We start from the raw sequence: 144,179 nt of genomic DNA, 5'->3' as shown, positions 1-144,179 counted from the left end.
TCTTCAATAAGGCTCTTTTCTGTATGAAAACGCAAGACAAAAGCAATGTATAGTGCAGTGCCCTATTGTAATAAAAGAGAAATATTTTAAGCACATAGCCTATGGGGAGTCTCTGCCTTACCCTGTACAGCTGGTAAAGAATTAGAATGTCAGCAATATAAAGGCCTTAGCCTGAGGACAGAGATGGAATAACTACAACCTCAAAACATGTGGCAGACCTTAATAATATCTCATACACATAAAAAAAAACTTTTGACAATTCACACAGACATGGAAAAAATGTCCCCAAAAAAGACCCCACCAATCACTATTTATAGCCGGGAGATATGTGTGACTGAATACTTTAATTCGTGACTCAATGGTTGATCCAACTTGTTGTAGTCAATGGGTTCAATAGACTTAAAATGAAGCCCATCTTCTGCAAAAAGTCATTTTAAGTGGAGAGCTGGGAAATGAAGTGCACTGCCATGAACTTCTCCCAGCTATATGTGGTGATTGGTGGTGGATCTCTGCTCTGGTTTTTTAAGTGGCAGTAATGCTTTAAGGGTATAAACCCACACACCGTACACGCAGCTTATTTACTGCTGCGATACGCAGCATATACGCAGCAAATACGCAACAAATATGCAGCAGATTAGATCTAAATAACTGAACACAGCATCAAATCTGCACCATCAAATCTGCTTCAAATTTGCTGCGTTTTTGCTGTGTATCTGCTGTGTATACGGTGTGTGGGTTTGTACCCTTAGGGTACAAACCCACAAACCGTATACGCAGCAGATACGCAACAAATACGCAGCAGATTTGATGCTGTGTTCAGTTATTTAGATCTAATCTGCTGCATATTTGCTGCGTATTTGCTGCGTATCGCAGCAGTGAATACGCTGCGTATACAGTCTGTGGGTTTATACCCTAAGCATAGGAGTATGTCACACCATACAGCAGCCCAGAAGCGACAAGACAAGAGTCAGTGTAATAGAGGATTCACTTAGTATATATCCAGCCTAATCCCCCCCACCGGCAGTGTACAGAGCACACAGTTTATCTTTTCTTCTCTTAATATAAAATGTTATTGTACTGATTTGTTGGAGAAGACGGTTTTGTCCAAGTGTTTCTGTTCTAATAGATGTCAGCATGTCAACTTCTAGGAACACTTTACTACTTTGACTTTATATCTAACCTCATTAAGGGTAATAGTGCACATGAAAACATACCCAGCATCACATTCCACATCAGGAAATGGTACATTGCTTTGGCTTTTATACTCTTAACCAAAATACTCTTTCCATTTTACGCTATAGTACTCAATAAATAGTAAATGAAAAAGCCAATGTGGAAACTGTCTGTGGATTGCAGGAACTGAAGATGTGGAGACGTAAAGAAGAAATGCTAGGCTGCTGGACAAAACAGGGAACCTTCCAGGAATTAATATTTCCACAGATGAATATTTAGAACTTGAGGGGCTCAATATGTTGATCTATAATGAAGGGATGTTCACTTTCAAACAGATATTACACATAAGAAAGAATACACATATCATAGAAGTAGGTTGAAGGTTGAACAGTTGAGCTCACTGTACCTCCCTGACCTGACATTTTCACAGAAAGATTACTCATCGGCTAGCAACTGTGGGTCAAAAAATCTATGTGGACATGGATACAGCCTATGGTTATGTTTACACATAGTATTTCGCTTAGTATTTTTTTATTAACCAAAAGCAGAAGTGGGTAGAGAACACAAGAACTGTGCAATTTTTTTCCATTGTAGTTTTTCTCTGTCCGTTTCAATCCTGATTTTAGTTACAAATGCTGACCAAAATACTGACAGAAACACTGGCCAAAATACTTTTTGTCAACATAGCTTACGACTGTATCAATGTTTTCCAGGAAGTCCTAGGGCTGCATCCATCTTCTCCAGCCACCAGGAGTCAAACTCGAACTAACCTGAACTTACTGTAAGTTCTCTTATCTCTAGTACAAAGCAAGAATTGAATGAATTATATTCCAATTGCCTGGTTACAATAAAGTTGATTGAGGTCCCTGTCCAAAAAAATCCAACTTACTTTTAGAATGTGGACTCCACTTGACTCCCTATTGCAGGCTCATATATCAAAGGAAATTGTGCAAGCATATATCCCTCCATTGTAGTCTATGGGAGTCATCAACGCTTAGCATGTGGATCCAACTCTTCTTGGTTGGGCATCAGGAGATCCCCGTGATATTCTCTTCATTAACCCGACCTTTATGTAAGCCACCCTGTAGCCATTGTTTTCATCACATCAACACGAATGTTTATGTATTTAGTTGCACTGATCCCTGGGTTCCTTATACTGGCAATGTACCCATTACTATTATGGGAATTCCATATAAGCAGTCTAGAATTGTTGCGCACATTTTAAGTAATGTACCAGACTGATAGGCTGAGTGGGACCTCCCTATCTGGCAATTATTCCTAAACTTCGTGACAGAGCTTATATGTGTTTTGCTAACTGCAATCTTTCTGTTCAGTCACTGTAATTGAAATCAGCAAGTACTAACAAGTGCCATAAAGAAAAACCTGATCTGAAGAATAGAGCTTATAGAAGACATGGTTCCTGTATGCTTTTTTCTATTGTTTTTCATTTTGCTGGCATTGGTAAAGGAGTAAAGGCCCTTTTACACCAAGCGATTATCGGCCAACCATAGCGAACGATCTGCTAGCCATTATCATGTAATAGATAGTGACGGCAGGAACCTCCGCTATCTCCTTTGGCCTCCTCCCGCAGCTCTTGGCAAACGGGGAACGAGGAGCATGTATGCATGTATGAGCAGCACATGTTGCCGTAAAGGGAGATATGGCAATAAAAAGGAGCTTCTGGTACCTTTTCAGTTCTTCATCATACCTAAACATAGCTGTTCTATATCTAGTTCTAAGCATGTGATGATAGCAATAATAGCACATACTGACCTATTATGAGAACCCCCTCTGAGTACTCATCCTGTCCTCAGAGCCAACATACAAGATTCCAGCTGGGAATTGCCCTTACCTGTGGAAAGTAGCTAGGAGGGTGATAAAATATTAACTATTGTGATTTCAATAGAACAAAAGAGAATATAATGTCATGCTGCAAATAATTCACAGTAGCCAAACAAATAAGCACTGACAGTGACAATAGAGAGCCTTGGGAGCCAGGTTTTTAGGGTTCAGTCACAAGAGCCTAATAGAACACATGTGGGGGTGGGGGCGGGGGGGTATGAAGGCCCCGCCCCCTTTTCTCAGGCAGAATTTACAAAGAGACGCACGCCTCTTAGTGAATCCTGCCAGCTGGGCATCCGAATCTGCACCCGGCGTACCAAATCTACACGTAAATCATGATAAATTAGGTGTGGGAGGAGGCTACGCCTCCTCTCCGCCATATCACACAACCCCAAGCTCCGCCACCCATCTGGCGAGCCGGGCGTACGCCAGGGAGAAGGGGCGAATCTCCCCCATTATGCTCAGATGCTATTTGCTCTTTGGTGCAGTGTATAATCTTTCCCGGGGGGGGGGGGAGCAGCAGATTTGCAATGTTTGACCACGTTGGAAATCTTATATTTAGGGAATCCTTTTTCCTTTGTGAACGACTAAAGCCGTTGAGACCGAACATTCTTATGTACAGATAGGGCAGGCAGTGGACGGGATAGATAACCGATAGATGAACATTCGTTTGGTCTTCAGTTATTGAAGGTATATGACTACTAAAGATGAGTGAATGTCAAGCATTCTTGGGTTCGTCCAAACCCAGACGCTCTGCATTAGATTACTGGTGGCTGAAGAAGATGGATGTAGCCCTAGGGCTGAATTGAAAACATGGATACAGCCTCTCTAGGGCTGCATGGATGAAACTCCTTCAGCCACCAGTATTGAAATGCAGAACAACTGGACTTGAGCATGCTCGAGTTGCACTCATTTCTAGTCATTACTCATAGCAAAACACCTTTTTTTACCATACATTAGGATGCGATTTGCCACAGAAATGTGTAGGGTCCTAGATCCTGTAATAATTGGTTTCAGCACTGCAAGAATAAAGTCCTATTGCTGTTCACTGTATCAAAACTGACAATGGCAGCCACAGAGTCACCTGTTATGGTTCAAGCCCCGAAGCTTTTCTTCTGCATACCGAGTACCTAATTGTTAGGACATTTATTCTATGAATTCCCTTAGGTGCCTATATGTGTACTGTACTAGAACAGAGTGAAGCTTTATAGTAGGTTTCTCCATAATATGCATTCAAAACTTAGTAATTATTTTTTAATATACTATATATGTCAGATTGAGGACATTTAGCCTAGAGATTTCCAATTTTAAAAAACTTTTTAAAGGGGAACTATCAGCAGGTTAGATTAATCTAACCTGCTGTTTGCTCTCTATAGCATACGGGGCACTGAGGATGAACTTATTTCTCTTACCTTCATCCTCAGCACTGTTCCAGTGCAGTTTTAGGCCGGACCGGTTGCGCTGTTCCAGTGCAGTTTTCCGCCTGGACCGGTTGCGCTCTGAAGACGGGGCAGTTCTCTAATCCAATATACCGAACACAGGATTACATTAAAACTGCAAGGGAATTTAACCTGCTGATAGTTCCTCTTTAAATAACATTCTAGTATTTAAGGAAACCATAAGTGTATGCTTGATAAGCAGCTCTCTGAGATTATATAAATCAAAGGAAATATTTGACAACATATTACTGATAAGGACATGCTAAACATAGTGATATTTTACTTAGTTCCTCAACACTGACTATTGTTTCAAGTGCATTATATATTCCTTACCCTTGTGCCTTAATCCTATCTTGAACATACAGTAATAGCATTCTGATTTCAGGGTCAAAAGTCGAGACATTGCTATGGCTATTGGTGCACAGTGGAATCTGTGGCTGCTGACAGCTAACAAACAACATACGGGGGGGGGGGGCTGATGGCATCATGTGGCTTGAGTGTATTCTGGGGGCACCGCAATCACAAATGTAAAAGTCTTGGGATTGGGGTTCTGGGCAAATAGACAAATTGGTGGTTAGTATGAGACCCAATAACTTTAATGGGTCTGTATAACACATTTTTAAACAGTCTGAGCCCCTGCGAGAATACAGCAGGTCTTTTAACCACTTAAAGACCAGGCTAATTTTCGTTTTTGCATTTTCGTTTTTTCCTCCTTGTGTATATAAGCAGATAACCATAGCAGTTGCATTTTTACACCTACGGACCCACATGAGCCCTTATTTTTTGCATCACTAATTTTACTTTGCAATGACAGGCTGAATTTTTGCATAAAGTATACTACGAAACCAGAAAAAATATATATCCGCGGTGAAATTGAAGAAAAAACACAATTCATTTTCTTTGGGGGGGCTTCGTTTTTACGCCGTGTGTCCTATGGAAAAACTGACATATTATATCAAGTCGATACGATTAAAACGATATGTAACTTGTATAACTTTTATATTAATTGATGGCTCGTAAAAAAATAAAACCTCTTACAGAAAATCGCTCCATTCCCAGGCTTATAACGTTTTTATCCTTTGGTGTATGGGGCTGGGTGAGGTGTCATTTTTTGCACCATTATGTGTTCTATTAGTACCTTGATTGCGCATATACGACTTTTTGATCGCTTTTTATTAAAATTTTTCTGGATTTCATGCGACCAAAAATCCGCAATTTTGCACTTTGGAATTTTTTGGCGCTTACGCCGTTTACCGTGCGAGATCAGGAATTAAATAAATTAATATTTCGGGTGATTACACAAGCGGCGATACCAAACATGTTTGTTTATTTTCATTTATAAAAAGGGAAAAGGGGGGTTATTTGGATTTTTATTAGGGGAGGGGGTTATTTATTAATAAAAACACTTTATTCTTTTTTCACATACAGTAATTAGAAGCCCCCCTGGGGGACTTCTATAAACACAGCACTGATCTCCCATTGAGATCAATGCTGTGTATATAATAGAGCAATGATCCATCAGATCGGTGCTCTATTATAATGGTCTGCTGCAGACATGGATTGCCGAGCCGGGATTAGCGTCATTCCGACGCTAAGCCCCGGCCGGCTCATTAGAACAGATCTCATCGCGGGGGAAGGGGGGGAGCCCTCTTTGATCCCCTTTAACGGCCACATGGCGGGTATATCCGTCATGCGTCGTTAAGGGGTTAAACAGAATGATACCGTTTCATAGATCTGCTGCATTCCTCAATAAGATTACACAGTCTAATGCTGCGTTTACACGGAACGATTATCGTTCGACTTTTCGCAATAACGATCGCATTTGAGCGATAATCGTTCTGTGTAAACACAGGAAACGATCAAACGACGAGCAAGAAATCGTTCATTTTAATCTTTCAAAGTGTTCTCAAATCGTTGTTCACTAAAAATTCTCAGATCGCTGTGTGTAAACAGTCTTTCAAAGATTCACCCTATGTGAAAGATGGGCTTAAGCGATCTTAAAAACGATCGCAATAACGATATTTCCTACGAATTTTTGAATGATTTTTCTAACGATTTATTAGTCTAACGGCTGATTGTTATAAAAACCAAATCGTTGCTTCAAAATCGTTAAACAATTGATTAGACGAATTATTGCTTTGTGTAAACACAGCATAAGAATTAGACTATTCTTGTTTATCTTGCCCTCTACATGATCATGGCATGTTGAGAGTGAACTGATTGCGGGGTGCTGACCAGTTACCATGGCAGCCAGAGGTTTTCTGATGTCCTCTGTAGCTGCTATGGCAAATCCGCTTGTACAGTCTGCCTCAGGCAGTGCCAATTACACTGATCAATGCAATGCCATGTGACATGGCCCTTCTGCTGCCACCAACGTTTGTGTTGGGAACTGCAGGGCTGTCTATGATCATGATCCCCTGTTCTGATCAAGCCCTGCTGCACAGCGCTATACAAGGAGGGACCCACTTCCCCATTCTTATATACAGTACCGGGTAGGGCAGGCAGCAGGCAGGGGGCGTCAGGCAGCTTCCCCCTGGGTACTGTATGTAAGAATATACAGCACATGGGTGGAAAACTGGACCTTGCTTTGTATAGCGCAGTACGGCAGAGCTTTATCAGAGACCAGGGGGTCGGAAACGGCATTACCTGAAACTTACAAATTGCTTACCTGAAACCACATATGATGGTGGCAGCAGAGGAGTCATGTCGCCTCTTACTGGTGCCACTCAACAGAAGTAATGAAAAAGCAATACATTTATTTTAATGAAGTTATATTACAAAGTTAGGCTATGTTCACACTGCGTATATGTCCGGCCGTATATTTTCGCGACCGGACATATACGCGGTAAACTCCGGCCGGAGATTAACGCTACTTGCGGCCGGCTACGTACGGACCGCAAACTTACGCCCGTAGTCTACTTACGCTTCCCGAGCGCCCTACGTAGCGATCTGACAGCAGTCTTTTACTTGGAAATCTTCACCTAGCCCCGGACACCCCACAGAACCTTTTGGATCGGCACAAAAAGCTGCAAAAATGAAGAAATCGCCACTACGTACGGGACCACATGTTACGCTACGAGCGTAAGTTATGGCATTTTCGTCCGCAAACAATGGTCTGGTTCATTTTTTACGGCGCCGCGTACGATCCGGGCGTAAGTTCGTACGTAGTGTGAACTGTGCAGCCGTACATCGTATACTTTTCCATAGTATGCAAACTACGTAAGTCTCCGGCCACTTATTCACGAAATGCGCTACGGCCGGAAACTTAGCCGTGAACATAGCCTAAAACAAAAAAATGGACTCTCTGGAGTGCCTCTGAATCATTATAAAGAAGTTAATGACCGCATACAAATGTCTCCTAGGTAACCTTAACCCCTTAACGACCGCGGGCGTATATTTACGCCCTGCGGTCGTTAAGGACGTTCAGAGCGGGGCCGCGCGGCGGCCGCGCTCTTAACCGCGGCGGTCCCGGGTGCCGCTTGTAGCCTGGGACCGCAGGTATTAGCGGGCATGGTCCGATCGCCGTGCCCGCTAATACAGTAATCGGATGCAGCTGTCAAAGTTGACAGCTGAATCCGATTACCGTTTGCAGCGTCATCCCTGGTGTCTAGTGGGGAGATCGCTCCGTTTCTGAAGCCGGCCGGGGACCACTCCAAGATGGCGCCGTCCCCGGCTCGGCACTCGTTTACTTCCGGCTGCAGCAGCCGGAAGTAAACGAGTGCCTATCTCATGGATCTCTGCAGCATATCTATGCTGCAGAGATCTCTATGAGAGATCAAAGCACTTATACTAGAAGTCCCCCAGGGGGAATAACCCTAACCCCAGGAGGAATAACCCTAACCCCAGGGGGGCTACTAGTATAAGTGTAAAAGTAAAAAAAAAAGTGATGTTATTAACCCCTAGACGACCCTGGACGTAGGGTTACGTCATGGAAGTCTGTCCCCAGACGACCCATGACGTAACCTTACGTCCTGGGTGTTTTTCCCACTATGAAGCGCGCTCCGGAGCGGAGTGCGCTTCATAGCAGGTGGGGGCCGGCTGCAATCAGCAGCCGGGACCTCACCGGTAATGACACGCTGCAGCGATAGCGCGACCGCGGCGTTTAAGTGTAAGTGACAGGGGGAGTCCCCTGTCACTTACCGATCGGGACCCCCGCAGTGTGACTGCGGGGGTCCCGATCATTGAAACGGACTGCCGGAGGTCTCTTACCTGCCTCCGTGCGGTCCGATCGGCGATCTGCTACACTGAGCCTGCACAGGCAGGCTCAATGAGCAGATCGCCGATAACACTGATCAATGCTATGCCTATGGCATAGCATTCATCAGTGTAGAAATCTAAGTATTGTATGTAGAAGTCCCCCAAAGGGACTTCAAAAGTGTAAAGAAAAAAAAGGTCAAAACACTAACACACTACCCCAAAGCCCCTCCCCCAATAAAAGTCTAAATCACCCCCCTTTCCCATTATATAAATAAAACATATAAAAATGAATAAATAGATAAACATATAATATACCGTAGCGTGCGTAATTGTCCGATCTATTAAAATATAACAAGCGTCATTGCGACCGGTAAAAGGCGTACACGAAAAGAGGGGAAAAAGTGCGCAGATTACCGATTTTATGTTACATTATATATTAAAAAAAATCAATAAAAAGTGATCAAAACGTCTGATCTTCACAAATATGGTATTAATAAAAACTAGAGATCATGGCGGAAAAAATGACACCCCATACAGCCCCGTAGGTGAAAAAATAAAACCGTTATAAGCGTCACAATAGGCCCATTTTATTAATATTTAATTGCCAAAAAAAAGGATTTCATAAAAAAAATATATATATAACATTAGAGAATCTGTGTAACCTGCATATGGTTGTGTTCGGACTGACCTATAGAATAATAGTGTCATGTCGCTGTTACCATATAGTGCATTACGTAGACACAGGAAACCCCCAAACGTTACCATATTGCATTCTTTCTTACGATTTCACCTATTTATATCTTCATAAATAATATATTTGGAATTCCATCATACATGTTATGGTAAAATGAATGACGCCATTACACAGTACAACTATTCCTGTAAAAAACAAGCACTTACATGGCTTGTAGATAGAAAACTGAGAGTGCTAGAGCTCTTAGAAGGGGAGGAGGGAAAAACGAAAGCACTAAGATCAAAATTTGCGCGGTCCACTGGGTCATTTTGGGCCTGGTCCTCAAAGGGTTAATAAAAAGCCCCCTCCCCTAATAAAAGTCAGAATCACCCCCCTTTTCCCAGAAAGAAAATAAATAAACAAACATATTTAGTATCGCCGCGTGCGTAATCGCCCGAACTATTAATTAATCACATTCCTGATCTCGCACGGTAAACTGCGTAAGCGCAAAAAAAATCCCAAAGTGCAAAATTGAGCATTTTTGGTCGTATCAAATCCAGAAAAATGTTAATAAAAAGGGATCAAAAATTCGTATATGCGCAATCAAGGTACCGATCGAAAGAACACATCATGGCGCGAAAAATGACACCTCACACAGCCCGATAGACCAAAGGATAAAAGTGCTATAAGCCTGGGAATGGAGCGATTTTAACCCCTTAGCGACCCATGACGTATCTAATACGTCATGGTGCCGCGGGGGGTGTTCAGAGCGGGGTCCCGCCGGGACCCCGCTCTGAACGGCGCTGATCCCGGCTGACATGTGCAGCCGTTGCCCGTTGCCGTTGCCGCGCCGGCTAATTAAGCACTTCAATGCAGCTGTCAAACCTGACAGCTGCATTGAGGTGCTTTATGCACACTATCCCTGGTGTCTAGTGGGTCGGATCTCCCCCGCGCGATGCGATCGCGGGGGGAAGATCCGTTCTTCTGCCCGTTCCGGGCCTCAGCGTCGGAATGACGCTGATCCCGGCTCGGCAATAGATTGCTATGGCCTGCAGCAGGCCATAGCAATCTATGACCGATCTCATGGATCTTTGCTGTGTATATACACAGGGCCGTTTCTGCCATGAGGCGGAATGAGTATTCCGCCTCAGGCGGCAGATTCTGCGCCCCTGCAGGGGGCGGCAGACAGCAGCCCTGCGCCTGCAGCCGCTCACCTGTCCTGCCGCAGCCGTCCGGTCCCGCCGCCAACGCTTACCGCTGTCCCGCGCCGTCAGTCAGCAGCTGTCATCGCCCTCCAGCGAGTCGTGAGTGCCCGTGGTCAGCGGGGGCCGCGATGCCCTCGCTGACCCCAGGCACTCACGACTCTCTGGAGGGCGATGACAGCTGCTGACTGACAGCACTGGAGCGCGGAAAGGAACAGCGGTGGGACGGGACGGCTGCGGCAGGACAGGTGAGCGGCTGCAGTGTCGGGAGACAGCGGTGAGCGGGACGGGACGGCTGCTGCAGGACAGGTGAGTGGCTGCAGGGGGGGTGCGGGGCGTCCAGGCGCGGGTGATTCGGTTACGGCGGGGGGGGGGGTGCGGGGGGTGCAGGCGCGGGTGATTCGGTTACGGCGGGGGGGGGGGGTGCGGGGGGTGCAGGCGCGGGTGATTCGGTTACGGCGGCGGCGACGGCGGCGGGGGGGTTGTCAGGGGGCGGCCGCCTGAGGTTTGCCTCAGGCGGCAGAAACCCCAGAATCGGCCCTGTATATACACAGCATTGATCTCTATGAGAGATCAGTGCTGTCTATATACAAGTCCCCCAGGGGGGCTTCTAGTCCATGTAAAAAAGTGTTTTTATTAATAAAAAATCCCCTCCCCTAATAAAAGTCCAAATCACCCCCCTTTTCCGATTTTATAAATATAAATTAATAAATAAACAAATAAATAAACATATTTAGTATCGCCGCACACGTAATCGCCCGAACTATTAATTAATCACATTCCTGATCTCGCACGGTAAACGGCGTTAGCGCAAAAAAATTCCAAAGTGCAAAATTGCGCATTTTTGGTCGCATCAAATCCAGAAAAAATGTAATAAAAAGTGATCAAAAAGTTGAATATGCGCAATCAAGGTACCGATAGAAAGAACGCATCATGGCGCAAAAAATGACACCTCACACATCCCCATAGACCAAAGGATAAAAGCGCTATAAGCCTGGGAATGGAGCGATTTTAAGGAACGTGTATTTGTTAACAACGGTTTGAATTTTTTACAGGCCATCAGATACAATAAAAGTTATACATGTTATATATCATAGTAATCGTAACGACTTGAGGAACATGCATAACAAGTTAGTTTTACCATGGGACGAACGGCGTAAATGCAAAACTCCCCGAAATCAAAACAAATTAGTTTTTTTTCAAATTGACAGCGCAAATGATTTTTTTCCGGTTTCGCAGCATATGTTATGGAAAAATAATGCCTGTCATTACAAAGTACAATTGGTTTCGCAAAAAATAAGCGCTCATATACGTCTCTAGGTGAACAAATGCAAGCGCTGTTGACTTTTAAACTTAAAATGGAATAAGCAAAAGCGCAAAAACGAAAATTGGCTTTGACCTTAAGGGGTTAAGGAACGTATATTTGTAAACAATGGTTTGAATTTTTTACAGGCCATCCGATACAAGAAAAGTTATACATGTTATATATCGTTTTAATCGTAACGACTTGTGGAACATATATAACAAGTCAGTTTTACCCCAGGGCAAACAGCGTAAAAACACATATCCACTAAAAACACAAAATGTGTTGTTGTTTTTTTCAATCTCACCACACATTGAATTTTTTCCTGCTTTTGCAGTGTACTTTATGCAAAAAGTCAGCCTGTCATTGCAAAGTACAATTAGTGGCGCAAAAAATAAGGGCTCATGTGGGTTTCTAGGTGGAAAAATGCAACTGCTATGGCCTTTTATGCACAAGAAGGAAAAAACGAAAACACAAAAATCTAAATTGCCCTGGTCCTTAAGGGGTTAAAAAGTAAAAAAAAAAGTAAAAAAACAAACCACTAATTAACCCTTAGACGACCCAGGGCGTATAGTTATGCCATGGAAGTCTGTCCCCAGACGACCTAGGGCGTAACTGTACGCCCTGGGTGTTTCTCCCGCTATAAAGCGTGCTCCGGAGCGGAGCGCGCTTCATAGCAGGTGGGGGCCGGCTGCAATCACTAGCCGGGACCTCACCGGTAATGACACACTGCAGCGATCGCGCTGCCGCGTGTCATTAACTCCTTAAACGCCGCGATCGTGGCGCGACCGCGCGTTTAAGTGTAAGTGACAGGGGGAGTCCCCTGTCACTTACCGATCGGGACCCCCGCAGTGTGACTGCGGGGGTCCCGATTGGTAAAGCAGACTGCCGGAGGTCTCTTACCTGCCTCCGTGCAGTCCGATCGGCGATCTGCTACACTGAGCCTGCACAGGCAGGCTCAATGAGCAGATCGCCGATAACACTGATCAATGCTATGCCTATGGCATAGCATTCATCAGTGTAGAAATCAAACTAAACTATGTAAAAGTCCCCTAAAGGGACTTCAAATGTGTAAAAAAAAAAAGTTAAAAACACTAACACACTGCCCCCAAAACCCCTCCCCCAATAAAAGTTTAAATCACCCCCCTTTCCCATTATATAAATAAAACATCTAAAAATAAATAAACAAATAAACATATAATATACCGTAGCGTGCGTAATTGTCCGATCTATTAAAATATAGCAAGCGTCATTGCAAACGGTAAACGGCGTACACGAAAAGAGGGAAAAAAGTGCGCGGATTACCGATTTTATGTTACATTACATTATGTTACAAAAATTAATAAAAAGTGATCAAAACGTCCGATATTCACAAATATGGTATTAATAAAAACTAGAGATCATGGCGGAAACAATGACACCTCATACAGCCCCGTAGGTGAAAAAATAAAACCGTTATAAGCGTCACAATAGTCCCATTTTAATTATAATTAATTGCCAAAAAAAAGGATTTCATTAAAAAAAATCTATAACATTAGAGAATCTGTGTAACCTGCATGTGGTTGTGTTCGGGCTGACCTATAGAATAATTGTATCATGTCACTTTTACCATATATTGTATTACGTAGACACAGGAACCCCCCAAACGTTACCATATTGCATTCTTTTTTGCGATTTCACCAATTTAGATCTTCATAAATAATATATTTGGAATTCCATCATACATGTTATGGTAAAATGAAAGACGCCATTACACAGTACAACTATTCCTGTAACAAACAAGCACTTACATGGCCTTGTAGATAAAAAACTGAAAGTGCTGGAGCTCTTAGAAGGGGAGGAGGGAAAAACGAAAACACTAAGATCAAAATTTGCGCGGTCCACTGGGTCATTTTGGGCCTGGTCTTCAAAGGGTTAAAAAAGAAAAAAAATCACCCCGTTTATATTTTTTCTCAATGTTATTGTGCCAACATGGGTATCAGCGTAAACAATAAATTATAACAACACCAGAATTACAGATTTTTGGTCAAATCATACACCAGATAAAATATATATATATATATATATATATATATATAATTAGGATACTGAACAAATGTACATAGCATCAGCTCTCATATTTATAGGTTTGTCTTTTTTTCCTAAACCTCTCTCCATATAGGGTAAGTTCACACACATAAACGTTTAATACGGTCATATTTTTAACATAATAATGTGCTCCATTTAAAGGGGTAGTGCGGTGTTAAGCATTTATTCACTAAATAACACATATTAAAAAGTTATACAACTTTGTAATGTGTTATTTAAGTGAATGCCCCCCTTCCCCATGTTTTCCCCCCACCCACGCTAGACTCGAAAGTGTGGTGCATTATACTTACGTATTCGCTGTCGACCCCGGCCATCTTGGGACATTCACGTCATCTTCAGCCCTTCCTCATGCCGGTCCCCCTCAAGCGTGTCATCAGCTGCTCAGCCGCGATTGGCTGAGCATAACTATCCGGCCGGCCTCCTTCAGCGGTCAGGCCAGCCTCCTGAAGATGACGTCGTCGTCCCAAGATGGCGGGCGAGGTCGACAGCGAATACGTAAGCATAATGCTGTACAAACAATGGCCATCAAGTTTATTCCTGCCACAGGTAGTAGTAAACAACAGCTATTCACAGCGGAATGCCCATTGTTTGTACAGTGTGTGAACATAGCCTTAACCTGTTCACACATTATTTTATTTTCACTCACAATTACGACTTATTATTTATGTTTCCTTTTGTTGTGTGTAAACCTAGCCATAAAGTATAACCATGTATTACTTCGCTGGCTATTTATCTGAACTTCTGCCAGGTCAGACTACATCCATTCTACAGTGGACCCTGCAAGAGAAATACCTGGCTGACCGAGGCTTTCCCAATCAAAACCAGCTTGCCAGGAGTAGGGGTTGTCTATGATGAAGCTAGCCCTTTAAGCTGAAAGGCTCTTGAACTGTGCCCCTGTAGTTAATAATAAATGTCATCATTACATATCACTATCTGCTAAAGTGTTATTACAATGTTAGCCAAATGTTAGCACTTATGGAAAATATCCGCATTAACACTGTAGCAGGAAAATGATACAAAGATAATAAAAACTTAAAATAGTGCTGTAAAGGTTCCACATAAACTACCAGGGCACATTCAGTATCCTCATGTGCTCTGCCAAGATATTGTTAGCTAAGCTGAGATGTGGATATCATGCTGTGGATTACTGTGCTCTTGGATGCTGGCCTGACTAGAAGGGTCAAAGGCTTTGTGTCTGTGTGTCAATCACTCACCGGAGAAGGTATTAGAAAGGCACCCAAATAACATAGCTTATCTAGGTCCATAGGGTTGGGCAAAGGACAACTAAGTCCACTGACTGTATAATAGGAATTAATTCTGATCCAGGAATCTTATCATTATACTGTGTCTGAAAGTGCAAATAATAATAAAGGTTCATACTTACTAAGATAACCTAATACAGCATATACAATTCAGGGATGTCCTCTTAGGCTTGTGTCCCCGATAACATTAACTGCTTTTACGTAGACACCAGTACAGTGGTGCCTTGGATTATGAGCATAATTCATTCCGGGGCCGTGCTTGTAATCCAAATCACTCTTAAACCAAATATAAACCATTTATAAACAGTTGAATGTGTCATATTATAAGTTACTGTACAGTATAGCAATGTGGTGTATAATGTATAGTAAGTGCATAAACCTGAAAAACAGCAGCAGTTTGTAGATACAGGATGGAACTGCAGATCCCTATAATGCAGTAGTGTAGTACAAAAGGCTAGAATAGAGGAGCAGAGCTGTCAGAGGTCTGTGTGGTCACATGACCATAATGGGGAAGGGGTGTGTGCTCAGTATGGACCAATCAGGAAGTGAGAATCACAGAGGTGTGCAGCAGAACAGTGACAGAAACTTTTTTTTATACAGCAGTGTGTATAGCTGAGTGTGAGTGCAGGCACATTATAGCAGCAGAGTGAATGGCTGAGTGTAGGTGCAGGCACATTATAGCAGGAATGGAGAGGATGGCAAGCACAAGGGCTGACCAAGACTGCAGGGAGCATGATGTGGGCACAGTATAGCAGCACTGTCTGTCCAGGGAAAGAGGGGTTACACTTATGGAGGAATTACCTCCACAGTCCTGTCCCCTGATGCGAGCCCCAGCCTGAAGTGGATCTGCTATGATTTGGAAGGTGAGGGAGAGTCCTTGAATCATGGTACAGTTCTGTAGACCCCGCTATGCAGACCATGCCCCTCCCCCAATCCCCCTCAGACCCAGTACAGGGAGCTCTTAAACCAAAGCAATTCTCTTACAGGGAGTTCCTCTCGCAAAGCGTTCTCAAATTACCACTGCATTTCTATACATTAATTTCATGGTGCTGATTCATAGAAAATATCAAGAGAAATACTTTGATTACCAATTATCAACCTATTATATAATATAAAGAGGTAATCTTACTTTTCTACAGCAGAGTTGTCTCGTGACTCATTCAGGGGCCACACACTACATACCATCAGTGCCAGGGAGCACATGGATAAGGCAGCGCAGCAACTTATATTCTCTCATCCGGAATGCTCGGAATGGAACACAAGGAATCTGCGCCTCCTGTCCTGCCAGGCAACAGCCCAGCTCATAGCAGTGCCTTTAGGTTAAAAGAACACTCAAGGCGACAGAGATCATGCCCAGGACAAGGCTTAAAAGGAACGTGCATAACCCAGGCATTCTCTCTCCATTGTCCGGATCTATGTGTCATTCCATGCCAAAGCAATGTATACATTTTGCCTAGTGTTCTTTTAAGAACTTAAAAAGCACATTGTGATGCAATGTACACTTACTGTACCTTGCTTAACCCTTTCACGACCTGGGGTCATAGATTCCTCAATGCCCAGGTCGTGTTTGTACATCAGCGCTCTGCGATCACTTCGCAAAGCCCCAATGAACACCGGAGAGAGAATTCTTCCCCTGTAGAGGGAGAATTCTCTATCTGGAGCCCTATAAATGCTGCGGTTGTATCACTGATAGCTGGGACCCGCCGCGGATGACACAGGTGCAGCTCCTGCGTCATCCTGGATCGTTGATTAACATTGCTGCAGCATCGGGCATAGGAGTGACGTTATTTAACAGTGCAGTGGTGGGAGGGGGGTTAAAGAAGAACTCTGGCCATTTGAAAATTTTTTTGATCAGGCAGGGGCAGGTGGCAAAATAACAAACTACCACAACTCACCTCTCCCGTGTCTCTCCAGCACTGGATTGCAGCTTTGGGACCCCCGCCAGGCTTGGGATCTCCTGCACTGCCAATGTCACAACCCGGTTGATGGACTGCCCGCTCAGCCAGTCAGTGACTAGGGAGGGTCGCCGCTCCAGTCACTGGTTGGCTGAGCGCACAATTCATTAGCTGGGACAAGCTGACGTCGGGACGTCATCAGAACTCGGGGGAAAATGTCTTCCGGCGGCGCACTGCGGGCACAGGGAGAGGAGAACAATGATTATTTATGTTTTTTCCTGACTGAACCACTCCCACTCCATACATTATTGGTGTCAGCTGGTATCTGTCCATTTTGCCCCCCCCCCCCACACACACACACACAAAATCCTTTTAGAGAGAATCTGTGTCCAACCCAACAATATGAGATAGTCCAATCATTAAACAGCCTAGGGTACCCTGATAACACACCACTTTACAGTTTCTTGACAAGCTCTCCAGTGCTCGAGATATGTGTTTAGAATTTTTCAGACAACTCAAGGAATTGTTAGATGGGTGTAAACTTAATAAGCCATAAAATTAAAACCACCTAATTCTACCAACTCCATAGGTCCCCACTGTGCCAATGAAACAGTTTATTGCCCTATCAAGGCATGGACACCGCTAAAGATGTCCCGCATCAACGCTTTCTACAATTTACAGTATGTGTGGTATTACACGGGCCGATGGGGGCCCGATAATACCTGTAAACGAGCAGCGATTTGCTAGATCGTCGCTCGTTTACTGGGCCTATTACACGGCCCGATAATCGTTTAACAAGGGCTGCAAGGACATTGTTACCGATGTCCTTGCAGCCTTTGTTTAAACTGGCATACATTACCTATCCACGTTCCAGGGCTGCTCCTGCGGTCCGCTTCTCCACAGGTCCCGCGCGCTCTAGCTTCAGAGTGGCTTGTCAGCTGACAGGCCGCTCAGCCAATCACAGGCCGGGACCGCTGCGGGGGCTGATTCTGCCGATTATCGTTCCGTGTAATAGTACCCTGTGATTGGCATTAGGTGGACTAGCGTACACTCCTTAAAACCATTGATGACCATTGGACAACCACAAAAAATAAGCCATTCCTTACTTGAGCATCTAATCAATTATCCAGGATATAACTATATTGAGGTTATTGATGCTGGCAGGGAGTTTACTGAATGAGAATTAAATCACTGTTACTATGAATAGGCACTGGCACAGTCACATGCCAATAAATACCCTTCATTCAGTGTACCGTAACATCAGCATAGAAATACAGATGTAGAAGGGTGAGGTCTTTCATCAGCTATCATCAACATGGTCTTTTATCAGTGTGAGCTCTGGTAATGACATTCACCTCCTCTTTGGAATGACAACTTTGTTAGCAAGGACCATGTATATTCAAGGGTCCAGCAACTGTGATACTATTACAGAAACCAGGATTGATTTCTAATAGGAGGTCAAATAAGATTTTAAACTTTCAAGTGTTGCACTTGATGCGCATCTGTCATGAAAGAAAAAAATCAAAATATATAAAGGGGAAAAAAATCCTGGGCGGGTAGGGAAACCTAATAAAGAAACTATTCTCAGCTTCCCCATGTCCCTGCAGACAATCAGCATTCATCTTCTCTGGGCCAGTCTGTGTCGGGCAGCTGACAGCTGACATTACTTCCTATGTTTGGTCTCTTTTTTTTGGACCAAACGGACTTGAGTTTTCCAGTAAGTGAGACACCTAGTAGTGGCAGATTTTATAGCATTGTATTTCATATGGAAAACAAGGAAAAAAAATGAAGCAAATTGCAAAGATGTAGTATATCACCTCCCCTGCTGGTTTACCATTATTTATTGGTAATGACAGTGCCCATTAAAACCATAAAGTTCATAGAATACAAAAAAAAATAAGTATATAAAAGCATAAACAATCTCAATATGGCTGGACATAACATTGCCCCCCAAAAGTGTCTTCAGAGGCTGATGTTTCTGAGGAACTTCCCTGTTTAAAGTTGAATAAGGCAATGGGTCCAGATGCTGCCTCCCTAATTGATCTGTATAACCAATCCATACTAACAGAGGATGTTCCCGATGATAGGAGAATCACCAATGTTGTACCTAAAAGCCAGTCAGCTAGACCAGTGCTTCTCAATCCCAGTCCTCAGGCCTCACCAACAGGCCATGTTTTGAGGATATCCCATACAAAGAACAGCTGTGATAATAACTGATGCACTGACTATAATTATATCACCTGTTAAATACTAATGGTGCGTTTACACAGGCAGATTTATCTGACAGATTTTGGAAGCCAAAGCCAGGAATGGATTTGAAAAGAGGAGAAATCTCAGTCTTTCCTTTATGACCCATTCCTTGTTTATGGTCTGTTCCTGGCTTTGGCTTTGAAAATCTGTCAGATAAATCTGCCTGTGTAAACGTACCATAAGAAAATCCTGAAAACATGACCTGTTGGTGAGGCCTGACGACTGGAATTGAGAAGCACTGAGCTAGACATTTGTAGTAAAAAAATTTTTTGCGAATAATTGACCACCTAAATGGCAACAATGTGACCTTTATGGTGCGTTTACACGGGCAGATTTATCTGACAGATTTTTGAAACCAAAGCCAGGAACAGACCTTAAACTGGGAACAGGTCATAAAGGAAAGACTGAGATTTCTCCTTTTTTCACATCCATTCCTGGCTTTGGCTTTCAAAATCTGTCAGATAAATCTGCCTGTGTAAACGCACCATCAGGGATTTCCATATAGTGCTTCAATTTCAATATATTTTTAGTAGGTGAGGAGATATTTGCCTCTTACAACTTGAGGGGTTGTCCAGTGAAAATTGTTTTCTTTCAGATTAACAGGTTTCAGAAAGTTATATAGATTTGTAATTTACTTCTATCTAAATCTCAAGTCTTCCCATACTTATCAGCTGCTGTATGTCCTGCCATGAAGTAGTGTTTTCTTTTCAGTCTGACACAGTGCTCTCTGCTGACATCTCTTTTTGAGACAGGAACTGTCCAGAGCAGGAAAGGTTTTTGCTGAAAGGAATTTGCTGCTGTCAGAGGTCTGTGTGGTCACATGACAGCAATGGGGAAGGGGGTGTGTGTTCTGCATGGACCGATCAGGAAGTGACAGTCAGAGCTGTGCAGGAGGACAGTGACAGAAACTTTATATACAGCAGCTTGAATGGAGTGTAAGTGCAGGCACATTATAGCAGCAGTGTGTATAGCTGAGTGTAATGCTGCGTTTACACGTAACGATTATTGTGCGAATTTGCGCGATAACGGTCGAATTGGAACGATAATCGTACGTGTAAACGCAGCGAACGATCGAACGACGCACGATAAATCGTACATCGTGATCTTTCATCAGGTCAGCAAATCGTCGTTCATCGTACGCAAAAAACTCGCAAATCGTTCCGTGTGAACAGTCGTTCGCTGATTTAACCAATGTGTGAGATAGGCTTAAACGATCGCAAAACGATCGCAGTGCGAATTTTCGTACGATATATCGTACCGTCTAAACGCTGATCATTAAAAAAAATCGTAAATCCGACATCGCTAATCGTACGATCGGGCCAATAATCGTTACGTGTAAACGCAGCATAAGTGCAGATACATTATAGCAGGAATGGAGAGTATGGGAAACACAAGGGCTGACAGAGACTGCAGGAAGGAGAGAGGAGTTACAGCTATAAACAGACCTCCACAGTCCTGTCCCTTGATGTAAGCCCCAGCCTGAAGTGGATCTGCCATGATTTGGAAAGTGAGGGAGACTTCCTGGGTCAGAGTACAGTGCTGTAGATCTCCCTGTGCAGACCATGCCCCTCCCCCACTCCCCCTCCCACACAGTACAGGGAGCTTTTAAACCAAAGCAATGCTCTTAAACCAAGTTACAATTTTGAAAAACTGTGAGCTCTTCTTGCAAAACGCTCTCAGTCCAAGTTACTCTTAAACCATGGTATCACTGTACCTAAATCGGAAGGAAATATGTAAATGAGTCGTTAGAAGCACTAGGAGCAGTCCTTAGACCCCCCCCCCCTCCAGTGCACCATTTGGCCCACCCCCGCCTCCTTTGGTTACTACTACCTATGCATAAGCAGGTCGGTGTTTAGGTAGGTGTGTCCGGCGGAGGAGGAGGAATGTGAGAAACACCCCCAGTGCTCCTAATGAAAAATAAGGGTGCCTTCACACACACCGGATCTGCAGCAGATCTGCAGCTCATTTGATGCTGTGTTCAGTTATTTAGATCAAATCAGCTGCGGATCCGCAGCAGAAAATCCAATGTGATACAATGTGTGTGAAGCAGCTGCACAGCTGCAGGGAGATATCAGCAAGTTCATTGTCACAAACCTTTCCCTATCACCTCATCAGGGAAGAGGGAGGGGAGGATGAAGGGCTCCGATGGTTACAAGTAAGGGCCCTATTCCACCGGACAATTATCGTTCTCAAACGACCGCTATTGCAAAAGACCTGAAAACGTTCATTCATTTCCATGGAACGATAATCGTTACTTATGATCGTATTTGCGATCGTTTTCTCTTCGCTATTGCGTTCGTATCTACTGTGAACGACCAAACGACGTCTTAATTAATGCGAACGATTTGCAAACGTTTTGCGAACGAGCAACGATAAAAATAGGTCCAGGTCTTATCAACAATTTCTCGTTCGGTCGTTAATCGTTAACTGCATTTCAACCGAACGATTATCGTTTAGATTCGAACGATTTAACGATAATCTGAACAATAATCGTCCGGTGGAATAGGGCCCTAAGTTTGTCCATCTGACACAGAGTACAATAGAATCCATGAGAGCAGAATACCCCCCTGGTGTTGTATGAGATTCTGACTCTGTTCACACTGCCCTTCCGTTTCCTCAATGGGAATTCTGTAAAAAGTTTTGACACTTTTTATGGCAACAAATGTAGCACTATATATATTTGGCTGTCAATACAACAATGCTGACTAATATCCCTGCTGAGAGATTACAAGACAATGTGCTGCACTGGAGGCCATCTGCATCTGATGCGGGATGATCAGGGAAAGGATCATAAACCAAGGCAAGATTACCAGTGTGAACAGAACCTTACAGTAACTGAAATCTGTGCAGCGCTAAAGGGGTTTTCCTATCATCCTGGAAAGAAGTGGCCATGATAGATCGCATACAATCGCCTGGATTTCCCCTTTAAGCCAGTTAACTCCTTCTTTGCCGCGCTGTATACCGGTTGTTGATACGCCCCAGTGCGTCCGTGCTTCACACCCCAGTAATCAGCAGTAATGTACTCTTCCCACTGTTCACACCGGTGACCGCCGCCGGCTCCGCTCCCCGTGCACACAGGTCGTGCGTTTTGTTGTGCTCACACTTCTCACACCCTCGGAGCCGGGCTGTGCTGGGGGCGGGGCCTGATCACGTGGTCCCCGCGTATAAGAGGGAGGTCACTGGGCGGCTACATGACCGGCAGCATCTGTACAGCTGGGTCAGAGGAAGAGGTGACCGCAGCTCCGGAACCGCGCAGTAACCGACTAAGCGCAGAGATGGCAGGTAGGTGCCGGCGGTGTGAGGGGCACATAGAGGGCTCATCCGGAGGGGGAGCGGGGCTGCACCGGGTTACCGCAGCTGTGGACGTGCGCGGTATCTGTGCGGTCTGCAGCGGCTTATTGGGTGATAGCGGTATAACTAGGATATGTCCGCCCCATTTCCTGAGCCCGCCGCCCCGGCTCCTCTGCTGACCGCCTTCTCCTATGTACGGCTTCTCAGGGGGAAAGTTACCGTGTCTGTGGACGGCGGAGGGTTAACCCCTTCCTGGCGCTCTGCACCTGTGCTGTGTGCTCTGCACCTGTGCTGTGTGCTCTGCACCTGCACCCTAAGTACCTGATATCTTCTGTATACTGTGTAACATCTGCTGTATGCTGTGTAGCATTTACTGTATATTGTGACAGCTTCTGTAGACTGTTAGTAGCCTACCTGTATGACAGCTGCTGTATGCTGTGACAGCTGCTGTATACTGTGGGGTTTGCAGCCTGTGCCTCTCTGCTTTGGGGACTACATCTCCCAGCCAGCAATAGTTAGAGCATGCTTGGGGTCCTGGTCTTACATAAGGTTTATAGGACTGTTGGTGGGTCTCAAAAAACCATAGTTACACAGTACAGCTTGTTCAGTACCTGCTGAAACAGGTAACTCTAACCTGCTGCACCAGAACTGCATGTGTACTCTAAGGGGCTGTTCACATGATGCTGTCAATTAAAGTATTGGGGTGATTGAATTGTTTCTGGTTTGCAGTTAGTGTTATGCCCCCTGGAATACCTGGGTATGTTTATTAGGGTGTCTTTTACACACAGCAGGCCCCTGGACAAGCTGCTTCTTAAATTGTCAGCTCCAGGTGCCAGCTGCAATGATTACCTTGTGAGACAGCTACATGCTAATATTGTGGCCTAAATAGTGTCCCATCCCTGTGTCCTCACTAGTTGGTGCACATGAAATGTCATAATATAACAAGGGATAACAAGGTTTCCCCTATCTGCCAACTTGTTTAAACTGTCAAAAGTGGAAGCCTTATGACTCTGTCCTTGTGGCCACAGGAGGCGCTGTTACCTGGGCAGTGGTTCTTCTACTGGGTCTCCTTGTTCCTAAGAGGGTACCAGGTTATCCCCTAGTGGCCCCTGTCTCACACTAATGTCACCTTATTTTGTCATGACTTGACGCTAGCATCTGTGGCTTGTGTATGTGAAGATATTACTTATAGTAAGAGAATGCACCTGATCTGTGTAGATGGAGGAAGCCCCCAGGATCCTCCTGTCTGGACACCTAAGGAACCACAGTCCAACATGGATTCCTAGTACAGTAAGAGTTGTGCAGCAGCCGGAGTTGGCAGGCATATATACATATTTTATTGCCAGTTCAGTATACTGGTGCCAGGATTGCTTGAAATGTCTCCAGGTTGGCCAGACTTGTTCTGTCAGTAATGCCTATGTGCAGTGTTCACATTTCATAGTGAAAGCCATTTAGTGTCAGCTGTTATGGAAACAATCAATAGCTTACAACAGCCATTCAGAGTGTCTGAGCGGTGTCTAGCTGCGGTGGGCACGCACCCCTTCAAGTCAAAGTTCTGTACAGTTTCTGCACTTGAAGGCCTCCTGTATGTAGCCACGTGCATGTAGTTTCTGCAGTACCATACGATGGTGCTAGTGTTTAATGTGTTCCTAATTGTAGCCAATGCAGTAAAACATGTGCTGCTTTACAGGATAACTGGCCACTGCTAAATGTGAACACAGCCAGATGGAGCAGGCTTGTATTGAGGCACTTAAAAATTTTAGGCCATGTTTTTCTGGAAAGCCCCATAGTGGGTATAATGTAACTTATTATTTATAAACCTTTCACAATATCCTGTTTCAGCTTGTCCTGATCCTTTCAGTACCTCAGGTAGTTACATCATGAGCCTTTATAATTCAAAATTTCCTTCTCTTGCTATCCTCAGATCAGTGACGGTGTGCCTGGTAGCATTCTTCTGTTGGTGATGAGCTTCAGTAAAGACTTGCTATTGATTATTTGTAGGTGGGAGGTGTAACCCAAGCCAATATACTACAGATTACTCCTAGAATGCATGACACTTGAAATGTCCTTGACTGTGCTCTATGGAGGGGCTTGCTCACAGTCAGGTGGTACAGGCCTGCAGTGCAGGGTTGGATTTCCTTCTAGGAATTTAACACTTGCATGCCTGGCATGCAAAGAACAATCCTTGGCTGGGCCTTGGCTCTTTTTGCAAGTAGTGTACCACTTTTCAAAAACGTGTGGCAAACTGCATGCTCTTGCTGTGGTTTAGGAATGGGTTAAAAATGTGGTTTTTACTGGACGTCTGTAAACATGGCCTATAGTCCTTCAAAGACCTATTGGATTAGTGTGGGATCCAAAACATCTTTTGATGTGACCTGAGGGTGTCAATAAATGGTTAAGCAGCTGCTGTTACCCATTGTGGCTCCTCTGGACACTGTCTGACATTGTAATATAGTAAAATGGTGAATCATCCCTCTAGGCTGCCTGTACATGTGTTGTGGACAGAACCTCAGGATGTAGATTTCGTGTGGTCGGTGATGTGTTTTTTACTACAGGTGTAATGCATAGTTTTAGTGCTACACTTGTGCATGGCCTTAGGGTATATCCACACACTGAGATCTGAATTGTAGTAAAGCAGCTGCTAAGAGGGTATTCACACTATGTATAAACACTCATCAATCTGCAACAGCTATAAATTGTACCTTTTATTAAATAAAGACAAATAGTCAATTAAAACGTTGAGCAACAAAATCCACAAGGTTTCCTGCTGTTGATCTCATTGTGGAGAATCAGAAGCACATCCTCCCCTGGTGAGCATACCCTAACCTAAAGCCACTGTATGGGGCTCTGGCCTACATAAAATAGGCTGTATGTATGGACGCATTTGGAGGTAGACCCTTTCTGAACAGACCCGTGTTCCCTCTCGCCAGCTGTTGGTTATTGACATTGCTTCCAGCTCTCCTATTTATAGCTCCTTCCATGCTGTCACACTAAGCCCAGTTCTTTAGTCAACAATATTTCCACATTAGATATGTCAGTCTTTCGAGGATTAACTTTCCCACTGAGATCCCTACCCCTTGAGATGGCTGTAATGATGGTAGGCCTTATTGGCTCACTCACTTGAAGAGGGATGCACAATCTTTCTGGCCTCATTTCAGACAGCTGTATTATGGCTGCAAGCGGTCACCCACCTTGAATGACCTGACTATACAGTGTTGCAGGTCACTTGTGTGTTTTGGGTTACTAGACATTTATTTGAATGAGGGATTGTGGGTGTATAGCATGCAGGTTAGTACATAACAGAGTATCATGGAGACGGGAGAATAACGCTTTTCATTGTATAGCGCCAGCAGATTCCTCAGCACTTTGCATAGCTGGTCATTTTTGGTCCCTGTCCCCATTAGGGCTCACAAGCTGTGTTTTGGGAGAAAACTGCAGTATCTGGAGGAAACCCATGCGAGGGGAACATACAAACTCTTTGCAGATGTTACCCTTCGTGGGATTTGAGCCCAGGACCATACCAGCTACGCTAGGCAGAACAAGGCTTGGTTCATAGTTGTGTTAATAGTATTTAAAGGGGTTATCCAGCGCTACAAAAACATAGCCAATGTTCCCTCTACTGTTGTCACCAGTTCAGGTGCGGTTTGCAATTAAGCTCCATTTACTTCAATGGAACTGAGTTTCAAAACCCCACCCAAACTGGAGACAACAGTAGGGAGTAAGTGGCCATGTTTTTGTAGCACTGGATAACCCCTTTAACTCATCTCAACTTTTGGCTACCATTCAGTCCTTCATATGAGCAGGTGAGTCTGTTGCTCTGGATAAATGGTCTGTTCCAGGAAAATGTGCAGTACATTGTGAGGGAATGCAGATGTAGGTCATGACTCTGCAAGTATCTCAGAGCTTTATAGTCCCGTTACAAGAACTATTTACAGAATGGTATTTTTGTTGGTCGGAGCAGGAGATTAGACTAAAGCAGCTGTAATGCCATCCTATTCAATATGACTACAGCTGTCTCTACACACATTGTAACCTGCGTTCTGTGCAGCAGTCTTGAAGACCTAGTGTCCTGTATTCCTCCAAACAAATCAGGATTACAGCTGCACGCAGTGGAAATGTCAGGCTGTTTAATCATTCTCAAAATGGGAACCTGCAGGAGAACATGGACCAAGAGCTCATTTGAGTCCTAATCCTGCAAAGATCTGTGGTGCACAGAATGGTGTGTGGATCCTGTCTGTCCCCCACTGCCACTACAGTACATGTCTCCTGTCCCCCTCCCAAATAGTATTCTAGTACAGGGCTGTCAAACTACAGTGCCACAGTGATATTCATACATCATGCCAGGCAGGTAAACAGTCCATTGTGTGCATTTACCGTCCCCAAAATCTACAGACGTGTAAATGCAGCCTAAAGGCTGCTGTCACATATGGCAGTTTAGTGGAGAACTGCCTCTGCAGTTAGAGCCAAAACCTGAGCTTGGACTCAAAGGGAATGAGAAATAGAAAAGGACTTTTACTTGCTGAATCCACTTTGGGGTACCGTCACACATGGTAAAGGGCTAAATTAAGCTCAAGAGGTACTCCAGCAACTACTTAATATATTGCTGCCCTTCTGTTTACCATAAACATTGTGGGGATGGGGGATTTGTCAGGTGGGAAAAGGGTGCAGATTCTTGCACAGACCGCTCGCTACTTCTGACACAGAAGTCTCCCAGTGACTAACAGTGGGCTGTCACTGCCGAGAGGTGTCTGTCTTGTAAGTAATGGTGGGAGAGTTCAGCCAAGGACCTAAACCAGTGCTTCTCAAACTTTTTCTATTGGAGCCTCACCTAATAGACTAAATGATGCCAGGGCCTCACCAGACTGACCAAGAAGATGCTGGGCCTCACCATCTGTGATGGAAGTTCATGCAAAGATAAAAACTATTGCTCAGTCTACCCTTTTGTCTCCTAACCTCTGTATAACATTAAATAAGCACAAAATAAGTTGTCATTTTGTCAATGTTCCTTAACCTGAGATTGTTGCATTTAGGGAAAGAACTGTGTAGCTTATAGTTACTTTTGTGAATACTGACTCCTCAGCTGTGCCTCACTAACAACTAGGGGGCGCCTCACTGGTAAGGCCCGCCTCACAGTTTGAGAAGCACTGACCTAAACACACTGCATGAGGACCCTGGGGCAGCGTGGTGAGGTAGGAGTTGGATGGATGTTGTACCAAGGGCAGCAATAAATTACTGCCAGAATCTAAACACAAGAAAAAGACAATCTGTGGTTATATTGGGGAAAGATCAGAGGAAACAGAAAATATTGAAAACAGTGCTTTACATAGATGCTTGAAACAAACTTCCAGCAGGTGTAGTTTGTAAACCCATGGTAAGGTAATGTAAATGTGAGAACCTTATGAGATAAAAGAATTATAAGGTTAGACTAGAAAGAATAATTGGTTTTCTCCCATTTTTGGATATTCACCCAAAAGTTCTCATAATCAGTCATAAATGCCCAATTTAGAGTTTGCAATTTTAATCCTTAGATGCACCAAGACGTTACTGTACATCCTGGCTTCGCTAGGGGCGCCGTGCGGTGACCCCACTCTGAACCACCGCGATCCTGGGTGCTTTATGCAGCCCAGGACTGCAGCTATTAGCAGGCACGGTCCGATTGCAGAGCCCGCTAATTAGGCATCTAGAGGCAGCTGTCAAAGTTGACAGCTGCATCAAATGCTTGCTGTCCCCCATTGTTGGTGGTATAGTGGGGATCGCCCCTCGCAATGCTCAATCTCACACAGCCCCATAGGCCACAGGATAAGTGTTATAAGCATGGAAATAGAGCAATTTTAGGGAACATTATTTTAAAAGGTTTTATTTTTTTAAATCCATGAAATCAAAGTTATGAAAGTGTCATAATTGTACTGACTTGAACATGTATGTATAAGTACCCTAGGGCAAAAATTTCACTATATTTGGTCACAAGATATTAGAACAAAATATACACAGTCCTCAGTCACACTTTCTTATTAGAGAGTGTCCCACCTGGTCTATTTTAAATCCCTACAGTGAGAAGCAGGCCAGGACCCATATTATATTAAGGCCTCCAGTTGTTGGATACATCACTGATTCTGTGAGTAGGTGATAAAGCTCATTTGGGGGGATGCCTCTTTAAAAATGAGTTTTGGGCTCTATACTAACCCCACCGCTGCTTTCCTGGCACAAGGTAATGTAGTTTGGGTTTTGATGGCTTTAGACTAGTTCTTGACTGTTGTGAAGGTGGTTGGCGTCTTAAGTTGTTTTGGTTCTTGTTAAAGGATTCTTTCTCTGGAAGACCTGAGCCCAAGTCTCCTAATAACTTGTAGGATTCTTGGCAGATGAGAGTCCGAGGAATGTGGAGGTGAACCCAAATGTCCACAGTATGCCTTTGTCTTCTAGTGTGTGCTCTTTCATGGCTCTTATGCAGGCACAGGTTATGTAATGGAACGCCATGCTTAGCTGTTAGATAGGAATGATCTTGTTCCTAGATGAATTGGATACTGTTGCATTTGGCTGAATCTGTAAATGCTTGTTCTCAATGGACGCATGCCTGAATGAGCTGTTGGCCCTTCTATTTATGAAGCAGAATTTTACACAGTATGGTCTGCTGTCTCTGGATATCCCTTAAGGAATATGCAGTGACGTATGCTAGGTTAGGTAACACTCTTGTTCAGTAGCTTGGCGTTTATTGCGCAGCCTGATTTTGCAAGAGTTTTTTTTCAAAAACCTTTGGGGCAGGCAATCACTGATCAGATATTGGCCACAGTATAAATCCGTTAAATGTTGTACCTGGTAAACAAGGAAGCCAATGTTTTCTAGGTGGTGAGAATTGTGGGAACATCACTGTACAGTGAATAAGAAATGATACGCTGCCAAGTTGTCTTACAATGTCATAGTACTGCCATCTCTGGAATGACCTACTGTCAGGTAGCTGAAACATTTTCTCGGCAGACACATGGTCTCATGATTGTCTGGTGTCTATTTTTACCAATTCAATGCAGCTAGTAAATTATAAGAGCAGTTGTCTGTATCTAGCACATGGTCTACATAGCTTTTTCTATGCATTTCAGGTTGTGATAAATATCCTCAGAACATTTGCACTAGGGCTGGGTGATATAGCCAAAAAATGTGTGTATTTTTTACAGAACATTTTTCTCCTTGCAGTTTTAGATCCTATATTAATGGTGGAGATGGCAATTGTATTGCTTCCTAGTGTAAGTGCTCCCTCTGTGCCTCATGTACAGTAGTTTTGCCAAATATGTGCCACTCTGTGCTCCAATATAGTATAGGTTATCTTCTTTTGTACCTCAATCTAGATGGGTGTAGTATAGATAAGGGGTTTAGGAACAGATGAGGGGTGTAGTAGTGCCAGTATAGTAGCTGGCATGAACTGGGTGTTGTGCTTGCTCCTCCATGTGGTCTGGAACTGGATTGCTCTCCTGCTCCCTCCGCTGATGTAGTGGTAGGGCCCTGCTGCTGATCTCCACCACTGTCTATGGGCGACGGGGATAAAGGGGAACACTGCTGCCTCTGCTAGCTTCAGCAGCTGTGGCCCTGTACCTCAAAACCATGCTGTGTGTTGTGTGTTTTTTTTTTTTTTTTTTTTTTTTTTTTTTACACTGCCCAGTCCTCCCTGGCAGGCGGCCATATTCTGGAGGAGGTTGTGCTGAGATTGTTTGCAGGTTGCTCCCTCAAATGCACAGTAAACTTTAATTTAATCATCCTGCCCCAGTTTGTGCTAGAAAGTGAAAGCAATATAAGGCCTTAAAGAGAAGTCCAGTGAAAATTTAAGTATTGTATTGCCCCCCAAAAGTTGTACAAATCACCAATATACTTTCGGGAAATGCTTATAAAGTGCCTTTTTCACTGACTTACTACTGCATCAGGGCTTCACTTCCTGGATAACATGGTGATGTCACAACCTGACTCCCAGAGCTGTGCGGGCTGTGGCTGCTGGAGAGGATGATGGCGGAGGGACACTGAGCATCCCCTTGCCATCCTCTCCAGCAGCTACAGCCGCACAGCTCTGGGAGTCGGGTCGTGACATCACTATTTTATCCAGGAAGTAAAGCCTTGTTGCAGTAGTAAGTGCTGTGAAAAAAGCACTTTATAAGCATTTCCCGAAATAAGTGTATATTGGTGGTTTGTATAACTTTTGGGGGACAATACAATACTTTAAATAAAAATTTTCATCGGACTTCATTAATGCAATGTCAGAAACTGCACTCGCATACAATGTGCCTTTTTTTAATGCTGATGTGGCAAAGGAGCCTTTTTGGAAGCTTGCTGGTCCCCAGGACCCATCAGTGCCTGCTGCTCCTGCCCTCCCTATACCTACACCTTTTAGGGAAATGCCCGAGTTAAAAGAAAATACCATAGTTTTACAAATGTAAAATCCTTAAACCTAGTCATGGCTCTAGACTTCAGAATGCAAAACTGGTGGTGGCAGGACCACAATGTAGGGTCTGAAAATGGGACACTGGCGCAGAATTGAGCTGAGTTGACATGTTTTTTTTTTTTCATAAAGTGTAATTTATATGCCTGAAATAAAGCATATAATGGATTCTAAAACAGATTCTGCATCTCATCTTGCATTAAAGCTACTTCCTATGTACTTCTGCTGTATGCAGTAGTGTATAGAGCGAAATGCAATGTAAACCTAGCGTTCGGAGTACACTGCTAATCTTCGAGCAGCCGCCAAACTCTTGTCCCCCAGATGACAGAAGAATACTGCTGTTCTGACTGTATATTAGTGCCCCACACTCGTAGTCTAAATCTTGGGATGCTTCTCGTCTTGCCAGTGTAAATGTAGACCCTATTAAAAGGAAGTCTTATTTCTGTAATTTTCCATAACTGGGTTGTCTACACATGTTAAGTGGCAGAAACCAAAAGTGGTAAAGGTAATATAGCCTTGATGCATTTCTTCTCTCTCCCCTTAGATCATGCTTTTGTCACACTTGCCACAAATGACTCTTATGCAAAAGGAGCGTTGGTGCTGGGCTCAAGTCTTCAGAAATATACTTCAAAGAAGCTGGTTGTGCTTATAACTCCTCAGGTCTCAGACTGCATGAGGTGCGTTGTTGCTCACGGTGGGTTGGGGGTCATCATTAGTGTGTTTTTATTTTATTTTTTTTCTCCTTGCAGGCATGTACTTGACAAAGTCTATGATGTTGTTCGGGTTGTGGATGTCTTAGACAGTGAGGATTCGGCTCACCTGGCTTTGATGGAAAGACCGGAGCTCGGTGTCACGTTAACAAAACTTCATTGCTGGACACTGACAGAATATTCCAAGTGTGTATTTATGGATGCAGATACAATGGTAAGACCATGCTGATTCTGGCTGGGATTCAAGCGACCTAATGGCCAGTGACCAAGAGCTAATGTAGATAAACTCTTATTTTCTTGATTTAAGGTTTTACAGAATATTGATGACCTATTTGAACGAGAAGAGTTGTCTGCTGCCCCAGACCCAGGCTGGCCTGACTGCTTTAATTCTGGAGTGTTTGTATACCGACCATCTATTGAAACCTATAACCAGTTAATACAGTTGGCATCAGATAAAGGCAGCTTTGATGGTATGTATAAGGTTAGAAGTGCTCAGTGATGTGACTGGTATGGTTAGGTTCATACTGTTAAATACTGTTTTGATTTCTGCAAAAAAATACAAACGATTTTTAAGAAACTTTGTAGTTTGTTAGCCAAAAACATTTTTATAATGAAAACCGTTTAAATCTCTGCCCCCTGTCTTCATGGTTCCCTTATAGAGAGGTGAGGGGTTGAGGGAGATGAGGCACTAAAACAGAACAGAGTTAATTTACAGCTACATCTCCGGGCTATCTCCTCTGAAGTCAGAACTGACCTTAATACCAGCTTTCACACAGGTCCTGCTGTGTAATCCTTTGTTCTCTGCTGCAACTAATCCGCCCCCCCCCCTCCCCTCTCCATAGGTTACACAGGGCTCGACTGATTTAAAAGTTGAGATTTCCTGATAATGAGCAGTGGATGAGAGGAGGGACCTGGGAAAAGGCTATTTGAATGCAGATAATGGCATATTTGGCTAATAAACCCAATTACAAAGCTTATTAATCGCCTGGACTATTGATTTCTGCAAAAAAAGACTAACGTTTCATGATTCCCAGTTCGTGTTTAAATTTGCTGAAAAGTCAGCAATAGTAAACAAGTTCTGCTGGGACATGGCAGAAGTGTGTGTGTGTGTGTGGTGTTCTTTCAGGAGTATAAAACATCTTGTGGTGGTCTACTAGGCATTGCTCCTGCCTAGCCAGAATCCTACTGGATTCTGGCAACACCATAAACGTCTGTCTGCGGACAGATACTTGGCTTTAGTATTTCCCTTGTCATGTCCTTATGGTGCGTTTACAGTGTAATCTGACAGATCTTTGAAGCCAAAGCCAGGAACAGACTATACAGACAACAGGTCATAAAGGAAAGACTGAGATTTCTCATCTTTAAATTGATTCGTGGCTCTGGCTTCAAAAATCTATCAGATCTGTGTAAATGCACCATTAGACTCTTCCATTGAGTTGGATATTAACTGAAGGGCCCACTTAATATGGTCTTACAGGAGCCACCCCTTGGCTGGGCCTTTTCCTGGGGAATATCTGGCTAGCCCAGTGTCAAAGACTCTCAAGTGAGGCTCCTTCTCTTTGCATACTGCTCTGGAATATAAAATCCCAGTTCCTTACTAGTCAGATGAGTTTGTCTGGAAGGCTAGGTCATGCTGGCACTTCTGTGTTCTGTAAACCTACAAAAGGGTAGCCCAATGTGTACAGGTAGCACAAGTTCAATCCAGGCTCTATTAATGGTGATGGTCCTGTAGCTATTAAAAATCTGCCAAATGGAGATCATTCTGGTGACATGGATGTGAACTGCACATCCTGGGTGTTTCCGCTATAAAATTCTCTTGCATGACTTGACATCAAAAGGGGATTATGATGAGTTTTGACAGGGAAAGCTTGACTAGTGAGAAATAGCCTAGACTGTTAGTTTTGGACACTGGGAATGGAAATTTCTTTTCTGCAGCATTACATAGAAGGGAAAATTCAGAATTTTGTATCTTGGAGATGTCTAGAAACAAAGTACTTAAATCTGTAACATTAACTAGTGTACTGCTCAGCTCTAAATGGGCAAATACCCCTGTTTACACATTGATGCAGGCAGTGACATTAGTTACTGCTTAGCCCATTCTCAAACAAATTGCTTAAGTTTCACAAGGTTTCCCTCATCTTATAAAGTTAATCACCATGATATAGTAGTCTGCTACAGAGCACAATATAGAACATGACTTCAAAACAATGCTATCAGTAATATTACAAAGAATGCATTGACAATGTGACTGCAGTTAGGCCTCATTCTTAGTAGTGCTCTGGGTCCTAACTATATATTTTATTTTTTTTATTTTTATGGATCGGTCCCTTACAGATGTGTAAAGGGCTTTGTTTACACTACTGTATACTGGCTGTGTACAGAAGGCCTTACCTTGGGGAGAAAGTCGTGGTATACTTCGAGCAGAAGCATGAACTGGATTTTAGTACATAACTTCCAGATGAGGCCCAGTATATAGGAGGAAACTGGTAGTGCTATCTGCTGATCTTGTAGAACTGGTGTTGTCATATTGAGTCTCAGCAGCCAGAGTATAAAGTTTACAAGACTTCAGAATTCAATCTGTATCCTGCTGTCTACGTAATGTCTCTTTTCAGATGGTGTGGTTCACTTGCTTGATAACTTTCTTTTTCTGTCTTAGGAGGTGACCAAGGTTTACTCAACACATTTTTTAACACCTGGGCAACTAAAGACATCCACAAGCATCTCCCCTTTATTTATAACTTGAGCAGTGTCTCCATATATTCTTATCTCCCAGCATTTAAAGCGTAAGTACATATTGGTATAAGGAAACTGTAATTGTGAAGGATCACTGGTGTGGGGTTGAAGAATTGGTTGCTCTATATCAGTGACAAGACATCACATGAAAATTCCATCCCCACGCACTGCAACATCAAGTTACAGGACAGACTCCTTGCCAATGCTAATATAAGCATGACTAAACTTGGCCTTTCATCTCATGGGTTTCCCCATCAGGATACAAAGATATATTATGTCTGCGTGTTTTGAAACTAACAAAAATCCATGTGTTGGGGAGGGGGGGAGGGGGGGGGGGTGTTCTGTTTTGTTTTTTTGTACTTCCATTTTTATCAGTTGTACACAGTACTACAGGTTCCAGAATGCAATGCTGTTCATCAGTCCTCTTCCCTGCCCAAATCTATTGCAGAACATCCAGGCTGTGTTAACACATTGCAGTTTCATGGTTACTGAATTATTTGCAGTAATTTGAATTTATTGTGGCCCCACCCACACAGCACGCTGTATTCTCTACCTGTAACACCCCACAGCACGCTGTATTCTCTACCTGTAACACCCCACAGCACGCTGTATTCTCTACCTGTAATGCTGATATTGGAATAAAGTAAAGAATTTTTTTGACTTTTTTTTTTCTTCCATTTCCACACACATATTATGATCAAGCATCTGTTATCTTTGAAGTTGAGCCCCACAACAAGGCTCTGATTCTCTCTGCCGTTTAGCATCATTTTTGTGAATACGCTGCAGTACTGCAACGACACTCAAACATGTGTGAACACAGCCCTAATTTCACTGCACAATTAGACAGATCAGAGAGACACCTGCTTCTGGCCATTCAGAGATGGTGGCTCACTCAGGGGGATTGGGGGATCCAGCAAAGTCTCCTGTGACATCACACCCTGTCTACATCAGCCTGTACTTAGCAAACACACACAATGTGAGACAGGCATGAAAGATTTGTCCCCCTAAGGGAGGATAGCAGAAGGAGCAGGAGACAATGTGTATTGGCACAGGGGCTATTTTCTTCACTTTCTATCAGATACCAGAGTGTGGGCTGGCTATGGCATGGTGTAATTTTTTTTTTTTTTTTTTAACTGCATCCAAACATCTAGATGTGTATTACAAGCTGCTTAAAAATTTTGCGTTAAATTGCACTTCATTAGTAATTCTAATATGTAATATTTAGGTTTGGTGCCAGTGCAAAGGTGGTGCATTTCCTTGGGAAAGTGAAGCCATGGAACTATACCTATGACAGTAAAACACGGACTCTGAAAGGAGATGTACATGACCAAACGCTAATTCATCCAGAGTTCCTCAACCTCTGGTGGGACGTCTACACATCCAGAATCCTTCCACTTTTAACAGAACATGGAGTTGTTAAAGATGTCTCAACTGGCTTAAAAGCGGTATGTCTGCATGTGACTTTCTCCTGCACTACTTTTACAATGCACCCCTTCACCCTTCCTAAATTTTGGTGGTGGATTCTATTGTAATTTTTCCTTTACAACTTAAAAAATGGGGTTTGTCTATAGCAATCAGATCACAATAGAATTTACCACTTTGGCTTCCAGTGTTGTGTAAGTGCTAATGCAGATGGTTACCATGGTGCATGTGGCACAAATACTTGATATAGTATAAAGAAGTTGGGGGGACAATGTTTCCTTCACTTTCAGTTTACAAAACCTATGTCTTCACAATTTGGCTAATGCTCAGAGCAAATCTTTGCATTGTGGTGGTTGGCATGCCACATGAACAAATGACCAACATGGAAGCCTTTGATCGGTTTAAAGGGGTTGTCTATTCTGACAATTCAATTTCCACAGCCAGTCACTGGGGCATGTGTATCTTTCACTTTTATGCCAGTCTGAGCACCTAGGCTAGGGCTGCACTGCGACCTGCTACTTGTGTGACTGCTCTGGTCAAAGTTTGTAGTGCTACAAAATCTGTGTAGCCTGCCCTTATTCAAATATTGTGAGTTCTGACTCTTCTAAAGGCTACAAAAACATGGCCACCTTCTTCCAGAGAATGCACCTTTCTTGTCTCCACTTCAGATGCGCTTTGCATTTACTTGGCGAATGTACCATTGGGTACATTCGCTTTAAGCTTCATTCACTTCAATGGAACGGAGTTAAAAATCCCACCCACCTGGAGACAAGCACTGTGCTTTCTCCAGAAGGAAGTGGCCATAGTTTTTGTAAATAACCCTTTAAAGCAAATTTAAAAGTTGATGCATCTTGGTGTAATGGCACAGCATCTGTTAATCTTTCTGAAGCCCATAAGGCATAGAACTGTTTGTTCCCAAAAGAGTATATAGTGTATATCTTGGTCTCCTCAGACTATGCATGCTTCCCCTTAGCTTAGTCTAAGCTGCATGATTTTTAAAGTCCCTGTAAAGGAAGAACAGATGTGTCTGGTCTTTCCAATCAGATGTGACACATACACCAGTGTCACATCTCAGGGAACCTAAGTTCTAATGTCCTACAATCAAGAAGCTCAAATTCTGTGTCATAAAAGCAGACTTGGGTACACTAGTATTCTTGCAGTATGTACCAAAATGACTGGGTTCTCAATCTTTATAATGGAAGTCATAGTTTGGGGGTGGGGGGGTTATCCTTAAAGGGAACAAATTAGGCTGATATGGTTCCCTTGAGCAATGTATAAAGCACGTACCAGCCGTGGCTGCAGCAGCTTTGTACCGGAGAAAAATAACTATTTCCCCGGCTCGTGACACACGGGCGGGGAAGTAGTCGTCTGGGTGGCTCCCTGCCAGTGTCTAGTCACCGCTCTCCGTGGGAACTATTGACAGGCAGAGAGGTCAGTTATGGCCGCCTGTCAGTCATCCCGCCAAGCGTGCTGACGGGCAGAGCGCTGTGACTAGACACGGGTAGGGAGCCGCCCAGATGACTACTTCCCCACCCGTGTCTGTCCCAAGCCGTGGGAATAAGTCTTTTTTTTTTTTTTTTTTTTTTTCCCCGGTATAAAGCTCCTGCTGCAGCAGTCGCTGGTACGTGCTGCGGCTTCTGCAGGAGCTTTATATATTGCTAAAGGGAACCATATCAGCCCAATTGGGCTGGTTCCCTTTTAATGTTAAACATGGTGTGAACCCAGATTAAGGGTTTGGGAATTGCAAAACTTAGCAGGTAGGCCTCGTACCTGACAAGTGCAGCACACCTTGTATTTGCATGAGCTATGTTCTCTTGAAGCAAAGGGTTTCTCCTTAATGGGGTATTGTAATTCTTCAACCTCTCCACTTTTCTATAACTATTCACAGCTGTCGGGCTTGGTCTGCTCACTGGCTTTCTCTTGTCGCTTCTGTAGAGATGAGGTATGAAGGAACTAAAAATGTTGTCAAGCTGCTATGTATTTGCAGACCTCATGCAGTTCATGGTTTATTTTATTTTTCCACTTGGGTTTCTTTTATTTTTGGAAATCTTGCCAGCTGTATTCAGTTTTGCTTTGCCTGCCTCTTTGCATGGAAGCTATCCATTGGTTTCCTCATTTTTACAGTTTCTGTTCTAGTTGGGTTTCTCTTCCTTGGCATGCAGCTTCATGTGTTGTGTCTTCTTAGGAGGAGGTTACAGAGGCGGTGTCACAGATGTCCATAGGAGCAGCAGCACCTCCACCCCCACCGTCTGTATCTTCAGAAGAACGCAGGGAAAGATGGGAACAGGGCCAGGTTGACTACATGGGAGAAGATTCATACGACAACATCAAGAAGAAGCTGGATGCTTATCTCCAGTAGGATTGTATGTCTTCCACAAGAACACAAACCTAAATGGACTTTGTGAACCAGTTGTATGGTGTCTAGGACTGTGTTCTACCGAAATGTTTACTAAACTGCTAGGAGCTTTACTAAACCTCAGTTGGTGGATTCCTCCACTCTTGTAAGTGGGATATGTAAATTAAGCATCCTCTGTTACAAGTCATGTGCCATTTCTCCAGGTTTTTCTTTTAGTGACTAGCTAAATGGCATCACTGGCTTTAGGGGAACAGGTCACAAACCTGCTCAGACCCTACATGTAAGTAGCACTTAACTGGTGACTTTTACCTTTCCATCAAAACTTTTCACAATGTTAAAACAATTGATGCTCTTGTTCCCACTGCTTCATTGTCCTGGGCGGTCAAGGATGTGTGAATCTTCTGTTTTGCCTCTCCATAGAGGTCAACTCTGTACATACTCCCTATATGTACAGATGTGTGAATGGCCAAGCCAGTTCTGCTCACAAAAACTTGATCACGCAGTGCAAACTAGGCGCACCCTGAACACCTTGGAACACTTCCCTGTCTGTTCTGTACCTCCAGAGGGCTAATGTAATGCTTCCAAACCAACTGTAACATGGCACTTCTAAGAAATAAACTGGTTTTGGTCAGTAGCTGTATCCTTCATCTTTAATACTGTTCTCTACCCCTGCTCACTCAGATGTAATGCTTGATCTTGAGATGGCCTTCTACTGGAGAAATCAATTGTGTTCATGATACAGATCACTATGATCCAATTAACAGTGCTGTGGCACACAAGTCTATTATCTGTGCTGTATATAACTTGTATTGTGGGGTCTTGGGGCCTTCCGGTAATGGCTGGAGGTTTTTTTTTTTGTTTTTTTTTTAACCACCACGTCTATGGTTTACTTAGATATAAGCACTCAATGCAAAGACTATATGAACTAGCCTAATATACTGGCATATTCTGCTATTATGCCTGTCTGGTTAGGAACATTACTGAATACCGAAACAAACGCAACACAATAAAATTGACTAGGATACATAATGTATGTCAGTAAATAGGGTGCTACTGTCTATGAAGCAGACTTGGCAATACTTTGTGACTTTGTGGTTACAAAAAAGGTTTAGTCAAATAGATTACATGCTTCCCGAGTGGTTTTCACTTAAAGTGTCACTGTCGTGAATTTTTTTTGCAGAAATTAATAGTGCAGACTATTTTAAGGAACTTTGTAATTGGGTTTATTAGCTGCAAAATGCATTTTTATCATGAAAAAGCAGTTTGAAGCTCCCCCCCCACTGTCTTCATTGTTCTCCTATGGAGAGAGCTAAATAAAAAACCAAAACAGGACAACAGAGTAAATCTACAAATAAATCACCCCTTATCTCCTCTGACGGTCACCACTGACCTTTCTGACCTCTGATTAGTGTTCACCCAGCTCTGTAATCCTGTTATCAGCTTTCTGCAGATAACTCCCTACTTCCTCCTCTCCCCTCTCCCTAGAACAGACTGGGTACGTCTGATGCAAGAAGTCACAATTTCCTCATATTTTGCAGTGGATGGAAAAGAAGGGGGGGGGGGGACCTGGGGAAAAGGCTTTTTAAATGCAGATAATGGCATATTTGTCTAATAAACCCAATTATAACGTTTCTTAATCGCCTGGACCATTGATTTCTGCAAAAAAAAATAGGACTCGTTAATCTCCACTTCCTACAATTGTTTTCTCCTCATTGAAATAAATGGAAAGAAACCTCTGCAAATCTAGAGGGCATAGGGAATGCTGTAAAATACATCAATACTCTTCACTGCCCTGGTATGTACTAAGGCTATTTTAACCCAGACTACCAGATTGTTTAATCAATGTGTCATTTCTGTAAAGCGCAGTAAAATGGGAAGTCTAAAAAAAAAAAAATACCAGGCCATGCAGTAGACAAGCATACAGTAAAAGCGCACAATGTGGTAGGTTTTAAAATGTACAGTGCCCCTAAGTGTCAAACATGTAAGAATATTTCTAGATTTGTGCATAATTTTAACTTTTAAGCAGGACTGAATAGAATCAAACATTGGGCGATCATTAGACTTGGTCACATAGAGGAAAACTATCCAAAGCCATGGGAGTTGGAATAGTATGACCCTTAGCTTTCAGTGTCTTGCTCTTTGAGCAGCGATAACTACTTAATGTTTCTATTTATTCCTGCACATTTGCTGGGAGTTCTAGCTCTCTAACAAAGCAGCTTCAGGCTGATGTCACACTTTTTTTCATACACATTGCTACTGTTTTTTGAGCAGGAAGATATATATATATATATATATATATATATATATATATATATATATAAATATATATATTTTTTTTTTTTTGAATATACACTGCAGTGTATGATGGCAGCCTCTGTTAGGTGGGTTTCCTCCCACGAACTGCTTTTGCTATTTCTGTTGGATTAATTGTGAACGGATGAAAAAATATCTGCCAGTTCAGAGCCTGTCAGTAGCACATCCTAGTGTTCTGGAGGATCTGGTGACCTGGAGGATCTGGTGACAACTATTTAATAATTGTGGCCACAATGTGTCCCGTCTGACTGTGGTGAATGGTCATAGAATAGAATCTGTGAAAGATGGCTTCTATTGGTGTCCATGCCAGTTTTACTTAAGTATAGCTAGATTTCATCTTCCTGGAGATTTATGTAAATTTTATCTCAATGAATACTGTTCAAATTCTAGGACTTCTGTTTTGAACCACTTCATAAAAGTTATGGACTGTGCCCACAACCCCATATAACTAGTAAAATTGGTCTGGTCATCTCCAAACACGTTTGATTCCTCCCAGCTAAAGAATGAAAAGTAGAGGCATAGGGACTCCCCATCACCAACTCTCAGCTGCCAGAGGATACAATGACATCCTTCTTTGAAGTGACACTGTCACCCCTTATTTGCATTTTAGCTGCTCTCCACAGGTGTAAAGGGTAAATGTTACAGCTTTTAAAACTTAACTTTTATCATCTGTGGATTGGTATGTGGGCAGGGCTTCGCGTCCTGTGCCACATCGCTCTGCCACTTAGCCCAGCCCCACCCCCTAAATTGTCCCACACCAATGGCCACGGAGGGGGGTGGTTCCTATGCAGTGATAATGTCATGGATGGGGTGGGGTTAAGTGGCGCTAGGGGTGGAGCGGTGTGGCACATAGGGTGCAAGACCCCGCCAACATCAATCTAGATGATAAAATTACTTTTTACCAGAACAAGCACCATGAGGTGTGATATAAAATAAGTAATGAAAGCAGTAACATTTACCCTTTATACCTGTGGAGAGCAGTCAAAATGCAAATGGGGGGTGACAGTGTCACTTTAAGGTATGATTGATGGCTCTAGTGGTCTTCTGTTATGGTTGGTGGCTCTAGAACCCAATCAGGGGGGCTGGGAAAGCTGTCCCTACAGCAAGCTGTGCACTGAGCAAGCTCCTGCCTCACTGAGGTAACCCCCCCCCAAAGTCATGAACGTTATGCCCAAGATGCCACTCCTCTCCGACTACTTGAGCTGGCAGGAGTTCCCCCCCCCCCCCCCCCCCCCCCCCAAAAAAAAAAATTTTTTAGGAATAACATGGACAGGCTGTTCGTGTATGCACACAGTCCAGACTTTCACACCTGCATAGCACTGTCAGATTTTTTTTTTTTTTTTTCATTTAGCTGCTGAAGATGGAATTTCTGTCAAAGTGGACACGGGGGGAGAAATCTAGTGGTAAGGACCATAGAGAATTGTTCTCTGATAAGTGAGTACTAGTAAATGAGGATGTGATTACACCACCAAGGATATTTGCCTTATGAGTATTTACAAACAGACAAGTTAGAAGTGGTGACTGGTTCCCTTAACCCTTTGAAGACCAGGCCCAAAATGACCCAGTGGACCACGCAAATTTTGATCTTTGCGCTTTCGTTTTTCCCTCCTCCCCTTCTAAGAGCTCTAGCACTTTTTTTTATCTAAAAGGCCATGTAAGTGCTTGTTTTTTACAGGAATAGTTGTACTGTGTAATGGTGTCATTCATTTTACCATAACATGTATGATGGAATTCCAAATATAATATTTATGAAGATATAAATAGGTGAAATTGTAAAAAAGAATGCAATATGGTAACGTTTGGGGGGTTCCTGTGTCTACATAATGCACTATATGGTAAAAGCGACATGATACTATTACTCTATAGGTCAGCCCGAACACAACCATGCAGTTTTACACATTCTCTAATGTTATATATATTTTTTTTTTATGAAATCCTTTTTTTTTTGGCAATTAACCCCTTCACGTCAGCCATCTGTATATATACACGTTCCTTTTGCACATGCCCCGTGCAGTAGGAATGTGTATATATACGTTCCGGCTTTGTGATGAGAACGGGATCGCTGCAGGGACAGCGATCCCGCTCTCATCTGTGTACAGCACCGGAGATAATGAGGATCAGCTGCGATTCCGCAGCTGACCCCCATTAACCCCTTAGTGACCGCCGTAACGGCGGTCACTAATGGGCCGGTGCCGCCGCTGTATTTCATCTCCCCCCACAGTGAATCCACGGTGGGGGGGGAGATGAAATAAGTAAAAATCAGACCCCAGATCGGCCCCCTAGTGCCCCAGTCACTAACCCCCCCCTCCCGCGGCGGCCATCGGATCCAAGATGGCCGCCGCGATCACTGTGAACAGACTAATGTCTGTTCACAGTGATCAAAAAAGAAAAATGAATGAAAGCCCCATGCTCTCCGCCACCGGAGGTAGCGGAGAGCATGGGGCAGTCATCGGGACCCCCCCTGTGGGGTCCCGGTACAAGCGATCAGCGGTATATACTATATAACGCTGATCGCTTGTGCCATGTGCCGCCGGCACTTTTTATCCCCTGTCACCATGAATGATTGGTGACAGGGGATAAAAAGTGATGTCCCCCCCCCCCCCCCCCCAAGTCGCCCCTACCCCTCTCTGTCACCCCCGTCCCCCAGTCACCCCCCCCCCCCTTCCCCATATACTCACCGGATCCACGGAGCTCCTTCCTCCTCGGCGTCCTGGCTGGTTATGAAGTGCGCATGCGCTCCACAACCAGCCAAGCTCTGAAAATTTAAAGTGACAGAGACCAATTTGGTCAAGTTTTTCATTTTTACTGTCTAATTTTGAATACTTTCCTCTAACACCTGTGGGGTCAAATTGCTCATCCTACCCCAAGATGAATTCTTTGAGGGGTGTACTTTCCAAAATGGGGTGACTTATGGGGTTTTTTCTCTGCTGACACTACAGGGGCACTGCAAATGCACCTGGTGCTCGGAAACTTCTTCAGCAAAATCTGCAATGGAAAAGCTAATTGGCGCTCCTTCCCTTCTGAGCCCCGCTGTGTGCCCATGCAGTGGTTTACGCCCACATATGGGGTACCGTAGTACTCAAGAGAACATGTGTTACAAATTTTGGGGTGCTTTTTCTCTCATGTTCCTTTTGAAAATGAGAAACTTTAATCTAAATGTATATATTATTGGAAAACTTTAATTTTTCATGTTTTTACGGCCTAATGGTGAATACTTTCCTCCAGCCCCTGTAGGGTTAAAATCCTCATTATACCCCTAGATTAATTCTTTAAGGTGTGTAGTTTCCAAAATGGGGTTACTTATGGGGGTTTCCAGTATACAAGCCTCCTAAATCAACTTAAAATAAGAACTGGTCCCTAAAAAAATCAGTTTTGGAAACTTTCACGAAAATGTGGTAATTTGCTGATACATTTCTAACCCCCGTAACACCCTAAAAAAGTAAAATATGTTTATGAAATGAAGCCAGAATAAAGAGGACATATCGGTAATGTGACTTAGTAACTAATTTATGTAATACAACTTTCTTTTTTTAGAAGCAGAGAATTTCAAAGTTCATAAAATGCTAATTTTTTAAATTTTTAATATTTTGATGTTTTTCACAAAAAACACACAAAGTAGTGACCAAATTTTGCCACTAATATAAAGTGCCATATGTGACGAAAAAACAATCTCAGAATCGCTAGCATATGTTAGAGCATCACTGAGCTATAAGCGCATAAAGTGAGACAGGTCAGATTTTGAAAAATGAGCCTGGTCTTTTAGGTGCAAATTGGCTTGGTCTTGAAGGGGTTAAATATTAATAAAATGGGCCTATTGTGACACTTATAACAGTTTTATTTTTTCACCTATGGGGCTGTATAGGGTGTCATTTTTTCCGCCATGATCTCTAGTTTTTATTAATACCATATTTGTGAAGATCGGACGTTTTGATTCACTTTTTATTTTATTTTTTTTAAATATAATGTAACATAAAATCGGTAATCTGCACACTTTTTTTTCCCTCTTTTCGTGTACGCCGTTCACAATGACGCTTGTTATATTTTAATCGGACAATTACGCACGCTACAGTATATTATGTTTATCTATTTATTTTTATGTTTTATTTATATAATGGGATGGGGGGGGGGGTTTGGGATAGTGTAAGTGTTTTGAACTTTTTTTTACACATTTGAAGTCCCTTTAGGGGACTTTTACATACACTACTTTGATTTCTACACTGACCATTGCTATGCCATAGGCATAGCATTGATCAGTGTTATCGGCGATCTGCTCATTGAGCCTGCCTGTGCAGGCTCAGTGTAGCAGATCGCCGATCGGACCGCACTGAGGCAGGTGAGAGACCTCCGGCGGTCAGTTTCAACGATTGGGACCCCCGCGGTCACACTGCGGGGGTCCCGATCGGTAAGTGACAGGGGACTCTCCCTGTCACTTACACTTAAACGCTGCGATCGCGGTGTTTAAGGGGTTAATGACACGCGGCAGTGCGATTGCTGCAGCGTGTGATTACCGGTGAGGTCCCGGATGCTGATTGAAATCAATAGTCCAGGCGATTTTAAGAAACTTTGTAATTGGGTTTACTAGCTGAAAAATGCATTTTTATCATGAAAAAGCAGTTTGAAGCTTCCCCCCCCCCCCCCCCCTGTCTTCATTGTTCTCCTATGGAGAGAGCTAAATAAGAGACCAAAACAGGACGACAAAGAGTAAATCTACAAATACATCGCCCTTTATCTCCTCTGACAGTCAGCACTGGCCTTTCTGATTACAGCGTACCAGCTCTATGCCTGTGATCAGCTTTCTGCTGTTGGCTAACTCCCTCCTTTCTCCTCCCCCTTCCATGGAGCAGACTGGTTATGTTTGATGCAACAAGTCACAATTTCTTTTTTTTTTTTTTTTTTTTGCAGGCAATGGAAGAGGAGGGAGGAGGGAACCTGGGAAAAGGCTTTTTAAATGCAGATAATGGCATATTTGGCTAATAAACCCAATTACAAAGTTTCTTAAAATCGCCTGGACACTTTATTTCTGCTAAAAAAGAGACTCTTTAACCCCTTGCCTCCGCAGCCTGTTTTGGCCTTAATGACCAGGCTCATTTTTCAAAATCTGACCTGTCTCACTTTATGCGCTTATAGCTCAGTGATGCTTTAACGTATGCTAGCAATTCTGAGATTGTTTTTTTTCGTCACATATGGCACTTTATATTAGTGGCAAAATTTGGTCATTACTTTGTGTGTTTTTTGTGAAAAACATCAAAATATCATGAAAAATTAGAAAATTTTGCATTTTATGAACTTCTGAAATTCTCTGCTTCTAAAAAAGGAAGTCATAGCACATAAATTAGTTACTAAATCACATTACCAATATGTCCTCTTTATTCTGGCATAATTTGGGAAACATATTTTACTTTTTTAGGCTGTTATGGGGCTTAGAAATTTTATTAGCAAATTATCACATTTTGTGAAAGTTTCCAAAACTGATTTTTTTAGGGACCAGTTCTTTTTTTAAGTTGATTTAGGAGGCTTGTATACTGGAAACCCCCATAAGTGACCCCATTTTGGAAACTAGACACCTTAAAGAATTAATCTAGGGGTATAATGAGCATTTTAACCCTACAGGGGCTGGAGGAAAGTATTCACAATTAGGCCTTAAAAAAACCGAAAATTTTAATTTTCCAATAATATATATGTTTAGATTAAAGTTTCTCCTTTCCAAAAGGAACATGAGAGAATCTGCACCCCAAAATTTGTAACACAGGTTCTCTTGAGTAAAACAGTACCCCATATGTGGGCGTAAACCACTGTATGGGCACACAGCTGGGCTCAGAAGGGAAGGAGCGCCAATTAGCTTTTTTAATGCAGATTTTTCTGAAAAAGTTTGAGCGCCAGGTGCGTTTGCAGAGCCCCTGTAGTGTCCGCAGAACAGAATCCCCCCAAAAGTCACTCCATTTTCTAAAGTACACCCCTCAAAGAATTCATCTTGGGGTAGGATGAGCATTTTGACCCCACATGCATTAGAGGAAAGTATTCAAAATTAGACAGTAAAAATGAAAAACTCGAATTTTTCCAATAATATGTTCGTTTAGTTTAAAATTTCACAAGGAACATGAGAGAATCCGCACCCCAAAATTTGTAACGCAGGTTCTCCTAAGTACAACAGTACCCGATATGGGGGCATAAACCACTGTATGGGCACACAGGAGGGCTCAGAAGGAAGGGAGCGCCAATTAGCATTTTCAGTTCAGATTTTGCTGAAGAAGTTTCTGAGCGCCAGGTGCGTTTGCAGAGCCCCTGTAGTGTCCGCAGAAGAGAACCCCCCCTAAAAGTCACCCCATTTTGGAAAGTGCACCCCTCAAAGAATTCATCTTGGGGTGTGGTGGGGGGGGGGGCCCGATCACTGCCCCATGCTCTCCGCTACCTCCGGTGGCGGAGAGCATGGGGCTTTGATCACTAATTAATTTCCATCCCTGCGGGCAGTGGCAGCAGGAGGAGACGTCATGATGCATTCTGCCACTGCTTTTCATGACGTCCCTGGACGTCATATTGGGGGAAGGGGTTAAGGAACAACTGGGAAACTGAGAATCACTTGCAGAATGTTCTACAAATACATGAGATTTATGGGCATCTGCCTTTGAGAGGTAAATTCTGAACTTCAAATCCACAGCTCTTTTGTAATAAAATGTTCACCTTTTACAATGTATTAAATGAAATTTGGTGGAATTGCACAGACTACTGTATGTTACCTGTATTTTGCTGGACTAACTGAGCTGAAATCGCACCATCCATGAAAGTTTGGAGGATTAGTGGGACCAGTTGAATTACATTACAAAATACCATGTAGCAAAGGTAGCATCTAGAGATGAGCGAACCTGGAGCATGCTCGAGTCGATCCGAACATGAACTTTTGGCATTTGATTAGCGGTGGCTGCTGAAGTTGGATAAAGCCCTAAGGTTATGTGGAAAACATGGATAGTCATTGGCTGTATCCATGGTTTCCAGGCAACCTTAGAGCTTTATCCAAGTTCTGCAGCCCCCGCTAATCAAATACCGAACGTTTGGATCGACTCGAACCCGGTTTGCTCATCTCTAGTAGCATCCTTTTTATACTAACTTGTAACCAGAATTACTTTGGTCAATCAGCAGTTTCTTGCATTCCAACCTGATAGTTTCCAGTAATCTCTGATCTCTTACTGTTGCCAGTCTTTTCACACAAGTGCCACCATTTTTGTGATATTCAATGCGCTAAAAATATGCAAATTTGCTTGTTAGACACACTCAGGGGAAACCCACCCAATGCTCTTAATGAGTGAATTGGTATTTTTTTTATAGAATATCCCAAAAATGGCAGCACTTAAGGTGAGAAAATCAGGTGTTACTGGGAATTATCAGCATGTTCACACATGCTCCTGAATTCCCTCAGCAAGTGGATACACAGGTACAGAATGGTGGTCACAATAGTGAGGCTGGTAATTTACCAAAAACACCTGACATATGAATTTTTTTTTTGCTTTACAAGACTATTTATGAACGTTTGATATTTTGTGAAGTGCCTATATAACTCACATCAGTCCAAACAACAATCTTAAATAGAGCTGAGCGACTACATTAGGACTGCATTTTGCTCCCTTCTGCATTTAGCTCATCAGGCTGTGAGCTCTACTCCATGCTGCTGTGAAAAGATGGATCCAGCCCTGGGAAACTTATTCTAGGACTGGATCCATCTTTTACCAGTGGCAAGGAGCAGACATCAAAGCCTGATGAGTGGGCTGCAGATGGGAATGAGGTGCTTTGCAGTAATATATGTTCAGCATGTAATATGTACTGTTCATGCCATCTCTACTAGGAGGCTTACATGCATTCCCACACTAACTCCAAATATACCATATATAGATCTAATGCTGTAAAACCAAATGGGAATATAACTGGGTGTTCCAGCTTAATGACTTTATTTAAAACCTTGAAGAGAGTAATAATTCACCTGTTAGTGGACAGGAATCAACCAGTTTTATTAAGTAAACTGTACAGAAAGCCATATTATACATACTCCTACAACAGGAGGTGTATACACACAAAAAAAAAATAATCATGGCTCATTACAGGGCTGCTCCTACTATATATATATATATATATTTTTTTTTTTTCTTTTTATTTTTTTTTTTTTCTTGACGAGTCAGGTTTAATGACAGATTTATAAGCAGCATGTGATACAGAAGACGTTGAGCATGTTATGTTCATGTATAAGGGTGATATCAGTACAGAACTGGTTCTAAGCTTTCACTCACATGATGTCCAGGTACTGCAGGCTATAGCCACTAAAATGTTGCCTTTGTTTGATCTTAGGCATTGTGCTTTTAATCCAAGATCTGTCCTGGGGTCCGTTCGGCAGGGGATGCAGTTATAGTGATAAAAACAACTTTTAATCCGGCAGCGCTGTGTCTAACGGCCGGGGCTTACATTTGTATATGCATTAGGCTGGCACAACCTCTCTGTCCTTCCTCCCCACCCTCCTCATCATTAGGAATACTCCAGGCAGATTGTCTCCTATTCCCCACCTGTGGCAGCCAGACACATGGGCTGGATCGGTAATACACCTGTGCAAAGCTCAAACAGCAGTAAATGTTCCTGGAGCATTCCTAATAATGAGGAGGGTGGGGAGGAAGGACGGAGAGGTGGTGCCAGCCTAATGCATATACAATTGTAAGCCCCGGCCGTTAGACACAGCGCTGCCGGATTAAAAGTTGTTTTTATGACAAAAACTACATCCCCTGCCAAACGGACCCCAGGATAGATCTTGGATTAAAAGCAGCTATCCGAAGGTACAAGTGGTTTGGGTGGGTGGGTGGGGGGGGGGGAATTGTGGGTACGGAGTCGCTTTAAGCATATTTTGCATCTCTGCAGTAAAATCAAACTGTTAAACTTCAAATATTGTAATGTGACCATGTAAATTAAGGTGTTTATGCCCCTGCTAGAAGGACAGGAATAGGGAACAACTTTTCCCTTCATCTTTTAAACTTTCCTCATTGCTCTTACCAAGTGTGCTGACTGCACAGTACGTATGTCTTCATGCTCTCTACCTGGATTGTGGAAGAGGAAGCATTTCAACATAGTAACATCTTTATAAAACATTTGTTACACTGTCAATTTTATAAATCAACCAGTGTCCTTATTTCATTGATCCGGGCTTGTTTGATTTCACTTGCACTCTGCTTGTTTGTTCCGAAGGCTCCAGCAGCAAGCTCTCGCTTTTTGTTCTGGATGTTCAGCATATTCTCTTCTACAGAATTTTTTACAACAAACTGAGGAGAAAGTACAAAATAGTTTAATTTACGTGAAAATTATGCTGCCTAAAGAGAAAAAAAAAAAAGATATCCGTACATAATATATCCAGAACCAGACAGAATAAATTTGCCAAAATAGCAATGTAACAAGTAATTGGCTAAGCGGGCAAGGTCCTGCTCTGTATTCTTGCCTCACAAGCAAGGAGAAGAGATGAGTAGGGAAAGGGAAGTATCTTGATTATTTTATTTTTACAATGGATCCAGCAACATATAAACCTATTTTGTTATACTGGAATATGATTTTAATGTTTTGAACAGACAAATTAAATAAAAATTTGTGACTATTAGTTTTCTCTGGCCTTGTGTTTGCTGGAAAACATTTTTAGAGTACAAAATGTGCACTTTTATTAAAGTGAGACATATCCACAAAAAAAGCCATGAAGAGTAAAACTTAGAGAATAGGAGTGGGACCAGTTAATTTACAACATTACAAAATACATATATAGCAAAGGTAGAGTCCCTTGATACCAATTTGTAACCAGGCTTACCTTAGTAATGATCACTTCCTTAGTCTGTCCAAGACGGTAACAACGATCAAAGCACTGCTCTTCAGCAGCTGGATTCCATGCCTATCAGCAAATGGATATACGTGACACAGAATGGTTACACTAGCAAAAGATAATTTATCAAAAACGCCACAAAATTACTTGTGCAATGAAATTTTATTGAAAAGCAGAACCCTGTGTCCATTTCTACCCGTTTGAGCTACTTCTGCAGTGTATAGTAGTGCTCTTGTTAAATAAGCATCTTCATGAAAGTATTTCATTATAATTCCTGCATATTGTCAGTTCAAACTACAGAAAAGAATAGTTAAGGATCCTCCTTTGACCCCACTCCAAATTCCCATTGTGCTGATGTACTGTGATTTGGCAGAATTGATTTCAATTAATGCATTTAGATAAAACAATAAAGTGATGACTGCTGGACCTCACTACTCTATGGGATGCGTTAGGACTTGCCAGTAATGTTAAAGTCATGGAAAACCCCTTTAAGCTGCCCTCACCAGAGGTATAGACTTTATAGAATGGATTTTCATGAACATTTTTCCATACTTTAATTCAGCTACTTACAGGATCCATTAAAAAGACACGAGAAGCAGCAGTCAAGTTCAGACCCACTCCTCCAGCTTTCAATGAGAGCAGCATAATGGTCGGAGAGTCAACATCAGAGCTTTGAAAAGACTGAATTGCTTCGGTTCGCTTTTTCTGTGTCATTGAGCCGTCCAAGCGTGTAAACATGAAGCCAGACTCTCTACACACAAAAGTAGGACAGTGTACAGTTTCTATGACAACAGACATTACATGGATGAAAAAATGTGATGTGGCATCAAGCCTGTGTTATGTACAGAAACTAGGTTACATAACTGCTACAGGGAAGAAAAACCAGGGCAAAAGGCTAAACATGGCCGGAGCTATAAATCCTCTATTCATGCAAATCACATTAGCATACAGTACATAGAAGCATTAAAAACCAGGTTCACGTTGCTTATTCACACACAACGGGTTAAGTGCACTTTTGTATAACGCAACATTAGGGTATGTGCACACTACGGAAAGCGATATTTGAAGATTTCAAGCGGATTCTGCCGCGCGACCTCTGCTCGAAGTTCTGCCCATCCCATAGACTCAATGATATTTGCCAGCAAATTCCGCTGTTTGCCCAAGGAATTGGCAATTCTTTTGGCGGACGGCGAATATAATAGAGTCTATGGAATGGTGGGACTTCAAAACGATTTCGCCACGCAACCTCCACTTAAAGTCTCTGCGTGTATTCTCTAGTGTGCACATACCCTTACTCTTGAAAACATTTGTGTCGAGATGTCATAGAAGCCAGCTCCCACGGGATCCATCTGCACGTAGGTCAGATGCTGCAAGAGCTGGCTTGTGGTGACTTTCCTGAGGTGCATTAATCAACCAGGTGACAGCTCAGCCTCCCTGACTGTATATAAGGACCAAATTAATCAGATTAGAATTTATCTGTGTGAAACAAATACTGGTGTAATTTTTCATAAACAACCAATCACGGCTAAGGCTTCAGGTTATCAAAGCTTGTTCAGAAATCTGCCGTTCAATCTTCGTGCGGACGGTAGAATCTGCCTGTGCATAGAACGGAGTCTATGGCATAGGCAGAGAGTTAAGCGGGGACAAGCGTCAAAATGCACCGCATGTTTTCCTCAGTGTGCATATACCCTAATACCACACACAACCTGAGGGCAGAGATGTAGCTGCATTTTTCTAATCCAGGATAATCCCTTTAATAAGACTAAAAAACAAGAAACTAAAGGATGTAATCTAAATCTGCTGATCATGTGAAAAGATCCAGGGTTAAAGGGGTAGTTCACCCAAAATGTATTTTTCTAATCAACTGGTGGCAGAAAGTGCCAGAAAATTGTAGTTTACTTGTATGTAAAAAAAAATCTCAAGTCTTTCAGTACTTATTAGCTGCTATATGTACTGCAGGAACTGGTATTCTGTCCAGTCTGGTGAGCAAGAGAGGTTTTCTGTGAGAATTTGCTGCTGTTCTGGACAGTTCCTGACATGGACAGAGGTGTCAGCAGAGAGCACTGTGTCAGACTGGAAAGAATAACCCACTTCCTATAAGACGTACAGTAACTGATAAGTACTAGAAGACTTGAGATTTTTTAATAGATGTAAATTTCAAATCTCTGGCACTTTCTGGTACCATTTGATTTGAAAGAAAAAAAAAAACCTTTAATGGTGCGTTCACACCTACAGGATCTGCAGCTGATTTTCTGCAGCAGATTTCATTTAAATAACTGAACACAGCATCAAATCTGCTGCAGATCTAGTAGGTGTGAACGCACCCTTAGAAAGGAAAGGAAATTAAACGTTAATGCCCAACTTGGTTGAAGTTAATCGACACATCTTTTTTTTAACAGTATTATCTAGCAAGCTGTTTATGAGACACATACAACTTATTACTGGCAAATCAATAAAATTAACAAAAATAAGGAGTCAGTCTTACCTGAGGGCTGTTTCTATCATTGATAAATATGAAGTGAACTGTGAAACAATGATACTTTTCACATGTGGATCTTTCTTTCTTTGTTTCATCAATGCACACATAAGAGCTTCTATCTGAAATATTAAGGAATAAAAATAATTCTGCAAATATGTGAAATTATGGATCAGATATGCTGTAATATTGGAATAATATGGTGGGGGGGGGGGTGGCATACAACTAAATGCTATTTCTAAATGTGGTGGAGTTCGTTAAAAGGAACCGATCACCGGGAAATGCTACCTAAGCTTTCGGCATCATGTTATACAGCAGAAGGAGCTGCGCAGATTGATAAATATCTTTATATCTTTATGGGAAAAGATTCAGTATACCTTATTGATTGAAATCTCTGATCTTTCCATGCTAAGGAATCCAGTGGATGATCTTATCACTAAGCAACACTATTCTCCTTAACCCCTTAAGGACAGAGCCAGTTTTAATTTTTGTGGTTTCGTTTTTTTCCTCCTTGTGCTTAAAAGGCCATAGCACTTCCATTTTTCCACCTAGAAACCCACAATGAGCCCTTATTTTGTGTGCCACTAATTGTACTTTGCAATGACAGGCTGAATTTTTTCATAAAGTACACTGGAAAACCAGACAAAAAAAATTCAATGTGTGGTGAAATTGAAAAAAAAAACAAAACAAAAAAAAAAACTTTTTTTTATTTGGGGGGTATTTAGTTTTACCCCAGGGCGAATGGCGTAAAAACGACTTGTTATATATCTTTCCTCAAGTCGTTACGATTAAACCGATATGTAACATGTATAACTTTTATATTACGAGATGGGCTGTAAAAAAATCTAACCATTGTTAACAAATATATGTTCCTTAAAATTGTTCTATTCCCAGGCTTATAGCGCTTTTATCCTTTGGTCTATGGGGCTGTGTGAGGTGTAATTTTTTGCGCCATTATGTGTTCTATCAGTACCTTGATTGCGCATATACGACTTTTTAATCGCTTTTTATTACAATTTTTTGCACTAAGTAGATATAACTTATTTCAGTCATAAAATATATAAATCAAAAAATTTAAATTTATATCTACTAAGTGTCTTTAGAGAGCCTACCACTTTTTCTTTTTCGTCCTACATTGCTTTTCTGATTTATGCCAATGCCTTAGCCTTTTTTTTTTTTTTTTTTTTTTTTTTTTTTTAAATGGGCCGAGGCACTGGCATCCTCACGCCGGTCTATTCATGTAAAAAAAAAAAAAAAAAAAAAAAACAGAAGAGCAATGTACCTGTGATACATTCGCTTACCACAGAATGATCAGAAATCTTTAATCAATGAGTTATACTGCATCTTTATAATATAACCCCTACAAGAAAATCCCCAGAAAAAAATTTAATTGTCCACAACAATCAATTGAAAGATTCATGAATTTTATTTCAGCACAAAACCAGTTCCCCCATAAAAACGCATACACTAAAGACATTTAAAACCATCTTAATCAGGAGTCAGGAACATCTAGAAACAATGAGGTAGTTTTCACACACAAAAGATAATTAATTGCATGGTACCTGCACTTTTTACGCACGGCACTTTCTCACTTTTCACTATGCAATGATATTAAATGATAGTAGTTTTTTATGATTACAACATTATACATCCATTTAAGGTTTTGTTAGGTATTCACCACTTATGGTACTTTTGCTGCAGTTTTTAACTGATCAACTATGTAACCGGAGACTTTATGTACGTAGGACCTATGACATGTACTGCCCTCCCTTTTGCCAGCAACTAATATGGCGTCCGGATGTTGTGCGTCCATCTGCGCATGCGCCGGAATTACCCGTCATCCGCGTCATCTTGACGTCTGGTGATGGCGCTTAGGCGCCGTGGCAGTGCGTCGACGTGTGATGACGTGGGACGTCCGGGAGTGTGATGCGGATGGACGCATCGGTAATTACGTCCGGAGATTACCACTGCCCCAGGTGTGATTGGCATATAAATGGGCCCTCCACTCTCCCACTCCATCGCTCCTGGACAAAGTGGCAGCGAAACGCGTTGGAGTGTGGAGGAGTGGAGTCAGGACGCATGGCCACTGGGTCGGTATAGGGTGAGATGTGGGAAGAGTTTGGAGGTGTTGGAGCCTTACTGGCGTCTGAAGTATCCCATGCAATTTATTTATTAAGGGACTAGTGCAATACTGCACATGTTAGTTGTCGGCCGATAAGGGCTTGTGCAATATAGGTAATTCACTGATTTACGTGCAATATAATTAATGTGCAAAGAGACTGCTTTTGTCCCCTCATCACATGGTGTTTGGATAGTTCTCTGTTAGTATTATACTATAGATTTGGACTTTTTTAACTCCCATTAAGATCTATTAATTTCCATTGCCCATAATTATCTTCTGTGTGTGAAATCTACCTCATTGTTTCTAGATGTTCCTGACTCCTGATTAAGATGGTTTTAAAGTCTTTAGTGTATGTGTTTTTATGGGGGAACTGGTTTTGTGCTGAAATAAAATTTATGAATCTTTTAATTGATTGTTGTGGACAATTACATTTTTTTCTGGGGATTTTCTTGTAGGGGTTATATTTAATTGTAAAAAATCTTGTATTGTAGTACTTGGTAAAGGTTTGATGTTCTTATGTAGGTGAAATTTATACTGCATCTTTACCTATAACATGATTTTTAACATGATGTCTATAATCCAGATAGCACTGTTGGTGACAGATTCCCTTTAAGAGCACAATCTTGCAGGTAAACCGCAGTTGTACCTGCAAACCACTAAGTGAATAACAATATTAATAACATTTATTTTCAACACTTACTTTGGAACTTGACTTCCACTTTTGATCTTTTTCTGCCCTAGAATCAAGTTCTTCCTCAGGACATTCCAATAAGTGTTCCAGACGTATTTCACTTCTGCAGAGAGGGCATTTGGAGTTTGGCTGGGCAAAGTAGAGCACAGACATATTGTGTTTATTAATCTGTTAAATACATGATGTAAGAAAAATACAAGTTACATGTAACGGCTATAAATATTTGACCGGTCTTTCAATCTCTATTTTTTAACCCCTTAGGGACCAAGCCTATTTGAGCCTTAATGACCATGCTCATTTTTCAAAATCTGACCTGTCTCACTTTATGCGCTTATAGCCCAGTGATGCTTTAACATATGCTAGCGATTCTGAGAGATTGTCCTCTTTATTCTGGCAAAATTTCATAAACATATTTTACTTTTCTTGGGTGTTACGGTCCTTAGAAATGTATCAGCAAATTACCAATTTTTCATGAAATTTCCAAAACTAATTATTTTAGAGACCAGTTCTTTTTATAAGTGTGTTTAGGAGGCTTGTATACTTGAAACCCCCATAAATGACCATTTTGGAAACTACACACCCTAAGGAATTAATCTAGGGGTATAATGAGCATTTTAACCCTACAGGGGCTGGAGGAAAGTATTCACAATTAGGCCGGAAAAAAATGGAAAATAGAAAGTTTCAAATAATATGTTTGTTCAGCTTAAAGTATCTCATTTTCACAAGCAACAGGAGAGAAAAAGCACCCCAAAACTTGTAACGCAGGTTCTCCTGAGTACAATGGTACCCCATATGTGGGCATAAACCACTGTATGGGCACACAGCGGGGCTCAGAAGGAAGGGAGCGCCAATTAGCAGTTTCAGTGCAGATTTTGCTGTAGAAGTTTCTGAGCGCCAGGTGCGTTTGCAGTGCCCCTGTAGTGTCCGCAGAATGAAACCCCCCCATAAGTCACCCCATTTTGGAAAGTGCACCCCTCAAAGAATACATCTTGGTGTGCGGTGAGCATTTTGACCCCACAGATATTAGAGGAAAGTATTCAAAATTAGACAGTAAAAATGAAAAACTAGAATTTTTCCAATAATATGTTAGTTTAGTTTAAAATTTCTCAACTTCACAAGGAAAGGGAGAGAAAACGCACCCCAAAATCTGTAATGCAGGTTCTCCTGAGTACAATGGTACCCCATATGTGGGTATAAACAACTGTATGGGCACACAGCGGGGCTCAGAACAGAAGGAGCACCAATTAGCATTTGCAGTGCTGATTTTTCTGAAGAAGTTTCCGAGCACCGGGTGCGTTTGCAGCGCCCCTGTAGTGTCCGCAGAAGAGAAACCCCCCAAAAGTCACCCCATTTTGGAAAGGGCACCCTTCAAAGAAGTCATCTTGGGGTGCAGTGAGCATTTTGACCCCATAGGTATTAGAGTAAAGGATTCAAAATTAGAAAGTAAAAATTAAAAAAAAAAAAAATTTTTTCCAATAATATGTTTGTTTAGTTTGAAATTTCTCAATTTCACGAGAAACAGGAGAGAAAATGCACCACAAAATTTGTGAAGCAGGTTCTACTGAGTACAACGGTACCTCATATGTGGGCATAAACCACTGTATGGGCACACAGCAGGGCTCAGAAGGAAAGGAGCGTCATTTTTTCTGGTGCAAAACCGCAGCTAGTATCGGTTATTAGAATAGCGCAGTTGCTAAAAAAATTTTTTTTAAATGAGATTAAAGGTAATCTGGGGTAGTGACGGGCAAACTGGGAGTGTTTACTTGCTATCTGGGGTGTTTATGGGCAATCTGGGGTGGTACAAGCAGTCTGTGGCAATCTGAGGTGTTTATGGGCAATCTGGGGGTGTTTACGGGCAATCTGGGGTGATTACGGGCGATCTGGGGTGATTACTGGCTATCTAGGGGTGTTTACTGGTTATTTGGGGTGGTAACGGACAATCTGGGTGTTTACCGGCTATATGGGATGGTAACGGACAATCTGGGGGTGTTTACCGGCTATATGGGATGGTAACGGACAATTTGGGGGTGTTTACTGGCTATATGGGGTGGTAACGGACAATCTGGGGGTGTTTACTGGCTATATGGGGTGGTAATGGACAATCTGGGGGTGTTTACTGGCTATCTGGGGTGGTGACGGGCAATCTGGGGGAGGAGTGACAGGTAATCTGGGGTGGGTATGGGCAATCTGGGTTGGTTACGGGCAATCTGTGGCAATCTGTAGTGGTTATGGGTAGCCTGTGGCAATCTGGGGTGGTTACAGGCAATCTGGGGGTGTTTACTGGCTATCTGGGGTGGTTACGGGTAATCTGAGCGGTTACAGGTAAACTGGAGTGGTTATGAATAATCTGGGGCTGTTACAGGTAATGTGGAGTGGTTACAGGTAATGTGGGGTGGTTACAGGTAATCTGGGGTAGTTACAGGTAATCTGGGGTGGTTACAGGTAATCTGGGGTGGTTAGAGGTAATGCAGAGTGGTTACAGGTAATGCGGGGTGGTTACAGGTAATGTGGGGTGGTTACAGGTAATCTGGGGTGGATACAGGTAATCTGGGGTGGATACAGGTAATGCGAGGTGGTTACAGGTAATCCGGGGCACTTGACTTTTTATCCTGTTACCAATGACTTTTGGTGACAGGGGACAAAAAGTGCCAGCAGCATTTGGAACAAGTGATCAGTGGTATATAGTTCCTGATCATTGCCCCATGCTCTCCGCCACCTCTGGTGGTGGAGAGAATGAGAGTTGATCTTTTTTTAAGGGTACAAACACACTTGCTGTATCCGCAGCGAGTTTGTGGCTGCGTATTCGCAGCAAGACTCGCTGAGGATCCCGGCCATGTGTACTCAATGGCAGACAAAGTCGCAGCAGGGATGTACATCCCTGCTGTGAGTTTGTCCGCAGCTCGCCCCGTTAACTCCCCGGCCGCCGGGGACTATACGTCACCTGATCCCGGCTACGGGGCTCCCAACGTCTTCACGGCCCGTTCAGCCAATCAGTGTTGTGGTGGGGCAGCGCACTGATTGGCCGAGTGAGACGTGTCTGGAATCAGCGAAGGACCAGGTGATGCTTAGTTGGGACCAGGTGATGTATAGTCTCCAGCGGCCGGGGGGTTAACGGGTCGGCCTTTGGACAAACTCGCAGCAGGGATGTACATCCCTGCTGCAAGTTTGTCTGCCATTGAGTACACAGGGCCGGGATCCTCAGCGAGAAACTCCCTGCTGATGCGGCAAGTTTGTTTGTACCCTAAGGAATTAACACGCATTGTGTTTGGTGCACTTTCTTTTACTTTTTTACACTAGTGTACATTACTACTGTACACTAGTGTAAGACTTAGATCACAGTATAAAATACACTGTACTCCTTTTGCAGTACAGTGTATTGTATAATGTGACCATCCTGCTGACAGGCAGTAGCACAGCCACCCGTCAGCAGGATGGCTTATCCATGATTAGGCCCCTGGAGTTACCATGGAGACGTCGGGGGACCGGACGGCGCAGCGGGAACTCCGATCATGTAATTGGACCCACGGCACCGTCCGGTACACACCGGAACCCGTTAGATGCCGCTGTCATGCTTTGACAGCGGCATTTAACGGGTTCATTCCGATACGTAAGCCGTTAAAAGGCGTACGCATCGGAATAAAGCCCATTAGTGGCCGCCGTGGAAAGGCAGCACGGCGGTCACTAAGGGGTTAAAATTAGGTTTGAGGCTCCCCTCATATACAGCTAGTAACCTGACCCTTAGTGTTTCTCAAGTAGGTATCCCCCAGTATTATATGCAGACATGCTGGGCTTTAGGTATTTAGACTCCAACTGATTATTAGAAAGAGCTGGCGGAAGCTTGTGACTAGACACTCCCTGACTGTTCTGGGGATGTACGACGCACAGAAAAAAAAATTGATTCTATCGATTCTTGGGGCATAATATCGGTTCGATACCAAGATTCCCTGGTATTCCATACTTTATGATAAACAGTGCAGCAGCGCGGCTTATCATAGAGTATACAGCGGAAAACATTGCAGAGTGCCTGCCATGTTCTCTGCATGTCCCCCCTAGCGTCATCTCCTCAGCCCGCCCTCCCTCCTCTCACAGCAGCGCTAACTTCAAAAGACTGGCACAAAATGATCACAGACAGCAGCATTTAACCCCCTTCTGAGCCGCTCCATTTGCAGCAGGAATTGGCTACTATGTGTAGCAGACTCCCGCTGCTAATGACTGCCACCATTGATCCCACTGTCGGCAGTCATTTAACCCTTTCAATTGCGCTATGTAACGCGATTGCGGCATTGAAACGCATAATTGACAGGTGTCTGTAAATGGTTACATCGGCAGCCCGCAAAGTGACTGTGGAGGGCTAATGGGTCACATCACAGCCCAAGGTCCATGCTCGCCCTCCCGTTGTCTCTCTGCTAATAGAGTCTGGCTCAGCCTGATTCTACTAGCAGAGCACTGATTTTACTGATCTATGCAATGCTAGAGCAATACTATAGCAATGCATAGCTCAGGGACTTAAAAGGCAACAAAAGGGCAAAGCAGGGTCGGCGACTGAAGAGGGAAGAATAAGAGCGGTGCGGTCCGGGAGAAGAGATGGCTCGAGGCCAGGACAGATGAGGAGGAGATGTGGCCACTAGATGAGGCAGGACTGCGAGGTAGAGAGGCAGGCCAGGCCGTCAGGACACTCCTTTTGTGGACATCAGCGATGTGGGGGGTGAACGGGGTCAACTTGGCTCTGACGAGGAAGTGGGGGGGGGATGGAGAAGGGGGCTGTAGCCTACAGATAACCCTGCCGCTAAATCCAAGTCACCCTGCTGGGTCAGGGGTTAGCATGCCCTGACAGCTGGAATAATGCATCTATAACCCCCATCATCCCCCATAGCTGAAGTGTTAATGACTACAAATCCCATCATCCCCTTATAGCTGAAGTGTTACATGACTACAAACCCAATCATCCCCTCATAGCTGACTTGTTATTGTTCAAACTATAAAATTATCAAATTCCTGATCACGCACTGTAAACAGTGCAAGGGAAAAAACCCACCAAATTCAGTACCACATAAAAAAGTTAAATTACAGATCACGGCACACACCCACAAAAAAAAGACCCCTCACACCACAGTCATACAGGCTAAAAGATAAAAAAGTGTTAGGAGTAATGAAAGGAATATAAATTGGTTTATACAGACCTGAAGAATATAGATAACATGTTAGAATATTCTTCATTACACGGTTAAAGGCGTAAAAACATTTTATTCTTGTGGGTTTTTGTGTTATATAATTTATTAACCCCTTAAGGACCGGGCCTGAAATGGCCTTAAGGACCGGAGCAAATTTTATGAATATGACCTGTGTCACTTTATTCATTAATAACTTTGGGATGCTTTTACCTATCCGGCTGATTCTGAGATTGTTTTCTCGTGACATATTGTACTTCACATTTCTTGTAAATTGGAGTCAATACTTATAACAAATCTTTATGAAAAAACCCAAAATAGCGTGAAAAATTGTGAAAAAATGCATTTTTTCAACTTTAAAACTTTTCTGCTTATACAGAAAATGGGACTTCCGGTTCTGGCGCGTATGGGATGGCAGCAGTGTGAGTGAGCTCCTCCACCCTCCGCTCATAATATCGCTCCCCACTCTGACTCCTGACATTACCGGCCCTGCCGGACCACATCTCTGACTTCTCTAAGTGCCGAGGAGTCGGAGGCACCACTTCATTAAGCGGGGAACCAGTTATACACCTCTCCATAAGCCCTCCTTCATTTACCTCACAGCTCTGTCACAGGGACACCTAAGATGGCACCGACACGAGGTGCTGCTGCTGAGGCACACACAGAGGAAACACATACCTCACAAACCCCAGTGCCGGACCTCTGTGACACCATAAAACCAGGACTAAATATGTCTTGCAAGGCACTGGCAATTCAAGTGTCCAAGATGATATTAAATGACATAAAATCCTCTCTTGAGGCCACTATAGTTTCCTCCCTAGCAACCATACAGGGAGATATAGCAATGCATACCTCACAGATTACTGAACTTCAGGAGAGGGTCAGCCTGTTAGAAGATGAAATACATTCTACAAAAATAAAACTACAACAGAATATGAATGTCACAGCTTCATTGCAAACAAAGACTGATGATCTAGAGAACCGCTCTAGGCGCAACAATTTACGTATTATAGGTTTACCTGAATCCATTCCAGCCATGCAATTACATGCTATATGTTCTCTAGAAATTCCCCAAGCCTTGGGTATCCCCGGTCACATTACTGTGGAAAGAGCTCACTGTGTGGGACCCCCACCAGCGAAACAAAAGCAAGATGCAAATAAAAAAGAACAGAAACCCAGACAAGTGATTGTCAAGTATCTGAATTATAATGATAAAAACAACATTTTACAAAGCTTTAAAAAATCTACAGTTGATGTTGCAATTAGTGGCCACAAAATCCTCATGTTTAATGACTACTCCGCAGCAGTGGTTCAAAAACGTAAAGCTTTTGCACACATTTGCTCAACATTGGTGAAAAATCAAATACGATTTGCTCTTCTTTATCCTGCCATACTGAAAGTTTTCAAATCGGATGGTTCAGCCTCTCTTTACAGTTCTCCTGAGGAAGCCATTTCTTCCCTTAAAGATGTAAAGGGTCTCACTCCACCTATTCAAGACAAGCACAAGAGACGACGTTTGGATAGTCCTACTGACACGGTAGAAAAAATGGAATGATTATGAACGCCATCTCTATTCTGTTGGACGCTATGCTGCTCATTAAAACTGAGTATTTTTTCTCTATTTAGCCCTATATATGTTGACTAAATACTATATTAGGGACACCTTGTTACTACATTATTATTTTCTTTAGTCTAGGTAGTAATGCATTTGGTGGTGTGTGTGTCTATGTGTAAGTATGTATTTGTGTATGTATATATGTATATGTGTGTGTGTGCATGTATATGTATGTATATGTATAATTCCACCTTGTATGGTTTTAGGTTTAAGTACAACTTCTTTAAGTACTAATCATTATATACTGGCTCTCCCTTTTATTTTATTTATTTGCTTCCCTGTGACAACTCACACATTTCTCAGGAGGGTAGGGATGTGTATGTCTTTAATTTTAATATATACTCATTTAGTGGAGCGGAGGTTGATGTGACCTCTCCACCAGTTATTTCTTTCTCTTTATTTCTTCTCCATAATGCGGAGTTTGCGAATGCTCCGAACATTGGACAATACGAAAAAAGTGAAGTCCACATCTCACTTATTCGCTTAGTTTATATTGTTAACTGTTTTATTCTTAGGTATATCACCTTTAGTTTGTCTGAAAATGCTACATGCTATCCTCTTTTTCTGCCTGAAAGGGTTACCCACTATGTTATTGTGCTTCCAGGGTCTCTTCTTAACACCTCCTCTTCTATTAATATTTTATGAAATTAATCACTTGGAATGTTAAGGGACTACGTTCCCCATCTAAGAGGACTTCTATACTGAAACACCTTAAGAGACTAAGGGCCGATATAGTATTATTGCAAGAAACACATTTAACTGAATCGGATTATTTCAGACTCAAACGTTTTTGGGTGGGTGCAGTTTATGGTTCACCAGCTATTAACCGTAAAGGCGGGGTAGTCATTCTTACACATAAAAATTTAGCCTGTACGGTATTATCTCAATATCAAGATGATGAAGGCAGGATATGTCACCTTCTTATTGACACTCCAGCGGGCAAATATAGCATATACAGTGGTGCCTTGGATTATGAGCATAATCCGTTCCGGGGCCGTGCTTGTAATCCAAATCCACTCTTAAACCAAAGCAAATGTTCCCATAAGAAATCATAGAAATGCAGACAATTGGTTCCACACCCCAAAATAATGATTTATTATTGTGAATAACATGTAAACCAAAGGAAACAAACATTCAGAAACAGCAGAATATGTGATATAAGTTACTGTACAGTAATGGAGAGGATGGGAAACACAAGGGCTGACAGAGACTGCAGGGAGCATGAAGGAATGAGCAGGACAGATGTGAGTACATACATGCAGCACTCTCTGTCCGGGGAGAGAGAGGTTACAGCTATGGAGAGATTACCTCCACAGTCCTGTCCCCTGATGCAAGCCCCAGCCTGAAGTGGATCTGCTATGATTTGGAAGGTGAGGGAGACTTTCTGGGTCAGAGTACAGTGCTGTAGACCCCGCTATGCAGACCATGCCCCTCCTCCATTCGCGCTCCCACCCAGTACAGGGAGCTCTTAAACCAAAGCAATGCTCTTGAAACCAAGTCACAATTTTGAAAAACTGTGAGATCTTAAACCAAAACGCTCTTAAACCAAGTTACTCTTAAACCAAGGTACCACTGTATAACGTTTATGGACCCAACACTGAGAGACCTGATTTTTTTTAAAAAATTGGAAAACCTCATTCTGCAAGATGACAATAATCTTAAAATAGTTGGTGGAGACCTAAATACTGTTCTTAATACAACTGAAGATAGAAAAAGAACTAAGACCCCTACTGTATATACTTCATCAGATAATATTTTATCCAACTCCCTTAATTCTACCTCCCTATCTGATTCTTGGCGTCATCTACACCCAGATGGTAGAGAATACTCTTTTTACTCTCACTCCCAAACGGCCTGGTCAAGAATAGACTACTGTTTAGTGTCACCGGACTCTCTTGGCAGAGTAGAAGACTCTGAAATTCATGATATAGTAATTTCGGATTACTCCCCTGTTAGTTTACAATTAAGAAATATTTTTCAGAAGGGATCCGATATTATTTGGAGATTTCCTTCTCATTTAGCTAATGATGAATCATTTATCAAACTATTAAAAAAATGGTGGTCAGACTTTTATTCTAACAATGCTGAACATACACAATCCCCAATACTTTTCTGGGAGACTGCAAAAGCAGTTCTAAGGGGCCAAATAATTTCTATGTGGCTGCCCAGAAACGTGAAGCACGTAAAAACTATCTTCAACTTTCCCAAGATCTGCGCTCTACATACACTCTTTTCCTGTCTTCCCCTACAGATGACAATAAATCTAAATGGACAGCAGCTAGACAAGCTTTCGAAATTGCACAGGAAAAACTCAATGCTATATATAGAGATCAATACATATCCCGTTTATTCCGCTATGGTAATAAATCAGGGAAAATGTTAGCTAACCTTGCTAAAGGACGTAGACCTACTACACATATTCCTGCTCTCAAAGATACAGCGGGTAATATACAAAAAGATCCTAAAGTCATATCACAACTTTTACAACAATTTTACCGCTCACTATATTCCAAAGATAGGCTTGATCTGGCTGCTGGTAAGAACTCTACCTTCTCTTGATACCCCTTCTCTTGATTCTCTTAACGCCCCAGTCACATTGGAGGAAATTACTGCCACTATCTCTACACTTAAAAATAACAAAGCTCCAGGCCCTGATGGCTATAGTGCGGAATTTTATAAATCTATGTCTTCTGTCATCTCCCCTACCCTTCTTTCTACTTTCCAAACTATTCTGACTGACCATCACATGCTCCCCTCGGGAGATACTGCATATATCAAAATACTACATAAACAGGGGAAGGATCCGACATCTCCTAATTCGTACAGGCCAATCTCTTTAATAAATTTAGACCTAAAATTGTTGGCAAAGATTATGACCAATAGATTGGCAGAGATCCTACCATCACTAATAGGCAGCCATCAAGTTGGCTTTATAAAAGGACGTTCTGGTGTCACTAATATAAGAACGGTACTAGCGGCCCAGTCTGGTGTCCAATCTGGGGGTCGTTCCAGCCACTCTCCAGGTCTGTTGGCAATTGACGCCGAAAAGGCTTTTGAGAATATCAGCTGGGAGTGGCTGGACATGACCTTAACAAAATTTGGTATCACAGGTCAATTCAAAGATTTTATTTCCACAATATACACATATCTCCGAAAGCTAGAATTCATACCCCGGGTTTCCTTTCAGGTAGCTTTCCCTTACAAAAAGGTACCAGACAGGGTTGCCCCCTATCCCCTCTATTGTTCAATTTGGCGATGGAGCTTCTTGCTAGATATCTTATTTCTTCTGACTTTTTCTCAGGCATACAGTTTGGTTTCCAAGTCATTAAAGTTACATGCTTTGTTGATGATACTTTAATATATTTAGATAACCCAGATCTACATGTTCCGGCAGTATTAGATGCCTTAAAACTTTTTGGTTCCTTTTCTGGGTATAGAATCAATATACATAAAAGTCAACTTCTTTACCTAACTCCACATAAGAGGTCTACTTCGGGTCCTGCGGGGGTCTCTATTGCTAAATCCTATATTACTTATCTTGGAATCCAGATTGGCAGAACTCCCTCCTCACTATATTCCCTGAACTATCGCCCTATAATTAAGAGAATAAAACAAGATTTCCAGAGATGGGAATCTCTTACCATTGTCAATTCTAGGCCGTACCCACTTAATCAAAATGATGTGTTTTGGAAAACTGTTATATCCAATGCAAACAATACCTCTTTTACTCAAACATTCTGACGTCTCCCTACTCCAATCATATTTCACTAAATTTATTTGGCAATCAAAGAGACCTCGTATTGCCTATTCCACTTTCTGTCTCCCTACTTCTAAAGGTGGCGCTCAATGCCCAGATATTAGATTATATAATTTAGCCGCTCTCTTTCGCCATGCTAAAGATTGGATTATGGACACGTCATATTTCTCCAATATTTTAATTGAGAAAGCTTTAGCAGCACCTTGGCCTTTACCCACCCTGCTACATGCTAAATTACCAGAACTACCCCCAGAAATTAAGAGAAGTGTTATCTTTAAAGACACCATTGCCACATGGAAGGCGATACGAAAATTATATGGTTTACCCTTTTGCCTATCGAAAAGATTTCCTCTGTGGCATTCACCACTTTACCCACCTGACTCAGACAAATTGGACTACTCAGAGTGGCAGAGTGCACATGTTTCTTCTGTTGGGGATCTGCTGGATACTAATTCCAACACTTTCTTATCATGGGATATCGTCAGAACACGATTCAAATTGTCCTCATTTAATTTACCTCAATATGATTCTATAATTGAATTTCTTACTTCCAGAGTGCGGGACATAGCAGAAGCAGAAAGTGATATAGAATTTGATAATCTATTCCCAACACCACCGGTTCATAATTCTTTATCACATACATATGGAGAACTTAGATCACACTCTCAAAAGAATTTATCTAGACAATTTTTTTTTTTAAAAAATGGTCCTTCGTAATTTTTTCAGAGGATCTGACCCAACAAATATTGAGAGGATCTCAACTAGTGCATTCTGCCACTCCCAATGTGTTTCTACGTGAAATACATTTCCGCTTTATACACAAGGCTATAAATGCCTTTAACCCCTTAAGGACCGGGCCTGAAATGGCCTTAAGGACCGGAGCAAATTTTATGAATTTGACCAGTGTCACTTTATTCATTAATAACTTCGGGATGCTTTTACCTATCCGGCTGATTCTGAGATTGTTTTCTCGTGACATATTGTACTTCACATTTCTTGTAAATTGGAGTCGATACTTATAACGAATCTTTATGAAAAAACCCAAAATAGCGTGAAAAATTGTGAAAAAATGCATTTTTCCAACTTTAAAACTTTTCTGCTTATACAGAAAATGGTTATACCACATAAATTATATATTAAATAGCATTAGCAACATGTCTACTTTATGTTGGCGGCATTTATTAAACTATATTTCATTATTTTTAGACAATAGGAAGCTTAAAACATTAGCAGCAAATTTCCAAATTTTCAGTAAAATTTCAAAATCAGATATTTTTAGGGAACTGTTCAGGTTTAAAGTGTATTTGAGGGGACTGTGTGTTAGAAAGCCTCACGAAGCACCCCATTTCAGAAACTGCACCCCCTAAACTCTGCAAAAGCACATCCAGAAAGTTTTTTAACCCTTTAGGGGAGTCACAGAAATAAAAGCTAAGTGTGTAAGAAATTTGAAAATTTTAATTTTCTGTGCAGAGATTTTATTGTAATCCAATATTTTTCATGATTATAAACCTATTACCAGAGAAATGCACCCCAATATTGATTGCCCAGTTTCTGCAGTTTATAGAAATACCCCATATGTGGCCCTATTGCGCTATTTGACGCAACCACAAGCCTCAGATATAAGGGAGCGCTTAGTGAATTTCAAGGGCTCCGTTATTTTTGGTCATTTTTGACTGTACCACTTCAGGTTGGCAGAGGCTCTGGGGTGCCAAAACCTAAAAAACACCCCTAAAGGGACACCATTTAGAAAACTACACCCCTCAAGGAATGTAACAAGGGGTGCGGTGAGCATCTGGACCCCACAGGTGCTTCACAGATTTTCCAAACAATATGGCTTGAAAAAAGACTAAAGTATTTTTTACACTAAAATGTTGTTCTAGCCTTCAATTTTTCATTTTCACAAAGGGATAAAAGGAAAAAAAAAACACAAAACATGTAGCGCAGTTTCTCCCGAGTACGGAAATACCCCACATGTGGCGATAAAGTGCCAAGGGGGCGCAGGACGAGCCTCCAAAGGGAAGGAGCGCCAATTGGCTTTTGGAAGCTGGATTTCACTGGAATGGATTTCAAGGGCCATGTCGCATTTACAGAGCCCTCGTGCTGCCAAGACACTGGAAACCCCCCACAAGTGACCCCATTCTGGAAACTACATCCCTCAAGGAATCTAACAAGGGGTGCAGTGAGCATATGGACCCCACTGGTGACGGGCAAAAATGTGGAAAAATGTGACGTGAAAGTGAAAATTTTCATTTTTTCACTTTCATGGCACAAATGTGCCCGTCATCCAGGGGTCCATATCCTCACTGCACCCCTTGTTAGATTCCTTGAGGGGTGTAGTTTCCAGAATGGGGTCACTTGTGGGGGGTTTACAGTGTTTTGGCAGCACAAGGGCTCTGTAAATGCGACATGGCGTTCATCATCCATTCTAGCCAAATCCAACCTCCAAAATCCAAATGGCGCTCCTTCCCTTCGGAGGCTTGCCCTGCGCCCACATGGTGCTTTATGTCCACATGTGGGGTATTTACGGACTCGGGGGAAATTGCTCTACACATTTTGTGTTTTTTTTTCTCTTTTAACCCCTTGTGAAAATGATAAATTCAAGGCTAGACCAACATTATAGTGTAAAAAATTTAATATTTCATTTTCACGCCACATTGTTCCACATTTGTGCCCGTCACCAGTGGGGTCCATATGCTGACTACACCCCTTGTTACATTCCTTGAGGGGTGTAGTTTCCATAATAGGGTCACTTGTGGGGGGTTTAACTGTCTTGGCAACACAGGGGCCTTTTGAATGCAACATGGCCCCTCGAAATCCATTCCATCCCAATCCAGCCTTCAAAACCAAATGGCGCACCTTCCCTTTGGAGGCTTACCCTGCACCCGCATGGCGCTTTATGTCCACATGTGGGGTATTTCCGTACTCAGGGGAAATTGCTCTACACATTGTGTTTTTTTTATCTTTTAACCCCTTGTGAAAATGAAAAAATCAAGACAAGATCAATGATTTAGAGTAAAAATTAAAAAAAAAATTACACTAAATGTTGGTCTAGCCTTGATTTTTTCCATTTCCACAAGGGGTTAAAAAAGAAAATGAACACAAGACGTGTAGGGTAGTTTCCCCTGAGTACGAAAATACCCCACATGTGGACATAATTTGCCATATGGGCACAGGGCAAGTCACCAAAAGGACAGAGCGCCATTTAGAGGCTGGAATGGGGGATGGAGGCCATGTCGCAATTACAAAGCTCCTGTGCTGCCAGAACAGTAGAAACCCCCGACAAGTGACCCAATTCTGGAAACTACACCCCATAAGGAATCTAACAAGGGGTGCAGTAAGCATATGGACCCCACTAGTGATGGGCACATATGTAGAACATGTGCCGTGAAAATAAAAAATACCATTTTTTTCATTTTCACGTCCCAAATGTGGCCGTCACCAGGGGGCCATATACCCGCTGCCCCACTTGTTAGATTCCTTATGGGGTGTAGTTTCCAGAATGGGGTCACTTGTGGGGGGTTTCTACTGTCCTGGCCGCACAGAGGCTTTGTAATTGCATCATGACATCCTCTAATGGGAATAGCGGCCATACCTATTTAGCTGGGGAAAAGGGACAATTCTAATTTATTTGGGGGTATTAGGCCAATTATTAGTTTATAAGGTTGAAAATGACAGGTGTCCATCAAATTTAACCTGTGTTGATCCAGAGGAAGGCAAAAAACCCTCGTGAGGCAGACGACAGTAGCCTCATCACAGGGAAAAATTCCTTCCTGACTCCATAATGGCAATCAGAATAATCCCTGGACCAACGTGACCCCTGAAATAGGAATAAGGGACAGAATTTAGAAAATGTAGAACTCCAATGACGTGTGGTACGCCTTGAAGCGATCCAGTATGCAAAGGGCGGGGTGATCAGGACAGGTGTCACACTGGAAAATGGTGACCTTCCTGATGTCCCTGTTACGCCACACTCTGCACTTGTTCTGGGGTCTCCCGTGCTCCAGTGTGGGGGACGTCACCTGGAAAATGTTTTCCTGGTGCGATACGGGGTCCTTCATATCCAGAAGCGCTGGGTCCGCTCCATGGCTGCTAAATATTAGGGCTCTATTACTGCTTCTGATATGTTCTGGTAGCTCGGGCAGCGAGGGACCAGAAGAGGGGGTGCTATAAAAGTTATCCCCGTACAGGTGGTAACCTTTACCCAGCAGTGGGAAGATCAGTTCCCCAACGATCTCCCCACTAACTCCGAGGATGGGGGGGGGGCATCTGGGGGCTGGATTCGGGTGTCCCTTCCTTCATACACTCTAAGGGTACGTGCACACTTCGGAATGGCGAAGAATAACCCTTCACGCATTCCGCAGCTGGCACCCACCGTCGGACTGATGCGGGTGCGCGTCTCCGTCCGTGTCATAGACTCCATTCTATGCACGGGCGGATTCCGCTCTCCGTCCAATGTGTTCATTCTTTGGACGGACGATGGAATCCGCCCCTGCATAGGATGGAGTCTATGATATGGGTGGAGACACATGCCTGCTTCAGTCCGCCGGCAGGTGCCAGCTGCGGAATGCACAAAGGGTTATCCTTCACCATTCCGCAGTGTGCACCTACCCTAAATCTGTAAGTGTACCCTGAGGTACTCTCACAGAGTTTGTAGTTTTCACACCATACCGTCATCTCTTATTGGGACGGTACTGGTGGAAAAGACGTGTCTGGGGGGCAGCGTACGCTACGCTACCCCCAGACACGTCACTGGATGATGAGGATGAGGATGAATGGAGGAAAGAAGGATCCCCCCATTCATCCTCACTGGCTGTTTCGGTGTCGGAGGCAATAATAGCGTATGCGTCCAACACCGAAAACGCCCTGGGGGCCATTTTTATATGGGGATTGGTATATGGCGTATGTAGTGGTGTAGTGTCAAACTTTATTCAATGTAGTGTAGTGTGGTGTAATAAATCAGCCACGCGTATCGGCCGGCTGTTCACGGCGATCAAAGTCCCCAAAAGTAATAAATACCTGCTCCGGACCAGGTATTTGTACATTACTCACCTGTCCCGGGGTCCTGAAAGGTGTCTTCCGGGTTCGCAGCGTCCTCGTCTTCTCTTCTGGTCTTCGGCTTCATCTGTGCGGTCCCCTTCGGCTTTTTTCGGCTCCAGCGTCGTCTTTTTTCGGATTTTTCACTCTGCTGCCCTCTAGCGGCTGATAAGTGTAATACAGTTATCAGCAGCTATAGGAATGTTCAGTATGTAGTAAAAGTTTTTTTTTCCAATTTTTTTTTTTTCTATTTTCCGCACCCTATCGCCGCTGAGTGTTGATCAGCATCACACGAAAGTGCGCTGCTAATCAGCAACTCCTCCTTTTTGGCGTAGAGTGTTTTTTTTCTATATCCTTCCGCCACGGTCTGCTGATAAGTGCCGCACATAAGTGCGGCATTTATCAGCAACACCATTTTTGGCGTAGGTTTTTTTTTTATATACTTACTGTAAGAAAACACGTAAAAAACACTACATTACAGCGGGGCGCATATCTGTACAGTTCCCCGGCTCCCAGCATCTTATCACAGAGGCTGCCTGGACAGGGGAGAAGTCATTTACAGGCATTCCATGTCAGTGTTCCATGCAAACACGGAACATGTGAATGCAGCCTAAGAATTAGAGAGCAGCTGGGAAATGGGCTGCACTGCCACCGCACTCTCTCCTGGGTTATATCTCCTGAACACAGCAGGTCTCAGCAGTGAGATCCACTGCGATGAATAACGTATGACATGCCGGAGTAGAGACAATTGTCTTTCCATGGTTTACCAAATCAAATCTACTCACTTTTTCGCTGTGGATAACCTGACAAATGCAGGGTTTACAGAAGACATGAGCGCAATGGGTAATAACTGGAATGTTCAGAGAGTCCAGACAGATTGCACATTCTTCGTCTGACCCAGAGTTTAGAACCAACTTTATCTTATTCACAAGTTTCACACGTAACTCTTCTGGGGTTGAGTTAGCTAAAGAAAAGAAAATACTTACATTAGAATTTGTCTGTAAACATTTTGATCTGCATTGTACCAATGGTTTTCTAAATAAAGCTGTGTGTGATGTTAAAGGGACAGTGTCACATTTTTGATTTTTTTTTAATAAAAGGTATTTAGAGAAAATAAGTGTGTTCTATTTTTTTTTTTTTTTTTTACATGGTGCTTGAGTGTTTTTTAATCAATTTGATGCCTGCACAGGGGGCTGCCATGTTTATAGTGTCTGTGTGTGACGTCATTTCACGACACACACACAGACACTATACGGCACCTCCAGAACATTGGAGTGAACCGACGGAGTCCGTCTGGTTCACTCACACTGGAGGCTCCGTCACTGTGTACTGCGCATGTGCATAGACATGCGCAGTACACAGCTGAAGTACATGGGGCAGGGTGGTGGGGCCATTTTCGTGAAGCCTCTGGCCAGCAAGACGCACGAGAGGGGAGAGAGAGACCGCACAGTGAGTGTGCTGGAGAACACTGTGCAGCTCTCCCCCCCCCCCTCCCCCGCATCCCCCCACCAACCGTTCAGCGCACCGCCGGCGACGCCGCAGGCCAGGCAGGGGTGGTCTGGGTAGGACAGTCCCCCCCCGTACAGTCACCGGGCCGCTGTGAGCTTCGAGCACGGACAGGCTGTAATACACCGTCCCGGAAGCTCACAGCTGCAGCCCCTCGGTGCACTGACTTCTCTCCTGCTCGGTGAAATCATTGTTGCAGAGCAGGAGAGAAGTCCGTGCACAGAGTGGCTGCAGCTGTGAGCTTCCGGGACGGTGTATTACAGCCTGTCCGTGCTCGAAGCTCACAGCTGCCCGGTGACTGTACGGGGGGGGACTGTCCTACCCAGACCACCCCTGCCTGGCCTGCGGCGTCGCCGGCGGTGTGCTGAACGGTCATCGGGGGGAAGCTCAACGCGGCCCTCTAACTGTACTGGGGAGCCTCTGCCCTGCCTTCTCCTCGTGCCCCCCCCCCCCCCCCCCCCCGGTTGCTATCCGTGCCCCCACCACCACCAGTTGCTCCCCCTGTCACCCCAGCCTCCCCCTCCCCTGTCACCCCAGCCTTCTCCAGCCTCTCCCTCCTGTCACCCCAGCCTCTCCCTCCTGTCACCCCAGCCTCTCCCTCCTGTCACCCCAGCCTCCTCCAGCCTCTCCGTCCTGTCATCCCAGCCTCCTCCAGCCTCTCCCTCCTGTCATCCCAGCCTCCTCCAGCCTCTCCCTCCTGTCATCCCAGCCTCCTCCAGCCTCTCCCTCCTGTCGCCTCAGCCTCCCCTGTCACCCCAGCCTCTCCCTCTTGTCACCCCAGCCTCTCCCTCCTGTCACCCCAGCCTCTCCCTCCTGTCACCCCAGCCTCCTCCAGCCTCTCCCTCCTGTCATCCCAGCCTCCTCCAGCCTCTCCCTCCTGTCATCCCAGCCTCCTCCAGCCTCTCCCTCCTGTCACCCCAGCCTCTCCCTCTGTCACCCCAGCCTCCTCCAGCCTCTCCCTCCTGTCACCCCAGCCTCCTCCAGCCTCTCCCTCCTGTCACCCCAGCCTCCTCCAGCCTCTCCCTCCTGTCATCCCAGCCTCCTCCAGCCTCTCCCTCCTGTCACCCCAGCCTCCTCCAGCCTCTCCCTCCTGTCATCCCAGCCTTCTCCAGCCTCTCCCTCCTGTCACCCCAGCCTCTCCCTCCTGTCACCCCAGCCTCCTCCAGCCTCTCCCTCCTGTCACCCCAGCCTCTCCCTCCTGTCACCCCAGCCTCCTCCAGCCTCTCCCTCCTGTCATCCCAGCCTCCTCCAGCCTCTCCCTCCTGTCACCCCAGCCTCTCCCTCCTGTCATCCCAGCCTCCTCCAGCCTCTCCCTCCTGTCACCCCAGCCTCTCCCTCCTGTCACCCCAGCCTCCTCCAGCCTCTCCCTCCTGTCACCCCAGCCTCCTCCAGCCTCTCCCTCCTGTCACCCCAGCCTCCTCCAGCCTCTCCCTCCTGTCATCCCAGCCTCCTCCAGCCTCTCCCTCCTGTCACCCCAGCCTCCTCCAGCCTCTCCCTCCTGTCATCCCAGCCTCCTCCAGCCTCTCCCTCCTGTCGCCTCAGCCTCCCCTGTCACCCCAGCCTCTCCCTCTTGTCACCCCAGCCTCTCCCTCCTGTCACCCCAGCCTCTCCCTCCTGTCACCCCAGCCTCCTCCAGCCTCTCCCTCCTGTCATCCCAGCCTCCTCCAGCCTCTCCCTCCTGTCACCCCAGCCTCTCCCTCCTGTCATCCCAGCCTCCTCCAGCCTCTCCCTCCTGTCACCCCAGCCTCTCCCTCTGTCACCCCAGCCTCCTCCAGCCTCTCCCTCCTGTCACCCCAGCCTCCTCCAGCCTCTCCCTCCTGTCACCCCAGCCTCCTCCAGCCTCTCCCTCCTGTCATCCCAGCCTCCTCCAGCCTCTCCCTCCTGTCATCCCAGCCTCCTCCAGCCTCTCCCTCCTGTCATCCCAGCCTTCTCCAGCCTCTCCCTCCTGTCACCCCAGCCTCTCCCTCCTGTCACCCCAGCCTCCTCCAGCCTCTCCCTCCTGTCACCCCAGCCTCTCCCTCCTGTCACCCCAGCCTCCTCCAGCCTCTCCCTCCTGTCATCCCAGCCTTCTCCAGCCTCTCCCTCCTGTCACCCCAGCCTCTCCCTCCTGTCATCCCAGCCTCCTCCAGCCTCTCCCTCCTGTCACCCCAGCCTCTCCCTCCTGTCACCCCAGCCTCCTCCAGCCTCTCCCTCCTGTCACCCCAGCCTCCTCCAGCCTCTCCCTCCTGTCACCCCAGCCTCCTCCAGCCTCTCCCTCCTGTCATCCCAGCCTCCTCCAGCCTCTCCCTCCTGTCACCCCAGCCTCCTCCAGCCTCTCCCTCCTGTCATCCCAGCCTTCCCCAGCCTCTCCCTCCTGTCACCCCAGCCTCTCCCTCCTGTCACCCCAGCCTCTCCCTCCTGTCACCCCAGCCTCCTCCAGCCTCTCCCTCCTGTCATCCCAGCCTCCTCCAGCCTCTCCCTCCTGTCACCCCAGCCTCTCCCTCCTGTCATCCCAGCCTCCTCCAGCCTCTCCCTCCTGTCACCTTAGCCTCTCCCTCCTGTCACCCCAGCCTCCTCCAGCCTCTCCCTCCTGTCATCCTAGCCTCCTCCAGCCTCTCCCTCCTGTCACCCCAGCCTCTCCCTCCTGTCACCCCAGCCTCCTCCAGCCTCTCCCTCCTGTCATCCCAGCCTCCTCCAGCCTCTCCCTCCTGTCACCCCAGCCTCTCCCTCCTGTCACCCCAGCCTCCTCCAGCCTCTCCCTCCTGTCATCCCAGCCTCCTCCAGCCTCTCCCTCCTGTCACCCCAGCCTCCTCCAGCCTCTCCCTCCTGTCATCCCAGCCTCAGCCTCCCCTGTCACCCCAGCCTCTCCCTCTTGTCACCCCAGCCTCTCCCTCCTGTCACCACAGCCTCCCCCTCCCCTGTCACCCCAGCCTCCTCCAGCTTCTCCCTCCTGTCACCCCAGCCTCTTCCAGCCTCCCCCCGTCACCCCAGCCTCTTCCAGCCTCCCCCCGTCACCCCAGCCTCTTCCAGCGAACAATAGCCTGTACATATACACACACACACATATATATATATATATATATATAGAAACCGAGAAGAGGCAGCACTCCAATATGTGGTGAAAAACGGAAGATAATTTATTCACCCATCAATGTGCAACGTTTCGATCTCCCAATGAGATCTTGCTTGAAAAAGATCTCATTGGGAGATCGAAACGTTGCACATTGATGGGTGAATAAATTATCTTCCGTTTTTCACCACATATTGGAGTGCTGCCTCTTCTCGGTTTCTTTCATTACTAAGGTGGTCCTGGAGTCCGTCCACTGAGGTTGAAGCACCCACCTGAGCCACAGTGCCACACAGTGCCGTCCAGCCCTATATTCTTACTATATATATATATATATATATATATATATATATATATATATATAGACAAACATATAGGCTACGTTCACACAACGTCAATAAACGGCCGCTAAGAAACTGCCATTATTGCTGCAATTTGACTGCAATGGCAATACATTGAAGTCAATGGGAGGACGGACGTCCAATGCACACACGGCCGTTTTTCAATGCGGTGTGTGCATTGGACGTCCGTCCTCCCATTGACTTCAATGCATTGCCATTGCAGTCAGTTAAATTGTGGCAAAAACGGCCGTTTTTTGGCAGCCGTTTATTGACGTTTTGTGAACCTAGCCATACACACATTAAGGCTATGTTCACACTACGTAAGTTTCCAGCCGTAGCGTGTTCCGTGAATAAGCGGCCGGAGACTTACGTAGTTTGCGTACAATGTAAAGTATTTGATCCCGGCTGCACAGTTCACACTACGTAAGAACTTACGCCAGGATCGTATACGGCGACATAAAAAATGAACCAGACCATTGTTTCCGGACGGAAATGCTGTAACTTACGCGCGTAGCGTAACATGCGGTCCCTTACGTAGTGGTGATTTCTTCTTTTTTCCACTCTTCTTTGCCGTTTCAAAAGGTTCTGTGTGGTGTCCGGGGCTAGGCGAAGCTTTCCAAGTAAAAGACCGCTGTCAGATCACTACGTATGCCGCTCGGGAAGCGTAAGTAGACTACGTACGGTCCGTATGTAGCCGGCCGCAACTAGTGTAAATCTCCGGCCGGAGTTTAACACGTATATATCCGGCCGTGAAAATATGCGTCCGGATATATACATAGTGTGAACATGGCCCTAGGCTACGTTCACACTATGTTCAACAGCATCCGTTGCATCCGTATCAGATGCAGGAACGTTCTTTATTCACAATTGATTTGGTGGCTGTGCCCGCAAATCAATTAGCCATTCACTCCAGTGCAATGTGCGGCCGTACTGCACATTGCGCTGTGTGAACAGCTGATGTTTCCAGACGCTGTTCAGTGAACAGTGTCCGGAAATAATGTCCAGGAACATTATTCTAACACCCGTTCTAAAGATCGGGCGTTAGAATAACGCTATGTCAACACAACGGGCGACATTGCATTGACTTCAATGCAATGCCACCCCTGCAGTAAAGAACGGACACTGAGGCAATTGCAATCAGCATCTGTTCTTTACTACAAAATGACGTTATGTGAACATAGCCATACACACATATATATATATATATATACACACACACATCTCTATCTATCTCCTATCTATCTTTCTATCTATCTATGGCTGCGTGCACACTACGGAAATGCCGCGTATAACCCGCGGCGTATTCCGTCGCTCGTCCCCGCCCGTGCCATAGACATGTCAATTCTTTTGACGGAATGCAGAATCCGCCCGTGCACAAAACGGTGTCTATGTCACGGGCGGAAATGCGCGCCGCCGCGTGCGGAGATGAGCAACGGAATACGCCGCGGGTTATACGCGGCAATTCCGTAGTGTGCACGCACCCTATCTGTGTAATGTGTGACACAGCGGACACCAGAGAACAATACTCTGGTGCCTTTACTCTCCTGTATATGTATACCCTCTACCTGTGTAATGTGTGACATGAGTTATCTGTATGAGTGTAACAACAATACTATGTGCATTCGGGGGATGGGCGGCTGTATGTGGTTCTGCAGCGAGTTGAGGTGTATTAGGAGGTTCTGCAGCAGCTGAGGTGTATTATCGGCTAGGGACATGCTTCTTGTATCTGTACTGCTGTGCAGACAACAACAAAATGGCTCTGCCCAACAGTACACATAATATCACCTTTCTCCTCTTTGTTCTTTTGTGAAAAGAGGGGGGAGGTGATGATGTCACAGCAGCTGAGCAGGGACTGCCTCTTTTTTTCAGCATCCCTATTTCAGGCTGCTTTTACCAGCAGTTTCCTGCTGGAGCTCCCCCTGGTGGCCATCACTGGGAAATATGGGAAATTCGATCGTTAATTTTTCATATTTCCTTACATGTAAAAAAAATAAAAAACACATATAAATTAACAAAAAAAAATAACAAATTCACTTTTAACACTTTCAAAAAATTTTTTTACTTGCCGACACATTCCCTTTAAAGCCTAGGCCCGGTTCACATCACAATTCATGCCTCCTAGATCTTTAAATCGGCAGACGTATCTGTGCTCAAACCAACATGGGCCCTATTTAATTCAACAACCAACTAGTGACCATGTTTGAGTCATTTTCTAAATACATATGAGCTTTGGTTTGATTTGAAAAATGCAGCAAACACTAAACTCATAGATGCCTGGCAGATGACCCAAAAAGTAACTAGCAGACTGTGTTAGTGTTTAGTGTTAAGCCACGCCTCAGGAAGAGACCCATACGGTCTTCAAAGTTTAGGATTTGTCATCTTTTCAGTTAGCTATGAAAAAGTTATTAACAGTTGAGGCCCCTTCAAGTTTATCTTTACTATCTACTGGCTAAGAAAGCGCAAATATTCTTTCCTCACCTGCAGAAGCTGACGAAAAATTGCTCGGAACAAGATTGGGATGACAGCAAAGCTGCCTTAATCGCACCAGCACAGCAAGAACATCAGCGTAATGGGTCAAGACAGTTCCTTCTTTAAAGTACCTGAACGACAAGTATTTTTATTCGCAATGTTTGGAATCAATGTTAAATAGTAATAGTCACTTAGAACAAAGCATAATTGTTTACAGATTTCTGAGACTGACGCACATACACTACAGTTCAAAAGTTTGGGGTCACATTGAAATGTCCTTATTTTTGAAGAAAAAGCTCTGTACTTTTCAATGAAGATAACTTTAAACTAGTCCTAACTTTAAAAAAAAAAAAAAACACTCTATACATTGCTAATGTGGTAAATGACTAATCTAGCTGCAAATGTCTGGTTTTTGGTGCAATATCTACATAGGTGTATAGAGGCCCATTTCCAGCAACTATCACTCCAGTGTTCTAATAATACAATGTGTTTGCTCATTGGCTCAGAAGGCTAATTGATGATTAGAAAACCCTTGTGCAATCATGTTCACACATCTGAAAACAGTCTAGCTCGTTACAGAAGCTACAAAACTGACCTTCCTTTGAGCAGATTGTGTTTCTGGAGCATCACATTTGTGGGGTCAATTAAACGCTCAAAATGGCCAGAAAAAGAGAACTTTCATCTGAAACTCGAAAGTCTATTCTTGTTCTTAGAATTGAAGGCTATTCCATGCGAGAAATTGCTGAGAAATTGAAGATTTCCTACAACGGTGTGTACTACTCCCTTCAGAGGACAGCACAAACAGGCACTAACCTGAGTAGAAAAAGAAGTGGGAGGCCGCGTTGCACAACTAAGCAAGAAGATAAGCACATTAGGCCCCGTTCCCACTGAGGAAAGGTAGCGGAATTCTGCGACGGAATTGTCCGCCGCGGAATGCTGTTAGCCTCCCGCTCATAATGGGAGTCTATGGGAGGCGCGCGCTCCTGCCCTGTCCGCGCTGAAGAATGAACATGTTCATTCTTCAGCGCGTACAGAGCAGGAGCGCGCGCCTCCCATAGACTCCCATTATGAGCGGGAGGCTAATGGCATTCCGCGGCGGACAATTCCGTCGCGGAATTCCGCTACCTTTCCTCAGTGGGAACAGGGCCTCAGAGTCTCTAGTTTGAGAAACAGACACCTCACAGGTCCCCAACTGGCATCTTCATTAAATAGTACCCGCAAAACACCAGTGTCAACATCTACAGTGAAGAGGCGGCTGCGGGATTTGGGGCTTCAGGGCAGAGTGGCAAAGAAAAAGCCATATCTGAGACTGGCCAATAAAAAGAAAAAGATTAAGATGGGCAAAAGAACACAGACATTGGATAGAGGAAGACTGGAAAAAAGTGTTGTCGACGGATGAATCCAAGTTTGAGGTATTTGGATCACAAAGAAGAACGTTTGTGAGACGCAGAACAAATGAAAAGATGCTGGAAGAATGCCTGACGCCATCTGTTAAGCATGGTGGAGGTAATGTGATGGTCTGGGGTTGCTTTGGTGCTGGTAAGGTGGGAGATTTGTACAGAGTAAAAGGGATTCTGAATAAGGAAGGCTATCACTCAATTTTGCAACGCCATGACATACCCAGTGGACATCGCTTGATTGGAGCCAATTTCATCCTACAACAGGACAATGACCCTAAACACACCTCCAAATTGTGCAAGAACTATTTACAGCAGAAGCAGGCAGCTGTCTGAACCCCATTGAGCTGTTGTGGGAGCAGCTTGACCATATGGTACGCCAGAAGTGCCCATCCAACCAATCCAACTTGTGGGAGCTGCTTCTAGAAGTGTGGGGTGCAATTTCTCCAGCTTACCGCAACAGATTAATAGCTAGAATGCCAAAGGTGTGCAATGCAGTAATTGCTGCAAAGGAGGTTTTTTTGACGAAAGCAAAGTTTGATGTAAAAACAATGTTATATCAAATACAAATCATTATTTCTAACCTTGTCAATGGCTTGACTCTATATTTTCTATTCATTTCACAACGTATGGTGGTGAAGAACTGTGACTTTTCATGGAAGACACAAAATTGTTTGGGTGACCTCTCATTAAATCCAGCATGAGGCATGGGGGGGGGGGGGGGGATTCAGGACCAGATTCTGGTTTGGGTAAAAATACTACTAATACTATACTATTAAAGTAGTAGTAGCAAATACTGCTTGTCCAGCCCTATGATAAGCTACTAACGCTGATACTTCAGCAATTGAGCAGCAGATTAAGCACCCAGAGTGGTAAAGATGAAAAGGGGGCACATCTAAGGGGTCACAGAATAAGGAGGGTAAGGGTCCATTTACACAGAAAGATTATCTGACAGATTATCTGCCAAAGATTTAAAGCCAAAGCCAGGAATGGATTTGAAAAAAGGAGAAATCTCAGGCTTTTCTTTATGACCTGTTCTCTGTTTATAGTCTGTTTCTGGCTTTGGCTTCAAATCTTTGGCAGATAATCTGACAAATAATCTTTCTGTGTCAATGGACCCTTAGGAGAAGAATATGCAGCTATTCGTCTAGATAGATAGAGTCTCCTACTACACTTGTTATCTTATTTTAGCTAATCAATCCCCATGGGCTTTAAAAAAATCTCTCTCTACATAAACTGATACGCGATATGGATTTTAAATCTGCAGCATGTTAATTCTTTCTGTCAATTTTCATGAACAATGAATGAACAATGTTTTTTTTATAACGATCAGCGTTTAGATGGAACGATACATCGTACGGAAAAATCGTTATGCGATCGTTTTGCGATCGCTAAAGCCTATCCCACACATTGGTAAAAGACTGTTTACACGGAATGATCTGCAAATTTTTTGGTGAACAATCAACGACGATTTGAGAACATGTTGAAAGATCAAAATGAACGATTTCTCGCTCGTCGCTTGATAGTTCGCTGCGTTTACACGTACGATTATCATTCTAATTCGTTATCGTGCAAATTCGAACGATAAATCGTTCCGTGTAAAAGGACCATAATGCATCAGGAGAGCTGCTCTTTATTCAAACCACCTGTTGTAACTTACAGAAAACAGAAGACAGGCCTCCTCTATTACATCCACCTGCCCTGATAAACTACACAATCCCTTTATTAAATACTTGTAAAAGTAACTAACTAAATAAACCAATCACACTGGGAACATGTATATATTGTCACCTTCCAATAATGGCCTTTCCCTCATTTTGCATAGATTCATAGATTTGTCGTTCTTCTGTAGACAGTTTGATGTACTGGATAAAAACTTTGCGCTCTGGCAATTCCAGCACAGGTTTCCCATTGACTTTAGTTGTTTTTGTCCTTCTTAAAGTGATGCATTTAATAAGTGCTTGAAGACGTCTAAAGAAAGAATATCCAAATCAAGAATTTTAATTATTTGTCACCAATAGATTCTGCAGAAGCACAAAAAATGCTGAACACCAGTGTATAAGTAAAGTGTTAAAGAGTCACTGTCGTATTTTTTTTTCTTCCAGAAATCAATAGTCCAGACGATTTTAAGAAACCTTGTAATTGAGTTTATTAGGCAAATATGCCATTATCTGCATTCAAAAAGACTTTCCACAGGTCCCCCCCCCCTCTCATTCACTGCTCATTATCAGGAAATCTCGACTCTTTTACATCAGTCGAGCCCTGTGTGACCAATGGAGAGGAGAGGGGAGGGGAGAGGAGAGAGATGAGTTGCCAGCAGAGAACAAAGGATTACACAGCAGGACCTGTGTGAAAGCTGTATTCAGAGGTCAGTGCTGACTTCAGAGGAAACAGCCCAGTTATGTAACTGTAAATTTACTCTTTGTTGTCCTGTTTTGGTGCCCTATCTCCCTCCACTTTCCATAGAAAACCATGAAGACAGGGGGAGATCTTCAAAATGCTTTTTCATGATAAAAATGCATTTTTCGGCTAATAAACCCAATTACAAAGTTTCTTAAAATCGCCTGGACTATTTAAAAAAAAATTAAACAACAGTGACACTTTTTTTTTGGGAAAAAACAAACAAACAAACATAACCTTAAAAATGTTGGCTATGGTTACAGTTTCCCAAAGATCGTGGGGACCATCCTTTGTGAAGCACACTAGAATCTAAACACCCGAACATTCACATATGACAAAACAGAAGCACAATCTTCACCTCTCGCACCAAGCCATAGACACTAAAGTACATGAATGAACTACCATTTTAAGAAATCAAATGCACATTTAAGGGTATGTTTATAGTCAAAAATGAGCAACTCTACAGTAGGAACGAAGCAAAGCGCTTAGTTCTTGTCAGGATTCTGCTCATCAGGCTGTGGGGCTTTGAAGTCTTCTCTGCTCCATGCCGATCCTCCCTGGGTGCTGGAAAAAGATGGATCAGGTCCTGGGTAACTGGAAGAAGTTTCCCTGGACTGAATCCATCTTTTCCCAGCATGTGAGGAGGATCGGCATGGAGCGACAGGAACGAAGAGCTTTGCTTTCTTCCTACTGTAGATTCGCCCATCTCTATTTCACAGGTATCAAGTTTCAGCAACAGACATTCCTATCGGAAGCCAAAGCACTTGTATTTAGGTTGTATTACTCCACACAAGTAACCTTTTCTGTGTCACTGATGAAATGCTTTGTGTGTCTGTGTAAGATAATAAATTAGAAGTCAACATGTATATTTACATACATTCTGTATGGATGAATGATTGGCACACCAGATGAACTGACTCTGTGGCCCTAAGGATGATCAGTCTGACTCTTTTGTGTTAAGATAGCCTCTGTAGAGAAAGAAACATGGAATTACACTGTTCTACCTTAATCCTTCTTGATCTCCGACAGTGACTGGTCTCTGAATGGTGCGGTGCCACCACTCCCTGTCATTGAATGGTTTCAGCTTCAAGAAAGACAGAATGGACCATAAATCTTTTAGGGAGTTTTGAATAGGTGTACCTGTGTTTTGAAAAAAAATATAGTGGGTTTTCATTACAATACATTTTTAAGTAAGTGAATATGGTTTGAAATAAGACAAAACTATCTGCTGTTCCTGCGTCAATGATCTCGATTTCAGGCTCATATCTTGGTGCTGGAAAGGACTATAAAAAAAAAAAAGGTATGCCCTGAAGCTCTATCTGGCCATAAGCCTATTTACACCTGTTTTCTCGCTTACAGTTCCACTTAAAGAGACTCTGTACCCACAATCTGACCACTTGTACCTTCGGATTGCTGCTTTTAATCCCAGATCTGTCCTGCAGTCAGTTCGGCAGGTGGTGCAGTTATTGTGCTAAAAAACAACTTTTAAACTGGCAGCCCTGTGCCCTACGGGAGTATCTGTGCCCTAACTTTGCACCACCTCTCCGTCCCTCCTCCCCACCCTCTTATCATTAGGAATGCCACTGGAACATTTTCTCCATGCTGAACATTTGCACAGGTGTCTTAACGATCCAGCCCATGTGCCAGGCTGCCACAGGTGGGGTATAGGAGGCAATCTGCCTGGAGCATTCCTAATGAGGAGGAGGGTGGGGAGGAGGGACAGAAAGGGTGTGCCAGCCTAATGCATACACAATCTAGGCCACTACCGTAGGGCACGGGCTGCCAGTTTAAAAGTTGTTTAGCACAATAACTGCATCACCTGCCAAACGGACTGCAGGACAGATTAAAAGAAGCTATCTGAAGGTATTGGGGGGTTCAGATTGTGGGTACAGAATCGCTTTAAGTTGTTTATTCGGTTTTCTTACCATCTAGTAAACGTTACCAAAAACACACTAAAATGTAAAAAAAAAAAAAAAAAAACCTCTTCCAAAAAAGTTGTAAAAAAACTTGGCAATAGTCCACTATATTATACTTCCAAGAATATTTTTAGCATTTCTAGTTGTTTCAATTGCCTGTACCTGTTACAACCCATCTTCTAACTGAATCCAGACTGTGAATAGCTTTTGTCTGCTGTGCATTTGGGTTTCGGATGGTGTGTCCTTCATCCAACACCACTCTTAGCCATTTTATTTTATGCAATGGGCTGTCAGTCTGCAAGAAGAAATGTAAATGAAAAAATAGTTTCCCCAAAGTATAAAAGACTGAAAATGGGAAGGTGACAGTACTTTGCATGGGTAAAGCCCTTTCAGCAACTTAAAACATTATAACTATCAAAATCACAGAGAAAGAGCACACCCTCAGTCAACAATGTATAAAGGTTAAATCCTACATACTGTGTATAAGGCAGTACTGTTGAAACCTCCTGTTCTAAGTAAATGAAATGGAACTGCCTATGCTATAATACCTTTAGTTTATGAAATTCAAGGTATGTCTTTATTGTTACTTGTAATCCTTACATTTTACTGGAACCATTATACCATTCATATTGGAATCCTTACATTTTACTGGAACCATTCATATTATACCTACCCCATAATCATGGGTGACAGTACTATAGCTGGTCAGCACAACATCCTGCTGTGAAAGGGTTTTTATATCTCTGCTTCGCTCGGGTCCATAATATATATAGATATTTAAGTCCACTTCAGCTTGGACATGCTGCTCAAACTGATCCTGAAAAGTAAGAATGATTCATTAAAATAACTTGTAAACTATGCTATTTGCTTTTAATTATTTGTTACTTATATTTTTATTGAAATATTTTAACAAGTTTTAAAAAGAAAGAAAGACAACCCCCTTTCCCATGAGGTCTCCATAACCAGTGACTTTAAACCAATAAACAAAGCAACGTATAGTCATCATGGACAAATTGTACATAGATCCATCCAAAAGCTCCCAAAGCAGCTCTATCCTCTCAACATGCTAGCATGCAGGTGGTCCTCATAGTCATTACACTTACAAGACCCTGAGATTATAAAAGGACAAATAGTATTATATGAGAAAGAGTGCAAATAATAAAACTTAGAAGAAATACTTTACATGGTGCAAAACACATCCATAACAACCTGAGACGGGAGATTATGAGGCTGCAAATAAACTACCTAAGGTTTTTTTTCTAGTGAGATTGGCGATAGTCCTTAGTCATATGATGTAGCTCCTTGGCCTGTATCTACAACCATCACACAATACTCTAAATGCCTTTGTATGTGCTTTTTGTTCGGCAATAGAGTTTTCTGAACAACACTTAGACAAGCCTGTGAAATTCTGGGAGAATACAGTCTTGTACCAAAATGTTAACTATTTGGATGCCATAATACACACCATGTTTAAAAGGTCAAAAGACACAGCATATTACCCCAAAAACACAACACAAATAGTGAATTTTGGAGGTGGGAACATCATGCATTTTTCAGCATATGGCACTGACACATGTCATAACTGGAGGAAAGATGAATGGACAAATGTACCAAGACATCCTTCATAAAAGATCCCAAACACACAGCCAAGAAAACTCCTGATTGGTTTCAGTAAGAAAGAAAATAAAGCTGCTTGAATGACCCAGTATCCTAACCTACCTAACCAGAATCCAATAGAGAATCTATGAAAGCAACTAAAGCTCAGAGTTCAAAAGGAGCCCACCAAACCTTTAGGATTTGAAGAATTTTTGTGTAGAAGCATGGACCAAAATCAACACCTGAGCAATGCACGCCACTAGTTTCTCCATACAGCACCTGTCATCCCCAAACAAAGACTTGTACAAAGTACTAAATAAATCCTCAGTAAGCATGTTCAATACTTTTTCCCTGTGCCATTTCTTATTATAACACGTAAATTATGGACATCTATGGTTAGATTTCTTTGCCTGTGTTGTGGACTGGATGGGTTGTTACCCACACCTGGTGAGTATTTCATATCAACACCACCTTTACAAATATATTTACTTATTAGATTTTTTTTAAACTTCCAAAAACAGACTAACAACTTGAAAATACAATATAAAAATATTCTACATACAATCCAATTACTCATCACCGACAGTGGGCAAATGATCAATGTTGGTCGAGGAAGTTTTCCATTAGGTTTGGAATGACTCTGCACGGTAGTTTCATCTGAAAAAATAAAAATGTACATTCTGTACTTAAGTTTTGAAGTGACTGCAGTACAGAAAACAGATCTAAAACACTGTATTTAAAGTATGTCTAAACTTCTATAAATAGTTATATACTAAAGAATACATTTTTTACACGATCAATGTAAAATACCAAACGCAATCAGCACATGAGCAGGGGTACTGGCAATTGGACCGAGCACACTGCATCACCATGTGCATGAGACTTTAGAGGCAATGCGGGACAGGATTCGTTCACAGATCCTATAATAAAGCATGATGTATACGTAGGCCTTTAAACAGAATGAAAGCAGATTATGTTCATAAACAATCTAATCTAATCACATACGACATTAAAATAGCACAGTCCCTCTGTTGTCAGTAATGTCTGTGCCAGGGCTGCCCAGGCCCTTGCACAGTTACAGCATACTAGTACTGCTGTATGAGCCTCCCATAATATATATTCTAATGCATGTGAGCATTCAACATGCATGAAAACAAACATTAGGGGAGGCTCAGGATACTACTGCCAGTCAAAGTAAAGAGATTGTCTTTTTTTAATTTTTTTTTTTTTAGAATGCAACTCAATACAATATGCACAGAATACACATAAAAGTAACATCACTTTTTATAAGGCTATGTTCACACACCATCAAAATGAAGGATGTTTTATTGGATGGCTGTCACTTAACAGCAAATAACAGCCGCTATTTTATAACAATAGACGCTGTTTGTATAATTACAGCCATTGTTTGAAAATAAAACACATCATTTGCCGTTAGGTGACGGCCGTCCAATAACAGCATGTAAGCATGTGTGTGAACATAGCCCAAGCCTGTAAAAATTGTAATAAGTTGAGTAAAATAAAATAGCATGTAAACTGTGCAGCGTTTCCCACTGAATTTAATGTCATTTGTATCTCAGACATGCAACAGGTGTATTCTGAATAAAGACAAATGTTGAATGCTTCAAAACACATCTACACCACGAGAACATTGCCTAAGCTATGTCTGAAGTGATTACACAAATAAATGTTCACCATTAGATAACCTCTGAACATGTAAATCTAGATTCATTTCTGGTGCCTGTGCTAATGACCGTTATGCTTCCTTTTCTTGCCCTTTTAAAACACGAACCTTTGACTTTTTTCTTAGATTTTTTCTTTGCTCCAGATGCACCAGAGAGAGCCATAGCAAAGGGATCATCATCAAGAAAACTGCAGGTCGGAGTAGCTACATAACATAAAACAGTAAATCTAAATTTACTACAAATCTGTCCAAAGAAAAAAATAAAAATAAAATCAACAAATACAAAGTTAGGCTATGTCCAGACGGGTCACAGAACGGCCGGTCTCTGAAAAGATCATCCTGGCCTGTACTGCAGTACCGTAAGGATGATCTTTTGGGCCGCAGGGTTCTGATGCAGGCGCGTCCGTGCCTGCCCGCATCAGAACTCTCCACTGCACGCTATGGAGCGAGCGACCAGTTTGCACCGACATGGTTTTCTGCGGACGATATTCACTTAATAGCGGCCGCAGAATACTGACATGTCAGTTGTTTGCGGCGCCGCTAGGGATCCTGGGATCCCATAGACGGAGAGGTAATGTATATTTTTATAATAATCACGGCCGTTGTGCAGTTTATGAAAATATAGGTTGTATGAACATAGCCTTATAGTAACAAAAAAGAAATTAAAATAATCCCTATGAAGTACTCACATTTTATTTTTCGTGGAAGCCACTCTTCTTCAGAATCACTGAAATCACACTTTGCTTTTCTGGGTTTCTGCCTTGGGACACGAACACTCATTATCAATACCACAGTTAATTGGATACAGAGCACGAAAGCCTAACACGTTTTAACTATTGGACAGAATACCTATCCATGGGATGGGGGATAAGTAGCTGATCAGCCACCACTCATTCACCATCTATGAGACTTCTGAACATAACTAATAATCCAATCCATAGAGGCCTCAGAAACCAAACCCTCACTGATCAAATACATATCCCATATGCTATACATAGGGATAACCCCTTTAACCCCTGTCCATGTTACAGCTCTTCACCATACTACTGGGACATTTGGCATTTCCTTTAAGGGTACAAACACACACAGCCTATACGCAGCAGATAAGCAGCAGATTTGATGCTGTGATCTAATCTGCTGCGTATCGCAGCAGTAAATAAGCAGCGTATATGCCGTGTGTGTTTGTACCCTAAAGCATTGCTTAACAAAGATGAAATGGGTACCTTGAATCTTATAACTTTTTTATATCTATATTTTCATCTATTTTTACCTTTTGATGCATCTCATCTATTGCTTTATAAGGTTTGGACTGCTAAAGTTTTCCTAACGTTTTACCTTAGTTGTAAGCAGACTGATTTACTAGGCGCAGGATTAGTTGCTTTCTCTCTTGTACTCAATGATATACTGAGCTGTAAAACAGCAAGCTGCCTTTTTCTTACATTTTTTTGTTGAATAAAATAAAATGTGGACTTAAAAAAAAACAAAAACATAAAAGCCATTAGATGTGTGTTATTATTACATACCTTTTAGAGCTTGTAGCTTGTTGGCTGTTACCAATCTCATGTGTTCCTATAGTCCAAAGGAGAAAATATAGAATATAATAAAATTTATAGAAATGAAACATTTAAGAAGTTTAAAACCCGTTGTCAAATAGCTGCTGCTTACCTGCTATTTATTTTTCCTCAATGAATGTAGTTTTTCAGATTAACTAAATTATTTGACAGATGTCAGTACTGTCAGGGCTCTGACCTGCACCCCCACAACACAATCAAGTAATCCTGATCAGCTGCCATGACAGCCAGGGGCCTTTTCCCTCAGACCACTAGGTCTAATCTGAATGAAGCACTCCAATTATTGGCTATGGCTGAGCCACCTATGAACATTATTACAGGGCAGCCATCTTGTCTGAGCTGTTTTTATCATCATTTAGAGAGACACTTTACAGCAAGTCAAATGGACAAAGGCAAACACAGTCTGGAGCTGACCCATTGACAGTAATGGGGAAGGTTTTGGGGATGCTCTGACCTATGCATAAGTCATTCTACAGATAGGAGGATGCTGAGCTGTAAACGTATACCTTTTACTGTAATCTTATCTGTAATAATGAGGAGACGGCTGGAACGTCATCTGTACAGAACAGGTTTCAGCTTAATTCATATTCAAGGGCCCAAGTAAAGCCTCTATTACACGGGCCGATCAGCAGGAGTAAGTGAGCGCCAACCTGTGAGATTAGCGTTCGCTTGCTCCTTTTTCCCCGCTCGTTGCCAGCGCTATAACACACGCCGAAAGCAAGCGGGTAAGAGCAGGGGCCGCAGGGAGGTGCATAAGGAGCCCATAGGCGGTCTGCTGCTGCCGGATGATCCCATTACATGGAGTGAAGGCCAGCAGACCGTCGTTATAGTTGAGAAAATTTTCAACATGTTGAAAGTCCAGGATCATGGCCTTTTAAGAGTAGCTATTACATAATCGCTTGGTGTAATAGGGCCTTAAGTGAGCTCTGATCTGCTACACCAGTGCTCGATTACACAGACTATTACACTTCTGGATAATCGTGCAGCCCTTTCCTTTAGTCAGCCGTCAGCCACACATCTACAAGTGCCTCTCAATAAATTAGAATACCATCAAAAAGTTGTTTTTTTCCCCCAAGTAATTCAATTCAAAAAGTGAAACACCTATATTATATAGAGTCAATACAAACAGAGGAAACTTTTTCTAGTGTTTATTTCAGTTATTGTTGATGAAACCCAAAATTCATTATCTCAGAAAATTAGAATACTTAACCCAAAACACCTGCAAAGGCTTTCTAAGCATTTAAAAAGGTCCCTTAGGGTCCATTTACACATCTGGAAATCTGCCACCAATCACTCATCTCTCGATTGTAGAACTCGCAGAAAGACAATGATCATTGCCTTTTAGGGTCCATTTGCACAGAAAGCTTATCTGACAGATTATCTGCCAAAGATTTGAAGCCAAAGCCAGAAACAGACTATAAGCAGAGATAAAATAGAAAAGCCTAAGATTTCTCCTCTTTTCAAATCCATTCCTGGCTTTGGCTTCAAATCTTTTGCAGATCATCTTTCTGTGTAAATGGACCCTAAAAGGCAATGATCATTGTCTTTCTGCGAGTTCTACAATGGAGAGATGCGTGATTGGCAGCAGATTTCCTTTTAACATTTCAAAAGTCAGTAATCAGCCCTGGTCTCCTCTTCAAGCTCTAGACAAGTGCTGCCGCCAGCACAGCTTTCCTAAAAGAGCCTCTACTTTATTCCATTTACTGTACATTTTTATGCATCTACCCTAATATACAGTACACCCAGAGAGGCTGGCTGTTAGTAGTGCTATGCTTTAATGGAGTTACATTACAAAGTAATTTAAATTTATTAAAGGAAATATATAAAAAATTCTCTCTAGAGTATCTCATTAATAGAAATTCTTGCTATACAGTCTGTTGTCTTCAATATGTCACTGTAACATCACAATTAGAGATGAGGGAATTTATAGTAAATAATGAAGCAAAGCACTTGGTTATCTCTGAATTCCGCTCATAAGCCGGCTGCCTTTTAACTGACTGAGGCTTTGTGCCGCTCCTCCCCGGGTGCTGGGAAAAGCTGGATCCAGTCCTGGGAAGCTTCTCCCAGTTTCTCCGGACTGGATCCAGCTTTTCCCAGTACCTGGGGAGGAGTGGCCCTTAGTTGAAAGGCAGATGGCTGATGAGCGGATTGCAGAGATAAAGTGCTTTGCTTCATTATTTACTATAAATTCCCTCATCTCTAATCACAATCTTGCTTCTGTATATGCAACTTTTTGATCACTTTTTATTAAAATTTTTCCAAAAATCATCAAATTTGTACTTTTTGCTCTTATGCTGTTTACCATGCAAGATCAGGAATGCCATAATTTAATAGTTCAGGAAATTCTGTACTCTGCTATATCAAATTATTTATTTATTTTTAAAAGGGGGGGCTATTATGGGATGGGATTTTTTTTAATGTCCTGCTAAGGGACTTAAGGGCATGCCACCCCTCTCTGAAACCTCATAGCAGCGTGTGTCGTCAAGGGGTAATTGTGTAACTACTGATTCAATAAAAAATAATTGACAATGATTAAAAGTATTTGCACATCGTTTTAAGGTGCTTCTACTTACCACTGCACAGTGCTTGTGACTCTTTATTTCTTGAAAGTTTACCAGAATCACTTGTCAGAGATTTTTTAGGTGTATTTGTTTTCTTGGGGGGGAAAAAAACAATTGCTCAGTCAATGAAATGCCCAAACCATTTGTATGATATAACAGACAAATATTATCCTCACCTGTTTTCCAGATGTAACTTTCATAGCTGGCAAAGGCTGGCCATCGTGAAAGTTGGTAAGAATTAGCGCAATGATTGACAGGGTTTTACCCTACAGAACGGGAAATGACAAAAAAAGTGAAAAAGAGCAAACCACATTTGCACATAATAAAATCACTCTCTGGACACAGAATTACGTAGTTACAGTAAACAGTTTTACTTGTGCTATTTATGTGTAAATATTGCATAATTTGGTAAAAATTAAATGTATTAGTTGCAATAAGATACAACCACTCTGTGCCTGCAGGACAACATTCTTATTATGCACAGGAAGGGAAAAGCGGTGAATCTGCAGTGGGTAGTAAGAGGTTGCTACATTTAATAAATATGGCAGAGTAAATTGCTTTTATCTCACCATCAAAACCACTGGATGAGTACTAACTACTACCATTATAATGGCAGGTTAAAAGCCAATTTCCAGCGGGATTCAGCCAAGCTACAATGCTAAAACCCCATGCTTATGATTTTTCTGGATGCAGTCTGGCCTTGTGATGTTGGGGTTAATGGGGTGTAATGGCCCTATTTACATACACAGATAGCTAATCAATTTATTGGAAAGATTTCTAAAGCCAAAGCCAGGAATGGATTTAAAACGAGGAGAAATCTCAGTCTTTCCTTTATGACCTGTTCTCTGTTTATAGTCTGTTCCTGGCTTTGGCTTCAAAAAATCTGTCAGATATCATTGTGTATAAAAGAACCCTAAGAGGTGCACTTAGAAGGTGCTGGACAGGCCATAAGAATATAATACTAAGAAACCACCATATCATTTTATCCCTGTCCAGTGCCCCACATAGAGCACTGTGGATTGTCTGCAAATATATATATATATATATATATATATATATATATATATATATATATATATATAATTTTATTTTTTTTTAACCTGCCCCTGTATCAGTAAATAGTAAACACCTTATAGAAAGCCCAATACATCGGATATGGCCCCTGTGTAGTAGAGCCAGTGACCAAACAAACGTTTGCTTGCCGTCAGATCTCTCACTTCTGACAATGCATGTGAACATAGCCTAAGCCTGTAAAGTGGAAAAAAAATCCAACATAGTCCTCAGAATACCGATATCTGAAAAGGACAAAAGGAGAGGGGAAAAAAATCCTATCAATTACCACTCCCTGCTCCAGACTGTATGACATCTTCCTTTGCAAAGGAAAACACCAGCCAGAAACAGGGAGGGAGTGCGGAGTCCATTTACAGCAGGGGCAGGGCTGGGCAATATGGCCAAATTTTTAAATCTCTGTTTTTTTTTTGTTAAACAGACAATATTTTTTCTCTTTGCAGTTTCAAATAAAAATTTTATGGTGTTTGAGTAGTAGCAGCAGCAGAACAGGAGATGAGGGGTGTAGTAGTAGCAGCATAATAGGAGATGAGAAGAGAAGTGGTAGCAGGGCTGCTTTTGAAAGCTCTGTCCCTGCTAATTGAGAGGAGGAGGACAGCACTGATAGCAGCCCTGAGCTGCAGCCAGGAAGAGGCTATAACACAGCCAGGTCAATCTTGTGCTAGCTGTGTATCTCTGTTCCTCGCTGGTAGAGGATGCTGGGAACTTCCGGATGGCAGTCTCGTGCCGACTCTTTTGAAAAGAGCCGGCTCGAGGCACTAATTAAAACAGCTGTAAAAATTGAAATCTATAACTAAAGTAATTAAAGTTATTTACAAAAGTAAAAATAAAGTAAAAACAGATGCAATGAGGTATTAAACCCAAACACCCACCCCTCCGTGATTGGTTCTCTTTAAAGCATTACTAACTTTTAAAACATGTACTAATTTTTGTCATCATCAGACATGTCAAAAGTTGAGACCCGACACAATTCTGAGATCCAGCTGGGGAGAGAGCTCTCCTCGGCTGTCAATCAACTGCAACTTCTTTACTTCCCCATCTATGAAGCAAAAGAGTGGAATCTTTGTCAGCCAGGGAGTGGAGCACATGTCCCCTGGCTGTATCTTGGGATAGCAGAAGGGTCTCAGCAGTGACGGTAAAACTCTGACGACATATCAAAACTAAGTAAAAGCGACAGTAAAACTTTAAGTATAGCATAAAGGATGATGGCCCTTTGTGATTTTATCAGATTTGTACAGTACTAATTGTAAGTTTAAAAAAATACAGAGAAATACATACCAGGCCCATGTCATCTGCTAAGATCCCTCCTCTAACACTTTTGGGTCTTTTCTGCTCAGCAAAATTAGTAAGTGTGTTGTAGTAAAGGTTGTTCCTTTGTTCCCAAAAAAGAGGCAATTCTGTACTGTTCTCACGTGAAACCATCCAAGCCAAAGCTTGCTTTTGATGTGGAAGCAACACGGTCTGTACAGACTAGACAGAACAGGAAACACATGATATCATTCGGGCACCCACAGTGACATGCTGCCTTCTTTCTAAAGGTCTTAAAGTGATACTGTCACCCTCTTACTGTACGAGGGCTTCCCTATTTATTATAGATTTCTGGTGCTTGGTCCAGTGAAAAATGTTTTTTATCATTGGTGAATTGTGCCACCTGGGCGGGCCTTTACAACCGCTGTGCCACTTTGCCACGCCCACATCAGTGCTGTAGACCCCACCCCTCTGTGGCGTCATCTGTGTATAGGCCCCGCCCCCTCAGCAGCCATTGGAATGGGGCGGCCTAGAGGTCTCGGCCCCATCCCCTCAAGGTTGGCCCATGCAAATGAGTGCTGAGGGAGCAGGCCTAGGCACCTACGGCTCGAATGTGGGTGGCGCAAAGAGGCACAGCGGTCGTGAAGCCCTGCCCAGGTGGCACAATCCACCAACGATAAAAAGCATTTTCCACTGGACAAAGCACCAAGGAATCTATTATAAAGTAAGGTATAAAAATAATGTTTTACCTAACCTGATTTTCTGAATTTTATAAAATTTTCAGTTTAAGGGCCTATTACAACAAACATTTATCGTCCGTACTTGGCCAATTACTGGCTGTTCCGACCGATAATTGTTTAGTGTAACAGGTCATGCTAAAAGGAACTGATCAGCTGACATGCACAAGGTCAGCTGATCGTTGTGTTTCAGCATGTTTGAAACAAACAAAAAAAACAAAACACAATACCGACGGTCTGCTAGTTTATACTCTGTGTAATAGAAGCAGCAACAGCAGACAACAGCTCTCTTCTATGGGCCACCCGGATTATCTAAAGAACTGGCAAGCCCCTCCCACTGCTCCCTGCAACCCCCCCTGCTTGATGCCTGATCTGACAGGTTGGCAGTCACTTGCTCCTAAATATTAGGCCGCTTAATACAGCCCTAAGCTGGTTTCACGCTGTGTTAATCAGCATACAGCCAAATCTGTTAAATATAAGGGCAAGGACAGGTCCACACAATGATAAATGGGTACATATACTCCCAATATACAATGAAGGCCAAAAGGTGGGTAACTTTGGCTTCTGTTTAGGACATATATGCATCAGTGTTTGCTGGATGGAATAGCACATACCTCTATGCTAAGAGCTGGATTTTACAGGGGGGTTACATATATGACCCAATATGAGATGAATGCTATGCATCCCCTTCCATGATAAATACATCTATCAATGAAACAAGGTAAACACTCACTGCCACCACTACCACACTCACTAAACAAACTCTTTGACCAGACATTGGGCAACACATAAAAAATGCCCAAAAGGTAAATAGATTTACAAAGAACAATATAGCTCACCTTGGCTGGTTCTAATTCCTGTGTTTTGTCGTCTTCTTTCAAATCTTCAAACAATTTATCAAATTCAGTCTTCAGCTGAAATAAAAAAAAATGCTCTGGATTGTGCATGCAGATTTGTGCTGGAAAAACCCACAGCAGATTACGGGACCAGGAAAGTGAATGTGAGGTCTCATTCACATGCTGCATACGCTTTCCATGTAACAGATTTTTACCTTAAAAACATGTTTATGTGTTTACAGAATTGTCACTGGTTTTCACCATCACTACTTTGAATGTAACATGCAGCAAAATTGTCATTTGCTGTAGATTCTGTCTGGATTTGGAGAAAAAACACAGACCTGCTCCACTGTCAGCCGCACAGCTGGAAGAGACGCGCTGGATCCAGCACCTTGTGACATGAAGTTACTTCCAAAACCTGGTTCAAGAAACAATTCAACATTCAAATTCAAAACAGATGACATATCTACACAATGTGTTAAACACTATTGAGTACTGTGTTTAATGATAGAATGCTGTAAACGGGTGAACTTACAAGGGCCATCATTATTTAAGAAAATAAATTTAAAAAAAATCTTGTGACATTCGTAATCTTGCTCTGCAAAATGTGTACGAATTAGTTAAAAGCTAATATTAAAGACAATGGGGAACATTTACTAACCTGCACCCCTGGCATACGCCACGAAAAAAAGGGGGCAGATTTGCCCCTTTTCCATGGCGTACGCAAACCGTATCCTGTGGAAGCACAGCAAGACAGTGCTTGACTTATTAAGGTTTACGCCTGGAAACAGGTGTAAACCAGGCAAAAACCTGCTATACCAAATATACCTGCTCGGGTAAAAAGGGAGCAGGGCTATAAGATTAGGGTATGAGTACGAGTCTCGATAAATGTCCCTTTATAAGCGCCTTCATGACTTATGTTTATTGGTGATTACAAAAGTGTCACTAGAGGATCAGACTGCACAGAATTAGTTCTTTTATACATTACCATGGAGATATGCAGGTCTCCATAGGAATGGCAGAAACAAAATAATAGGAAATGTTAAATCAATAGCAAAGTCATTTCACTTTTCCTTCAAATACATCAGGACTTAAAAAAACAAAAACAGTTATCACATATTGACCGAGATTATCGACTTTAGATCTAACTAGGGAATTTATTTTGCATCAATGTAAAATTAATAAATCTTAATTAACCTAAACGGACAAAGGAAGAGTGGTGATCAGGGCTGTGGAGCCGGTAAGCCACAGCTCCGACTCAAGACTCGTGAATTTTATCAGGGCCGACTCCAACTCTGACTCCAACTCCTGCTCCTTCATAAATGGCCGGTCATATACCAGGGGAGTTATTATCACACTGGCACAGCAGCTTCTCCCTCATGTCCTACATGATCCTGGGGCGACTTCTGAGTGAATAAGGGAATACTGTATATAAAGCAGATTCTCCTGTGTGTGCAGTGGATGCAGCCAGTCTCCAGCCTCTATGTCCTGAACTACTCACAACTAGACTAGATGAAGCAGGTGGTCTTTTCCTGCTGACAATCTTCTATGTTTCTAACTAAATATTAACCATACTTAAACACTGCTAACAATGCCAGATCCCTGTGATATACAGGGGGTCACACATAGTGATATAGAGAGGGGTCAACACATAGTGATATAGAGAGGGGTCACACATAGTGATATAGAGAGGGGTCAACACATAGTGATATAGAGAGGGGTCAACACATAGTGATATAGAGAGGGGTCAACACATAGTGATATAGAGAGGGGTCAACACATAGTGATATAGAGAGGGGTCAACACATAGTGATATAGAGAGGGGTCAACACAGTGATATAGAAGGTCACTGTGGGGGCATGCAATAGCACGCACACACACACACACAGCTTGCTGCAGCATAGCACACGCACGCACACACACACACACACACACACACACAGCCTGCTGCAGCCATAGTATACACACACAGCCTGCTGCAGCCATAGCACACACACAACCTACTGCAGCCATAGCACGTGCAAACACACACACAGCTGCAGCCATAGAACACTGAAGAAAAATACACAATCTTCTTCCAGAGAGAAAACACCACACTGAGAACTAAGGTTATTGCTACACTACTTATGTCTTCTCCTCCTCCTGTATATTACACAGGATATTTTCATAATACACTGCTGCTCATATACAGTCATCCAGCATCCAGGAAGAGAACAGCACAGATCTCCCCCCACACAATGGACTCTTCCAGCTCAGAAACAAACTGCCAAATAGTGATCGACGACTTTTTCATGACCACCCTTATCTAATAGTGCCAGTGTCCTATTAGAATGTTGCTCATAATATAAATTCATGAGCAAAACTTGTAAAATTCATATCAAAATTTAATTCTACATTTTTTAAAGATTTTTTTAAAGCTGGAGTTGGAGTCGGTACATTTTTTTCCGACTCCAGCCAAGACTAGCTCCGACTCCACAGCCCTGGTGGTGATCACCCTCATGACAGCTGATGGCCAGGGATCATAATCACTCTCAAGGAGGCTGACACTAAGAAAAAAACAAAACAGAAGTCTCCTCCTCCCGGCAGGCTATACCCGCCTACTGGCACTGAGCTAATTCAGTTTGTGAAAAAGCAGTAGGAGAAGCAGAAACAACAAATAAAACAGTCCAACATCAGAAAAATAACCCAAAACTGCGAAACTGCAGGCCCACCAGAACTGGAAATGAAAGAAGGGGTAAGTGCTGTGTCCCACAATGAAGACTACGAGAAAAGGATTTTACTGTGAGCAAAAAAATCCCCTTTTCTTGTGCGTCCTATTGGGGAACACAGACACCATGGGACGTCCAAAAGCAGTCCTTTGGGTGGGAAAGAAAGAGAGAGCAGAGGCTAGACTGTGGAAGCCACCGCTGCCTGCAAGACCTTGCAACCCACTCGCGTCGGCCGACACAAAGGTGTCCACGCGATAGAACCGGGAAAACGTATGGAGGGAAGTCCACATGGCGGCTTAGCAAACTTGAAGGGCCGAAGCCCTGTGGCGAATCGCCCAGGAGGCACCCAAAGAACCTTACTGCGGTAGGCCTGCGAGATGGCGGAGCGCACCCATCAAGCAAGCATCGCCTTGGACGCCGCCAGCCATTTCCGGGGACCTTCTGGAATGAGGAAAAGAGAATCTGACCGACAAAATGGTTTTGTACGGTCAAAATGCAAGTGCAGAGCCCGCACAACATCCAAACAGTGGAGAGCATGCTCTCTAGGATGTGAGGGGGCCAGGCAGAAGGACGGAAGGACAATGTCCTCATTGAGGTGGAATGCCGAGAGCACCTTAGGCTGAAAAGAAGCCACTGGATGGAGCGCCGCCTTATCTTGTTGTAAAGTGAGGAAGGGAGACTTGCAGGAAAGAGCTGCTAGTTCTGACAACCGCCGAACGGAGGTGACAGCTATCAAGAACGCCACCTTCCAGGAGAGAATAGCCGGGGGCACCTCCTTCAGCGGCTCAAAGGGAGTGGACTGTAAGGCATTCAGAACCAGATTAAGGTCCCAAGGAGGGACTGGGTGCCGGTAAGGAGGAACGACATGAGCCACCCCAGGAAAAAGGTCTTAACCGGAGAGAAAGAGACACTAACGGTCTCTGGAAAAAAAAACGAGAGAGACGAAATCTGGCCCTTGAGGGAACTAAGAGATAGGCCAGAATCCAAACCTGCCTGGAGAAAGGAAAGAAGCCTAGGCAACGAGAAGGAAAAGGGGAGAAGCGGAGGAGTCGGCACAATGACAAAGATAAGCCTTCCAACATCGGTGATGAACTCGGGCCGAGGTGGGTTTACGTGCCAGCAACATAGTCCTGATGACTTTGTCAGAAAAGCCGCAAGACCTTAGGATCCAGGTCTCAATAGCCACGCTGTCAAATGTAGGGAGGCGAAATGCGGGTGGCAGATCGGCCCCTGAGACAGAAGACCGTCGCGATCCGGGAGGCTTCAGCAGTGAGGTTGACGAGGTCTGCGTACCAAGCACGTCTCGGCGAGTCCGGCGCCACAAGGATCACCGGAACTCCATCCGCTTTGATCTTTCGCGCTACTCGCGGGAGCAGCGGAAGAGGAGGAAAGAAATATGAAAGAGCAAACTGGTGCCAAGAGATCACCAGTGCGTCCACGGCCAGCGCTTGAGGGTCCCGGGAGCGGCGGACAAAGGTCGTCAGTCAGCGATTGAGGAGAGATGCCATCAGGGCGACATCCGGGGTCCCCCACCTGTGGCATATTTGGGCAAAGACCTCCGGACGCAGTGTCCACGCAGGTGCGACTGAGATAGTTGGCCAGCCAGTTTTCCACGATTGGTATGTGGACGGCGGACAGAGCTGGAACGTTGTTCTCTGTCCATAAGAGGATGAGCGCCACTTCCTCCATTGCGGACTTGCTGCAGGTCCCTCCTCGGTGATTTATATACGCCACAGCGGTGGCGTTGTCGGTCTGCACCCACGCAGGAAGAGCTTGAAGCTGAACCTGCAGATCTCGCTGCAAGTGATTCGGAATCCTGATCCTTCGCTCCAAGGAGAGGGGAAGGGATCTGTCCCACGGAGACAGGAGGAAGAGCTGGAGAGGGCTAGAATGGAACTGGGCGAACGGAACACCACCATCTTCCAAAAACGTATGGGGACTGGATGGCGACGGCAGAGGGTTCGGACACCGGAACACAGTGACAGCACCTTTTCCTTCGGGAGGAAAACCCGAGCCTGTCTCGAGTCGGCCACATCCCCAGAAATTGGATGGACTGCGAGGGGATCAAAGACGACTTGGGCCAGTTGAGAAGCCATCCGAATCGAGCCAACTTGTCCAGGGTGATGTGAAGACTCTCCAAATTCTGGATCCTGGACAGAGGCTTGACGGGGATGTCGTCCAGGTAGGGAGTGACTGAAATCCCCCGGGTTCGAAGGAGCTCCATGACCGCCGCCATGGTCTTGGTGAAAACCAGAAGCCAGACCAAAGAGAAGGGCCACAAACTGATAGTGGTCCAACCAGACCGCAAAACGCAGGAACCGCTGGTGTGTGGGGGTGGGGAAATGGGAATGTGCAGGTACGCTTCCCGGATGTCCACCGAGGAAAGGAACTCTCCCGGCTCCAGGGACGCTATCACTGCCCGCAGGGATTCCATCTGAAAATGGGAGACGCACGAAGCGGTTAAGGAGCTTGAGGTCCAGGATCGGGCCCACAGAACCGTCCGTCAAGGGGGGAGAGAAGAGCCTGAGAAAAAACGGCCGCCAGAGAAGGGGAACGGGGGGCCAGAGAAAGGGAAAAAAAAAAAAAAACACTTGCGGGGGAGGGAGGAAAATTTGATCTTGTAGCCTCTTGAGATGACGTCTCGAACCCAGGCGTTCTGTACGTGATGGAGCCAGATGTCCCAGTATTCCAGAAGGCACCCCCCCTCACTCGAACAGAGTGGAGAGGGAGAAGACCTTCAGGATGTAGCGAACTTGGAAGGGCCTGACTTGAAGGAACGGTTAGGATTGGACAGTCCTTGCCAGGCAGATCTGGACTTGGAGAAAGCCAGACGTTTGTTCTGAGGGGTCGCCCTGTTTGAACGGGAGGGCGGTAGGGTCCGAAAGGGGCCTGACTTGCGGCGGTTCTCTGGACGCTTGGGTCGCTGTTGGGGAAGAAGCAAACTCTTACCCCCAGTAGCGTCCGAGATTATCTCATCCACTTTTTTCCCAAACGAGCGGCCACCGGAGAAGGGAAGACCAGTAAGGGAACGTTTGGAGGCTGGACCCGCCCGCCACTCAAGTAGCCAGAGGGAACGATGGATGGCCACGATGTTTGCCGCAGCGAAGGCAGAGCTGCTGGTGGAATCCAAGGAGGCGGAGCAAAGATATTGACTGGTATGCTGAATCTGTTGCGCGAGATCCGCAAGCTCATCGGCTGGGGCGCCGGAAAGGATACCCTCCTTTAGTTGCTTCGCCCAAGCTGAAATAGCCTAAGACACCCAGGTGGAGGCTAATGTGGGAAGCAAGGAGGTGCCAGTGGCCTCGAAGGCTGACCTGGCAAGGGTCTCAACACGCTTGTCTGTGGAGTCCTTGAGAGAGGCCAAATTGTCCAAAGGGAGAAATGTGGACTTAGGCTGGTCCACGGAAGGGGATCCTGACCAAAGCGCAACCTGTTCCTGAGGAAAGGGGTAAAGAACATTCAAGCGTTAAGACTTGGAAAAACGCTTGGCTGGTAAGTCGTCGAACTCCTTATGACTAGGGAAGAAAGGACAGGCGCCTGGCACTCCTATTAAAGAAGACCTCACCAGAGGGCGGATCCTGAGGGTCCTTGAGCTGAAAAGTATCCCGGACAGCAGTCACCGGACTGTCCACTATGGAGGACATGTGAGCTGAATCCGACTCAGAGTCCGAATCTACGTCGGAACCTGACTGCTCGGCTGAGGAGCGAGAGTGGCGAGGAGAGGCCGAAACACGAACCTGAGGCCCAACCAATCGAGAGGCCGATGAGGAACGAGAGGACGAGGTTCGTCCGTGTTTCTGAGGGCGGCCTCAATCGGTGCGGTCGTCTGCGACCACCTGCAGGCCCTGAGAAGAGGTAGAAGGACCTGAAATGGGAGCAGAAAGGCGATCCAAGGCTGCTGCAACCAACTGAGAGAGCTACGCCATCTGAGAGACTGAACGGCAGAGAGAGTGTGCCCAGGCTGGGGCGGATTCCTCCAAGTCCTGGAAGAGTGCGTCATCCTGAGCCGCCGGTGGCGAAGCGGATTGTGAGGAGCAAGCAGCGCAGAGTGGCTGTGAATGTCCAGAGGAGGACTTGCTGTTACTGAAAGTACATAAGTAAGTAGGTGACAGAAGTAGGAGTCAGCTGCAGGCGACGTGAAGCTTCAGGCTGTGAGTCAGACATGATGCGATTGGTTAAAGCAGAAAAATGAATAAAGCTTAGTTCCTAGCTCACTAGGGGGCAGATTCTGAGGAGCTGACAGTCTGCTAACAGGGTGCTGCACCAGAGAGCTGAGGCACTGTAAGAGAAAGGGAGCATTCATGATGCAGTGGCCAGGGCGGGACACCGCGCGGGAGGACGCAGTGATGACGCGCAGGCGGAAGTGGGCAGGACGGAAGTCACAGCACGCCTGACTTATGGCGTAGATATGACGTCACTGCCAGGTGCGCGCGCCCAAATGCTGCAGGCCGGGTCCGAAAGGCGGATTAGGCCGCAGAACGGGCCGGACAGCGACCAGGCCTGGGACGCCAATAACGGAGAGAAGCGTCCCAGCGCAAGCGCCCCGGCCAGGTCAGTAGCTGCAGGAATGCAGAATGAAACCGGAGGCTGCAGACTAGGGGGGGGAAATCGGGTATCTAGAATATCCACAGTGTCCATCCAGGGTAAGAAACCTGTAAGGCACTAAGCTAAAACTGAAATAGCTCAGTGCCAGTTGGCGGGTATAGCCTACTGGAAGGAGCAGACTTCTGTTTTGTTTTTTTCTTAGGGTCAGCCTCCTAGTGGCAGCAGCCTATAACCCATGGATTCTGTGTCCCCCAATAAGACACACGAGAAAATAAAAATTATATAAATAAACAGCACACAAATCTGTGTAGCAGCAGCTCTACATGCATTCATGTTTATTTTTCAGGGGCCACATGTTCTCTTTATAATACATAACCTTATATCTGAGCTATCACACAGAGCCCTAATATTACCTGTGCTCCGGTATAGCGGCATGATTTAGGTTCCTATTTATCAATACACTTGTTTTTTGTCTAATGTTACATTGCCATCTCTTTTCCTTAAAACAAAGTGGGCAGTATGTGTACTTACTTTTGGAAACTGGTTCAAGCTTATAACCGTATTTCTTCATGTGGTCTAAAACTACCTTTTTGCTTTCTTCTGTGCCCCAAAAACTCAGGTTAACTGGCATAGTAAAAGCATTGTTTGCACCATACGGAACAACTCTATAGAAAAAAAGGGGGGGGGGAAAGTCAGTGATTAGGACTGAAAATATATTTAGGATTTTTTTTTTTTAGAGACTGATAAATTGTCAGCGACTGACTGTGCAGATGTTTTCTTGTATGACGACTGATGCCTGAAAAGACGGCGCAGTGGCTCTGAAATAGCAGCAGCGGGGAATTTAAAGAGTATTCCCTGGACAAGCCCTTTAACCCATAAGTGCTTAGACTTTCCATAATTAACTCTACTGATAATATGGTACTAAAGGCATGCTATCGATATTACATTCCTACCTCCTTACTTGAGGCAAGTGAAATTGGCGGGGCTCTGAAAGAAGATGTACAGAGGACTGGGATGATACCCGATTGATGTTTTGTCTCAAGTACAGTCTACTTCTGCAGTTAACAAGGATTTAGGGGTTTTGGGTGCAAGTTTTTCTTTTTCTTCAAAATCCCATGACAGCTTCCATACTCCTTGACCTTAAAGGGGAACTAACAGGTTAGACAAATCTAACCTGTTGATAGCCCCCAATAGCACCAGGGAAGCTGAGGAGGAAGGTATGTGTCTTACCTTCGTCCTCAGCACCAGTCCTGTGCTGTTAGTCGGGGGAAACTCAGCTCCAGAGCATTGCCGCGTCATACAGCCTGCCCCTTCTACTGATAATCAATAGAGGAGGCGGGCCAGATGACGTAAAAGTGCTCCTAAGGGTGCTCTGCAGCGGAGTTTACCCCGACTAACAGCATGGAGGCGGCGCCGAGGAGGAAGTTAACACACATACCTTCCTCCTCAGCATTCCTGGCGCTATAGGAGGCCATCAGTACGTTAGATTTGAATAAATTGCCGATACTTCCCTTTTACATGGAGCGATAATCAGCTGAATCATGCCGATTCAGCCAATTAACGGTCCGTGTAATAGAGACAACGATCAGCTGATGAAACAATCATCAGCTAATTGTTTCTTTAGGTCCAGACCTAAAACCATCGCCCGCCAACTACGCATAATAGCGACACACAGCCAATTGATAACGACTGAATAAACTGTTCCTACATTACCTATTCATTCTCCCAGTCTGCTCTTGCCTTCTGCTCTGCACACTGCACCTCCTCTAAGCTGACAGAGTGTCTGTCACTACAATATGCTGCCCCCAATGAGAGCATAAAGAACCTGACAATCTTTCGTTTACCCACCCAATGAACAGATTTCTATACCATATCTATTCATATCTTTTGTTGTAATACTTGATTTAACAGCTTAAAGCGTAACTGTCACATTTTTTTTATTGCAGAAATCAGTAGTCTAAGCGATTTTAAGAAACTCTGTAATAGGTTTTATCAGCCAAAAAAGCCTCCTTCTGTACTCAAGAAGCAATCTCCCAGCCTCCCCCCCTGACTTCTTATCTGTGCATTATCAGGCAAACACGTCTTCATTACAGAAGCCAGTGAAGACGGGCTCTGCTCTCTCCATTGTAAGCCTATGAAAGGGGGAGGGGCTGAGGGAGATGAGGGAGCAGGAAGAGGTGACATGAAGGTCAGCTGTTTGTAGACTGTCTGGGCACCTAAAACGCTAAATTCAGGTGTCAGAAAGGTCAGTGCTTATCTATGAACTTACTGAGAGAAGATTGCAGGGTGTTGTGCTGTGCAAGACTGCTCCGTGCTCAGTCACTCCTAACAGCCCCTCCCCTCTCCATAGCCACATAATGGACACAGAAGTCCTGCTGCTTCTGCAGTGAGGGGGGAGGCTGGGAGATTGCTTTTTCAGTCCAGAAGGAAAATCTTTTGGTTTATAAAACCTATTACAGAGTTTCTTAAAATCGCTTGAACTGTTGATATTTAATGTTTTAAAAAAAAAAATGGCCCTGAAATGACAGTTACGCTTTAAATAGTAATACATACTTACCCTTCAATTCTCACTAACTTCCGGTCCATAATCTGTGCCAAAGCTGCAGCAAGTTCTTTCTTGATATGGCCAACTTGTTCCCCATTAACATTATTCACTTTTACTGCGTTCTTATCATAAGGATTGTTGGGTTCCCGCTGAAGGGCTACCATTTCATTATTATTCACCTGCAAAAATTTACATAATGCATCATTATCTCAGAAATGCAGATGTTTAACAACATTTTTCATATGGACGGAACTACATTGCACTAAGCCTTGTATACCAGGGAACACGGCAGTAGGCCCTCGGGGTAGTCAGCCAGTGATTACGTATGGTCCACTTCCCACGTGTATACATTTATTAGTTGGACTCAACAGTGCGGTTTGATGCACTACCACTAAACAAACATGTACATGCCAGAAGTGGCCAGAAAGAGCTAATACCAAATATGTTTTTTTTTCCCATATATTTTTGCACAATTGATATTTGTTTTATGGAAATATTTTTAAAAGATTTTGCCGAATTCCAAGAGCCTAAACTTTTCTATCAGTGTTTACTGTATGACCACTTGTTTTGTTTTGTTTGTTTTTTTACAGGTTTTTTAAGTTGTAGTTTTTTTTTAATACATACAATTTTAAAAAAAGTTTTTCTAAGGACATGTAAAATATAAGAAAACAAGTCATCCTCACCTACTCTGATTCCCCACATCTCCCATTTTGGCATCTCCTGGTTCCTTAACCCCTAGACGACCCTGGACGTAGGGTTACGTCATGGAAGTCTGTCCCCAGACGACCCATGACGTAACCTTACGTCATGGGTGTTATTCCCGCTATGAAGCGCGCTCCGGAGCGGAGCGCGCTTCATAGGAGGTGGGGGCCGGCTGCAGTGAGCAGCCGGGACCTCACCGGTAATGACACGCTGCAGCGATCGCGCTGCCGCGTGTCATTAACCCCTTAAACGCCGCGATCGCGGCGCGACCGCAGCGTTTAAGTGTAAGTGACAGGGGGAGTCCCCTGTCACTTACCGATCGGGACCCCCGCAGTGTGACTGCGGGGGTCCCGATCGGTAAAACGGACTGCTGGAGGTCTCTTACCTGCCTCAGTGCGGTCCGATCGGCGCTCTGCTGCACTGAGCCTGCACAGGCAGGCTCAATGAGCAGAGCGCCGATAACACTGATCAATGCTATGCCTATGGCATAGCATTCATCAGTGTAAAAATCAAACTAGTGAATGTAGAAGTCCCCCAAAGGGACTTCAAATGTGTAAAAAAAAAAAGTTCAAAACACTAACACACTACCCCAAAACCCCTCCCCCAATAAAAGTCTAAATCACCCCCCTTTCCCATTATATAAATAAAACATATAAAAATGAATAAATAGATAAACATATAATATACCGTAGCGTGCGTAATTGTCCGATCTATTAAAATATAACAAGCGTCATTGCGACCGGTAAACGGCGTACACGAAAAGAGGGGAAAAAGTGCGCAGATTACCGATTTTATGTTACATTATATATTAAAAAAAATCAATAAAAAGTGATCAAAACGTCCGATCTTCACAAATATGGTATTAATAAAAACTAGAGATCATGGCGGAAAAAATGACACCCCATACAGCCCCGTAGGTGAAAAAATAAAACCGTTATAAGCGTCACAATAGGCCCATTTTATTAATATTTAATTGGCAAAAAAACGGATTTCATAAAAAAAAAAATATATAACATTAGAGAATCTGTGTAACCTGCATATGGTTGTGTTCGGGCTGACCTATAGAATAATAGTGTCATGTCGCTGTTACCATATAGTGCATTACGTAGACACAGGAACCCCCCAAACGTTACCATATTGCATTCTTTTTTGCGATTTCACCAATTTATATCTTCATAAATAATATATTTGGAATTCCATCATACATGTTATGGTAAAATGAATGACGCCATTACACAGTACAACTATTCCTGTAAAAAACAAGCACTTACATGGCTTGTAGATAGAAAACTGAGAGTGCTAGAGCTCTTAGAAGGGGAGGAGGGAAAAACGGAAACACTAAGATCAAAATTTGCGCGGTCCACTGGGTCATTTTGGGCCTGGTCCTCAAAGGGTTAAAGTGTCACTGTCGTGAATTTTTGTTTGCAGAAATCAATAGTCTAGGCGATTTTAAAAAACTTTGTAATTGGGTTTATTATCCAAAAAATGCATTTTTATCATGAAAAAGCAGTTTGAAGCTCTCCCCCCTGTCTTCATTGTTCTCCTATGGAGAGAGCTAAAGAAAAGACCAAAACAGGACAACAAAGAGTTAATCTACAAATCCCTCACGGGATATCTCCTGTGACATTCACCAGTGACCTGTCTGGGCTCAGATTACAGCTGTCACCCAGCTCCGTGCCTGTAATCCTCTGTTATCTGCTTTCTGCTGCCGGCTAACTCCCTCCTTCCTCCTCCCCCCTCCCCTCTCCCTAGAACAGACAGGGGACGTCTCCTGCAACAAGTCACAATTTTCAGATTTTTCAGAGTGGATGAAAAAGAGGAAGGAGGGGGGGACCTGGGAAAAGGCTTTTTACATGCAGATAATGGCAGATTTGGCTAATAAACCCAATTACAAAGTTTCTTAAAATCGCCTGGACTATTGATTTCTGCAAAAAAAAAAAAATACGACAGTGACTCTTTAACCACTGTTTATTGGTTCTAGTGACGTGTCATCCCTGCAAGAACTGTGTGCTCTGCCAATCACTGGCCGCAGCATTTTTCCACCTAACTATACCGCCTCAGTATTCCAAAGCAGGACTGTCACTATTAGGCCATGACAACCACTGGCACCAAATACTGCATTTGTGGGGAGCTGATGGGTGACAGAAGAAGCCACTCCTCCTTCTGTCAAACAACTTAAGTGTAGCAGTTTCTAGTGAACACAGCATCTGAGGGGTTGAACTGCTTGGGACCATGATCTGCAGTAGCACTAAAGTCCCACTGGTTTTTTACAGCTGCACGTCCTGCTGCTTATCACTGCTAATCTATATTGGCTCTGATGAATACCCCTAATAAAAGCTATAAATCCAATAGCTATCCTCTACCCTGTTTATAAGGAATAACTTTCTAAGGTGACTTCCAACTTACTAATACATGGAAGTCTTCAAAGAGTTGTCAGGTTTTGAGAGGTAAATTCTCTTTAAATAAATGCTAAATACTACACATACCACTCCTGTATAGTAACGTATTCCAACTACATTGCCTCTCATCATTCCATACAAAACAAGAGAATCCAGATCTTCCTCTCCAGATGTAGAAATATCGGCGGAAGATGCATTGTCCTGCAGTTCATCAAAAAATATATTGGAAGCAGAGTATGACCCACGGCTGGCACTTCTGTTAAACTGCGGAGACTGCAGGAACTTCCAGGCAGAGCCTCTGTGGAGAACAACAAGGACATAGTGAGAAAAACTTATTATTGCAAAAGCACCAGAAGACAATTGCCCGCCACCACAGTCTCGGACTGTGGGTATGCAGTACTGTCATAAAGTACTTCTGGAATTTTCATTTCACTGCGAGTATGTAAATGCTGGCCCCGTTAACCAACCGCTGCCTGGAGTATACTTTACCTGGTCCACACTCCTGCTGCCTCTGAGGCTCCCATAGATCCCACCCAGCCAATCAGTGACTGCGGCGGGGACGTGCACTGCATGTGACTGTGGTGAGGACATGCACTGAATGGCTGGGCGGGACCTACAGGAGCTGGAGGCCTCAGATGCAGCCAGAGCGCGGACCTGGTAAAGTATGCTGTGGGCGGCGGCTGATTAAGGGGGGGTCGGCATTTACTTACTCGCAGCGGAATGAAAATTCAAAGTGGATTTTGCAGTGTGACATCTGCTGCGGTTTGCTGTGTGTGAAGCTGCCCTTAAAGGAGAAGTCCCATGAACCTAAAGAATCAAAAGGTAGGCGGGTGCAGGAAAATAACAACATCCCTGTGTCATCGTAGTGCTGCTCTCACCTTATTTGAGCAGCCGCCAGAAGTAATTTTCATCTGGCTTTCAAAAACATCATGGCCCTGGATCCTACTGCTGCAATGCCACAGATCAGCTGATGTATTGCCTACTCAATCAGTCAGTGACTGCAGCAATGTCCCACCCCAGTCACTGATTGGCTAAGCGGGCAATCCAACAACCAGTTACGAGGAGCTGCTGAAGGGGTCTGGCAGATATCGGGAAGGCATTGATGTGAGGTCACGGGGATAGGCTAGTATACTTTTTTATTATGTTCCCGCACCAAACCCCCACCACCACCATCTGCCTTTGATTTTTTTTTTATGGAACCTCTCCTTTAACCCCTTAAGGACAGAGCCAATTTCGATTTTTCCGTTTTCGTTTTTTCCTCCTTATGCTTAAAAGGTCATAGTACTTGCATTTTTCCACCTAGAAACCCACATGAGGCCTTATTTTTTGCGTCACTAATTGTACTTTGTAATGACGGGCTGAATTTTTGCATAAAGTACACTGCGAAACCAGAAAAAAATTCAAAGTGTGGTGAAATTGAAAAAAAAACGCATTTTGTTTATTTGGGGGAAATGTGTGTTTACGCCATTCGCCCTGAGGTAAAACTGACTTATTATATATGTTCCTCAAGTCGTTACGATTACAACAATATATAACATGTATAACTTTTATTGTATCTGATGACTTTTTGATCGCTTTTTATTACAATTTTTCTGGATTTAATGCGACCAAAAATGCGCAATTTTGCACTTTGGGATTTTTTTTGCGCTGACGCCGTTTACCGTGCGAGATCAGGAATGTGATTAATTAATAGTTCAGGCGATTACGCACACGGCGATAGCAAACATGTTTGTTTATTTATTTTTTTATTTACTTTTATTAATAACCTAGGAAAAGGGGGGTGATTCTGACTTTTATTAGGGGAGGGGGCTTTTTACTATTACCAACACTTTTTTTTTACTTTTACACTTATACTAGAAGCCCCCCTGGGGTTAGGGTTATTCCTCCTGGGGTTAGGGTTATTCCCCCTGGGGGACTTCTAGTATAAGTGCTCTGATCTCTCATAGAGATCTCTGCAGCATAGATATGCTGCAGAGATCCATGAGATAGGCACTCGTTTACTTCCGGCTGCTGCAGCCGGCAGTAAACGAGTGCCGAGCCGGGGACGGCGCCATCTTGGAGCGGTCCCAGGCCGGCTTCAGAAACGGAGATCGCTCCTCCGGGATAACATCCAGGAGGAGCGATCTCCCCATTAGACACCAGGGATGACGCTGCGTCCAGTAATCGGATGCAACTGTCAACTTTGACAGCTGCATCTGATTACTGTATTAGCGGGCACAGCGATCGGACTGTGCCCGCTAATACCTGCGGTCCCGGGCTACAAGCGGCACCCGGGACTGCCGCGGCATCAGGGCGTAAATATACGCCCTATGTCGTTAAGGGGTTAAAGGAGAAGGCCAGCGAAAATTTTTATTAAACTATTGTATTTCCCCCCAAAAGTTAAACAAATCCCCAATATACACTTATTACGGGAAATGCTTATAAAGTGGTTTTTTTCCTGCACTTGCTACTGCATCAAGGCTTCACTTCCTGGATAACATGGTGATGTCACTTCCTGGATAACAGGGTGATGTCACTTCGTGGAAAACAGGGTGATGTCACTTCGTGGAAAACAGGGTGATGTCACTTCCTGGAAAACAGGGTGATGTCACTTCCTGGAAAACAGGGTGATGTCACTTCCTGGAAAACAGGGTGATGTCACTTCCTGGAAAACAGGGTGATGTCACTTCCTGGAAAACAGGGTGATGTCACTTCCTGGAAAACAGGGTGATGTCACTTCCTGGAAAACAGGGTGATGTCACTTCCTGGAAAACAGGGTGATGTCACTTCCTGGAAAACAGGGTGATGTCACTTCCTGGAAAACAGGGTGATGTCACTTCCTGGAAAACAGGGTGATGTCACTTCCTGGAAAACAGGGTGATGTCACTTACGGGATAACATGGTGATGTCACGACCTGAATCCCAGAGCTGTGCGGGCTGTGGCTGCTGGCAGGGGGACACTGAGGGTCACAGGGCACTGGAGGGACACTGAGCATCCCTCTGCCATCATCCTCTCCAGCAGTCACAGCGCGTACAGCTCTGGGAGTCGGGTCGTGACATCACCATTTTATCCAGGAAGTGACATCACCATGTTATCCAGGAAGTGAAGCCTTGATGCAGTAGTAAGTGCAGGGAAAAAAGCACTTTATGTGCATTTCCCGTAATAAGTGTATATTGGTGATTTGTATAACTTTGGGGGGCAATAAAATACTTTAATAAAAATTTTCGCTGGACTTCTCCTTTAAAAAATGGAAATCGTATTCCAAGGTCCATAACTTTCTTTATAGAACTGTGGCGGGGATCATAGTGCATAAGGCTTTTTGATCACTTTCTTCATCAGTTTTAGGAGGTGAAATAACAAAACTAAGCGATTGTGGTGATTCAGCAGCTGTCAGAGGTAATGTAAAGGTCAGCAGCCAAGGGGTTAACAGCACAGCCCTATGGAGCCCGGGCACAGTGTGTGTTAGATGGTTCCCTTGGCATCTGTCCTGTCCATCCTGCTGCTGTATCTCTCCAATGTGACAGCAGGCGGCCCCCTGCTCTGGCCAGGACATAGGTCTGTGTGACTCTCCAGCTGCTGCTAAACTACAACTCTCATCCCGGACACGATAGGAGTTGTCACTTATCAACAGCTGTAGAGCCACACTACCGGGCGCATGGACATATATAATAGCCAGAAGGCACTCCGGGCTGTGTGGTCTCTGGACTGTGAGGGGATGAACGAGGATCATCAGCTCCATAGTACACTGCTCCATAGTACACGGCTTCTAGCTGCGTCTGTAGGGATGAATAACAGGCGGGACGTTACCTCATGAACCCCCAGGACATGGTGACACGGAGCGGGCAGATCACAGCGGAGACTCCTCATACACTACAAAGCGGGCCGCTTTCCCGCCTCCTCACAGAAATGTTTACTTCCTGCTTTACGTCTCATTGGTTAGATCACAGCCAATCAGCGCTCAGCAGACATCGCGAAACCCAATAAAAGCGCGTTCCCAAAACCGCTATCCAATAAGGAACGCACGGGGCGGGGCAACGAGTGGTGTGGTCGGTGTGCTGTGAGGCGGCGTTACGCAGGGGGCGGGGAGCTATGTTGCCCCGTGTGCGGGCAGTGCGCGGGGTCTCCTCCTCTCTGCGCAGTTACTTGTGTTATTACTTGTGGCGGTGTAGTGTCACATGGCGCCGTATGGGGGCGCCGCTTATTTATCTGGTTTCTATTCGCAGCTGGAGGTGACGCCACGTCTGGCTTCTCACTATGATCCAAAAAATACAAACATTTCTCTGATTTGAGATCCATACTCTCCTGCACCGATCCCCCACTGTCCTCCAGTCACTGCGGCTTCCTGCAATGTCCCTATACAGAAGCCAATCAGAGATGACGCTCCTCAGCTAGTGAGTGGTGACTACAGGGACCGGGAGCTGTAGGGGATCAGGGCAGGTGAGTATGGATTATTTTTACAGCACTCAAGTCCATTAAAATTATTTTGGCGCTGCCAGAGTGATAGGTTGCTATGGGCAACTGCTGCATTGTGCACAAGATTATTTAAATACTAATATAATCTGGAGTCACCATGCAATTACTAAAAATACGATTGGTGTTTAGTTATAGTAATAAAAAAAGACAATAATCGATCTCAATAACTGTGATCTATAACAATGTACACAAAGCCAGAGCGTACTCGCCGCCGCTATGATGTAAGCAGATAGGCGCAGCCCCCGGCAGCAATACGCCGCTCCCCCCTGCTGCCTCATGCAGTGGACGCGCCCAGTCCCCGGAGCATGTGATCTGCTAATGGGCGTCACATGCTGTGCTCGGAAGAGGTGGACGAGCTCAGTGCTGGTGGAGGGGCGGCCGTGTAATGTTATTGTGCGCCGGGGTAGAGTGACCGGCAGCCGCTGATGTGATGAGGAAGGGGACAGGTAGGTCTCCATACTGTATACATAGTGGTGAGAGGGGAGGCTCAGAGCTGACACGGTGTGTGCTTATTTACAGGGCTGTGGAGGACTACTGCTCTCATCATGGATGCTGCTCTCCTCTCACCATAGTGGAGCAAGTCCCCTCTCTCCAGGCAGACATGAGGAGCTGCTGAGGGCTGTGCTGTGTGCTCCCCCCAGTGTGACACAATGGTGCAGCTCTACAACTGCCATCCCTTTGGCTCCCAGCGGATCGTCCCCACCAGGCAGGCTCCGGAGGTGTTCTGTTGTGGCCGGGACAGCGTGTTTGTGACCTGTGCGGGGGGCTGTAAGGTGGAGGTGTTCAGCGTGGGACAGGAGCTCTGCCAGCCGCTCTGCAGCTTCAACACCCTGGGCAAAGTGCTGCAGATGTGCTACAGTGACGTAGGTAAGAGATGGTGACAGTGCAGCACTATCTCCACCTCAGGATATCATCCCGACCTGTGTGTACACTCCGGCCAGGATCCCATTGACTGCAGTGCAACGGAAATTTTCTATTAATCACGGCCATGGTTGCAAACTGGTAATAACGGCCATGATTAATGGGGTACTCCAGGATGGGGGGCTTTTTCGGCTATGACCAGGGAGGAGGTGGATGAGGGAAATGACGTCCCCTTACCTCCCTGGTTGCAGCGCTGGGTCCTGGATCGTGTTGCATCGGTCCACACTGCCCGGCCCCTTCCTGGTCCCTGACGCGGGCTTGATCTCTGACTAGCTGAGCGGACTTGAAACGTCACATCTCAAGCCCCTGCAGAGACCAAGAAGCGGCCGGGCAGCGCAGACCTCATCCACCTCCTCCCCGGTCATAGCCGAAAAAGACCCCTAGCCCAGAGTACCCCTTTAATAGAAAATTTACGTTGTGTGAACTTAGCCGGAGTGTTCATATCAAGATTGTATCCCCTATCCCTTACGTACGCGTAGGGGATAGCGTTAGATGATGATTGTGCCCTGTAATCTTGAGTTGCCGCATGCTTCCCTATGTGAGATCGGGATATGAGAGAGGGCGAGGCGCTGAGCTCTGTCATGTCTTGGAGCAGGATATGTGAGTGAGACCATACATTCCCAGCATTTATTGGCCTGTTGCTTTTGGTAAATCCATGTGACGTCTTGACCCTTTTCTTCCTTAGGAGATTATTTGGTTACAATTGAAGAGAAGAACAATATTTCCTCCCTGAGAGCGTATGTGAATTGGAGATGTCAGACTATGGGGAGCTCCCGGGTCAGTGTACGCATGGTTGGCCTCCAGTTAGAATCCCTCCATAGTGGGACCTCCAAGGACCAGATGGAAATCATAGAGATGCCGCTCTCAGAAAACCCGCTGTGCCTCTGCTGTTGTCCTGAACGAGGAGATCTTCTGGTCGGCTGTAAAAATAAATTAATGGTCTTCAACTTGAAGTACATCGCTATCGGTGATACCGTGATGTTAGATTTTGACAGATCCTTGGTTTTACATTTAAATGGGATTGAACCCAGTGAGCTGTGCTTCTGCTCCTGGCATATTGGGATCGCCAATGACCTGGAAGTTTTAGTGTTCAGACTGAACTCTGATCCCCCCAAAGGATCCATCTTGAAAAACACAACAGAAGTTGAAATGTTGCCAGAGAAAGGTAAAACATGTCATTCAGCTTTTCGGTTTTAAGTTGTAGGACAGTTACATTCTAAATGTGTGTGTGTGTGCTGCTGAACCTGAAACACAGGAATCTTATTAAGCATTGTCCTCAGTATTTGTCTAACATGTCAATCTCCTTTTCTTTCAAACTTATGGACACTTCTTGATTTAAATCTTATCAGTTTTTTTCCCCCTTTGTTCATTTACATTTACATTCTTTTTACATTTACTGCATTTGTTTTCTATATAAGATGCACCTCAGACAGCTAAATAACAATAATAATACTTCCCTGGTGGTCTAATGCAGTGAAGGGGTCAAAGTTTATTGAAATGACAAGTCCACTTTAACACTCTCTCCATGACTATACCCTATACCCACACATACACAGCTCTACTGCATGCACAATACACACTCAGCTCTGCTGCATCTCACACACACACACACCTGTAATACATTAATGTACCCAAAGACACAAACACAGAAATGTACAATAGATTGTCCCTACTTACGGTACTGTATCTCTAGGGAACCCTTTTCACAGTCATTTCTCTAATCACATGACTATGACATCACTGAAGGTCCTTTATCTTCCATTCTGGGTAAGTTCCCTGTGCAGTGGCGTAGCTACCATGGAGGCAGGGTAGGCAGCTGCTATGGGGCCCTTGGGGGAGGGGAGGCCTGGGATGCACAGGGAAGATAAGAGCCTCCTGTGTCCTTCTGCTTAACCCCTTATGTACTGCTGTGTGTAAGTGACCCAATGTTTACGTACATCCTGCAACACAAAAAAGGGTTAACAAGCAGAAGACAGAGAACTCTGCTTTACTGCTCTGATAATCAAGTAGAAAAATGTGCAGAGGCCAGGGGTTATCCGTGCACGAGCAGTAAAACAGATCTTGTCTTCTGAACATTGGGTCACCTACACACTGCAGTACATAAGGGATTAAGCAAAAGGTTGTCTGCTCCTGCACCTATGTATTTAACCATAAGGGCTTCTAATGGGCCCTTATAGTTAAAAACAGTGGACTGACAGAGCAAGCAGCCACTGGCTCTCCTCTGCCAGAGATGTTATTTTTGGCCACATCACATATATATGCAGTGTCCCTGGATATACGCCCCTGTGGCTTTTACATGTAGGAGTGTGGAGGTGATGCACATTGCCTCCTGATCCTTGTTCTGTAGGTGTGCCAGTAGTAAATGTCCTGCTCTATAAATGCATGTAATACTGTAGGTGTCAGCTGACTTGGATTTGTATGTTTAACTCAAAAAGTTACCAGTATCCACCAGTACACCAGTAGCAAGTCTCTAGGTATAGTGGCTACAAGGCTTCTCTTGTTTGCTTGTCCCTTTTTGTCATTTTTCTTCTCACAGGTAGTAAGAATGGTCTTGTCGTGACGGCTTGCCATCCATTAGAGTCTGAGGACTTTGTCATGTTTCAAAGGCCTGTAGAACTTATTGGAGAGGACTGCAAATCGTGCAACATAGTGGTGACCCCAGAGCCAACGGGACTCTCCATAGATGCACAAAGCCATTGCCATGTAAATTATATATTGTACAGGTAAGCAGTTTAAAGAGTCATCAACTTTAACCTTTTGTGACCAAGCTTCTTTTTTTTTTTTTTTTTTTAAATACAGCAATACTTCAACTTTTAGAATGGTTAGTATGTATATGTGTGTGTGTGTGTGTGTGTGTGTGTGTGTATATATATATATATGTATATGTATGTGTTTGTGTTTTTGTACCCTCGTTGACAAAGAATGCACGCAAACTGAATAGTCAGATTACAGTGAAGCTCAGCTGTGTCTTGGGCAGATAAGTAAATAATTACACGTGTGGAGGGATTAGACACTGGGTCTTATCACAAGAAAAATGCTGCCACATAAAAAGACCCTGAAGTCTACATCCTGGTGAGAGGTCATTGACTTCTAGACACACTCAAAAAAAATCTTGCCCAGTTGACAGACTTTGGGTGGTATTACATGAGCCAATGGGGGCCCGATAATACCTGGGCCTATTACACGGCCCGATCGTTTAACAAGGGCTGCAGGGACATCGTTACAGATGTCCTTGCAGCCCTTGTTTAAGCTGCAGGGCTCCTCTTTCTCTGTGCTTCTCCCCGGGTCCGCGCGCTCCAGTTTCAGAGTGGCCTGTCTCTGCTGACAGACCGCTCAGCCAATCACTGGCCGCTGCAGTCTAGCCTGTGATTGGCTGAGTGGTCTGTCCGCTAAAACAGGCCGCTCTGACGCGCGGGACCTGGGGAGAAGCACAGAGAAAGAGGAGCCCTGCAGCCTGCGTAGTTATATATTCCTCTTTGCATATCGTCAGCTGCGCACCGCTATTACACGTAGCGATGCGCCGTCGGCGCCCGATGATGATAGGTCAGAAAATATATCAACGATCAGCCGATGACACCGATCATCAGCTGATCGTTGTCTTTATTGCACGGAACGATAATCGACTGGATAGGGCAGATTCGGCCAATTATCGTTCCGTGTAATAGTTCCCTTTGAGAGAGGCTGTATCATTGGACCTAAAATCAAGATATTGGCTTTGATGAATTGTCTACTGTGTTTGCCATTTTAATCAAGCTGTTATCAAATTAGGCTGTGTTTTTTTGTTTGTTTTTTTTTCGCCCCAACTGTTCTTGCATGAATAGTGACACATATTTCTTGTTTGTTTTTTATGCTTAGGAGGTTTGCACCAGACTTTACCGATGGCCTTATTGTGGAAAGCACACGACTACATTCCCTACAGCTGCTGCCCATGTATAAGACTGGTAAGGTAACATTAATGGTTACAGAATATGATCATGCTATGAAATGAATCGGGATTATTATAAATGGTTTGCTAAATGTGGCATTTCAGGCCCTCAAATATTATATAATGTAATAAATTTTTCCTACGTAAACTAGTTCCAGTCCAGTGTAGTGACCTTATTACCTGAGGTGCTCATTCCAGCTCCAGTCTCTTATCGCCTTGTACTTGGCGCCCTTTAGGAGTTAATTCTTCTGAAATAAATAATTTAGTCCTTTTGGTGTACTGGGGGCGTTCCTATTACCCCCAACCCCCTCCCCCGGTGCACTGCCTGCTGACTGCCTGATATCCACATTTATCTATACATGAGTAAGTATGTCTCTCCTTCAAGAGTAGGAGGGGAAGAGCAGCACTCTTTTCTTCCCCACTCATTCTAGTAATTGTACACGGTCTGAACACTCCTTTGGACTTGGTCAAAAGTGTTGTTGTTGTGTTTTTTTTTTATTGTTCTAACAATAGTTACACTTTGATATCTAGGTAAACTTGCTGTTAGATTATTTCCAGTATTGAGATGTTAAATGGACTTGGTAGGCCTTTATTTTCACAGTTTAATTTTTGCTTATCTTTTAGAAAATCGTAGTCTTCCTATGCATGGCAAAAACATGGTTTCTCAGAGGGAAATTTCAAGCCTGTTCTGTTTCTTCTCCATGCCACATGATGGCTTTTTGTACACTCTCTTCAATGCTGTAGAGCTGATATCAGTCTACCAGTATCCAGAGAGGTCCCAGCAGGCAGTGCTCACTCCCCAATTCCTACATGTCATTACAAGGTATTGCTTTGTTAAAGTATCTATCTTCTTCCATTTCTGAGTTTGTGTGTGTTTTTTTTTTCTTTTTTTAGTTAGTGTTTTAAAGGGACATTACTGTTATCCAATATCAGTTTGGTGGGGATTGGATGGCTTTAGGGGTGCCAAGTTCCCTTATAGTTTACCTTGGATAGATACATTTTGTAGTAGCTTTGCATTATTACAACATACAAAAGCTTAGTCCCACTCAAGTAAATAGGATAGCACTGCAATACCAGGCTTGGCACTATGCATGATAAACAGTGATGGGTGTGCAGCATTTTACAGAGACACATAACTCTCACACCCTAGTATCACTAATCAGCTGATCGGTGGTCGTACGCAAAAAAGTTAACATTTTGATGGCAGATATGGGCTCCAGTAGCAGTAGAGGAAGCTTTTACTTAGAGAGAAGCAGTGATATTTTCTTTTTTTTTTCTTTTTTTTTTTTTTTGGGGGGGGGGGGGGTGGGTTTGAATCATATGTTCATTATTTAAGCAAGACTAGACCCTGCAGATGGAGAATTAAAAGGACCAGGAAGTGACCAGGTCCTGTACAAGATATGTGAGGTACGTCAGTACAAGCTTTCCTGTCCAAACTCATCAAAGGAGTTCTCCGGGATTTAAAAAACCAACAAACATGAATCGGACCCATACCTGTGGTCAGGCTTTGTGTGGCATTACACCTTGGCTTTATTCAATTGAACTGAGCTGCAATATCGCACACAGACTGACTGACGTTGGTAAGGTTTTTGTTTTTAGTGTGTTTTGTTTGTTATTTTTTCACACACACACACACAGATATCTTCTCTTTTCAAATCCATTCCTGTCTTTGGCTTCAAAAATCTGTCAATCGGTCTGCTATATGTGTGTAATAGGGCCCTAAGACTGGATAACTCCTTTTAAAGTGACACTGTTGCCCCCTTTTTGCATTATGACTTCTCTACACAGGTGTAAGGGGTACATTTTTTGCAGTTTTCATATTCCTTATTTTATATAATATATCATGGTGCTTGTTCCAGTAAAATGTGATCTTTTATCATCTGCAGATTTTGCTACCTGGGTGGAGCTTCGCGGGTGCAGCGCCCCTTAGCCCCGCCCTCCTGTGACGTCATCAGCACATAGGCCCCTCGTCCAAAGGCCAACAAGAGGAAGGGCCTATGCTCTGATGATGTATCGGAGGGGTGGGGCTATGAGGGCAATGTAGGCGGGGCTAAGTGGCGCTGCGACCTCGTAGCACAATCCGCAGATGATAAAAGATCACAGCACAGATCACAGAAGTCATAACGCAAAAAGGGGGTGACCCTGTCACTTTAAGTCTCCTCTTTGACTACAATGGTGTATTATACTGTTATTTTAACTTTAAAAAAAATGCTGAACTCATTACAAGTCAAAAGGATCCATTACAGAACACTTGCATAAACATGGCCTTACATTGTTAAGGTTATTGGGTTACTGAAAAGATAATGTAAATTGTTAGTGTGTACTGACAGTTTTTATCTTGCTCTTATGCTTTGTACTTGTCTCCAAGAAATAGTTCTGAGCAGAGGGATTACAATGTTTTACTTATTTATTAACATTTATATTTGTTTCCTGATGTAAAGATATGTTATACCATGTATTACAATGCCCTAATCTGCCGATCAATAATGAAGACTATTTTCCTAATCTCCTCTTTTACAGTAACAACCTGCAGTGTTTTACTGTGAGATGCAGTGCAGCAGCAGCTCGGGAGGAGGACCCTTATATTGATACAACTATGAAGGTATATGCCCACATTATACTATTCCAGCATCGACCTGTAAGCCTTTTCTGTTAATATGTAAATAAGGCTTAAAGGCCCAGGGAGTGTCCCCCAGGTAGGTCCAGCCCATGTCTTCCTATTTACCACCTCAGTACCCACTTGTATCTGTCCATTCCATTTGACTGACAGCCACTAGATGAAAAGGGCATGGGCTGGGCGTACCTGGCCTTTTACCTTGCTGGGAAACACCACCTGGGCTTTTGAGCCTCATTCATGTGTTTACAAAAAGGCTTCTGTTTTGGCACAGGAAAGAACTATGGAGATACCATGGGCTTATTTACACCATTATTTTCCTCCTGACAGATCTGCTTCAAATATTAGGTTTTCATGACAACCCTCTTTAACCTACCCATATTGCAGTAAATATTAGACAGCTATGAGCATGCATGATATTAAAAACCTGTGTTGCACTAGTATTTACTCCTACAGAAATGTTTACACCATTTCTTTATCTGTGTATATATGGGGCAGTACACACAGGACATATATGCTTCACACTGTTGTTTTGTGAGTATAGAAAGGTGGAATACTGTTAGATAAGAGAAACTTTAGTCCCCTTTTCTCATAATTCAGAAGACTTATTGTCAAGTTTCCTTTCAATGGAAAATTACAATTTTCTTTTACAGACTTGCCCACCTGTATCCCTTGATGTCTGTACCCTAAGGATGCAGCTATTTATTGGATTAAAAGCCATACAACACTTTAATAACTACGTTATCATCCTAACAAAGGCAGATATTGAGGTCGCGCCGGATAAAATGAAACGCTCTAAAAGGTTATTATATGTTCATGTCGTGTCTTTTTTATGCACTTGTAAACAATGTTTTGGAATATCTTTGCAGTGCCACCTATTGGAGGTTGCTTCTCTATATACGTCACTGTCCAGTCCGTCAAGGTGCTTTGAAACATAACTGAGGATTTTGGCCAAACCAGAATCTTCTTCAAAAGAAGGAATCCCCCATCCGTAGATAGCTGTTTCTCACTGTGCAGGCTGGAGCACACTGCAGTAAATGTCAGTTTCTAGCATTAGAGCAGTGCTTCCCAACCTTTTCAACCTCGGGGCACCCCTTGGAAAAAAAAATTTCCTCGGGGCACCCCTACTAAATAATGTTCTACAAAATTAGAAAACCGTCATACAGTGACTCACAGGTGACGTCTTCTTTGATCTGAGGAGTCACTTTCCCTTTTCCTCTCCATCCGCCATGAATTTTTTTCCAGCTACTTCATTTCTTCAGAACCTGCAAGACAAACAATTTAGGCTCCGCACATTTCTAGCAACTTCCTTTCCTTTCTCCCTCCTGTAGGCTCCCAAAGTAACTGTGCTGTTTGGTGTTATGTGCAGTAAAGCGACTAGGAATGTGGGATGCCCCCTGTATGTAGGATCCCCTGCTGTGCCCCCTGTATGTAGGATCCCCTGCTGTGATGAACTAATAATGCCCCCAGAGGTGCCCGCATGAACTAATAATGCCCCCAGAGATTCCCCCATGAACTAATAATGCCCCCAGAGGTGCCCCCATGAGCTAATGGTTCCCCCATGAGCTAATAATGCCCCCAGAGGTGCCCCCATATACTAATAATGTCCCCAGAGGTGCCCCCATGAGCTAATAATGCCCCCAGAGGTGCCCCCATATACTAATAATGCCCCAGGGGTGTCCCCCATATACTAATAATGCCCCCAGAGGTGCCCCCATATACTAATAATGCCCCCAGAGGTGCCCCCATATACTAATAATGCCCCCAGAGGTGCCCCCATATACTAATAATGCCCCCAGAGGTGCCCCCATATACTAATAATGCCCCCAGAGGTGCCCCCATATACTAATAATGCCCCCAGAGGTGCCCCCATATACTAATAATGCCTTCAGAGGTGCCCCCATATACTAATGATGCCCCCAGAGGTGCCCCCCATGAACTAATAATGCCCCCAGAGGTGCCCCCCATGAACTAATAATGCCCCCAGAGGTGCCCCCCATGAACTAATAATGCCCCCAGAGGTGCCCCCCATGAACTAATAATGCCCCCAGAGGTGCCCCCCATATATACTAATAATGCCCCCAGAGGTGCCCCAAAATAAAACAAACATCCTACTCACCTAATCCGCGCTGTGGCTGCAGGAAGCAGCTCTCCTCCTCCTCTTCTGGCTCCATCTTGCGAGCCGCGGGGACGGGACTTCCGGCAGGCGTGATGACGTCACATCATCACGCCTGCCGGAGAGGTCACGTCCCGGCCTCCCATAGGCTGCTGGCATGAAGTGCCGGCAGCCTATGGGAGTGAATATAGGAGCAGGACGCTGACACTTCCTGCTCCTATATTCTGCTTACTTTAATGTTCCGCCCGCTCATAGTGCTCATAGTGCGGACGGAACATGAAAGTGATCCGTGCATCCCGAGAAGCTGCGCGGCCGCAGCTTCTCGGGATGCGTAAAGAGACAGCGCACATTTCCCACCGGGATCCCGCGGCACCCCTGGCGAGTTCTCCCAGCACACCAGTGTGCCGCGGCACCCCGGTTGGGAAACGCTGTATTAGAGCATACCATCCAGAAAAAGGCATGGCCCTTTGTTTTACATTCACTATGCTGCACTGATGTTACCGCAAGTATTAAAGACCAAAGGCGTGGAATCAGAGAATGTGAAAGGAGAAGATAGGGAGGGGTTAGTCTACACTCAAACTTTCCATAATGCTGTAGTCTATGAGGAGTTATGAACTAGCGTGTGGCATCCCTGGATAGAACTTTCCCTGTTCATGAAAAGTTTCCTGGGCAAGCCGTGAAGTGGAACCCCTTTAACCAAGATGAGGAAACCCCTTTATGTCCATTGCCCAGATAACTTGGTGTATGATCTGTCCTCAAGTCATGCTTCAGACCCTCAAGCTGGTATTACTATAGAAACTTGGAAACATCCTTATGGTACCAGGGGATGCCCTATTCTGTAAATGGGTAAAGCAGTTTAAGTACACCTAGGTGAATGGTCATGCTACTTGCCTGACTGAGGTAAACATGCCTTAAGGGTAACTTCACACAAACCGGATCCGTAGCAGATTTCACGATGCGAGTTTGCAGTGAAATCCGCTGCGGATCCTGTACTGTAAAGCTGAAGGGGGCCCATACACACAGCGGATCCGCTGCGTGTATGGGACCCGGCCCCCTTAACCCCCTGCATCCTGCCGCCGCACACAGCCGCGGCGCTGAGCAGGTAATGTATGCTCAGGGCTGCGGGCGTTTGTTGGCTTAAGGGGGCTGGGGCTGCGGGCGGTGGGAGGGTTAAAGAAGCTGGGACTGCGGGCGGGCGGCCTGCGGGATGCAGGGGGTTAGAGAGGCCAGGGCTGCGGCCGGCGGGGTGCAGGGGGTTAAAAGAGCCGGGTCCCATACATGCAGCGGATCTGCTGTGTGTATGGGATCCATTCAGCTTCACAGTACAGGATCCGCAGCAGATTTCCCTGCAAACTTGCAGCGTGAAATCCGCTGCGGATCCGGTACGTATGAAGTTACCCTTATTCTTCTTGTTCCGTGATTCCAAGTGTCCTCTGGGCATCTCCTCCTCTCTGCTCTGAGTTGTGGCTTCGGTGTCCAATACAAAAAAAACATTAGATTATTTAAAGAGAACCGGTCACCATAAAAATTGTACCTAAGCTATTGGCATCATGTTATAGAGCAGAAGGATCTGAGCAAATTAATATATATCTTAATGGGAAAAGATTCAGTATAACTTGTAATTTTTTCATTGAAATCTCATGTTTCCATGCAAAGATGTCCACTGAGTGACACTGTGCATAGAATGTGCAGGGATTTCAATTAACAAGTTATAACTTATACCAAATCTTTTCCCATAACGAGCGAGAATAAATTATATATCTGCTCAGTTCTTCCTGCTCAGTATCATGATGTCTTAAGATTTGATAGCATTGTCTTGCGACACATTCCCTTTAACCCCTTAAGGACCCATGACGTACCCATACACCATAGTGCCCTTAGGGTTGTACAGAGAGGGGCCACACCATGACCCCTCTATGAACCGGCCCCCTTTTTCCCTTTTTATAAATAAAAACAAATATATTTGATATTGCTGCATGCAGAATCTCCCAAACAATTAAATTATTGCATTCCTGATCTTCCATGGTAAACTTTGTAAGCACAAAACAATGTCAAAATGCAAAATTGCTAATTCTTGTTCACATCAAATCCAGAATAAATTGTAACAAGCAAGCTACCAAAAGAAAGTTCCATTACAGATCGTGGCACAAAAAATTACCACTTTGCCCCATAGACCAAAAAATATAAGTGTTATAAGGATGGTAATAGAGAAATTTTAAACATATTAAGGTTTTTAAAAAAAAGTTTACATTTTTTAAAAGCAGTCAAATAAAATAAGTTATATAATTTGCCTATCATTGTAATCGTACTGAGTTGAAGAACATAGATAACATGTCAGTTTTACCATAGAGTGAATGGCATAAACACAAACCCCCCAAAAATAGATAAAAATGCAGTTTTCAGTTTCACCGCACAATTTTTTTTTTTCTGTCTCGCTGTGTATTTTATGGAAAAATTAAGTTTGTCATTGCAAAGTACAATTGGTGTTGCAAAAAACAAGGGCTCATATTGGGTCTGCAGGTGAAAAAAATGCAAGTGCCATGGCCTTTTCAATGCAAGGAGAACAAAAGTGGAATAAAAAAAAGTGGCCCTGGAAGGGGGGGGGGGGGGTTTAATTAAGGTTGGTGAACAAAAAAGTCTCTTGCTTTCTTAGACAAACATAATATACCTGTGTGAATAGAGGTAGAAAACTACATTGAAGTGTGTTGTGTAGTTGTCACTGACCATAACAACTGCTCCATTGTTTGTCCATGAGCAGCAAGCTGGTCTGAGACAACAACCCCTCTGAAAAACAAAGATTGCCACCATAAAAGTCTGGAGGAGTGTAATGTTTACCAGGAACAAGAAAAGATCAGATGGTTTATATAAAGTCCACCTCTTTCACATAGCTGTTGTTTCCTGAGAAAATACACAGCTTGAGTATGCATCTATTAATATAAGCTTGTATTTTATTGTATTTCAAGAAAAGTAAGCAGTGTGAAGAGCAAGGCCTCCAGTGAGTCCGAGCATGGCTGGAATCTATATGTTGTAAGCACTACACCTACTCTCCAGCTCTACAGAGAAATGGTATTCATTTTTATTACATCTACTACTCTACATGTATAAGTATTTGTATGCATAGTATAGTGCAGAACAAAGAGCATTTAATTTGGATTATAGCTGATCTACATGTAGCTAATCCCATCCCACTATAGTTGCTAACAAAGAAAGAGAAATAAGCATCTATTCAGTTGTGGTCAACATTGTTGCCACCCTGAAATATTAGAGGGATTTTCCCATCTGGGAACGGGGCCCCCACCCATCAGCTTGCAGATACCAGGATGATCAGGAACCCCAAAATATTAGGGCCCACGATTTTACACAATTGATGTGTCAATTCTTTGAGCAGAGCATAACTCCAGGAGGTTAAAGGAGAAGTTCGGCCAAAACTATTTTTTAATATGTTTATACTTATGGAATTCCTAATGCACAAATTAATTATGGGAAATGCACATATAGTGCTATTTCCCTTAATTTAGTAGATGAGGCAAGGTTCAAATTCTCTAAAAAAAAACTGTGACGTCCTAAATCAGTTGTAATTCCTATGGAGTGTCCAGCAGGGGGCACACTATATGCAGAAATCTATGGCATTGTATTGTCTATTGAAGTGTATGTAATGTACACTATGCTTTATTTATTGAATAGATTTATGGAATACTTTGGGCAGCAAGGACACTTGCTCCCCAAACAAACTGCACCGAGCAATGATGAGACTTCCAGATTCGTAAATATGTAAAAATAAGTCTTAGATGTATGTAAAAATATGATCAGGCAAAGGTGCGATAAGGAACCATACAGAGTAGTCATTGCCCCCAGGGGTTAAAAAAAAAAATACACTGTTACTTATTATACAAGGGGTGTATAAAGAAAAGCACAAAGCATAAAAGGAACTCAGATATACAAGAGAAGGATAGTGCAATGCACAAACATCTTCATCTATAGCTGTCTATTCAGCTACACAGCAAGCCCTAGGCTCCTTAACCCCTTAACGACATCGGGCGTAAATGTACGCCCCCGCTGCCTGGGCTTTAACGCAAATGGACGTACATTTACGCCCGATGTTTCCCCGATCGCTGTGTGTATGCACACAGCGATCGGGGAAGATGGCCTGCTATAATGTATAGCAGGCCATCCCTGCTTGTCGGCACGGGGGGTGATTAACAGATTAACGAGGGGTGCAGAACAGGTGAGTGTAGTGTAGGTGCACTATACTCGCCTGATCTGGGCATCCGGAGCGAAGATCGGCGGTCCGCGGCGTCCTCTTCTCTTCTTCAAGTCATTTCCGGGTTTCGTCGGGTCCGCGTCTTCTAACTAAGGAAATCCTCAGCTCTTCGGGCTTCGGAAGTTTTTGGCAGCTTCACTCTACTGCCCCCTAGCGGCTGATCAGTGTATATTATACACTGATCAGTGGCTTTGGGTTAAAAAGAGTTTTTCAATTTATTTTTTTTTGTTCAATTTTTTATTTATTTATTTTTTTTTTTTATGCGCCCTAACGCCGCTGAGTGCTGATCAGCATCGCACATAAGTGCGGCGCTGATCAGCAACTCCTCCTTTTTGGCGTAGGCGTATATCCTACCGCCACTGTCTGCTGATAAGTGCGGCATTTATCAGCAACTTCTTTCTTGGCGTAGGGATATTTTTTCTTACTGTCAAAAAAAACCGTAAAAAACACTACACTACATGTAATAAAGTTTTGCACTACACCACTACACATTTACATTCCCCATATAAAAATGCCCCCAGGGTGTTTTCGGTGGCGGACGCATATGTTATTATTGCCTCCGACACCGAAATAACCAGTGAGGAAGAATGGGGGGATCCTTTTTTCCTCCATTCATCCTCATCATCCAGTGATGTGTCTGGGGATAGCGTAGCGTACGCTGCCCCCCAGACACGTCTTTTCCGCCAGTACCTTCCCAATAAGAGATCACGGTATGGCGTGAAATTCTACAAACTCTGTGAGAGTACCTCAGGGTACACTTACAGATTTAGGGTACCTGCACACTGGGGAATGGCGAAGGATAACCCTTTGTGCATTCCACAGCTGGCACCCACTGGCGGACTGATGCAGGCGTGTCTCCACCCGTGTCATAGACTCCATTCTATGCATGGGCGGATTTCGTCGTCCGTCCAAAGAATGAACACGTTCATTCTTTGGACGGAGGGCGGAATCCGCCCGTGCATAGATTGGAGTCTGACACAAGCAGAGACACGCTCCACCATCAGTCCGCCGGCGGGTTCCAGCTGCGTAATGCACAAAGGGTTATCCTTCGCCATTTCCCAGTGTGCAGGTACCCTTAGGCTGGGTTCACACTATGTATATTTCAGTCAGTATTGTGGTCCTCATATTGCAACCAAAACCAGGAGTGGATTAAGAACACAGAAAGGATCTGTTCACACAATGTTGAAATTGAGTGGATGGCCGCCATATAACAGTAAATAACTGCCATTATTTCAATATAACAGCCGTTGTTTTAAAATAACTGCAAATATTTGCCATTAAATGACGGCCGTCCACTCAATATCAACATTGTGTGAACAGAGCCTTTCTGTGTTTTCAATCCACTCCTGGTTTTGGTTGCAATATAAGGACCACAATACTGACTGAAATATACGTAGTGTGAACCCAGCCTTAGAGTGTATAAAGGAAGGGACACCCGAATCCAGCCCCCAGATGTCCCCCCATCCTCCGAGTTAGTGGGAAGATCATTCAGGAACTGATCTTCCCACTGCTGGATAAAGGTTACCACCTGTACGGGGATAACTTTTATACCAGCACCCCCTCTTCCGGTCCCTCGCTGCCCGAGCTACTGTAGCTTGCGGCACGATCCGAGAATATCAGAAGCAGTAATAGAGCCCTAATATTTAGCAGCCATGGAGTGGACCCAGCGCTTCTGGATATGAAGGACCCCATATCGCACCAGGGCAACATTTTCCAGGTGACGTCCCCCACACTGGAAAACAGGAGACCCCAGAAGAAGTGCAGAGTGTGGCGTAACAGGGGGATCAGGAAGGACACCATTTTCCAGTGCGACGCCTGTCCTGATCACCCCGACCTCTGCATACTGGATCGATTCAAGGCGTGCCACACATCATCGAAGTTCTACATTTTCTAAATTCCTTCCCTTATTCCTATCTCAGGGGTCCCGTTGATCCGGGGATTATTCTGATCGCCATTATGGAGTCAGGAACAAATTTTTTTCCCTGTAATGAGGCTACTGTCGTCTGCCTCACGAGGGTTTTTTGCCTTCCTCTGGATCAACACAGGTTGAATTTGATGGATTCCTTTCCTTTTCAACCTTATAAACTAATAATTGGCATAATACCCCCAAATAGAGGATGCCATGGTGCAAATACAAAGCCTCTGTGCGGCTAGGACAGTACAACCCCCCCACAAGTGACCCCATTCTGGAAACTACACCCCACAAGGAATCTAACAAGGGGGGCAGCGGGGATATGGGCCCCTGGTGACGGGCACATTTGTGCCGTAAAAATGAAAAAAAAAAATGGTATTTTGATGTTTTCATGGCGCACGTGTTCTACATATGTGCCCGTCACCAGTGGGGTCCATATGCTCACTGCACCCCTTGTTAGATTCCCTAAGGAGTGTAGTTTCCAGAATGGGGTCACTTGTGGGGGGTTTCTACTATCCTGGCAGCACAGGAGCTTTGTAATTGTGACATTGCCTCCATCCTCCATTCCAGCCTCTAAATGGCGCTCTGTCCCTTTGGTGGCTTGCCCTGTGCCCATATGGCACATTATGCCCACATGTGGGGTATTTGTGCTCATTTTCTTTTTTAACCCCTTGTGGAAATGGAAAAAAAATCAAGGCTAGACCAACATTTAGTGTAAAAAATGTTTAATTTTTACACTAAATCATTGATCTTGTCTTGATTTTTTCATTTTCACAAGGGGTTAAAAGATAAAAAAAAAAAAAAACACAATGTGTAGAGAAATTTCCCCTGAGTACGGAAATACCCCACATGTGGACATAAAGCGCCATGTGGGTGCAGGGTAAGCCTCCAAAGGGAAGGAGCGCCATTTGCATTTTGGAGGCTGGATTTGGCCAGAATGGATGATGAACGCCATGTCGCATTTACAGAGCCGTCGTGCTGCCAAAACACTGGAAACCCCCCCACAAGTGACCCCATTCTTGAAACTACACCCCTCAAGGGATCTAACTAGGGGTGCAGTGAGGATATGGACCCCTTGATGACGGGCACCTTTGTGCCGTGAAAGTGAAAAAATGAAAGTTTTCACTTTCACGTCACATTGTTCCACATGTGCCCGTCACCAGTGGGGTCCATATGCTCACTGCTCCCCTTGTTAGATTCCTTGAGGGGTGTAGTTTCCAGAATGGGGGTCACTTGTGGGCGGTTCCCAGTGTTTTGGCAACACAAGGGCTCTGTAAATGCGACATGGCCCTTGAAATCCATTCCAGTGAAATTCAGCTTCTAAAGGACAATTGGCGCTCCTTCCCTTTGGAGGCTCGTCCTGCGCCCACTTGGCACTTTATGTCCACATGTGGGGTATTTCCATACTCGGGAGAAACTGTGCTACACGTTTGGTGTTTTGTTTTTGTTTTTTCTTTTATTCCCTTGTAAAAATGTAAAATGAAGGCTAGAACAACGTTTTAGTGTAAAAAATAGAATTTTTCCTTTTTTACGACATTGTTCTGAAAATCTTTGAAGCACCTGTGGGGTCCAGATGCTCACCGCACCCCTTGTTACATTCCTCGATGGGTGCAGTTTTCTAAATGGTGTCTCTTTAGGGGTGGTTTTTTTTTATGTTTTTGCACCCCAGAGCCTCTGCCAACCTGAAGTGGTACAGTCAAAAATGACTAGGCGCTCCTTTATATCTGAGGCTTGTGGTTGCGTCAAATAGCGCATTAGGGCCACATATGGGGTATTTCTATAAACTGCATTTCTGTATAAACTGTATTTTCCAACTTTGAAACCTTTCTGCTTATTCAGAAAGTGGTTATGCCACATAAATTATATATTAAATAGCATTAGCAACATGTCTACTTTATGTTGGCAGCATTTATTAAACTATGTTTCATTTTTTTTAGACAATAGAAAGCTTAAAACATTAGCAGCAATTTTCCAAATTTTTAGTAAAATTTCAAAATCAGATATTTTTAGGGACCTGTTCAGGTTTAAAGTGTATTTGAGAGGACTGTATGTTAGAAAACCCCACAAAGCACCCCATTTCAGAAACTGCACCCCTGAAACTCTGCAAAAGCACATCCAGAAAGTTTTTTTAACCCTTTAGGGGAGTTACAGAAATAAAAGCTAAGTGTGTAAGAAATTTTATTGTAATCCAATATTTTCATAATTATAAACCTATTACCAGAGAAAATGCTTTTTTCCATAAAGATTCGTTATAAGTATAGACTCCAATTTACCAGAAATGTAAAGTACAATATGTCACGAGAAAACAATCTCAGAATCAGCCGGATAGGTAAAAGCATTCCCAAGTTATTAAAGGGGTTGTCCGGCGATAAAAAATTATTCACAGAATAACACACATTACAAAGTTATACAACTTTGTAATGTATGTTATGTCTGTGAATGGCCCCCTTCCCCGTGTTTCCCCCCACCCACGCTAGACCCGGAAGTGTGGTGCATTATACTCGCCGCATCTCGTGTCGTCCACGGTCTCCGATCCTCAGCAGTGACGTCTTCTTCGGGAGGCCGGCGGATCTTCCCGAGTGCCGGCCGCCCTCTGCAGCGTCATCCGAAGCTCAGCCGCGATTGGCTGAGCATAACTGTGCTCAGCCAATCTCGGCTGAGCAGCTGATGACGCGGCCGCGTCATCAGTCGCTCAGCCGCGATTGGCTGAGCACAGTTATGCTCAGCCAATCGCGGCTGAGCTTCGGATGACGCTGCAGAGGGCGTCCGGCACTCGGGGAAGATCCGCCGGCCTCCCGAAGAAGACGTCACTGCTGAGGATCGGAGAGCGTGGTCGACACGTGACAGGTAATGTATAGCGCACCACACTTCCGGGTACACGGGTGGGGGTGGTGGGACACGGGGAAGGGGGCCATTCACAGACATAACATACATTACAAAGTTGTATAACTTTGTAACGTGTGTTCTGTGAATAATTTTTTATCGCCGGACAACCCCTTTAATGAATAAAGTGACACAGATCATATTTATAAAATTTGTCTCTGTCCTTAAGGCCATTTCAGGCTCTGTCCTTAAGGGGTTAAACACATCTGCATTTTCTGCATGCAATTGCTGATATTTTTTTTTTATTTTGTTGTTGAAGGTTCTTATTACTAACAATACCTTTATGTAACTGGTGCCATACTTTCAGGGCAAGCTTTTGATTAGATACTGTACTGAATTTCCTGTTCATCCATTCTATCTGCTGTCCTCCCCAGGTAGAGTACAGCAAGAGATATGAGACCGTGAAGACCCATGGCACTATTCACCTACTAAGTGAAGCTCACCTTTTGCTTAGAGCTGCATTAATAAACCCAGACTTGGTGGGATCCGATGAGACTGAGGAACTAATGGCAGCGTTCAGAGAGAGCTGTGCCTACCTGGGAGACTGCTTCAGTAGGTGAGTGATCGCGCGTACACAGAATATGTGCGGCTGATAACAATATGTTTAATTAAATGGTCGCACAATAATCAAGGCACTGCAAACAAGCACTCATCTTTCTGACTGAAAATCGGTAAGAGGACCTTTAAAAAACAATTACAGTGGTGCCTTGGATTATGAGCATAAGTCATTCCGGGTCTGTGCTTGTAAACTAAATCCACTCTTAAACCAAAGCAAAGTTTCCCATAAGAAATCATAGCAATGCAGACAATTGTTTCCACACCCCAAAAAATTGATTTTATATTCTGAATAACATGTAAAACAGATGAAACATTCAGAAACAGCAGAATATGTGATATTATAAGTTACTGTACAGTAATGGAGAGGATGGGAAATACAAGGGCTGACAGAGACTGCAGGGAGCATGGAGGAATGAGCAGGGCAGATGTGGGCACATACATGCAGCACTCTCTGTCCAAGGAGAGAGGGGTTACAGCTATGGAGAGATTACCTCCACAGTCCTGTCCCCTGATGTAAGCCCCAGCCTGAAGTTGATCTGCTATGATTTGGAAGGTGAGGGAGACTTCCTGGGTCAGAGTACAGTGCTGTAGACCCCGCTATGCAGACCCTGCCCCTCCCCCACTCACGCTCCCACCCAATACAGAGAGCTCTTAAACCAAAGCAATGCTCTTACACCAAGTCACAATTTTTAAAAACTGTGAGCTCTTAAACCAAAACGTTCTTAAACCAAGTTACTCTTAAACCAAGGTACCACTGTATTTAATTGAATTATTTGTCTCTGAGGTTCAGACTTTATGGATGTACTTGTTTTCACTGAAATTATGTTTTTTTTTTTTCCCTTGCCTTCAGCTTGGACACAAAGAATCCTCACCTTGCGCTCCCTTACTACAAAATGTCTGGCTTATCAGTGTCAGACATAATAGAACGTGTACTATCAAAAGAACTGCAGGACAGCTATGGGAAAGGTTTCATATTCTACCTCAAACATTCACTTTATGAAGAACTGGATGAGCAACTTACTGAAGTAAAAAAAAAAAAAAAAAAAGTCTTTATTTTTTTTCATTACACGTTCACTAGTTATGCAGCTTTAATATTGAATTTTGAGCTTCTATATTGAATTGGCTGTCAATTTATATAAGCCAAGAACGCTAGTACCGGTCTTTGAAAGTTTTATTTTATGATACCTAAGTGGGGATGACAAGGTGCAGAGTTAACATGTTCTGCATCTTCTCTGCATCTCATACGTAGATCACTGGTAACATTGATCTTGCAAATATAAAATTGACAACTTGGAATTCTCACTGATATTGATGATTCTCTGCGTGTCAGTATTGCAGCCAGATTAAGGGTACAAACCCACTTGACGTATTTGCTGCGTGAATCAGTCTTAAAAATAAGCAGGCAAAACGCAGGTTGGCTTTATACGATTGTTCTGCATTAAAATACGCAATTGCGTATTTTTGAAGCGTGAAGTTACATGCGTTTTTCACACAGGTTGTTAACAACTGATGCTTTGCTAACAACAAGCTTCACGCTTCAAAAATACGCAATTGCGTATTTTAATGCAGAACAATCGTATAAAGCCAACCTGCGTTTTGCCTGCTTATTTTTAAGACTGATTCACGCAGCAAATACGTCAAGTGGGTTTGTACCCTTATACATCATTCATTACCATGATGAATAATTGTAATATATTCTTGTTTTCATAGACTGTGGCATTCAAAGTGCTGGAGATTCTAAAGGCAGTAGAACCAAACCAGCTGCCTCATGCTTTATGTAGTCCTTGTATGACTAATGTGTGCCCCAAAAACGCAATGAGCATTCTGGACACATTACATGTGTCAGGACCTTCAGCCCTCGTTTCCCTTACAAAGGCAGCCATGGCACTGAAAATGCAGGATCTTCAGACTTATGAAGCAGAGATGCAGCATCACTCAGAGGTATGATGCTATTACATAAGATTACCTGTCTGATGACCTCAACTAATAATACACTGTAGTGCCATTCAGCACTTTTACCTCTATCAGATTACTGTATTCTGCATAGCAAATCAGACTCTGCCTTAGCTTCCTACACGGCTCGATCATAAACTGTAAGGGCTCGTTCACACAGAGCAAAAGCAGCTGAATTTCTGCGCTGAAATTTCAGCCGTTAAAATAGGTGCAGAGCTAATTTCCATTGTGTTGAATGGAAATTCTGCTCTGCAGTTCACACAGTAGAATTTCCGCACTGAACTAATCCGCTTTCCGCCAGAAGAATGAACATGTTCATTCTTCCGCTAGCGGAAGCCTATACAAACCAATGGGGCTCTGATTTTCTGTTTCAGCGCGGAATACAAGCGGAAATTACGCGCTGAATCAGCGCGGAAATGGGGAAAAATGGGGGGAGGAGGATTCTAGTATATGTTCTGGTATAGTCTAGTTTACTCACCAAATACTCGCTGAATTTCAGCGCTGAATGCATGCGGATTCAGCGCGGATTCCTCGAGTATTCCGCGCTGAATTTGTCAAGAGCTGATTACGAGCTGAACACTTTCCTAGCGGAATACGCAGGGATTCTGCTTATATTCTGCTCGGAATTCAGCGTCAGTTGATTTCAGGCGGAAATATTTCCTCGCGTAATCCGCCCCTTTTGCTCTGTGTGAACGTAGCCTAAATGAGCACCCATCTGCTAGATCGGCGCTTATTTACTGACTATGGGGCAGCAAGGGCTGCATGGACATCATTGGCGATGTCCGTGGAACTCTTGCCTTTAGTGAAAATAATAAAGTATTAATTCGCCTTACCACTTTCCCCGGTGTCCTCGGGCCTTCCCCGGTGTATGCAACTCTGCCTTCTATTCTAGTCTCTGCACTGACCGGCCGCCAGCCATTCAGCTTGTCTCGGCCACTGGCTGCACCCTGTCAGTGCAGAAACCAGAACATAAGGCGGAGCTGCAGACAAGGGGAAAGGCCTTAGAGGACACTGGGGAATGTGGTAGGGTAAGTTAATTGTAGTATAAAATAATAAAGCATTATCAGCCATCAGCTGTACATTGGTATTACACGTAGCGATGCGCACCCAACGCCCAATGATTTTAGGTCTGCACCGATCGTTTCATTGGCTGATCGATCTCTCTATTAGGGTATATGCACACGGAGTAATTCTCGCGGAAAACTCAGTGCGGAATCTGCCGCTCGTCACCGCGCAACCCTGCTTCCCTCTCACTCGGCTTCATAGACTCCATTCTATGGTCGGGGGGATTCCGATGTCCACCCAAAGAATTGACTTGTCATTTCTTTGGGCGTAAGACAGAATCCACCCGAGCGTATAATGGAGCCTATGTGACCGACAGAACTTCAAGTGGAGCATGGGAGCGAGTGGCAGATTTCGCGTTTCGAGTTTTCTGTGAGAAATATTCTGTGTGCATATACTCTTACACGGAGCAATAATCGTCCCGAATCTGCCTGATTTGGATGGTTTGTTGCTTCATGTAATAGGACCCTTTAGAGTAGAGCCTGATCAGCTTCCATAGTTATAACACTTGAGGCCTCCAGTTGTCCTACCTACCATCAGGACTCTGCAATTTGTGAGTATTCTCCCTCTGTTCTCACTAAATGCTACTGTCGTACTGACCGCAGCATCTATTGGGTGAACTGCCAGGATCAGAGCACAGGCGGGTGCTTGACTATAAGTGACAGCTGGGACACGCCTTGGTTGACCCTGGCACAGGTTCTGTGCCCATTCCATCTTAGGACGTGCTGGCACGTCCATATACAGGAATGGGGGTTTAAAATGGATGTGATAGCACATTCTAAAGCGGGAAAGGGTTAGGCAACTTTCTAAATAGTCTTCATTAACAATTTCCCACCAGTTAGCTATAGTAGCTGTCTCTGCATAACCTTTCTGTGAACAGCTTTGCTGCTTTTGTCTATTGTGTTGCTTTTATGTCAAAACCCAAAACAAGAAGCCTTTTTAGATATGAGCAGAGATGGGGAGGAGGATGTACCCAGTGGAAATAATCCAGGTCTTCGGGAAGAGCAGATCACATAGGCAGTCATTATTAAATAATAGATAGGGAACACAACACAAAACCCTATGCAGGGAGATCGGGTGTATCACACAGGCTGTGTTCCTGTTTAGGGCCATGTTCACTGTGTGAACAACTTTGTTTGACCCGGCTGGGTCAAACACGGCCAATATCTGAGGTGCTTACTTGGCCGATACTACAGTATCGGCCTGATGAACATCACCTTCCTTGAACTGCAATGCGGGCACATTCGGGTGTGCCCGCATTCCAATTTGCCATTGCCCACAATGTAAAGTATGGCCGCAGAGAATAACAGTTATAATGTATACAATGTGTAGAGGCTGCAATGTACTCGGATGCTGTCATTAAACAACGGCCATTGTTTAATGTAAGATAGAATGTGAGAACAGGGCCTAAATGTAGAACCCATTGAAAAGTCCTGTTGGGGTGAGTGTATCTCCTCAACATCAGTTGAGTTGATGCATTGTTGCATTGTTGTCCTAGAGGTCTTTGGCATCTTATATTTCCTTTATTTTTATCAAATTATTTCATTTGCAGATGCAGCTGTTGCTCAGTTTCCTGGATGAACCAAGGCTGATTTTAAGACGTAGAGACAGAAAGGTCATACCCACTGACATGGCCTTCCATTTTAGAGACACACTACCTGGACTACTTGTAGCCATTCTGGTGGCTTTTCATGAAAACAGTAAAATTAGTTTGAAGGAAGCAGAGTCATTCGTTAAGGTTATGTTCTTTTTTTTATTTTTATTTTTATTGAGGCATATTTTACATATAAATAATGCTGATTGTGAGAACCTATAGAAATGTTTACATATGTATGTGTGTGCATGATTAATTGATTTATTCCGCCCATTGTAACTGATAGAAGGGAGGAGTCTGTGCCGAGTCCGCGCGGAGAAGTTCCTCCCGGAATCTCTGGGCCAATTCCGTAGTGTGAACGGGCCTTACACTCCTGAGTTTTTGGTTGAATAAATAAAACAGTTTGCGCCAACTCTTCTAAAGCTCACTGGTACAGCAGTCTGGCTCATTTAGGTAAACAGATTTGTTCTTTTCCTGTAGGCATTATGTAACAAGACTGGTGAAGATGATAATCCACAAATACTTGTAGATTTTTGGGAAGCTCGGCTATCCTCATATCCTCCAGAATCTGTTCTGCAGGACATACTGCTCAAGCTTACATCGCATTATGTGGACCGAATATGCAAACCACAACATGCATGTGTTAAATCTCTCAAGAGCCCAGAGGATCTGGTAGGTGTTTTGTTCTCTACATATACATTAACCCAACTTGGTGGGCTTTGGAGGGAATTCTGCTGCCCTAAATGAGGCGAAAACAGGCAAAGTATGCACTTTATTAAATCATTAAATAAATAAAAAATTGTAGAAAAAGTTGGTGGTGCTAAAGTTATGCAGAACACACCACACCTCTTTAGTCCTCCCCCTTGGTTTTCAACAATGCTGTCTGTTTTCAACCTGACTGTATGCAGATAAAATACTGTTACTGCTGCAGTGCCACCTATCACCTTTTGATTAATTTATTTTTTAATAACTGGCGAGTGCATCATCTGAAGTGCCTGTTGTTTGAATTTCATAACATAGGGCACCCTCAGAAGTTTGAAAAGTTTAATTTTGCTAACCCAGTGTATAATTTTGCTAACCCAGTGTATACATCCATCAGTGTCCCACCACATAGCTGTTTTTGCATTTGATGGATTTTAAATGGACTATGGTAACGTATCTGTCTTATTTAGAGGAACTCCTGCAGCCATTTTGGACTGATCAGCCCTTGGATAACAAAGATGGTGTCTTCAGAACCTGTGTCATGTGCAACCTGTGGAGACCTGATGAAGTTACAGGTTTGTGTTGTGCAGTTACTTTACATGTCGGTGAATATGAATCTCATGAATCTGTCGTAACCAATTTGAGATGACAGCTGGAGCAGACTGCCTTATCTTCATTCTTGTATCCTTTTTGTCTTTCTCCTGCGAATGAAGCTGTTTTTGCCACCTCTAATACTGAAGGGCTAAATCCAGAGTAGGAATACGATGTTTCACACTGTACTGTGATTTGTCATAACTGTGTGCCTGTCTTCTCTATGTGTTTAGTCTCTCCTATGTGGACCTTCCCTGGATATTTTGTCATTCCTTCCGTTTCTGGACTCCATACCAGACAGCAACAATTCATATTTGAGCATTCACATCATTTGTGCAACTCGGCTCCTAAATTATGAGGGTTCCATAGAGCGGCTACTAGATCGGTGTCCTGAGGCAGTCACAATGTATGCAAAACATGAAATAAAAGGTGGAAGCCAGGTAGGATGAGCCCGGATGTGTGTATTACCTGAATGTTAATTTCATTTCTGCTTTTGTGGTATAGTTGCCTCTTTGTAGCATTTGACAGATATTCAGGTAGATACAGATTAGTAAATGTTATATTTTTTTTCTTTTAGGCTCTGTGGTGGAACAAGTTATTACCTGACCTCTGTGATAGGATACGCGGCAGTGAAAACACTAGTGAAGTATTTATTTCTTCTTTAAAGGGTAAATCTGTTTCCTTTACTACATTTGCACTTGACACTAGGTTACTAAACTAGAATTACGATTGACGTTCTAGTATCGCCAAAATTAGAGGCCCCATTCACATCACATTTTCCTGGTACATCATCGGTATAAATCAGTGTACCGACAAAAGGGTGCTGCAGTGTACCACCAGTTCGCCATTGATTTTGATGCACAACACAGTTGGCATGTAGACACATAAGTGGCTAGCCGCATGTGGCTAAAATGTGTCAGCCAATGATTATTAAAGGGAACTAATCACTCCAAATGTCCAGGAAGCTATATGTATGCTGTAATGGAGCACCACCACCAACTCGAGCGTGCTATCGGTGACTAGTTTGCGGGAACACCCATATAACTAGTTAAAGATAATTTGCAAACAGCCCTGGACATCTACATACATCTTTCGGGGGTATGTGCAAAGCTTATAGGGCTTTATTGCACTGTATTTTTAGCTTCCCGGACACTTTTGGAGGGATTGTTTACCTTTAAGCAGTGCCAAAACAGGTCACATTGTAAATGTCTGTACATTAAATATCTGCAAGAATAAGGGGCATTCTTCTGGCCCTCTGGTTTCCACTTTGAGGTGACTGAGCACAATAGTTCTGGCTAAATAATTACAATAGAAAATACAGATTTACTAATGTATAGAAGGACTTTGCTAATTAATTAATTTTAGTTAATTCTTCCGCTGACATCAGGGTACTGTTACAGTTTATATGGAATCCGCTGTCACTGAAATAACCTTTTTTAAAAGCTCTGAGAATCATTACTGAGCGTAATGTTTGTCTCATTTTAGACACTTTAGATGTGATTGCCATGGAGCTTGACCTTCAAGATTTCCTCAATCTACTGCCCGATGATGGAAATGCAGTATTTTTCTTGCCTTATCTTGCAAACCAAAGCAAAAGAAAACTTGTAGCTTGAACCAGAAACAGTATTTAAATCTTTTGTGAATGTAATGTTACATGCACAACATCCCAAGATCTGCTGTGATCAGTAAACAATACAACAACTTGAACTGCCTTTGTGGGATGTTTTATCTGAACGTAAAATACAGAACAACCGTACGTAAGGAATGACTACATTTTAGGGAGTTGCATGTACAAAATATACATAATATAACTGCATTGCTCCTTTGAGTAGTAGTGATCTGACTATACATCAGTTTAATTTCTCACCATCTCACTATGATTCTGTCGGACGTACCTAGACCACCATTTACAGCAGCCTGTATCCTGCTGCAATCTCCCTTTGGCCTTCTGTCTTACACGGTGCTGGAAGCAGCACAGCACCTCTGCACCGTGCCGCCAGCCCGGGTGCTTACACAGTAATGACATGGCGTGTGTGCCTCCAGTTTACAAAGCAGAGAAGATGCAGGCCCTGATCTAAAGAGGAGACAATTGGCTGAACTGGTAGGGCTGCTATCTATACTGTTGGAAACCTATAGCTTCAGCCCAGGGGAGGCAGCTACCTACTTACTGGGTGCACTTATCTATCTTCGGGGGGAATACCTATCTAACATGGGACATTATTACCATTTGAGGCACTATGAGTGGCGAAGACGCAAAAATAATGCTAAAAAAGTGTGGCAACTAAGATGTTTGTCTGACAGACTCTGTGAATATGAGTTGTGGATGGGAGAAGTAGTAATTGTGGTCAGGACAAGATGGGAAAGAATGCATCAGAAGAAGTAATCTATAAATCAGTGGCTTTAAGGGTCCTAGTACATGGCCCAACTATAAACTGTAAACAAGCCCTGATCTGTTAGGTCTGCGCTCATTTACTGTGCAATTACACGGGACGACTTGGGCCGCAAGGGCTGCACAGCCATTGTTAGCGATGTCTGTGAAACCTTGCCTTTAGGGTATGTGCATACTGAGGAGTAGGGGAGGAATTGAAGAGAAACGTTTTCTGCTTGAAATTCCTTCCTATTCACCTCTGGCAGAATATGAGCTTGATGCAAGCGGAATTCAAGCCCCATTGACTTCTATAGGATTCCTCTAGCGGAATCCGCCCAAAGAATTCACATGTCAATTCTTTGTGTGGAAAGCAGATCCACGGCAGAATTTTCCTGACTGAAATTCTGCCGCATGCATTAATGAGTGGAAAGCTCATTATCCACAATAGAAAGCAGCTATAGACTGTGCTGTGTAGTGGCCCTAGAAAGGGTTTTAATGGTCTCTCCTGCCTACAATCTTCTAAAATCATCACTTTCCTCTCTCCAAAAGCTCAACTTGCTATAATCTCAAACGTACACTGAATGAGGAAGTAGTTTAACTGCAGCCTTTTCTTTGAACTGCACTTCGCTGCCTATATGTGAGAACACACTGATGGGCTGCTAGCCGCTGATAAAATTGCTGGATATCGGGTGATAAAACTGTGTTGTGTATAGTTGTAGCCCTAAAAGGGCTTTGGGGGCCCCTCCTGTCTAAAATTTGCTAAAAACCTAACTCTCCCTGCTGCACACTCTCTCCCTGTCCAAGGTGGCATGTGATGATGAATCTTAAATCCCAAGTTCTTATACTCTGGCGGTCACATGAGTAAGCCAATGAATGTAGATGCCGTTCTGGCGCTGCCAGCATGCTCCTAGGGCCTGTCACACACACACACACCCTGCATAGTCATTGGTCCAAAAAAGGCTTTTTTCGGCTTTTACGTTCAGCAATAGGCGATAAGAGAAAATATGTGTATATATTTTTTAAAGATGTCGCACAGCAGACTATTGCAACTGTTTACTATCCCAACCGAAGTAGGTCAATTGTGGCAGAAAATACTATATTCTCACGTATCGCAGCACCGTATATAGCAGCTTCCTCTGCATATCACATTGACACAGGAAGCCAGTCAGTCACACAGCTGGTTGTTTGGGTTTATTGCCTGATATAAAACAGTTCAATGCCTGTCACCTCTGGCCTGTCTGCATAAAGAAAAAAAGAGATATAGAGTATACAGCCATATACCTGTATACTAGCCATATACCGTATTCAGCCATATAGCTGTCAACTGTGGCCTGTCGTCATAAAGAAAACTTTATATATACTGTATTCATTATACAGCTAGAATATATAGAGTATATAAAGAAAAACTGAGTTAAGTGTATACAGCTACTTTCCAAAAAAAAAAAACTACCAGTGGCCCACTATTGTTTGACGTTCTGTGCATGACTGCAAAGTGTGAAACGCCTGGGGCCTGTTACCAGAAATAAAAGATATAGTTTATATGCCTGTATACGGCTAGTTGCATTTTTTTTTTTTTTTCCGAGTGATTGAAAACAGTTGAATGCCTTTAGCCTGTTGCCTTATGCAAAAGTTGACATACGGTGTTTACGCTTCTATTGGCATAGTTGCCTTTGTTGCCTGTTGGCATAGGTAAAATTTTTAATACTGTGTATACTGCTTGATTGCCATAGTTAATATTTGTTTGCAAAACTTTTATAACCTCTACAAATTCCTTCTCATAAGTTATAAAACAACTTTAACAAAGTCTGCAAACTACAAAGCTTTTTAACTGCGACCAAAACCGCACTAAACATTGTTATACGGTGTACACTACAGAACAAGAAAACTGCAAAACTTCAATAAAATCTGTGATTAAAAAAGGCCATAAAGTGATATGGTGTGTGTCAGGACTGGGCTTAGGTGATATTCACATGGGGCAGATTAAATGTAGAAATTTCGAGGGAAGGGGAAATTTTTTTTTTTTTTCTGGGAGTACTGAATCAAAGTTAGTCAGAACAAGGAGTGATTTGTGAAGAAGCGGTGAGTCACACGATGCTGGGAATGTTACCCCAACAGCAAAAAGTAGTGAAGGGGTGTCCTATCCCAGCCCTGTTTAGTCCTTTAACTTAAAAAGACGCAAGTTATGGAGTTATCTGCGGCTCACTGAATGCAGGCACTGCCTTCTGCTCCATCTTCTCTGACCTATCTCCACCAGTGGCTTTTCGGCATAGTTGATTAAAAAAAAAAATTAGAACCCTGGGTTACTACTTGCTCATCTCTATTTACTACCAATTGTGGGGGCCCTAAATACATGGTATGATATCACAGCCATCTTTGAGAAAGTGTTGTAAAATGTTAACATATGTAAATATGTGCACACAGGGCTATTCTGTGGATGTCCTGCTTTTCAGAGTTAGAATGGAGTAACCTAGATTGATATTACAATATATCACAGTCCCCACTGCTTTTGCACAGCGGACCCCTGTGCTGTCTCCTCTCTGCTATATGTCTTACTCATTCCAGTATTCTAGTTGGGTAACCCTATGCTGTAATCTTGTTTGTAATTTTGGAGGCCACTACAAATCCTAAAGTAATGAATTTAGGTACGGAGGTACAGATTGCATTCTATGTCCTGGATGGTGACTACAATGCATGAAGAATAGTGCTGCCCACTAATAGTTTCCCATAGTGAGCAATAATTATGGTTTGGAATGGCACATTTGTAAATGTGAAAAAAGTAAGAACATTACTTTTCAGTACATGCGTATACTCGAGATTAAAGTTCCTATTATTAAAGTATTGCATAAGCAGTAGTACAAGGGTGATGTCCCCCTCCAATAAGAAGGTTGTTGATGTATTTTTTGTAACACTAAATATGCTGGCTGATCAGCTCCTTCGTTATAACTACAGCCATGGGTACGGCACGTAACCCGCGGTTCTATTCATTCCTATGGAGCTACTGGGAAGAGCCAAGTGGTCTACTCGTCTCTTTCCAGTGACTCTATAGAGAATGAATAGAGGCACGGGTCACGTGCCTTACCTGCAGCTGTAGTCATAACAAAGGAGCTGGAGACTGATGCGGAGATTAGTGGGGGGCATAGAGGTCGGACCACTTGCAATCTCTTGTATCCTACCCTGTGGACAACCTTTTTAAAAAGCCCATCAGCCCAAAATATTAAAGGGAAACTATCAGCAAGTTATAAAAATCTAACCTGGTAGTTCCCTATAGCACTTCGGGTGCTTAGGATGAAGGTACGTTTCTTACCTTCATCCTTGGCGCAGTTTTCGTGCTATTAGGAGTTTAATGCCTAAGCTAATTTACATGTTTTGGTGAGCAGCAGATTATTAACATGTGAACACACCCTTAGGCTAGGTTCATACTGCGTTTTTGCAATCCGTTTTTTGCAAAAAAAAAGGATGAAAAAAAAAACTGATGCATTTGTTTGCATTCGTTTTGATCTGTTTTTCTATTGACTTCCATTGTAAAAAAAAAAAAAAAAAAAGATCAGTTTTTTTTTACAGACAAAAACGTAGCTGACACTACTTTTGTGTCCGTAAAAAAAAAAACTGATCCATTTTAATCCGTTTTTTTTTCTTACAATGGAATTTAATAGAAAAATGGATGCACACGAATGCATCCGTTTTTTTTTTTTTTCATCCGTTTATCGGTTTTTTTTGCAAAAAACAGATTGCAA

General features: G+C 43.7%; 3 protein-coding genes across 4 annotated transcripts; 2 read left to right on the top strand and 1 right to left on the bottom strand.

Moving 5' to 3' along the window:
* The first annotated feature begins 22,428 nt into the window (after positions 1-22,428).
* GYG1 (glycogenin 1) lies at positions 22,429-38,886 on the top strand. Its single transcript, XM_069973877.1, has 7 exons — positions 22,429-22,606; positions 31,576-31,708; positions 31,781-31,955; positions 32,049-32,211; positions 34,398-34,524; positions 35,700-35,919; positions 38,082-38,886. Exons 1-7 carry the CDS (start codon positions 22,516-22,518, stop codon positions 38,253-38,255), a joined length of 1,083 nt encoding a protein of 360 aa, XP_069829978.1. The 5' UTR covers positions 22,429-22,515; the 3' UTR covers positions 38,256-38,886.
* A 10,458-nt stretch (positions 38,887-49,344) lies between these two features.
* HLTF (helicase like transcription factor) lies at positions 49,345-112,483 on the bottom strand. The gene is made up of 24 exons (XM_069975387.1): positions 112,320-112,483; positions 108,620-108,830; positions 105,444-105,610; positions 103,418-103,551; positions 95,975-96,051; positions 95,637-95,711; positions 94,091-94,282; positions 91,921-92,010; positions 91,757-91,838; positions 89,136-89,181; positions 88,302-88,372; positions 87,721-87,816; positions 86,491-86,585; positions 85,006-85,149; positions 84,495-84,627; positions 83,421-83,556; positions 81,808-81,987; positions 78,629-78,750; positions 72,043-72,221; positions 55,693-55,812; positions 52,880-52,992; positions 50,965-51,145; positions 50,383-50,463; positions 49,345-49,852 (listed from the first exon to the last, which is right to left on the bottom strand). The coding sequence occupies exons 1-24, from the start codon at positions 112,337-112,339 to the stop codon at positions 49,700-49,702; spliced, it is 2,898 nt and encodes a 965-aa protein (XP_069831488.1). The 5' UTR covers positions 112,340-112,483; the 3' UTR covers positions 49,345-49,699.
* Positions 112,484-112,621: 138 nt separating this feature from the next.
* Positions 112,622-139,784, top strand: HPS3 (HPS3 biogenesis of lysosomal organelles complex 2 subunit 1). 2 transcript variants are annotated; one of them, XM_069975386.1, is made up of 18 exons: positions 112,622-112,949; positions 113,505-113,852; positions 114,592-115,071; positions 116,443-116,629; positions 117,762-117,847; positions 118,456-118,654; positions 120,352-120,433; positions 121,099-121,247; positions 125,525-125,627; positions 131,992-132,173; positions 133,026-133,200; positions 133,886-134,116; positions 136,743-136,928; positions 137,265-137,456; positions 137,957-138,061; positions 138,311-138,517; positions 138,655-138,745; positions 139,563-139,784. In XM_069975386.1, the coding sequence occupies exons 2-18, from the start codon at positions 113,636-113,638 to the stop codon at positions 139,688-139,690; spliced, it is 3,000 nt and encodes a 999-aa protein (XP_069831487.1). In that variant the 5' UTR covers positions 112,622-112,949; positions 113,505-113,635; the 3' UTR covers positions 139,691-139,784. The 2 variants fall into 2 exon arrangements, with proteins under 2 accessions (XP_069831487.1, XP_069831486.1); XM_069975385.1 differs by lacking the exon at positions 112,622-112,949 and adding an exon at positions 112,980-113,431.
* Positions 139,785-144,179: the final 4,395 nt, after the last annotated feature.

This window comes from Dendropsophus ebraccatus, chromosome 6, assembly GCF_027789765.1.
Source record: "Dendropsophus ebraccatus isolate aDenEbr1 chromosome 6, aDenEbr1.pat, whole genome shotgun sequence".
NCBI lineage: Eukaryota > Metazoa > Chordata > Amphibia > Anura > Hylidae > Dendropsophus > Dendropsophus ebraccatus.
This window is presented reverse-complemented; position numbering and strand designations above follow the sequence as displayed.

Excerpts from the sequence above, each read along its gene's own strand:
- GYG1 (XM_069973877.1), top strand. The coding sequence starts at position 22,516 with ATGACCGGCAGCATCTGTACAGCTGGGTCAGAGGAAGAGGTGACCGCA. Across the intron at positions 31,709-31,780 it reads CAGGTCTCAGACTGCATGAG|GCATGTACTTGACAAAGTCT; the intron begins GTGCGTTGTTGC and ends TTCTCCTTGCAG. Across the intron at positions 34,525-35,699 it reads TATCTCCCAGCATTTAAAGC|GTTTGGTGCCAGTGCAAAGG; the intron begins GTAAGTACATAT and ends TGTAATATTTAG.
- HLTF (XM_069975387.1), bottom strand. The coding sequence starts at position 112,339 with ATGTCCTGGGGGTTCATGAG. Across the intron at positions 94,283-95,636 it reads AGGAATTAGAACCAGCCAAG|TCTGTACAGACCGTGTTGCT; the intron begins GTGAGCTATATT and ends TGTTCTGTCTAG. Across the intron at positions 50,464-50,964 it reads GTGTCTTTTTAATGGATCCT|GCATGGAATCCAGCTGCTGA; the intron begins GTAAGTAGCTGA and ends ATTTGCTGATAG.
- HPS3 (XM_069975386.1), top strand. The coding sequence starts at position 113,636 with ATGGTGCAGCTCTACAACTGCCATCCCTTTGGCTCCCAGCGGATCGTC. Across the intron at positions 117,848-118,455 it reads GCTGCCCATGTATAAGACTG|AAAATCGTAGTCTTCCTATG; the intron begins GTAAGGTAACAT and ends CTTATCTTTTAG. Across the intron at positions 133,201-133,885 it reads TGGATGAGCAACTTACTGAA|ACTGTGGCATTCAAAGTGCT; the intron begins GTAAAAAAAAAA and ends TTGTTTTCATAG.